Genomic DNA, 144,179 nt, shown 5'->3' on the forward strand with positions numbered 1-144,179 from the left:
TCCCTTCGACCTTCACATTGCCCATGAAACACTGAAATCGCATCGGGATTGAATACAAAAGGGACAATACCGACTTAAGTACAAGAAGAGTGAATCCTCGACGGGTTTGTGCTTTGCGCGAGTCCTGGGAGACCAGTATTAGATTCCGATGCACCAGTGCAGCTTTACTCTATCACTTGGACCTTCACATTGCCCATGAAACACTGAAATTGCATCGGGATTGAATACAAAAGGACAATAACGACAAAGGTACAAGAAGAGTGAATCTTCGAAGGGTTTGTGGTTTGAACGTATCCTGGTAGACCAGTATTAGATTCCGGTGCTACAGTGCAGGTTTTCTGTATCCCTTGGACCTTCACATTGACCATGAAACACAGAAATTGCATCGGGATTAAATACAAACTGCACAATGCCAACTTAAGTGCAAGAAGAATGAATTTTCTCAGAGTTTGTGCTTTGAGCGGCTCTTTGGAGACCAGTATTAGATTCCGGTGCACCAGTGCAGGTTTACCGTATCCCTCGGACTTTCACATCGACAATGAAACACATAAATTGCATCAGGATGGAATACATAAGGTACAAAGCTGACTCAAGTACAAGAAGAGTGAAATTTGTAAGAGGTATTGCTTTGAGCGGCTCCAGAGAAACCAGTATCAAATTCCGATGCACCAGTGCAGGTTTACTGTATCCCTTTGACCTTCACATTGACCAAGAAATACAGAAATCGGATCGGTATTGAATACAAAAGGGACAATGCCGACTTAAGAACAAAAAGAGTGAGTCTTCTAAGAGTTTGTGCTTTGAGCAACTCATGGGAGACCAGTATTAGATTCCGATGCACCTGTGCAGGTTAACTGTATCCCTTGGCCATTCACATTGAGCATGAAACACAGAAATTGCATCGGGATTGAATACATAAAGCAAAATGCCGACTTGAGTACAAGAAGAGTGAATCTTGTAAGAGTTTGTGCTTTGAGAGACTCCTGGGAGACCAGTATTAGATTCCGATGCACCATTACAGGTTTACTGTATCCCTTGGACCTTCACATTGACCATGAAACACAGAAATTTCATCGGAATTGAATACAAAATGGACAACGCCGACATAAGTACACGTTGAGAGAATTTTCTAAGAGTTTGTGGTTTGAGCTGCTCCTGGGAGACCAGTATTAGATTCCGATGAACCATTGCCGGTTTATTGTATCCTTTGGACCTTCACATTGACCATGAAACACTGAAATCGCAACGGGATTGAATACAAAAGGCACAATGCCGATTTGAGTACCAGAAGAGTGAATCTTCTAAGAGTTTCTGCTTTGACCGGCTCCTGGGAGGCCAGTATAAGATTCAGATGCACCAGTACAGGTTTACTGTATGCCTTGGACCTTCACATTGACCATGAAACACAGAAATTGCATGGGGTCCACTACAAAAGATACAATTTCGACTTAACTACAAGAAGAGTGAATCTTCTAATGAATTGTGATTTGAGCGGCTCCCGGGAGACCAGTATTAGATTCCGGTGCACCAGCGCAGGTTTACTGTATCCCTTCGACCTTCACATTGACCAAGAAACACAGAAATTGCATCGAGATTGAATACAAACGGGACAATGCCGACCTAAGAACAAGAAGAGTGAGTCTTCTAAGAGTTTTTGCTTTGAGCGGCTCCTGGGACACCAGTATTAGATTCCGATGAACCAGGGCAGGTTTACTGTATCCCTTCGACCTTCACATTGACCATGAAACACAGAGATTGCATCGCGATTGAATACAATCGGGACAATGCCGACTTAAGTACAAGAAGACTGAATTTTCTAAGAGGTTGTGGGTTGAGCAGCTCCAGGGAGACCAGTATTAGATTCCGATGCACCAGTGCTGGTTTACTGTATCCCTTGGACCTTCACATTGCCCATGAAACACAGAAATTGTATCGGGATTGAATACAAAAGGGACAATACCGACTTAAGTACAAGAAGGGTGAATCTTCTAAGAGTTTGTGTTTTGAGCGGCTCCTGGGAGACCAGTATTAGATTCCGATGCACCAGTGCAGGTTTAGTATATCCCTTGGATCTTTACATTGACCAGGAAACACAGAAATTGCATCGAAATTGTATACAAAAGAGACAATTCAGACTAAACTACAAGAAGACTGAATTTTCTAAGAATTTGTGGGTTGAGCAGCTCCTGGGAGACCAGTTTTATATTCCGATGCACCAGTGCAGGTTTACTGTATCCCTTGGACCTTCAATTTGACCATGAAACACAGAAATTGCCTCGGGATTGAATATAAAATACACAATGCCAACATAAGTACAAGAAGACTGAATTTTCTAAGAGTTTGTGCTTTGAGCGGCTCCTCAGAGACCAGTGTTTGATTCCAATGCACCAGTACAGGTTTGGTGTGTCCCTTGGACCTTCACATTGACCATGAAACACAGAAATTGCAGGGGCACCAATACAAAGGATACAATGTCGACCTAAATGCAAGAAGAGTGAATATTCTGAGAGTTAGTGTTTTGAGCGGCTCCTGGGAGACCAGTATTAGATTCCGTTGCACCAGCGCAGGTTTACTGTATCCCTTCGACGTTCACATTGACCATGAAACACAGAAATTGCATCGTGATTGAGTACAAACGGGACAATGCCGTAATAAGTACAAGAAGAGTGAATTTTCTAAGAGGCTGTTTGTTGAGCAGCTCCAGGGACACCATCATTAGATTCCGATGCACCAGTGCTGGTTTACTGTATCCCTTGGACCTTCACATTGCCCATGAGACACAGAAATTGCATCAGGATTGAATACAAAAGGGATAATGCCGGCTTAAGTACAAGAAGAGTGATTCTTCTAAGATTTTGTGTTTTGAGCGGCTCCTGGGAGACCAGTATTAGATTCCGTTGCACCAGTGCAGGTTTACTCTATCGTTTGGACCTTCACATTGACCAGGAAACACAGAAATTGCATCGAAATTGTATACATTAGGGACAATTCCGACTAAAGTACAAGAAGAGTGAATTTTTTAAGAGTTTGTGTTTTGAGCGGCTCCTCTGAGACCAGTGTTCGATTCCGATGCACCAGTGCAGGATTAGTGTATCCCTTGGACCTTCAACTTGACCATAAAACACAGAAATTGTATCGGAATTCTATACAAATTACACAATGCCAACTTAAGTATAAGAAGAGTAAATTTTCTAAGAGTTTGTGCTTTGAGCGGCTCCTCAGAGGCCAGTGTTCGATTCCGATGCACCAGTATAAGTTTACTGTATCCCTTGGACCTTCACATTGACCATGAAACACAGAAATTGCATCGGGATGCAATATATAAGGGACAATGCCGACTGAAGTCAAAGAAGAGTGAATCTTTCACGAGTTTGAGCTTTGAGCGGTTCATGGGTGTCCAGTATTAGATTCCGATGCACCTGTGCATGTTTACTGTATCCCTTGGACCTACACATTGACCATGAAACACAGAAATTGCTCGGGATTGGACACAAGAGAGACAATGCCGACTTAAGTACAAGAAGAGTGAATCTTCGACGGGTTTGTGTTTGAGAGGCTCCTGGGAGACCATTATTAGATTCCGATGCACCAGTGCAGATTTACTGTATCCCGTGGTCCTTCGCATTGACCATGAAACTCAGAAATTGCATCGGGATTGAATACAAAAGGGACTGCCGACTTAAGTACAAGAAGAGTTAATCTTCTAAGAGTTTGTGTTTGAGCGGCTCCTGGGAGACCAGTATTAGATTCCGATGCACCAGTGCAGGTTTACTGTATTCCATGGACCTTCACATTGAGCATGAAACACAGAAAATTCATCGAGATTGAATACAAAATGTACAATGCCGACATAAGTACAAGATGAGAGAATTTTCTAAGAGTATGTGGTTTGAGCTGCTCCTGGGAGACCGGTTTTAGATTCCGATGAACCAGTGCATTTTTATTGTATCCCTTGAACTTTCACATTGAACATGAAACACAGAAATCGCTTCGGGATCGAATACAAAGCGCACAATGCCGACTTGAGTACAACCAGAATGAATCTTCTAAGAGTTTGTGCTTTGAGAGGCTCCTGGCAGACAAGTATTAGATTCCGATGCAACAGTGCAGGTTTACTGTATCACTTGGACCTTCACATTGACCATGAAACTCAGAAATTGCATCGAGATTGAATACAAAAGGGACTGCCGACTTTAGTACAAGAAGAGTTTATCATCTAAGAGTTTGTGCTTTGAGCGGCTCCTGGGAGACCAGTATTAGATTCCGATGCACCAGTGCAGGTTTACAGTATGTCTTGGACCTTCACATTGACCATGAAAAGTAGAAATTGCATCGGAATTGAATACAAAATGCACAATGCCGACTTACGTACAAGAAGAGTGAATCTTTTAAGAGCTTGTGCTTTCAGCGGCCCATGGGAGACCAATATTAGATTCCGATGAACCATTGCAGGTTTTTTGTATCCCTTGGACATTCACATTGACCATGAAACACAGAAATCGCATCGGGATTGAATTAAAAATGCACAATACCGGCATGAGTACAAGAAGAGTGAGTCTCCTAAGAGTTTGTGCTTTGAGCGGGTACTGGCAGACAAGTATTAGATTCCGATGCAACAGTGCAGGTTTACTGTATCCCTTGCCCTTCACATTGACCATGAAACACCAAAAACGCATGGGGACCAATACAAAAGATACAATGTCGACTTAAGTACAAGAAGAGTGAATCTTCTAAGAGTAAGTCTTTTGAGCGGCTCCTTGGGGACCAGTATTAGATTCCGATGCACCAGTGCAGGTTTACTGTATCTCTTCGACGTTCACATTGACCATGAAACACAGAAATTGCATCGAGATTGAAGACAAACGGGACAATGCCGACTTACGTAAAACAAGAGTGAATTTCCTAAGCGGTTGTTTGTTGAGCAGCTCCAGAGAAACCAGTACTAGATTCCGATGCACCGGTGCTGGTTTACTGTATCCCTTGGACCTTCACATTGCCCATGGAACACAGAAATTGCATCGATATTGAATACAAAAGGGACAATGCCGATTTAAGTACAAGAAGAGTGAATCTTCGACGGGTTTGTGCTTTGAGCGGCTCCTGGGGGACCAGTACTAGATTCCAATGCACCAGTGCAGGTTTACTGTATCACTTGGACCTTCACATTGACCATGGAACTCAGAAATTGCATCGGGATTGAATACAAAAGGGACTGCCGACTTTAGTACAAGAAGTGTTAATCATCTAAGAGTTTGCGCTTTGAGCGGCTCCTGGGAGACCAGTATCAGATTGCGATGCACCATTGCAGGGTTTCTGTATCCCTTGGACCTTCACATTGACCATGAAATACAGAAATTGCATCGCGATTGAATACAAAATGGACAATGGCGACATAAATATAAGATGAGGAAATTTTCTAAGAGATTGTGCTTTGAGCGGCTCATGGGAAACCAGTCTTAGATTCCGATGCACCTGTGCAGGTTTACTGTGCCCCTTGGCCATTCACATTGAGCATGAAACACAGAAATTGCATCGGGATTGAATACATAAGGCAAAATTGCCGACTTAAGTACAAGAAGAGTGAATCTTCTAAGAGTTTCTGCTCTGAGCGGCTCCTGGGAGACTAGTATTAGATTCCGTTGCACCAGTGCAGGATTATTGAATCCCTTGGACCATCACATTGACCATGAAACACAGAAATCGCATCGGAATCGAATACAAAGGGCACAATGCCGACTTGAGTACAAGAAGAGTTTATCTTCTAAGCGTTTGTGCTTTGAGCGTCTCCTGGGAGACCAGTATTAGATTCCGATGCTCCAGTGCAGGTTATCTGTATCCCTTGGACCTTCACATTGACCAGGAAACACAGAAATTGCATGGGGACCAATACAAAAGATACAATGTCGACTTAAGTGCAAGAAGAGTGAATCTTCTAAGTGTTAGTGCTTTGAGCGGCTCCTGGGAGACCAGTATTAGATTCCGCTGCACCAGTGCTGGTTTACTGTATCCCTTGGACCTTCACATGTACCATGAAACACAGAAATTGCATCGGGATTTAATACAAAAGGGAGAATGCCGACTTAAGTACAAGAAGAATTTAACTTTTAAGGATTTGTGCTTTGATCGGCTCCTGGGAGACAAGTATTGGATTCTGATCCACCAGTGCAGGTTTACTGTAGCCATTGGATCTTCACATTGATCATGAAACACAGAAATTGCATCGGGATTCAATACAAAAGGCACAATACCGACGTAAGTACAAGAAGAGTGAATCTTCTAAGAGTTTGTGCTCTTAGCGGCTCCTGGGAGACCAGTAATAGATTCCGATGCGCCAGTTCAGGTTTACTGAATCCCTTGGACCTTCACATGTACCATGAAACGCAGATATTTCATCGGGATTGAATGCAAAATTGACAATGCCGACATAAGTACAAGATGAGAGAATTTTCTAAGAGTTTGTGTTTTGAGCGGCTCCTGGGAGACCAGTATTAGATTCCGATGCACCTGTGCTGGTTTACTGTATCCCTTGGACCTTCACATTGACAATGAAACACAGAAATTGCATCGGGATTGAATACAAGAGGGACAATGACAACTTAAGTACCACATGGGCAAATCTTCTAAGATTTTGTGTTTTCAGAGCCTCGTGAGAGAACAGTGTTAGATTCCGATGCACCAGTGCTGGTTTACTGTATCCCTTGGACCTTCACATAACCAGGAAACACAGAAATTGGATCGAAATTGTATACAATTTTGACAATTCCGACTAAAATACCAGAACAGTGAATTTTCTAAGAGTTTGTGGGCTGAGCAGTTCCTCGGAGACGAGTATTATATTCCGATGCACCAGTGCAGGTTTACTGTAACCCTTAGACCTTCAATTTTACGATGAAACACAGAAATTGCTTCGGGATTGAATGCAAAATACACAATGCCAGCTTAAGTACAAGAAGAGGGATCTTTCTAAGAGTTTGTGCCTTGAGCGGCTCCTCTGAGGCCAGTGTTCGATTCCGATGCACTAGTGCAGGTTTACTGTATCCCTTGGACCTTCACATTGACCATGAAACACAGAAATTGCATCGGAATGGAATACATAAGGAAGAATGCCGACTTAAGTACAAGAGGTTTGAATCTTCTAAGATTTTGAGCTTTGAGCGGCTCCTGGGTGTCATGTATTAGTTTGCGATGTACCTGTGCTGGTTTACTGTATCCCTTGGACCTTCACATTGACCATGAAACACAGAAATTGCATCGGGATTGAATACAAAAGGCACAATAACGGCATAAGTACAAGAAGAGTGAATCTTCTAAGGGATTGTGCTTTGAGCGGCTCCTGGGAGACCAGTATTGGATTCCGATGTACCAGTGCAGGTTTACTGTATTCCTTGGACCTTCACATTGACCATGAAACACAGAAATTGCATCAGGATTTAATACAAAATGCACAATGCCAACTTAAGTGCAAGAAGAGTGAATTTTCTAAGACTTTGTGTTTTGAGCGGCTCCTCGGAGACCAGTGTTCGATTCCGATGCACCAGTGCAGGTTTACTGTATCCCTTGGAACTTCAATTTGACCATGAAACACAGAAATTGCATCGGGATGGTATACATAAGGGACAATGCCGACTGAAGTACAAGAAGAGTGAATCTTTCAAGAGTTTGAGATTTGAGCGGCTCCTGGGTGTCCAGTATTAGATTCCGATGAACCTGTGCAGGTTTACTGTATCCCTTGGACCTACACATTGACCATGAAACACAGAAATTGCATCGGGATTGAATACAAAAGGGACTGCCGACTTAAATACAAGAAGAGTTAATCTTCTAAGGGTTTGTGCTTTGAGCGGCTCCTGGGAGACCAGTATTAGATTCCAATGCCCCAGTGCAGGTTTACTGTATTCGTTGGACCTTCACATTGACCATGAAAGACAGATATTACATCGTGATTGAATACAAAATGGAGAATGCCGACATAATTACAAGATGAGGGAATTTTCTAAGGGTTTGTGGTTTCAGCTGCATCTGGGAGACCAGTATTAGATTCCGATGAACCAGTGCAGGTTTATTGTATCCCTTGGACATTCACATTGACCATGAAACACAGAAATCGCATCGGGATTGAATACTGAAGCAACAATGCCGGCTTGAGTACAAGAAGAGTGAATCTCCTAAGGGTTTGTGCTTTGAGCGGCTCCTGGGAGACCAGTATTAGATTCCGATGCACCAGTGCTGGTTTACTGTATCCCTTGCACCTTCACATTGCCCATGAAACACAGACATTGCATCGGGATTGAATACAAAAGGGACTATGCCGACTTAAGTACAAGAAGAGTGATTCTTCTAAGAGTTTGTGTTTTGAGCAGCTCCTGGGAGACCAGTTTTAGATTGCGATTCAAAAGTGCAGGTTTACTGTATCCCTTGGACCTTCACATTGACCATGAAACACAGAAATTACATCGGTATTGAATACAAGAGCGACAATGACGACTTATGTACCAGATGGGCAAATCTTCTAAGAGTTTGTGCTTTCAGCGGCTCATGGGAGAACAGTGTTAGATACTAATGCACCAGTCGGGTTTACTGTATCCCTTGGACCTTCACATAACCAGGAAACACAGAAATTGCATCGAAACTGTATACAGTACTGACAATTCCGACTAAAGTACAAGAAGAATGAATTTTCTAATAGTTTGTGGGCTGAGCAGCTCCTGGGAGACCAGTAGTACATTCCGATACACCAGTGCAGGTTTACTGTATCCCTTGGACCTTCAATTTGACCATGAAACGCAGAAATAGCATCGGGATTGAATACAAAATACACAATGAGGGCTTAAGTACAAGAAGAGTGAATTTTATAAGAGTTTGTGCTTTGAGCGGCTCCTCGGAGACCAGTGTTTGAGTCCGATGCACCAGTGCAGGTTTAATGTATCGCTTGGACCTTCACATTGACCATGAAACACAAAAATTGCATCGGGATGGAATACATAAGAGACAATGCCAACTGTAGTACAAGAAGAGTGAATCTTCCAGAGTCTGAAATTTGAGCGTTTCCTGGGTGTTCAGTATTAGATTCCGATGCAACTTTGCAGGTTTACTGTATCCCTTGGACCTTCACATTGACCATGAAACACAGAAATTGCTGGGGATTGAATACAAGAGGGACAATGCCAACTTAAGTACAAGAAGAGTGAATCTTCGAAGGGTTTGTGCTTTCAGCGGCTCCTGGGAGGCCAGTATTAGATTCCGAAGCACCAGTGCAGGTTAACTGAATCCCTTGGACCTTCACATTGACCATGAGACTCAGAAATTGCAACGGGATTGAATACAAAAGGGACTGCCGACTTAAGTACAAAAAGAGTTAATCTTCTAAGAGTTTCTGCTTTGAGCGGCTCCTGGGAGACCAGTATTAGATTCCATTGCACCAGTGCAGGTTTACTGTATCCCTTCGACCTTCACATTGACCATGAAACACAGAAATTGCATCGGGATTGAATACAAAAGGGACAATGCAGACTTAAGTACAAGATGAGTTAATCTTCTAAGAGTTTGTGCTTTTAGCGTCTCCAGGGAGACTAGTATTAGATTCTGATGCACCAGTGCAGGTTTACTGTATCCTTTGTACCTTCACATTGACCATGAAACACAGAAAATTCATCGGGATTGAACAAAAGTGGACAATGCCGCCATAAGTACAAGATGAGTGAATTTTCTAGGAGTTTGTGGTTTGAGCTGCTCCTGGGAGACCAGTATTAGATTCCGATGAACCAGTGCAGGTTTATTGTATCCCTTGGACTTTCCCATTGACCATGAATCACCGAAATCGCATCGCGATTGAATACTAAAGGCACAATGCCGACATAAGTACAAGATGAGGGAATTTTCTAAGAGTTTGTAATTTGAGCTGCTCCTGGGAGACCAGTATTACATTCCGATGAGCCAGTGCAGATTTATTGTATCCCTTGGGCCTTCGCATTGACCATGAAACGCAGAAATCGCACCGGGATTGAATAAAAAAGGCGCAATGCCGGCTTGAGTACAAGAAGAGTGAATCTTCTAAGAGTTTTTGCTTTGAGCGCCTCCAGGGAGACCAGTATTAGATTCCGATGCACCAGTACAGGTTTACTGTATCCCTTGGACCTTCACATTGACCATGAAACACAGAAATTGCATGGGGACCAATACAAAAGATACAATGACGACTTAAGCGCAAGAAGAGTGAATCTTCTAAGTGTTAGTGTTTTGAGCGGCTCCTGGGAGACCAGTATTAGATTCCGCTGCACCAGCGCAGGTTTACTGTATCCTTTCGTTGTTCACATTGAAGATGAAACACAGAAATTGCATCGACATTTGATACAAACGGGACAATGCCGACTTAAGTACAAAAAGAGTGAATTTTCTAAGAGGTTGTTTGTTGAGTAGCTCCAGGGAGACCAGTATTAGATTCCGATGCACCAGTGCTGGTTTACTGTATCCCTTGGACCTTCATATTGCCCATGAGATACAGAAATTGCATCGGGATTGAATACAAAAGGGACAATGCCGGCTTAAGTACAAGAATAGTGATTCTTCTAAGAGTTTGTGTTTTGAGCGGCTCCTGGGAGACCAGTATTAGATTCCGATGCACCAGTGCTGGTTTACTGTGTCCCTTGGTCCTTCACATTGACCATGAAACACAGAAATTGCATCGGGATTGAATACAAGAGGGACAATGACGACTTATGTACCAGATGGGCAAATCTTCTAAGAGTTTGTGCTTTCAGCGGCTCGTGGGAGAACAGTGTTAGATTCCGATGCACCAGTGCTTGTTTACTGTATCCCTTGGACCTTCACATAACCAGGAAACACAGACATTGCATCGAAATTGTATACAATATTGACAATTCCAACTAAAATACCAGAACAGTGAATTTTCTAAGAGTTTGTGGGCTGAGCAGCTCGTGGGAGACGAGTATTAGGTTCCCATGCACCAGTGCTGGTTTACTGTATCCCTTGGACCTTGACATTGACCATGAAACACAGGAATTGCATCGGGATTGAATGTAAAATACACAATGCCAGCATAAATACAAGAAGAGTGAACTTTCTAAGAGTTTGTGCTTTGTGCGGCTCCTCTGAGGCCAGTGTTCGATTCCAATGCACCAGTGCAGGTTTACTGTATCCCTTGAACCTTCACATTGACCATGAAACACAGAAATTGCATCGGGATGGAATACATAAGGAAGAATGCCGACTGAAGTACAAGAAGACTTAATCTTCCAAGAGTTTGAGCTTTGAGCGGCTCCTGGGTGTACAGTATTAGATTCCGATGCACCTGTGCAGGTTTACTGTATCCCTTGGACCTTCACATTGACCATGAAACACAGAAATTGCTCGGAATTGAATACAAAAGGGACTGCCGACTTAAGTACAAGAGGAGTTAATCATCTATGAGTTTGTGCTTTGAGCGCCTCCTCGGAGACCAGTATTAGATTCCGATGCACCAGTGCAGGTTTACTGTATCCCTTCGTCCTTCACATTGACCATGAAACACAGAAATTGCATCGGGATTGAATACAAAACGGACAAGGCCGACTTAAGTACAAGAGGTTTGAATCTTCTAAGATTTTGAGCTTTCAGGTGCTCCTGGGTGTCATGTATTAGTTTCCGATGCACCTGTGCTGGTTTACTGTATCCCTTGGACCTTCACATTGACCATGAAACACAGAAATTGCATCGGGATTGAATACAAAAGACACAATAACGACATAAGTACAAGAAGAACGAATCTTCTAATGGATGGTGCTTTGAGCGGCTCCTGGGAGACCAGTATTAGATTCCGAAGCACCAGTGCGGGTTTACTGTATCACTTGGCCCTTCACAGTGACCATGAAACACAGAAATTGCATCGCGATTAATGCATAAGGCACAATGTCGACTTAAGAACAAGAAGAGTGAGTCTTCTAAGAGTTTGTGCTTTGAGCGACTCATGGGAGACCAGTATTAGATTCCGTTGCACCAGTGCAGGTTTACTCTATCGCTTGGACCTTCATATTCACCAGGAAACACAGAAATTTCATCGATATTGTATACAAAAGGGACAATTCCGACTAAAGTACAAGAAGAGTGAATTTTTTAAGAGTTTGTGCTATGAGCGGCTCCTCGGAGACCAGTGTTCGATTCCGATGCACCAGTGCAGGTTTACTGTATCCCTTGGAACTTCAATTTGACCATGAAACACAGAAATTGCATCGGGATGGAATACATAAGGGACAATGCCGACTGAAGTACAAGAAGAGTGAATCTTTCAAGAGTTTGAGATTTGAGCGGCTCCTGGGTGTCCAGTATTAGATTACGATGAACCTGTGCAGGTTTACTGTATCCCTTGGACCTACACATTGACCATGAAACACAGAAATTGCTCGGGATTGGATACAACAGGGACAATGCCGACTTAAGTACAAGAAGAGTGAATCTTCGCCTCGTTTGTCCTTTAAGCGGCTCCTGGAAAACCAGTATTACATTCCGATGCACCAGTGCAGGTTTACTGTATCCCTTTGACCTTCACATTGACAATGAAACTCAGAAATTGCATCGGGATTGAATACAAAAGGGACTGCCGACTTAAATACAAGAAGAGTTTATCTTCTAAGAGTTTGTGCTTCTAGCGGCTCCTGGGAGACCAGTATTCGAAGCCGATGCACCAGTGCAGGTTTACTGTATCCCTTAGACCTTCACATTGACCATGAAACACAGAAATTGCATTGGAACTGAATACAAAAGGGACAATGCCGGCTTAAGTACAAGAAGAGTTAATCTTCTAAGGGTTTTTGCTTTGAGCGGCTCCTGGGAGACCAGTATTAGATTCTGATGCGCAAGTGCAGGTTTACTGTAGCCATTGGACTTTCACATTGATCATGAAACATAGAAATTGCATCAAGATTGAATACAAAAGGTACAATGCCGACGTAAGTACAAGAAGAGTGAATCTTCTAAGAGTTTGCGATTTTAGCGTCTCCTGGGAGACCAATATTAGATTCCAATGCACCAGTGCAGGTTTAGTGTATTCGTTGGACCTTCACATTGACCATGAAAGAGAGAAAATTCATCGGGATTGAATATAAATTGGACAATGCCGACATAAGTACAGGATGAGAGAATTTTCTAAGAGTTTGTGGTTTGAGCTGCTCCTGGGAGACCAGTATTAGATTCCGATGAACCAGTGCATTTTTATTGTATCCCTTGGACATTCACATTGACCATGAAACACAGAAATCGCATCGGGATTGAATACTGAAGGAACAATGCCGGCTTGAGTACAAAAAGAGTGAATCTTCTAAGGGTTTGTGCTTTGAGCGGCTCCTGGGAGACCAGTATTAGATTCCGATGAAGCAGTGCATGTTAATTGCATCCCTTGGACCTTCACATTGACCATGAAAAACAAAAATCGCATCAGGATTGAATAAAAAAGGCACAATGCCGGCATGAGTACAAGAAGAGTGAATCTTCTAAGAGTTTGTGCTTTGAGCGGCTCCTGGGAGACCAGTATTAGATTCCGATGCACCAGTACAGGTTTACAGTATCCCTTGGCCCGTCACATTGACCATGAAACACAGATATTGCATCGGGATTGATTACAAAAGGGACTGCCAACTTAAGTACAAGAAGAGTTAATCATCTAAGTCTTTGTGATTTGAGCGGCTCCGGGGTGTCCGGTATTAGATTACGATGCACCAGTGGAGGTTTACTGTATCCCTTGGACCTTCACATTGACCATGAAAGCCAGAAATTGCATCGAGATTGAATACAAACGGGACAATGCCGACTTAAGTACAAGAAGAGTGAATTTTCTAAGAGGTTCTTTGTTGAGCAGCCCCAGCGAGACCAGTATTAGATTCCGATGCACCAGTGCTGGTTTACTGTATCCCTTGGACCTTCACATTGCCCATGAAACACAGACATTGCATCGGGATTGAATACAAAAGGGACAATGCCGACTTAAGTACAAGAAGAGTGATTCTTCTAAGAGTTTGTGTTTTGAGCAGCTCCTGGGAGACCAGTTTTAGATTCCGATGGAAAAGTGCAGGTTTACTGTATCCCTTGGACCTTCACATTGACCATGAAACACAGAAATTACATCGGGATTGAATGCAAGAGGGACAATGCCAACTTAAGTACAAGAAGAGTGAATCTTCGAAGGGTTTGTGCTTTCGGCGGCTCCTGGGAGGCCAGTATTAGATTCCGATGCACCAGTGCAGGTTAACTGTATCCCTTGGACTTTCACATTGACCATGAAACACAGAAATCGCATCGGGATTAAATACTGAAGGAACAATGCCGGCTTGAGTAAAAGAAGAGTGAATCCTCTAAGGGTTTGAGCGTTGAGCGGCTCCTGGGAGACCAGTATTAGATTCCAATGCACCAGTGCTGGTTTACTGTATCCCTTGGACCTTCACATTGACCATGAAACACAGAAATTTCATCGGGATTGCAAACAAAATGGACAATGCCGACGTAAGTACAAGATGAGGGAATTTTCTAAGAGTTTGTGGTTTGAGCTGCTCCTGGGAGATCAGTATTAGATTCCGATGAAGCAGTGCAAGCTTATTGCATCCCTTGGACCTTCACATTGACCATGAAACACAGAAATCGCATCGGGATAGAATAAAAAAGGCACAATGCCGGCATGAGTACAAGAAGAGTGGATCTTCTAAGAGTTTGTGCTTTGAGCGACTCCTGGGAGACCAGTATTAGATTCCGATGCACCAGTACAGGTCTACAGTATCCCTTGGCCCTTCACATTCACCATGAAACACAGATATTGCACCGGGATTGAATACAAAATGGAGAATGCCGACATAAGTACAAGTTGAGTTAATCATTTAAGTGTTTGTGATTTGAGCGGCTCCTGGGAGACCAGTATTAGATTCCGATGCACCAGTGCAGGTTTACTATATCCCTTGGACCTTCACATTGACCATGAAACACAGATATTACATCGTGATTGAATACAAAATGGAGAATGCCGACATAAGTACAAGATGAGGGAATTTTCTAAGGGTTTGTGGTTTGAGCTGCATCTGGGAGACCAGTATTAGAATCCGATAAACCACTGCAGATTTATTGTATCCCTTGGACCTTCACATTGACCGTGAAACACAGAAATCGCATCAGGATTGAATAAAAACGCACATTGCTGCTTGAGTACAGAGAACAGTGAATCTTCTAAGAGTTTGTGTTTTGAGCGGCTCCTGGGAGACCAGTATCAGATTCCGATGCACCAGCGCAGGTTAACTGTATCCCTTCGACGTTCACATTGACCATGAAAGCCAGAAATTGCATCGAGATTGAATACAAACGGGACAATGCCGACTTAAGTACATGAAGAGTGAATTTTCCAAGAGGTTGTTTGTTGAGCAGCTCCAGCGAGACCAGTTTTAGATTCCGATGCACCAGTGCTGGTTTTCTGTATCCCTTGGACCTTCACATTGCCCATGAAACACAGACATTGCATCGGCATTGAATACAAAAGGAACAATGCCAACTTAAGTACAAGAAGGGTGATTCTTCTAAGAGTTTGTGTTTTGAGCAGCTCCTGGGAGACCAGTTTTACATTCCGATGCAAAAGTGCAGGTTTACTGTATCCCTTGGACCTTCACATTGACCCTGAAACACAGAAATTACATCGGGATTGAATGCAAGAGGGACAATGCAGACTTAAGTACCAGAAGAGCGAATCTTCTAAGAGTTTGTACTTTCAGCGGCTCCTGGGAGAACAGTGTTAGATACTGATGCAGCAGTCGGGTTTACTGTATCCCTTGGACCTTCACATAACCAGGAAACACAGAAATTGCATCGAAACTGTATACAGTACTGACAATTCCGACTAAAGTAAAAGAAGAATGAATTTTCTAATAGTTTGTGGGCTGAGCAGCTCCTGGGAGACCAGTAGTACATTCCGATACACCAGTGCAGGTTTACTGTATCCCTTGGACATTCAATTTGACCATGAAACGCAGAAATAGCATCGGGATTGAATACAAAATACACAATGAGGGCTTAAGTACAAGAGGAGTGAATTTTATAAGAGTTTGTGCTTTGAGCGGCTCCTCGGAGACCAGTGTTTGATTCCGATGCAGCAGTGCAGGTTTAATGTATCGCTTGGACCTTCACATTGACCATGAAACACAAAAATTGAATCGGGATGGAATACATAAGAGACAATGTCAACTGAAGTACAAGAAGAGTGAATCTTCCGGAGTCTGAACTTTGAGCGTTTCCTGGGTGTCCAGTATCAAATTGCGATGCACCAGTGCAGGTTTTCTGTATCCCTTGGACCTTCACATTGACCATGAAATACAGAAATTGCATCGCGATTGAATACAAAAGGGACAAAAACGACAAAGGTTCAAGAAGAGTGAATCTTTCAAAGGGTTTGTGCTTTGAGCGGCTCCTGGAGACCAGCATTATATTCCGATGCTCCAGTGCAGGTTTTCTGTATCCCTTGGACCTTCACATTGACCATGAACCACAGAAATTTCATCGGTATTGAATACAAAATGGACAATGGCGACATAAATATAAGATGAGGAAATTTTCTAAGAGTTTGTGCTTTGAGCGGCTCATGGGAGACCAGTATTAGATTCCGATGCACCTGTTCAGGTTTACTGTGCCCCTTGGCCATTCACATTGAGCATGAAACACAGAAATTGCATCGGGATTGAATACATAAGGCAAAATTGCCGACTTAAGTACAAGAAGAGTGAATCTTCTAAGAGTTTCTGCTCTGAGCGGCTCCTGGGAGACCAGTATTAGATTCCGTTGCACCAGTGCAGGATTATTGAATCCCTTGGACCATCACATTGACCATGAAACACAGAAATCGCATCGGAATCGAATACAAAGGGCACAATGCCGACTTGAGTACAAGAAGAGTTTATCTTCTAAGCGTTTGTGCTTTGAGCGTCTCCTGGGAGACCAGTATTAGATTCCGATGCTCCAGTGCAGGTTATCTGTATCCCTTGGACCTTCACATTGACCAGGAAACACAGAAATTGCATGGGGACCAATACAAAAGATACAATGTCGACCTAAGTGCAAGAAGAGTGAATCTTCTAAGTGTTAGTGCTTTGAGCGGCTCCTGGGAGACCAGTATTAGATTCCGCTGCACCAGTGCTGGTTTACTGTATCCCTTGGACCTTCACATGTACCATGAAACACAGAAATTGCATCGGGATTTAATACAAAAGGGAGAATGCCGACTTAAGTACAAGAAGAATTTAACTTTTAAGGATTTGTGCTTTGATCGGCTCCTGGGAGACAAGTATTAGATTCTGTTGCACCAGTGCAGGTTTACTGTAGCCATTGGATCTTCACATTGATCATGAAACACAGAAATTGCATCGGGATTGAATACAAAAGGCACAATACCGACGTAAGTACAAGAAGAGTGAATCTTCTAAGAGTTTGTGCTCTTAGCGGCTCCTGGGAGACCAGTAATAGATTCCGATGCGCCAGTTCAGGTTTACTGAATCCCTTGGACCTTCACATGTACCATGAAACGCAGATATTTCATCGGGATTGAATGCTAAATTGACAATGCCGACATAAGTACAAGATGAGAGAATTTTCTAAGAGTTTGTGTTTTGAGCGGCTCCTGGGAGACCAGTATTAGATTCCGATGCACCTGTGCTGGTTTACTGTATCCCTTGGACCTTCACATTGACCATGAAACACAGAAATTGCATCGGGATTGAATACAAGAGGGACAATGACAACTTAAGTACCAGATGGGCAAATCTTCTAAGATTTTGTGTTTTCAGAGGCTCGTGGGAGAACAGTGTTAGATTCCGATGCACCAGTGCTGGTTTACTGTATCCCTTGGACCTTCACATAACCAGGAAACACAGAAATTGGATCGAAATTGTATACAATTTTGACAATTCCGACTAAAATACCAGAACAGTGAATTTTCTAAGAGTTTGTGGGCTGAGCAGTTCCTCGGAGACGAGTATTATATTCCGATGCACCAGTGCAGGTTTACTGTAACCCTTAGACCTTCAATTTTACGATGAAACACAGAAATTGCTTCGGGATTGAATGCAAAATACACAATGCCAGCTTAAGTACAAGCAGAGGGATCTTTCTAAGAGTTTGTGCCTTGAGCGGCTCCTCTGAGGCCAGTGTTCGATTCCGATGCACTAGTGCAGGTTTACTGTATCCCTTGGACCTTCACATTGACCATGAAACACAGAAATTGCATCGGAATGGAATACATAAGGAAGAATGCCGACTTAAGTACAAGAGGTTTGAATCTTCTAAGATTTTGAGCTTTGAGCGGCTCCTGGGTGTCATGTATTAGTTGGCGATGTACCTGTGCTGGTTTACTGCATCCCTTGGACCTTCACATTGACCATGAAACACAGAAATTGCATCGGGATTGAATACAAAAGGCACAATAACGGCATAAGTACAAGAAGAGTGAATCTTCTAAGGGATTGTGCTTTGAGCGGCTCCTGGGAGACCAGTATTGGATTCCGATGTACCAGTGCAGGTTTACTGTATTCCTTGGACCTTCACATTGACCATGAAACACAGAAATTGCATCAGGATTTAATACAAAATGCACAATGCCAACTTAAGTGCAAGAAGAGTGAATTTTCTAAGACTTTGTGCTTTGAGCGGCTCCTCGGAGACCAGTGTTCGATTCCGATGCACCAGTGCAGGTTTACTGTATCCCTTGGAACTTCAATTTGACCATGAAACACAGAAATTGCATCGGGATGGTATACATAAGGGACAATGCCGACTGAAGTACAAGAAGAGTGAATCTTTCATGAGTTTGAGATTTGAGCGGCTCCTGGGTGTCCAGTATTAGATTCCGATGAACCTGTGCTGGTTTACTGTATCCCTTGGACCTACACATTGACCATCAAACACAGAAATTGCATCGGGATTGAATACAAAAGGGACTGCCGACTTAAATACAAGAAGAGTTAATCTTCTAAGGTTTTGTGCTTTGACCGGCTCCTGGGAGACCAGTATTAGATTCTGATGCACAAGTGCAGGTTTACTGTAGCCATTGGACTTTCACATTGATCATGAAACACAGAAATTGCATCACGATTGAATACAAAAGGTACAATGCCGACGTAAGTACAAGAAGAGTGAATCTTCTAAGAGTTTTTGCTTTTAGCGTCTCCTGGGAGACCAGTATTAGATTCCAATGCCCCAGTGCAGGTTTACTGTATTCGTTGGACCTTCACATTGACCATGAAAGACAGATATTACATCGTGATTGAATACAAAATGGAGAATGCGGACATAATTACAAGATGAGGGAATTTTCTAAGGGTTTGTGGTTTCAGCTGCATCTGGGAGACCAGTATTAGATTCCGATGAACCAGTGCAGGTTTATTGTATCCCTTGGACATTCACATTGACCATGAAACACAGAAATCGCATCGGGATTGAATACTGAAGCAACAATGCCGGCTTGAGTACAAGAAGATTGAATCTCCTAAGGGTTTGTGCTTTGAACGGCTCCTGGGAGACCAGTATTAGATTCCGATGCACCAGTGCTGGTTTACTGTATCCCTTGCACCTTCACATTGCCCATGAAACACAGACATTGCATCGGGATTGAATACAAAAGGAACAATGCCAACTTAAGTACAAGAAGAGTGATTCTTCTAAGAGTTTGTGTTTTGAGCAGCTCCTGGGAGACCAGTTTTAGATTGCGATTCAAAAGTGCAGGTTTACTGTATCCCTTGGACCTTCACATTGACCATGAAACACAGAAATTACATCGGTATTGAATACAAGAGGGACAATGACGACTTATGTACCAGATGGGCAAACCTTCTAAGAGTTTGTGCTTTCAGCGGCTCGTGGGAGAACAGTGTTAGATACTAATGCACCAGTCGGGTTTACTGTATCCCTTGGACCTTCACATAACCAGGAAACACAGAAATTGCATCGAAACTGTATTCAGTACTGACAATTCCGACTAAAGTACAAGAAGAATGAATTTTCTAAGAGTTTGTGGGCTGAGCATCTCCTGGGAGACCAGTAGTACATTCCGATACACCAGTGCAGGTTTACTGTATCCCTTGGACCTTCAATTTGACCATGAAACGCAGAAATAGCATCGGGATTGAATACAAAATACACAATGAGGGCTTAAGTACAAGAAGAGTGAATTTTATAAGAGTTTGTGCTTTGAGCGGCTCCTCGGAGACCAGTGTTTGAGTCCGATGCAGCAGTGCAGGTTTAATGTATCGCTTGGACCTTCACATTGACCATGAAACACAAAAATTGAATCGGGATGGAATACATAAGTGACAATGCCAACTGTAGTACAAGAAGAGTGAATCTTCCAGAGTCTGAAATTTGAGCGTTTCCTGGGTGTTCAGTATTAGATTCCGATGCAACTTTGCAGGTTTACTGTATCCCTCGGACCTTCACATTGACCATGAAACACAGAAATTGCTGGGGATTGAATACAAGAGGGACAATGCCAACTTAAGTACAAGAAGAGTGAATCTTCGAAGGGTTTGTGCTTTCAGCGGCTCCTGGGAGGCCAGTATTAGATTCCGAAGCACCAGTGCAGGTTAACTGAATCCCTTGGACCTTCACATTGACCATGAGACTCAGAAATTGCAACGGGATTGAATACAAAAGGGACTGCCGACTTAAGTACAAAAAGAGTTAATCTTCTAAGAGTTTCTGCTTTGAGCGGCTCCTGGGAGACCAGTATTAGATTCCATTGCACCAGTGCAGGTTTACTGTATCCCTTCGACCTTCACATTGACCATGAAACACCGAAATTGCATCGGGATTGAATACAAAAGGGACAATGCAGACTTAAGTACAAGATGAGTTAATCTTCTAAGAGTTTGTGCTTTAAGCGTCTCCAGGGAGACTAGTATTAGATTCTGATGCACAAGTGCAGGTTTACTGTATCCCTTGTACCTTCACATTGACCATGAAACACAGAAAATTCATCGGGATTGAACAAAAGTGGACAATGCCGCCCTAAGTACAAGATGAGTGAATTTTCTAGGAGTTTGTGGTTTGAGCTGCTCCTGGGAGACCAATATTAGATTCCGATGAACCAGTGCAGGTTTATTGTATCCCTTGGACTTTCCCATTGACCATGAAACACCGAAATCGCATCGCGATTGAATACTAAAGGCACAATGCCGACATAAGTACAAGAAGAGAGAATCTTCTAAGAGTTTTTGCTTTGAGCGCCTCCTGGGAGACCAGTATTAGATTCCGATGCACCAGTACAGGTTTACTGTATCCCTTGGACCTTCACATTGACCATGAAACACAGAAATTGCATGGGGACCAATACAAAAGATACAATGTCAACTTAAGCGCAAGAAGAGTGAATCTTCTAAGTGTTAGTGTTTTGACCGGCTCCTGGGCGACCAGTATTAGATTCCGCTGCACCAGCGCAGGTTTACTGTATCCCTTCGTTGTTCACATTGAAGATGAAACACAGAAATTGCATCGACATTTGATACAAACGGGACAATGCCGACTTAAGTACAAAAAGAGTGAATTTTCTAAGAGGTTGTTTGTTGAGTAGCTCCAGGGAGACCAGTATTAGATTCCGATGCACCAGTGCTGGTTTACTGTATCCCTTGGACCTTCATATTGCCCATGAGATACAGAAATTGCATCGGGATTGAATACAAAAGGGACAATGCCGGCTTAAGTACAAGAATAGTGATTCTTCTAAGAGTTTGTGTTTTGAGCGGCTCCTGGGAGACCAGTATTAGATTCCGATGCACCAGTGCTGGTTTACTGTGTCCCTTGGTCCTTCACATTGACCATGAAACACAGAAATTGCATCGGGATTGAATACAAGAGGGACAATGACGACTTATGTACCAGATGGGCAAATCTTCTAAGAGTTTGTGCTTTCAGCGGCTCGTGGGAGAACAGTGTTAGATTCCGATGCACCAGTGCTTGTTTACTGTATCCCTTGGACCTTCACATAACCAAGAAACACAGACATTGCATCGAAATTGTATACATTATTGACAATTCCATCTAAAATACCAGAACAGTGAATTTTCCAAGAGTTTGTGGGCTGAGCAGCTCGTGGGAGACGAGTATTAGGTTCCCATGCACCAGTGCTGGTTTACTGTATCCCTTGGACCTTGACATTGACCATGAAACACAGGAATTGCATCGGGATTGAATGTAAAATACACAATGCCAGCTTAAATACAAGAAGAGTGAACTTTCTAAGAGTTTGTGCTTTGTGCGGCTCCTCTGAGGCCAGTGTTCGATTCCAATGCACCAGTGCAGGTTTACTGTATCCCTTGAACCTTCACATTGACCATGAAATACAGAAATTGCATCGGGATGGAATACATAAGGAAGAATGCCGACTGAAGTACAAGAAGACTTAATCTTCCAAGAGTTTGAGCTTTGAGCGGCTCCTGGGTGTACAGTATTAGATTCCGATGCACCTGCGCAGGTTTACTGTATCCCTTGGACCTTCACATTGACCATGAAACACAGAAATTGCTCGGAATTGAATACAAAAGGGACTGCCGACTTAAGTACAAGAGGAGTTAATCATCTATGAGTTTGTGCTTTGAGCGCCTCCTCGGAGACCAGTATTAGATTCCGATGCACCAGTGCAGGTTTACTGTATCCCTTCGACCTTCACATTGACCATGAAACACAGAAATTGCATCGGGATTGAATACAAAACGGACAAGGCCGACTTAAGTACAAGAGGTTTGAATCTTCTAAGATTTTGAGCTTTCAGGTGCTCCTGGGTGTCATGTATTAGTTTCCGATGCACCTGTGCTGGTTTACTGTATCCCTTGGACCTTCACATTGACCATGAAACACAGAAATTGCATCGGGATTGAATACAAAAGACACAATAACGACATAAGTACAAGAAGATGAATCTTCTAATGGATGGTGCTTTGAGCGGCTCCTGGGAGACCAGTATTAAATTCCGATGCACCAGTGCGGGTTTACTGTATCACTTGGCCCTTCACAGTGACAATGAAACACAGAAATTGCATCGTGATTAATGCATAAGGCACAATGTCGACTTAAGAACAAGAAGAGTGAGTCTTCTAAGAGTTTGTGCTTTGAGCGACTCATGGGAGACCAGTATTCGATTCCAATGCACCAGTGCAGGTTTACTGTATCCCTTGGAACTTCGATTTGACCATGAAACACAGAAATTGCATCGGGATGGAATACATAAGGGACAATGCCGACTGAAGTACAAGAAGAGTGAATCTTTCAAGAGTTTGAGATTTGAGCGGCTCCTGGGTGTCCAGTATTAGATTACGATGAACCTGTGCAGGTTTACTGTATCCCTTGGACCTACACATTGACCATGAAACACAGAAATTTCTCGGGATTGGATACAACAGGGACAATGCCGACTTAAGTACAAGAAGAGTGAATCTTCGCCTGGTTTGTCCTTTAAGCGGCTCCTGGAAAACCAGTATTAGATTCCGATGCACCAGTACAGGTTTACAGTATCCCTTGGCCCTTCACATTGACCATGAAACACAGATATTGCACCGGGATTGAATACAAAATGGAGAATGCCGACATAAGTACAAGTTGAGTTAATCATTTAAGTGTTTGTGATTTGAGCGGCTCCTGGGAGACCAGTATTAGATTCCGATGCACCAGTGCAGGTTTACTATATCCCTTGGACCTTCACATTGACCATGAAACACAGATATTACATCGTGATTGAATACAAAATGGAGAATGCCGACATAAGTATAAGATGAGGGAATTTTCTAAGGGTTTGTGGTTTGAGCTGCATCTGGGAGACCAGTATTAGAATCCGATAAACCACTGCAGGTTTATTGTATCCCTTGGACCTTCACATTGACCATGAAACACAGAAATCGCATCAGGATTGAATAAAAACGCACATTGCTGCTTGAGTACAGAGAACAGTGAATCTTCTAAGAGTTTGTGTTTTGAGCGGCTCCTGGGAGACCAGTATCAGATTCCGATTCACCAGCGCAGGTTAACTGTATCCCTTCGACGTTCACATTGACCATGAAAGCCAGAAATTTCATCGAGATTGAATACAAACGGGACAATGCCGACTTAAGTACATAAAGAATGAATTTTCCAAGAGGTTGTTTGTTGAGCAGCTCCAGCGAGACCAGTTTTAGATTCCGATGCACCAGTGCTGGTTTACTGTATCCCTTGGACCTTCACATTGCCCATGAAACACAGACATTGCATCGGGATTGAATACAAAAGGGACAATGCCGACTTAAGTACAAGAAGAGTGATTCTTCTAAGAGTTTGTGTTTTGAGCAGCTCCTGGGAGACCAGTTTTAGATTCCGATGGAAAAGTGCAGGTTTACTGTATCCCTTGGACCTTCACATTGACCATGAAACACAGAAATTACATCGGGATTGAATGCAAGAGGGACAATGCCAACTTAAGTACAAGAAGAGTGAATCTTCGAAGGGTTTGTGCTTTCGGCGGCTCCTGGGAGGCCAGTATAAGATTCCGATGCACCAGTGCAGGTTAACTGTATCCCTTGGACTTTCACATTGACCATGAAACACAGAAATCGCATCGGGATTAAATACTGAAGGAACAATGCCGGCTTGAGTAAAAGAAGAGTGAATCCTCTAAGGGTTTGAGCGTTGAGCGGCTCCTGGGAGACCAGTATTAGATTCCAATGCACCAGTGCTGGTTTACTGTATCCCTTGGACCTTCACATTGACCATGAAACACAGAAATTTCATCGGGATTGCATACAAAATGGACAATGCCGACGTAAGTACAAGATGAGGGAATTTTCTAAGAGTTTGTGGTTTGAGCTGCTCCTGGGAGATCAGTATTAGATTCCGATGAAGCAGTGCAGGCTTATTGCATCCCTTGGACCTTCAAATTGACCATGAAACACAGAAATCGCATCGGGATTGAATAAAAAAGGCACAATGCCGGCATGAGTACAAGAAGAGTGAATCTTCTAAGAGTTTGTGCTTTGAGCGACTCCTGGGAGACCAGTATTAGATTCCGATGCACCAGTACAGGTTTACAGTATCCCTTGGCCCTTCACATTGACCATGAAACACAGATATTGCACCGGGATTGAATACAAAATGGAGAATGCCGACATAAGTACAAGTTGAGTTAATCATTTAAGTGTTTGTGATTTGAGCGGCTCCTGGGAGACCAGTATTAGATTCCGATGCAACAGTGCAGGTTTACTATATCCCTTGGACCTTCACATTGACCATGAAACACAGATATTACATCGTGATTGAATACAAAATGGAGAATGCCGACATAAGTACAAGATGAGGGAATTTTCTAAGGGTTTGTGGTTTGAGCTGCATCTGGGAGACCAGTATTAGAATCCGATAAACCACTGCAGGTTTATTGTATCCCTTGGACCTTCACATTGACCATGAAACACAGAAATCGCATCAGGATTGAATAAAAACGCACATTGCTGCTTGAGTACAGAGAACAGTGAATCTTCTAAGAGTTTGTGTTTTGAGCGGCTCCTGGGAGACCAGTATCAGATTCCGATGCACCAGCGCAGGTTAACTGTATCCCTTCGACGTTCACATTGACCATGAAAGCCAGAAATTGCATCGAGATTGAATACAAACGGGACAATGCCGACTTAAGTACATGAAGAGTGAATTTTCCAAGAGGTTGTTTGTTGAGCAGCTCCAGCGAGACCAGTTTTAGATTCCGATGCACCAGTGCTGGTTTACTGTATCCCTTGGACCTTCACATTGCCCATGAAACACAGACATTGCATCGGCATTGAATACAAAAGGAACAATGCCATCTTAAGTACAAGAAGAGTGATTCTTCTAAGAGTTTGTGTTTTGAGCAGCTCCTGGGAGACCAGTTTTACATTCCGATGCAAAAGTGCAGGTTTACTGTATCCCTTGGACCTTCACATTGACCCTGAAACACAGAAATTACATCGGGATTGAATACAAGAGGGACAATGCAGACTTAAGTACCAGAAGAGCGAATCTTCTAAGAGTTTGTATTTTCAGCGGCTCCTGGGAGAACAGTGTTAGATACTGATGCAGCAGTCGGGTTTACTGTATCCCTTGGACCTTCACATAACCAGGAAACACAGAAATTGCATCGAAACTGTATACAGTACTGACAATTCCGACTAAAGTGAAAGAAGAATGAATTTTCTAAGAGTTTGTGGGCTGAGCAGCTCCTGGGAGACCAGTAGTACATTCCGATACACCAGTGCAGGTTTACTGTATCACTTGGACATTCAATTTGACCATGAAACGCAGAAATAGCATCGGGATTGAATACAAAATACACAATGAGGGCTTAAGTACAAGAGGAGTGAATTTTATAATAGTTTGTGCTTTGAGCGGCTCCTCGGAGACCAGTGTTTGATTCCGATGCAGCAGTGCAGGTTTAATGTATCGCTTGGACCTTCACATTGACCATGAAACACAAAAATTGAATCGGGATGGAATACATAAGAGACAATGCCAACTGAAGTACAAGAAGAGTGAATCTTCCGGAGTCTGTATTTTGAGCGTTTCCTGGGTGTCCAGTATTAGATTCCGATACACCAGTGCTGATTAACTGTATCGCTTGGACCTTCACATCGACCATGTAAGAAAGAAATTACATCGGAATTGAATACAAAAGCGACAATGTCGACTTAAATAAAAGAAATGTGAATCTTCTAAGAGTTTGTGCTTTGAGCGGCTCCTGGGAGACCAGTATTAGGTTCCGATGCACCAGCGCAAGTTTACTGTATCCCTTGGTCCTTCACGTTGAGAGTGAAACACAGATTTTGCGGCGGGATTCAATACAAAATGGACAATGCCGACATAAGTACAAGAAGAGTGAAACCCCTCAGAGTTTGAGCTTTGAGCGGCACCTGGGATACCAGTATTAGATTCCGATGCACCTGGGCAGATTTACTGTATCCCTTGGACCTTCACAATGTCCATGAAACACAATAATTGCATTGGGATGAATACAAAAGGGACATTGACAACGTAAGAACAAGAAGAGTGAATCTTCTAAGAGTTTGTGCTTTGAGGGTCTCCGGGAGACCAATATTAGTTTCTGATGCACCAGTGCAGGTTTATTGTATCCCTTGGATCTTCACATTGAGCATGAAACACAGAAATTACATCGGGATTGAATACAAGAGGGACAATGCCGACTTAATTACAAGAAGAATGAATCTTCTAAGAAATTGTGCTTTGAGCGGCTCCTGGGTGACCTGTATTAGATTCCGATGCCCCTGTGCTGGTTTATTGTATCCCTTGGACCTTCACGTGCACCATCAAACACAGAAATTGCATCGGGATTGAAAGCAAAATGCACAATGCCGACTTAAGTACAAGAAGAGTGAATCTCGTAAGAGTTTGTGTTTGGGAGGGTCCTGGGAGACCAGTATTAGATTCCGGTGCACCAGTGCAGGTTTACTGTATCCCTTGGACCTTCACATTGACCATGAAACACAGGAATTGCATCTGAATTGAATACAAAAGGTTCTACCTACTTAAGTACAAGATAAGTTAATCACCTAAGAGTTTGTGCTTTGAGCGGCTCCTGGGAGACCAGTGTTAGATTCCGATGCTCCAGTGCAGGTGTACTGTATCCCTTAGACCTTCACATTGACCATGAAACGCAGAAATTGCATCGGGATTGAATACAAAATGCACAATGCTGACTTACGTACAAGAAGAGTAAATCTTCTAAGAGTTTGTGCTTTGAGCGGCTCATGGGTGACCAGTATTAGATTCCGATGCACCAGTGCAGGTTTACTGTATCCCTTGCAACTTCACAGTGATCATGAAACACAAAAATTGCATCGGGATTGAATAAAAAAGGCACAATGCCTAAGTAAGTACAAGAAGATTGAATCTTCTATGAGTTTGTGCTTTGAGCGGCTCCAGGGTGACCAGTATTAGATTCCGATGCACCAGTGCAGGTTTACTGTATCCCTTGGACCTTCACATTGACCATGAAACACAGAAACTTCATTGGGATTGAATACAAAATGGACAATGCCGACATAGGTACAGGATGAGAGAATTTTCTAAGAGTTTGTGGTTTGAGCTGCTCCTGGGAGACCAGTATTACATTCCGATGGACCAGTGCAGGTTTATTGTATCCCTTGGACCTTCACATTGACCATGAAACACAGAAATCGCACCGAGATTGAATACAATAGGCACAATGCCGACTTGAGTAGAAGAAGAGTGAATCTTCAGACAGTTTAAGCTTTGAGCGGCTCCAGGGAGACCAGTATTACATTCCGATGCAACAGTACAGGTTTACTGTATCCCATGGATCTTCACATTGACCATGGAACACAGAAATTGCATTCGAACCAATACAAAAGATACAATGTCGACTTCAGTACAAGAACAGTGAATCATCTAATAGTTTGTGATTTGAGCGGCTACTGGGAGACCAGTATTAAATTCCGATGCACCAGTGCAGGTTTACTGTATCCCTTGGACCTCCACATTGACCATGAAACACAGAAATCGAATCGGGATTGAATACAAAGGGAACAATGCCGACTTAAGTACAAGAAGAGTGAATCTTCTAAGAGTTTGTGCTTTGAGCGGCTCCTGGAAGACCAGAATAAGTTTCCGATGCACCAGCGCAGGTTCACTATGTCCCTTCGACCTTCACATTGACCATGAAACACAGAAATTGCATCGAGATTGAATACAAACCGGACAATGCCGTCTTAAGTACAAGAAGAGCGAATTTTCTAAGAGGTTGTGGGTTGAGCAGCTCCAGGGAGACCAGTATTAGATTCCGATGCACCAGTGCAGGTTTACTGTATCCCTTGGAACTTCACATTGATCATGAAACACAGAAATTGCATTAGGATTGAATACAAAAGGCAAAATGCCGGCGTAAGTACAAGAAGAGTGAATCTTCTAAGAGTTTGTGCTTTGAGCGGCTCCTGGGAGATCAGTATTAGATTCCGATGCACCAGTGCAGGTTTACTGTATCCATTGGACCTTCACATTGACCATGAATCACAGAAATTTCATCGGGATTGAATACAAAATGGACAATGCAGACTTAAGTACAAGAAGAGTGAATCTTCTAAGAGTTTGTACTTTGAACGGCTCCAGGGAGACCTTTATTAGATTCCGATTCGCCTGCGCAGGTTTACTGTATCTATTTGACCTTCACATTGGGCATGAAACACAGAAATTGCATCGGCACTGAATACAAAAGGAACAATGCCGACTTAAGTAAATGAAGCGTGGTTTTTCTAAGATTTTGTGGTTTGAGCGGCTCCTGGGAGACCAGTATTAGATTCTGTTGCACCAGTGCAGGTTTTCTGTACCCCTTGGACCTTCACATGGACCATCAACCACAGAAATTGCATCGGGATTGAAAACAAAAGGCACAATGCCGACTTAAGTACAAGAAGAGTGAGTCTTGTAAGAGTTTGTGCTTTGAGCAGCTCCTGGGAGACCAGTATTAGATTCCGATGCACCGGTGCAGGTTTACTGAATCCGTTGGACATTCACATTGACCATGAAACACAGAAATTGCATTGGGATTGAATACAAATGGGACTACCGACTTAAGTTCAAGAAGAGTTAATCATCTAAGAGTTTGTCCTTTGAGCGGCTCCTGGGAGACCAGTTTTAGATTCCGATGCACCAGCGCAGGTTCCCTGTATCCCTTCGACCTTCACATTGACCAAGAAACACAGAAATTGCGTCGACATTTCATACAAACGGGACAATGCCGACTTAAGTACAACAAGAGAGAATTTTCTAAGAAGTTGTGGGTTGAGCAGCTCCAGGAAGACCAGTATTAGATTCCGATGCACCAGTGCTGGTTTACTGAATCCTTGGCCCCTCTATATTGACAATGAAACACAGAAAGGGCATCGGTATAGAATACAAAAGGGACAATGCCGACTTAAGTACAAGAAGAGTGAATCTTCTAAGAGTTTGTGCTTTGAGCGGCTCCTCCGAGACCAGTATTAGATTCCGATGCACCAGTGCAGGTTTACCGTATCCCTTGTACCTTCACATTGACCATGAAACACAGAAATTGCATCGGGATGGAATACATAAGGGACAATGCCGACTCAAGTAGAACAAGAGTGAATTTTGTAAGAGTTTGTGCTTTGAGCGGCTCCTGGGAGACCAGTATTAAATTCAGATGCACCAGTGAAGGTTTACTGTATCCCTTTGACCTTCACATTGACCAAGTAACACAGAACTCGCATCGGGATTGAATACAAAACGGACAATGCCGACTTAAGAACAAGAAGAGTTAGTCTTCTAAGAGTTTGTGCTTTGAGCCGCTCCTGGGAGACCAGTATTAGATTCCGATGCTCCAGTGTAGGTGTACTGTATCGCTTGGAACTTCACATGGACCATGAAACACAGAAATTGCATCGGGATTGAATACAAATGGGACAATAACGACATAAGTACAAGAAGAGTGTATCTTCTAAAGGTTTTTGCTTTGAGCAGCTCCTGCGAGACCAGTATTAGATTCCGATGTACCAGTGAAGGTATACTGCATCCCTTGGACCTTCATATTGACCATGAAACACAGAAATTGCGTCGGGATTGAATACAAAATGCACAATGCCAACTTAAGTGCAAGATAATTGAATTTTCTAAGAGTTTGTGCTTTGAGCGGCTCCTCGGAGACCAGTATTAAATTCCGATTCACCAGTGAAGGTTTACTGCATCCCTTTGACCTTCACATTGACCAAGAAACACTGAAATCGCATCGCGATTGAATACAAAGGGACAATGCCGACATAAGTACAAGAAGGTTGAGTCTTATAAGAGATTGTGCTTTGAACGGCTCCTGGGAGACCAGTATTAGAAACCGATTTACCAGTGCAGGATTACTGTATCCCTTGGACTTTCACAGTGACCGTGAAACACAGAAATTAAATTGGGATTGAATACAAAAGGAACAATGCCGACTTAAGTACAATAAGAGTGAATTTTCTAAGTGTTTATGGTTTGAGCGGCTCTTGGGAGACCAGTACTACGTTCCGATGCACCAGTGCAGGTTTACTGTATCCCTTGGACCTTCACATTGACCGCAAAGCACAGAAATTGCATCAGGATTGAATACAATAGGGACTGCCGAGATAAGTACAAGAAGAGTTAATCATCTAAGAGTTTGTGCTTTGAGGGCCTCCTCGGAGACCAGTATTAGATTCCGATGCACCAGTGCAGGTTTACTGTATCCCTTGGACCTTCACATTGACCATGAAACACAGTAATTGCATCGGGATTGAATACAAAAGGGACAATGCCGACTTAAGTACAAGAAGAGTGAATCCTCTAAGGTTTTGTGCTTTGAGCGGCTCCTGGGAGACCAGTATTAGATTCCGATGCACCAGTGCAGGTTTACTTTATCCCTTGGCCCTTCACATTGACCATGAAATACAGAAATTGCATTAGGGATTAATACATAAGGCACAATGCCGACTTAAGTACAAGAAGAGTGAATCTTTTAGAGTTTCTGCTCTGAGCGGCTCCTGGGAGACCAGTATTAGATTCCGTTGCACCAGTGCAGGTTTACTCTATCGCTTGGTCCTTCACATTGACCATGAAACACAGAAATTGCATCGGGACTGAATACAAGAGGGACAATGCCGACTGAAGTACAATGAGAGTGAATTTTCTAAGTGTTTGTGGTTTGAGCGGCTCCTCGGAGACCAGTGGTAGATTCCGATGCACCAGTGCAGGTTTACTGTATCCCTTGGACCTTCACATTGACCATGAAACACAGAAATTGCATTGGGAGTGAATACAAAAGGGACAATGCCGAGTAAAGTACAAGAAGGGTGAATCTTATATGAGATTGTGCTTTGAACGGCTCCTGGCAGACCAGTATTAGAAACCGATGCACCAGTGCAGGTTTACTATATCCCTTGGACTTTCACAGTGACTGTGAGACACAGAAATTGCATTGGGATTGAATACAATAGGAACAATGCCGACTTAAGTACAATAAGAGTTAATTTTCTAAGCGTTTGTGGTTTGAGCGGCTCGTGGGAGGCCAGTGGTAGATTCCGATGCACCAGTGAGGTTTACTGTATCCCTTGGACCTTCACATTGACCATCAAACACAGAAATTGCATCGAGATAGAATACAAAAGGGACTGCCGACTTAAGTACAAGAAGAGTTAATCATCTAAGAGTTTGTGCTTTGAGCGCCTTCTCGAAGACCAGTATTAGATTCCCATGCACTGGTGCAGGTTTCTGTATCCCTTCGACCTTCACATTGAGCATGAAACACCGAAATTGCATCGGGATTGAATACAAAAGGGACAATGCCGACTTAAGTACAAGAAGGGTGAATCTTCTAAGAGTTTGAGATTTGAGCGGCTCCTGGGTGTCGAGTATTAGATTCCGATGCACCTGTGCAGCTTTACTGTATCCCTTGGATTTTCACATTGACCATGAAACACAGAAATTGCATCGGGATTGAACACAAAACGGACATTACGGAATAAGTACAAGAAGTGTGAATCTTCTAAGGGTTTGGGCTTTGAGCGGCTCCTGGGAGACCAGTATTAGATTCCGATGTACCAGTGCAAGTTTACTGTATCCCCTTGGACCTTCACATTGACCATGAAGCACAGAAACTGATTCGGGATGGAATACATAAGGGACAATGCCGACTCAAGTACAAGAAGAGTGAATTTTGTTAGAGTTTGTGCTTTGAGCGGCTCCTGGGAGACCAGTATTAAATTCCGATGCGCCAGTGAAGGTTTACTGTATCCCTTTGACCTTCACATTGACCAAGAAACACAGAAATCGCAACGGGATTGGATACAAAAGAGACAATGCCGACTTAAGAACAAGAAGAGTGAGTCCTCTAAGAGTTTGTGCTTTGAGTGGATCATGGGAGACCAGTATAAGATTCTGATGCACCAGTGCAGGTTTATTGTACCCGTTGGATCTTCACATTGACCATGAAACACAGAAATTGCATCGGGATTGAATACAAGAGGGACAATGCCGAATTAATTACAAGAAGAATGAATCTTCTCAGATACTGTGCTTTGAGCGGCTCCTGGGAGACCTGAATTAGATTCCGATGCCCCTGTGCTGGTTTATTGTATCCCTTGGACCTTCACATGGACCATCAAACACAGAAATTGCATCGGGATTGAATACAAATGGGACTACCGACATAAGTACAAGAAGAGTCAATCATCTAAGAGTTTGTGCTTTGAGCGGCTCCTGGGAGACAAGTATTAGATTCTGATGCACCAGTGCAGGTTTACTTTATCCCTAGGACCTTCACATTGACCATGAAACACAGAAATTTCATCGGGATTGAATACTAAATGGACAATGCCGACATATTTACAGGATGAAAGAATTTTCTAAGAGTTTGTGGTTTGAGATGCTCCTGGGAGACCAGTATTAGATTCCGAAGAACTGGTGCAGGTTTATTGTATCCCTTGGACCTTCACATTGACCATGAAACACAGAAATCGCATCGGGATTGAATACAAAATGCACAATTCCGACTTGAGTACAAGAAGATTGAATCTTCTAAGAGTTTGTGCTTTGAGCGGCTCCTGGGAGACCAGTATTAGATTCCGATACACCGGTACAGGTTTACTGTATCCCTTGGACCTTCACATTGACCATGATACACAGAAATTGCATTCGGACCAATACAAAAGATACAATGTCGACTTAAGTACAAGAAGAGTGAATCTTCTAATAGTTTGTGATTTGAGGGGCTCCTGGGAGACCAGTATTAAATTCTGATGCACCAGTGCAGGTTTACTGTATCCCTTGGACCTTCACATTGACCATGAAACACAGAAATCGAATCGGGATTGAATACAAAGGGAACAATGCCGACTTACGTACAACAAGAGTGAATCTTCTAAGATTTTGTCCTTTGAGCGGCTCCTGGGAGACCAGTTTTAGATTCCGATGCACCAGCGCAGGTTCCCTGTATCCCTTCGACCTTCACATTGACCAAGAAACACAGAAATTGCATCGACATTTCATACAAACGGGACAATGCCGACTTAAGTACAACAAGAGAGAATTTTCTAAGAAGTTGTGGGTTGAGCAGCTCCAGGAAGACCAGTATTAGATTCCGATGCACCAGTGCTGGTTTACTGAATCCTTTGCACCTCTATATTGACCATGAAACACAGAAAGGGCATCGGTATAGAATACAAAAGGAACAATGCCGACTTAAGTACAAGAAGAGTGAAACTTCTAAGAGTTTGTGCTTTGAGCGGCTCCTCCGAGACCAGTATTAGATTCCGATGCACCAGTGCAGGTTTACCGTATCCCTTGTACCTTCACATTGACCATGAAACACAGAAATTGCATCGGGATGGAATACATAAGGGACAATGCCGACTCAAGTAGAACAAGAGTGAATTTTGTAAGAGTTTGTGCTTTGAGCGGCTCCTGGGAGACCAGTATGAAATTTAGATGCACCAGTGAAGGTTTACTGTATCCCTTTGACATTCACATTGACCAAGTAACACAGAAATCGCATCGGGATTGAATACAAAACGGACAATGCCGACTTAAGAACAAGAAGAGTTAGTCTTCTAAGAGTTTGTGCTTTGAGCCGCTCCTGGGAGACCAGTATTAGATTCCGATGCTCCAGTGTAGGTGTACTGAATCGCTTGGACCTTCACATGGACCATGAAACACAGAAATTGCATCGGGATTGAATACAAAAGGGACAATAACGACATAAGTACAAGAAGAGTGAATCTTCTAAAGGTTTTTGCTTTGAGCAGCTCCTGCGGGACCAGTATTAGATTCCGATGTACCATTGAAGGAATACTGTATCACTTGGACCTTCATATTGACCATGAAACACAGAAATTGCATCGGGATTGAACACAAAATGCACAATGCCAACTTAAGTGCAAGATAATTGAATTTTCTAAGAGTTTGTGCTTTGAGCGGCTCCTCGGAGACCAGTATTAAATTCCGATGCTCCAGTGAAGGTTTACTGCATCACTTTGACCTTCACATTGACCAAGAAACACTGAAATCCCATCGCGATTGAATAAAAAGGGACAATGCCGACATAAGTACAAGAAGGTTGAGTCTTATAAGAGATTGTGCTTTGAACGGCTCCTGGGAGACCAGTATTAGAAACTGATGCACCAGTGCAGGATTACTGTATCCCTTGGACTTTCACAGTGACCGTGAAACACAGAAATTGAATTGGGATTGAATACAAAAGGAACAATGCCGACTTAAGTACAATAAGAGTGAATTTTCTAAGTGTTTATGGTTTGAGCGGCTCTTGGGAGACCAGTGGTTGATTCCGATGCACCAGTGCAGGTTTACTGTATCCCTTGGACCTTCACATTGACCACAAAGCACAGAAATTGCATCAGGATTGAATACAATAGGGACTGCCGAGATAAGTACAAGAAGAGTTAATCATCTAAGAGTTTGTGCTTTGAGCGCCTCCTCGGAGACCAGTATTAGATTCCGATGCACCAGTGCAGGTTTACTGTATCCCTTGGACCTTCACATTGACCATGAAACACAGTAATTGCATCGGGATTGAATACAAAAGGGACAATGCCGACTTAAGTACAAGAAGAGTGAATCCTCTAAGGTTTTGTGCTTTGAGCGGCTCCTGGGAGACCAGTATTAGATTCCGATGCACCAGTGCAGGTTTACTTTATCCCTTGGCCCTTCACATTGACCATGAAATACAGAAATTGCATAAGGGATTAATACATAAGGCACAATGCCGACTTAAGTACAAGAAGAGTGAATCTTTTAGAGTTTCTGCTCTGAGCGGCTCCTGGGAGACCAGTATTAGATTCCGTTGCACCAGTGCAGGTTTACTCTATCGCTTGGTCCTTCACATTGACCATGAAACACAGAAATTGCATCGGGACAGAATACAAGAGGGACAATGCCGACTGAAGTACAATGAGAGTGAATTTTCTAAGTGTTTGTGGTTTGAGCGGCTCCTCGGAGACCAGTGGTAGATTCCGATGCACCAGTGCAGGTTTACTGTATCCCTTGGACCTTCACATTGACCATGAAACACAGAAATTGCATCGGGAGTGAATACAAAAGGGACAATGCCGAGTAAAGTACAAGAAGGGTGAATCTTATATGAGATTGTGCTTTGAACGGTTCCTGGCAGACCAGTTTTAGAAACCGATGCAACAGTGCAGGTTTACTGTATCCCTTGGAATTTCACAGTGACCGTGAGACACAGAAATTGCATTGGGATTGAATACAAAAGGAACAATGCCGACTTAAGTACAATAAGAGTTAATTTTCTAAGCGTTTGTGGTTTGAGCGGCTCGTGGGAGACCAGTGGTAGATTCCGATGCACCAGTGCAGGTTTACTGTATCCCTTGGACCTTCACATTGACCATCAAACACAGAAATTCCATCGAGATTGAATACAAAAGGACTGCCGACTTAAGTACGAGAAGAGTTAATCATCTAAGAGTTTGTGCTTTGAGCGCCTCCTCGGAGACCAGTATTAGATTCCGATGCACCGGTGCAGGTTTACTGTATCCCTTCGACCTTCACATTGAGCATGAAACACAGAAATTGCATCGGGATTGAATACAAAAGGGACAATGCCGACTTAAGTACAAGAAGGGTGAATCCTCTAAGAGTTTGAGATTTGAGCGGCTCCTGGGTGTCCAGTATTAGATTCCGATGCACCTGTGCAGGTTTACTGTATCCCTTGGACTTTCACATTGACCATGAAACACAGAAATTGCATCGGGATTGAACACAAAACGGACATTAACGACATAAGTACAAGAAGTGTGGATCTTCTAAGGGTTTGGGCTTTGAGCGGCTCCTGGGAGACCAGTATTAGATTCCGATGTACCAGTGCAAGTTTACTGTATCCCCTTGGACCTTCACATTGACCATGAAGCACAGAAACTGATTCGGGATGGAATACATAAGGGACAATGCCGACTCAAGTAGAAGAAGAGTGAATTTTGTTAGAGTTTGTGCTTTGAGCGGCTCCTGGGAGACCAGTATTAAATTCCGATGCGCCTGTGAAGGTTTACTGTATCCCTTTGACCTTCACATTGACCAAGAAACACAGAAATCGCAACGGGAATGGATACAAAAGAGACAATGCCGACTTAAGAACAAGAACAGTGAGTCTTCTAAGAGTTTGTGCTTTAAGTGGATCATGGGAGACCAGTATAAGATTCTGATGCACCAGTGCAGGTTTATTGTACCCGTTGGATCTTCACATTGACCATGAAACACAGAAATTGCATCGGGATTGAATACAAGAGGGACAATGCCGACTTAATTACAAGAAGAATGAATCTTCTAAGATATTGTGCTTTGAGCGGCACCTGGGAGACCTGTATTAGATTCCGATGCCCCTGTGCTGGTTTATTGTATCCCTTGGACCTTCACATGGACCATCAAACACAGAAAGTGCATTGGGATTGAAAACAAAAGGCACAATGCCGACATAAGTACAAGAAGAGTGAGTGTTGTAAAAGTTTGTGCTTTGGGCGGCTCCTGGGAGACCAGTATTAGATTCCGGTGCACCAGTGCAGGTTTACTGTATCCCTTGGACCTTCACATTGACCATGAAACACAGGAATTGCATCTGGATTGAATACAAAAGGTTGTACCGACTTAAGTTCAAGAAGAGTTAATCATCTAAGAATGTGTACTTTGAGCGGCTCCTGGGAGACCAGTGTTAGATTCCGATGCTCCAGTGCAGGTCTACTGTATCCCTTGGACCTTCACATTGACCATGAAACGCAGAAATTGCATCGGGATTGAATTCAAAAGGGACAATGCCGACATAAGTACAAGAAGAGTGAATCATCTAAGAATTGGTGCTCTGATTGGCTCTTGGGTGACCAGTATTAGATTCCGATGCACCAGTGCTGATGAACTGTATCGCTTGGACCTTCACATTTACCATGAAACAAAGAAATTACATCGGGATTGAATATAAAAGCGACAATGTCGACTTAAGTACAAGAAAAGTGAATCTTCTAAGAGTTTGTGCTTTGAGCGGCTCCTGGGAGACCAGTATTAGGTTCCGATGCACCAGTGCAGGTTTACTGTATCCCTTGGTCCTTCACATTGAGAATGAAACACAGATATTGCGTCGCGATTGAATACAAAATGGACAATGCCGACATAAGTACAAGAAGAGTGAATCTCTTCAGAGTTTGTGCTTTGAGCGGCTCCTGGGAGACCAGTATTAGATTCTGATGCACCAGTGCATTTTTACTGTATCCCTTGGATCTTCACATTGACCATGAAACACAGAAATTGCATCGGGATTGAATACAAGAGGGACAATGCCGACTCAATTACAAGAAGAATGAATCTTCTAATTAATTGTGCTTTGAGCGGCTCCTGGGAGACCTGTATTAGATTCCGATGCCCCTGTGCTGGTTTATTGTATCCCTTGGACCTTCACATGGACCATCAAACACAGAAATTGCATCGGGATTGAAAACAAAAGGCACAATGCCGACTTAAGTACAAGAAGAGTGAATCTTGTAAGAGTTTGTGCTTTGGGCGGGTCCTGGGAGACCAGTATTAGATTCCGGTGCACCAGTGCAGATTTACTGTATCCCTTGTACCTTCACATTGACCATGAAAAATAGGAATTGCATCTGGATTGAATACAAAAGGTTCTACAGTCTTAAGTACAAGAAGAGTTAATCATCTAAGAGTTTGTGCTTTGAGCGGCTCCTGGGAGACCAGTGTTAGATTCCGATGCACCAGTGCAGGTTTACTGTATCCCTTGGACCTTCGCATTGACCATGAAACACAGGAATTTCATCGGGATTGAATACAAAATGGACAATGCCGGCATGGGTACAAGATGAGAGAATTTTCTAAGAGTTTGTGGTTTGAGCTGCTCCTGGGAGACCAGTATTAGATTCCGATGGACCAGTCCAGGTTTATTGTATCCCTTGGACCTTCACATTGACCATGAAACACAGAAATTGCATTCGAAACAATACAAAAGATACAATGTCGACTTAAGTACAAGAACAGTGAATCTTCTAATAGTTTGTGATTTGAGCGGCTCCTGGTAGACCAGTATTAAATTCCGATGCATCAGTGCTAGTTTACTGTATCCCTTGGACCTCCACATTGACCTTGAAACACAGAAATCGAATCGGGATTGAATACAAACGGAACAATGCCGACTTAACTACAAGAAGAGTGAATCTCCTAAGAGTTTGTGCTTTGAGCGGCTCCTGGGAGACCAGTATTCGATTCCGATGCACCAGCGCAGGTTCACTATATCTCTTCGACCTTCACATTGACCATGAAACACAGAAATTGCATCGAGATTGAATACAAACAGGACAATGCCGACTTAAGTACAAGAAGATTGAATTTTCTAAGAGGTTGTGGGTTGAGCAGCTCCAGGGAGACCAGTATTAGATTCCGATGCGCCAGTGCAGGTTTACTGTATCCCTTGGAACTTCACTTTGATCATGAAACACAGAAATTGCATTAGGATTGAATACAAAAGGCAAAATGCCGGCTTAAGTACAAGAGGAGTGAATCTTCTAAGAGTTTGTGCTTTGACCGGCTCCTGGGAAACCAGTATTAGATTCCGATGCACCAGTGCAGGTTTACTGTATCCCTTGGACCCTCACATTGACCATGAGTCACAGAAATTTCATCGGGATTGAATACAAAATGGACAATGCCGACTTTAGTACAAGATGAGAGAATTTTCTAAGAGTTTGTGGTTTGAGCTGCTCCTGGGAGACCAGTATTAGATTCCAGTGAACCAGTGCAGGTTTATTGTATCCCTTGGACCTTCACATTGACCATGTAACACAGAAATCACATCGGGATTGAATGCAAAAGGCACAATGCCGACTTGAGTACAAGAAGAATGAATCTTCTAAGAGTTTGTGCTTCGAGCGGCTCCTGGGATACCAGTATTAGATTCCCATGCACCAGTGCAGGTTGTCTGTATCATTTGAACCTTCACATTCACCATGAAACACAGAAATTGCATCGGGATTGAATACAGATAGGACAACGATGACTTAAGTTCAAGAAGAATGAATCCTCTAGGAGTTTGTGCTTTCAGCGGCTCCTGGGAGACCAGTATTAGATTCCGATGCACCAGAGCAGGTTTACTGTATCCCTTGGATCTTCTCATTGACCATGAAACACAGAAATTGCATCGGGATTGAATACAAAAGGCACAATGACGACTTAAGTACAAGAAGAGTGATCGTCTAAGAGTTTGTGCTTTGAGCGGCTCCTGGGAAGCCAGTATTACATTACGATGCACCAGTGCAGGTTTACTGTATCATTTGGACCGTCACATTGACCATGAAACACAGAAATTGCATCGGGATTAAATACAAAAGGGACAATGCTGACTTAAGTACAAGATGAATGATTCTTCTAGGAGTTTGTGCTTTCAGCGGCTCCTGGGAGACCACTATTAGATTCCGATGCACCAGTGCAGGTTTACTGTTTCCCTTGGACCTTCACATTGACCATGAAACACAGAAATTTGCATCGGGAATGAATACAAAAGCCACAATGCCGACTTAAGTACAAGAAGAGTGAATATTCCAAGAGTTTGTACTTTAAACGGCTCCAGGGAGACCTGTATTAGATTCCGATTCACCGGCGCAGGTTTACTGTATCCCTTTGACCTTCACATTGAGCATGAAACACAGAAATTGCATCGGGATTGAACACAAAAGATACAATGCAGACTTAAGTACAAGAAGAGTGAATGTTCTAAGAGATTGTGCTTTGAAAGGCGCCTGGGGGCCAGTATTAGATTCCGATGCACCAGTGCCGGTTTACTGTATCCGTTGGACCTTCACATTGAACATGAAACACAGAAATTGCAGCGGGATTGAATACAAAAGGCACAATCCAAATTACGTACAAGAAGAGTGAATCTTCTAAGAGTTTGTGGTTTGAGCGGCTCCTGGGATACCAGTATTAGATTCCGATGCACCAGTGCACGTTAAATGTATCCCTTTGACCTTCACATTGACCATGAAACACCGAAATTGCATCGGGATTGACTACAAAAGGAACAATGCCGACTTAAGTACAAGAAGAGTGGATTTTCTAAGATTGTGTGGTTTGAGCGGCTCCTGGGAGACCAGTATTAGATTCCGATGCACCAGTGCAGGTTTTCTGTATCCCTTGGACCTTCACATGGACCATCAAACACAGAAATTCCATCGGGATTGAAAACAAAATGCACAATGCCGACTTAATTACAAGAAGAGTGAGTCTTGTAAGAGTTTGTGCTTTGAGCGCGTCATGGGAGACCAGTATTAGATGCCGAAGAACCGGTGCAGGTTTATTGTATCCCTTGGACGTTCACATTGACCATGATACACAGAAATTGCATTCGGACCAATACAAAAGATACAATGTCGACTTAAGTACAAGAAGAGTGAATATTCTAATAGTTTGTGATTTGAGGGGCTCCTGGGAGACCAGTATTAAATTCTGATGCACCAGTGCACGTTTACTGTATCCCTTGGACCTTCACATTAACCATGAAACACAGAAATCGAATCGGGATTGAATACAAAGGGAATAATGCCGACTTAAGTACAACAAAAGTGAATCTTCTAAGAGTTTGTGCTTTGAGCGGCTCCTGGGAGAACAGTATTACATTCCGATCCACCAGCGCAGGTTCCCTGTATCCCTTCGACCTTCACATTGAGCATGAAACACAGAAATTGCATCGACATTTATTACAAACGGGACAATGCCGACTTAAGGACAAGAAGAGTGAATTTTCTAAGAAGTTGTGGGTTGAGCAGCTCCAGGGAGACCAGTATTGGATTCCGATGCACCAGTGTTGATTTACTGAATCCCTTGGCCCTCTACATTGACCATGAAACACAGAAAGTGCATCGGGATAGAATACAAAAGGGACAATGCCGACTTAACTACAAGAAGAGTTAATCTTCTAAGAGTTAGTGCTTTGAGCTTCTTGTGGGAGGCCAGTATTAGATTCCAATTCACCAGTGTGGATATACTGTATCCCTTGGATCTTCACATTGACCATGAAACAGAGAACTTGCATTGGGATTATTTACAAAAGGGACAAACCGACTTAAGTACAAGGAGAGTGAATTTTCTAAGAGTTTGTGCTTTGAGCGGCTCCTGGGAGACCAGTATTAGATTCCGATGCACCAGTGCAGGTTTACTGTATCCCTCGGACCTCCACATTGACCATGAAACACAGATATCGCATCGGGATTGAATACAAAAGGCACAATGCCGACTTAAGTACGAGAAGAGCGAATCTTCTAAGATTTTGTGCTTTGAGCGGCTCCTGGGGGAACAGTATTAGATTCCGATGCACCAGTGCAGGTTTACTGTATCCCTTGGACGTTCTCATTGACCATGAAACACAGAAATTGCATCGGGATTGAATACAAAAGGCACAATGATGACTTAAGTACAAGAAGAGTGATCGACTAGGAGTTTGAGCTTTGAGCGGGCCATGGGGGCCAGTTTGACATTCCGATGCACCAGTGCAGGTTGACTGTATCATTTGAACCTTCACATTGACCATGAAACACAGAAATTGCATTGGGATTGAATACAAAATGGACAATGCAAACTTAAGTACGAGAAGAATGAATCTTCTAGGAATTTGTGCTTTCAGCGGCTCCTGGGTGACCAGTATTAAATTTCGATGCACCATTGCAAGTTTACTGTGTCCCTTGGATCTTCACATTGACCATGAAACACAGAAATTGCATCGGGATTGAATACAAAAGGCACAATGCCAACTTAAGTACAAGAAGAGTGAATCTTCTAAGAGTTTGTGCTTTGAGCGGCTCCTGGGAGACCAGTATTAGATTGTGATACACCAGTGCCGGTTGACTGTATCATTTGGACCTTCACATTGACTATGAAATACAGAAATCGCATCGGGATTGAATCCAAAAGGGACAATGCCGACTTAAGTACAAGAAGAGTGAATCTTCTAAGAATTTGTTCTTTCAGCGGCTCCAGGTAGACCAGTATTAGAGTCCGATGCACCAGTGCATGTTTACTGTATCCCTTGGACCTTCACTTTGACCATGAAACACAGAGATTGCATCGGGATTGAATACAAAACTCACAATGCCAACTTAAGCATAAGAAGTGTGAATCTTCGAAGAGTTTGTGCTTTGAGCATCTCCTCGGAGACCTGTATTAGATTCCGATGCACCAGTGCACGTTTACTGTATCTCTTTGACCTTCACATTGACCATGAAACACAGAAATTGCATCAGGATTGAATACAAAAGGGACAATGCCGGCGTAAGTACAAGAGGAGTGAATCTTCTAAGAGTTTGTGCTTTGACCGGCTCCTGGGAGACCAGTATTAGATTCTGATGCACCAGTGCAGGTTTACTGTATCCCTTGGAACTTCACATTGATCATGAAACACAGAAATTGCATTGGGATTGAATACAAAAGGCAAAATGCCGGCGTAAGTACAAGAGGAGTGAATCTTCTAAGAGTTTGTGCTTTGACCGGCTCCTGGGAGACCAGTATTAGATTCCGATGCACCAGTGCAGGTTTACTGTGTCCCTTGGACCCTCACATTGACCATGAGTCACAGAAATTTCATCGAGATTGATTACAAAATGGACAATGCCGACTTAAGTACAAGATGAGAGAATTTTCTAAGAGTTTGTGGTTTGAGCGGCTCCTGGGAGACCAGTATTAGATTCCGATGTACCAGTGCAGGTTTATTGTATTCCTTGGACCTTCACATTGACCATGTAACACAGAAATCAAATCTGGATTGAATACAAAAGGCACAATGCCGACTTGAGTACAAGAAGAATGAATCTTCTAAGAGTTTGTGCTTCGAGCGGCTCCTGGGAGACCCGTATTAGATTCCCATGCACCAGTGCAGGTTGTCTGTATCATTTGAACCTTCACATTCACCATGAAACACAGAAATTGCACCGGGATTGAATACAGATAGGACAATGATGACTTAAGTTCAAGAAGAATGAATCCTCTAGGAGTTTGTGCTTTCAGCGGCTCCTGGGAGACCAGTATTAGATTCCGATGCACCAGAGCAGGTTTACTGTATCCCTTGGACCTTCTCATTGACCATGAAACACAGAAATTGCATCGGGATTGAATACAAAAGGCACAATGACGACTTAAGTACAAGAAGAGTGGATTTTCTAAGATTTTGTGGTTTGAGCGGCTCCTGGGAGACCAGTACTAGATGCCGAAGAACCGGTGCAGGTTTATTGTATCCCTTGGACCTTCACATTGACCATGAAACACAGAAATCGCATCGGGATTGAATACAAAAGGCACAATGCTTACTTGAGTACAAGAAGAGTGAATCTTCTAAGAGTTTGTGCTTTGAGCGGCTCCTGGGAGACCAGTATTAGATTCCGATGCACCAGTGCTGGTTTACTATATTACTTGGACCTTCACATTGACCATGAAACACAGAAATTGCATCGGAATTGAATACAAAAGTGACAATGCTGACTTAAGTACAAGACGAATGATTCTTCTAGGAGTTTGTGCTTTCAGCGGCTCCTGGGAGACCAGTATTTGATTCCGATGCACCAGTGCAGGTTTACTGTGTCCCTTGGACCTTCAAATTGACCATGAAACACAGAAATTGCATCGGGATTGAATACTAATGGCACAATGCCAAATTAAGTACAAGAAGACTGAATCTTCTAAGAGTTTGTGGTTTCAGCGTCCTCTGGGAGATCAGTATTAGATTGCGATGCACCAGTGCACGTTAAATGTATCCCTTTGACCTTCACATTGACCATGAAACACAGAAATCGCATCGGGATTGAATACTTAATGCACAATACTGACTTACGTACAAGAAGAGTGAATCTTCTAAGAGTTTGTGCTTTGAGCGGCTCCTGGGAGACCAGTATTAGATTCCGATGCACCAGTGCTGGTTTACTATATTACTTGGACCTTCACATTGACCATGAAACACAGACATTGCATCGGGATTGAATACAAATGAGACAATGCCGCATTAAGTACAAGAAGAGTGAATCTTCTGATAGTTTGTGCTTTCAGCGGCTCCTGGAAGACCAGTATTAGATTCCGATGCACCAGTGCAGGTTTTCTGTATCCCTTGGACTTTCACATTGACCATGAAACACAGAAATTGCACCGGGATTGAATACAAAAGGGACAATGCTGACTTAAGTACAAGAAGTGTGAATCTTCTAAGAGTTTGTGGTTTTAGCGGCTCCTGGGAGCTAACTCGTTACAATACAACCAGGAAGTGGAGAGCAACCTGCACTGGACACCTCAAAAGTCAGAACATTGGGAATTATTGTAGATGTAGCTAAATGGAATATCTGAAGGGAAGTAACAAAATAATGTGTACTAGGATATGACAAGCCTGCCCAAGTCCTCTACAAAGGATACCAAGGGTCTAAATAATGTTTTGATAACATTTTGTATTTAAAAATATTTTTGTGTATAAATTTTTCATATTGATGTAAATTTGACAATTTAAGAAATGGTCATGCTTAGGAACAATGTAAGAAGTAGGTGTTATGTAAAAGCCAGTGTGCTTTTGTTTGAAACGAAAATGGCTGTGGGGAGTGGTAAAGGTGCGAAAGGCGAATTGGCATGCTACCTTGAGCAAGTGCGGGAAGTAAGTAACACAGTCTGTAGGCAGCAGTGATTGAGGTAACTCCTTTGTGGATCAGAAGCTTTGCCTGCAAATTTTCATAAAAATGCCTCGGTTGAAGGCTGCAAACAGCTTACAGCATAGCTGCGAGTTGTTGAGCTACTGTATGTAAAACTGAATGAAGCCAAGTAGAGAAATTGAGCCCATACAGCAAGAAACTTGCAGGCTGTATTGTGGGTAGTTTAGCTGTCATAACTGTTCGCCACACCCAAGCCTACAGCCACCAGATAAGATTTTTTCTATTTTTACCTTTGTACAGCATGAACCATTAATTTAAACTGTGTTTTAATAATCATTCTTGAACTTTACGGAAACTGGCTCACCCTGTTATTTCATCCTAATCATACATCTGTATAGGGTTCCTTCCTGGTGTTTGATTAATCCGAGTATCCTGTTTTACAGACTTATGAAGTGCCAAGTTAATATAAAGAGGCACCATTTAAATAGCTTTAGTGTAAATAATAAAAATGTTTTCTTAACTATTGCAAAGTGTTGTAGTTTGCTTACATAAAATTCAATCAGAGTGAAGCCAAGTTACTAAACCCTGTTAGACGGCTATACAGAATTAGTTCAAAGAATAATAGCCTTTGAAAGTTAATTCCACCAAGAAAGAGGTTTTCCTTAAGTGAAATGTTCAGTTAAAAAGTGTGTGCTTTAGTGTCTAAGTATTTAAGTTCCTTGATTATGGAAAGTGCTTTTCTAAAGGTTGACCCCCCCACCCCGGCTAATTTTTTTTACCTTCCTTGAAGTTATCTACTGGGCTTTTTCTTTTTTAAAAACATAATGTATAAAGATGTAGCCCAAAATTGTTTAAGTGGGGTAATTTATTTGAAGAGCCAAACTAAACAGTAGCAAGAAAGTAGGCAAAATTCACATTTCTGCTTCTCCAATACTTCACTATTTCATTGCCAGGATAGGTTGGTGACCATTAAGTACATGTTTTAAACCACTAAATGAACTTGGAAATGAGTTGTCCTAGCTTCAGTATATTATTATTCATACTGTGTTTCTATCTAGCCACTGGGTAAGATCTTAGGAAATGAAGTGAATAGTCCAATTTACTTATCCATTAGACGCAACACATGGTAAATCCTGTAAGAAGGATAACTCTACTGATTATCTTTTCCTATAAACAGGACCATCCTTCCATAGTGTATTTTATTTGGAAACTAAACTAAATTTTAGTAAGAGGGTTATACGTGGCAACATAGAGACAGGGTTTCCGTTATTTACGTAAAAGCATACTAATATCATAATGGTAGTGTTATAAGGTCCTATTAATGTGTGGTCATGACATTTGTTAAATGTCTCACCACATTCCTATTGAAACTATTCACTCTTCTTGTAAATAACACCTATGACAATTTTATACAAATGTCCACTAAGACTTTGCTCATCAACTTTCATTTAGGTAACAGCGATCTTTTAGATGTATTTAAATCAGTACTGTTAAGAAATACTGACTAGCTTTATTTTCAAGAATCTCAAGTATAAGTTATACATACTGTTATCCTCCAATAAGAATCATTAGCCGATTCTTCATCTTTGACAGGTTCAGCATGCCTGCAATGCAAAACATTATCTTTTGTATTAACAGATGAAATCCAACTTTTTAAATTTAATAAATGCTTATACAAACATAAGGTTTCTTCAAAAAATGTATTTCTGACAACTTCCTGTCACAGATAATTTTCACTGAATGTTGCAACCCAGTTATATTGCTGATGAGAACCAAATGTTGATCTTTTCCCTCTCTTCCTTCACCATCTCCTGTTTTGTTCACCTTGACATATTTCTACCAAAAAGACTACCCCAATGGATCCACTGCTTATATTTAACACACAGTAAATTCAGTCAAATATATCCTTAACACAGGATGTGCATTGACGAGCTTGAATTAATCAGAAAAATATAAACAGATACTAACCATTCCACAGCTCTTACAAAATACTTGCATTAAGTAATCATCAAAGCTACTTTTTGTACAGCAAGAGGACTAACACTCAAAATGGTGCTACATGCTACAGGCAGTGCAATACAATTTATTTTACTCATTGCTACAGCAATAAATGTACTTATAAAAATATTCAGACTTAGACTATAATCAAATACAGAGAGAGAAAATATTCTAACTAAAGAGATATAGCAGCCATAGGCAGAAACAAATAAAAAAACTGATACTAATCTTAGCTTTGAGGACCAAAAGTTTCTTCATCTGGAAAATGTAAAAAGAGAAATGAGACTGTTCAAGAATTAAGGATGAAAATTCAGGATCTTGAGTCAAGGAAGATGGATGGTTAAATAAATGAAAAAACTAGACTGGACATGATGAAATTCAGTTGCAAAAGAGCAGCAGATGATGTAATTTTAAATGCTGAGAAATAAGATCTCTTCAAGAGGAGCCACCAAAAGGTCAAATAAGTGAAGAACAAGATGAAAATACTGGTAAATGGGCTAAAATGGCGGCAAATAGATAAAGGAAACAGAAAGGAAGTGCTGAAGAACAGGCAACCAAACAACAACAACAACAATAATAATAATAATAACAGCACATTGTAGCAATATATAATAGCATTCCCACAACATCTGGAGGAAGATTTTCCACTAACAGAGCAGTAAATTCATGAAGCCATCAAATCATTCCAAGACTTCAAAGCAACAAATGAGGACTCCACTACAGCAAAATTATTGAAATAGTCAGAACACACAAATGATCTACAACTGCTGTTTGAGAACATTTGGAAAGCTGAAGAGATTATGGAAAGCATTAATCCACAGCTATGAAAAAAAGGGGACACACAATATGTCAACAATTGCAGAGATGCCTCACTTCTGCCAGTGGTATACAAAATATTATCAAAAATTCTCTGGACAGAGTTGTAGAAACTTTAGACAAATAACTGGGAGAATCTCAAGGAGCTCAAGAAAGGGAATACCCTGCACAGAACAGATGTTTATTAGAAAATCGATAATTCTCCACATACTGTTAATCACCAAACCTATAATAGTATCATGTATTGGTTGCAAGAAAACATTTGATTTGGTAGGCAGAAAAATTATAGGTAAAATCATCAAAGAATTTTGTGTTAAAGCAAACATAATCCTCTAAACACTAGCAAATAGGATGGCTGAAGCTAAATTTATGGGAGAAGTATCTCAACCATTTGAAATAAAAACTGATGTTAGACAAGGGGACAGTTTATCACCTTTACTGTAACACTACATTCTAGAAAAAATAGAAAGTATCTGGAATGTGGAGGAAAAAAAATCACAAAATTGAACCAATAATTTTAGGATGAAAAACAAATGGAATTAAGGTAAACTGCCTGGCTTCTGCAGATGATTCTGATATACTTTCAAAAAATCTGACAGACAGTTATTGAAAGAAATCTTTTGGAAGAAATAGCAAAGAGAGCTGGTGCCAAAATTTCAGCCGAAAAAACAACATTGATGACAATTTCAAACAATGCATCAACATTCTTAGAAAAACAAAAATGTAAAATAGCATTAGTAAGTAAATTTAAATATATTGGACAAACTGTACAACAAAATGGACTAGAAGAATTAACAGTAGATGCAAGAGTCAGCAAACTGGAGAGAGCAAATCGTTTGACAAAGGATATTTACAACAAGAAATGTACAACTAAAAAAACAAAACTGAAACACTATCCCACAGTGGTATGACCAGGATGTTTATATGGATGAGGATGCCTAATGATGAACTATAAGCTGGACAGAACAGAGGATCCTCAAAGGAGCATTATTAGAAAATAATGGTTGCAATACAAGCTACAGATGGCTGGAAAATGAGAAGTAATGAGGAGATCTAAAAAAATTTTGAGAAAATATCAGAAGTAATGGCTAAAAGAAGATTAATCTTTTTTTAGAGACCTCTACTGAATGAGTAGTTCTGGAAGAAGGAATCAATGATAGCATGGATTACAGAAATAAGAAAGAAACAACATCAAACAATCAGAAATAAAGAAAGAAACCTTTTTACAGATAAAATACTGAATTTAAAAGGATCATCACCTCTCCAAGATCAAAATTAATTTCATCCCTCTCAATAAGACTGTGAAAACCGGAAATAAATTTCATAAATATGATATTGCGAAGCTCAAAATCAATCAAAACATATTGGAACAATGCCACCAGTAACTGACAGTTGAATCCCATAAATGGGCAGACATTGACTCCATGATCCAACAAGCAGCTAATACTAAAATCCTGACAGCTAAAAAGAGGAATCATACATGGTGGAATGAGGTTTGTGGTGAGTTGGCGGCCCAAACAGCAAGTGCATGGAAAAAGTGGAATTCTACCAGGAGACCTGATGATTTTGATGTATTCCATGAAGTTCGAAAATATGCAGCCAGAACTCTACGAAGGGCTAAGCAGTTGTATGAGAAACAGCAGTTAGAACAGATCAATCAGCGTTTCCAGATAAACAATGTCAGAGACTTCTATCAGACGTTCAAATCGAATTTTAAAGGATACCAAGCCCCTAGTTTTTGTTTTAGAGACGAAAATGGAAAGCTCAGTGTTGTGTACATAGTTCCGCGTATTCAGCACGTACACAAATTTCCCACTAGAGTGCGGTCCGCTAAGCACAACAGCGCAGGCGCAGCACTCGTCCATCTCCACACTACGAGATGGCGCTGCCATAGAGACGGACCAAATTCTGCTTCCGCCGATCCATGTATTAATATGTAACGCAGCCAATGAGATTGCTGCTAACATAGAACACTTCCTCCTCGCGCATCATACTCGCGCAGTGATACATGAACGTGCGAGGTATTATAACGAGTGTAAAGACCTTCGATCAGTCAGTCTGCATTTGCTTGCACCAGTCTGCATTAGTCTGTACCAATCTGCATAGTCTGTACCAGTCTGTACGAGTTCTACAATTGTCTGTACCAGTCCATAGTCAAGATCCAGTCTGCGCCTAATTAGATTACCATATTCCTGTACATAGCCATGAAGATAAATGTATAGACACTTTTGTCAAGTATCCGAGATATATGTGAGAATAAGATTAATGTATCAATACCAAAGGAACTTCAGATTGTCAATTCTAAATAGCATCCAGAACCAAGTTAAGTAATTTTTATATTTGTTATTATTTTAATAAATGTATGTGAAAATTAATCAAGTTCTGTTTAAAGTTGGTCACCGTCAATCTGCTACTCTAAGCGTGCAAGTGGCATTTCTATCGTCTGACCTAATGGCAGAAGATAAACACGCCATGATAAGACCACGAGACATATTGCTGACACTCGCTTACTTCGTTAGAGCAACAAGTCAAATAATCTGATGGTGTGTGTACTGAAGGTCTTACAGTATGCACACCACACTCGGCCTGACCAACAAAAAAACTGCAAGATAATGTCTCGTTACTTTGAAAACCTACTTAATTGTGATGAACCGAAAGAAAGATTCCCTGTATGTGCCCCAATCCACAAACTACCCCTCATCTCCATCTAGTAAAGAGGAGACCAAAGAGATCATCAACAACTTTAAGAATAATAAGGCAGCTGGAGAGGATTCAATAGTGGTGGAACTACTGAAGCTGGCAAATAATGAAACTCTAGATATACTAGTCCAACTTTTTGAGGAGATCTGGAGAGCTAGGATGATACCAACTGAATGGCAGCCAGCTTTAATCCATCGTCTACACAAAAAAGGTCATAAATAGAATGTCAATAACTATAGGAGTACCTCATTAGTATCTGTTCCATATAAGATTCTCTCCAAAGTGATACAGAATAGAATAGAAGATCATTGTAACCAACTGATTGGGGACTATCAAGCTGGTTTCCCAAAGGGCGATTCTTGCGCAGAACAGATCTTTAACCTGAAGAACATCATCAGGTACAAAAAAAATTGGAAGAAATAACTATGTGGTAATGTTTGTTGATTTTCAGAAAGTATATGACTACATCGACTGACATGCATTAATGAATATTTTGGAAAAGTTTGGGGTGGGTAATACATCAAGAAAGCTGATCAAACAAACTCTTGCTAACACAGTGTCAAAAATTAAATTTATGGGTGAGGTATCTGAACCCTTTACAATCAGAACGGACATAAGATGAGGAGATGGACTATCCCTCTCCTTTTCAATTGTGTCTTGGAAAAGGTCATTCGAGAGTGGAGAAAGTTATTAGCCCAAGAAGAAACAAATGAAGAGTGGTTCAGACTTGGTCCTAAGAACAAAGGGGTGTGCATTGACTGCTTAGATTTTGAGGCTGACCTGGCCATTTTTGCTAACAACATAGAGTCAGCAGTCAACAAGATAAATAGGCTGTCAGAAATTGCTGAAAAAAGTTAGACTCCAGATCTCTATTCAAAAGACAAAATATATGATGAACATCTGTGACGGACCTGAATGGATGATAACCAACCTGGGAAAAAATCAGATGAGTTAAGAATTTCAGGTATCTCGGTGAAGTCATCCACCAGGAGAATGGATTAAAAGAAGAAGCAATTGTCGGGATGAGGAAGTTAGACCAAGCATACCAACTGACAAAGAATACTTATAACAAAAAGTCTATGAGTATATGGGCCAAGTTCCAACATTATAATACAGTTGTACAACCTGAGGGCTTATAAGTATCCAAAACTTTGACCACGAATAGACAAGGTAAAGCTGAGCGGCTGGAAAAGCGTGAGTGTAGGATATTAAGGAAAATCCTAAGGTAATAGATGGGTCGATGGACAATGGCGAATGAGAGCAAATGAGGACACGTGCAGTGAGACAGAACCTACCACAGCATCCATTACAAAGAAATGATTGTTATTTTATGGTCATCTCATGAAAATGGACGGTGATTGACTAACAAAAAGAATACGGAGTTTCATCATATCTAAGAAAACGAGGCCGAGATGGTTCAAAGAATCTGAAAAAGATCTTAAGCAGATTGGTATCTCAGAGAGAAATTCCTGAAAGGAACAAATTTAGAAGATTGGTGACCAACTACCAAGGTTTTAACATGGCATCAACATCCAAAAGACAGTGAGGACCATTATCTGAAGAGCATAAAAAGGCACGTCTTGGAGGGGCTCAGAAGATACTGGCAGGAAGTCAAAGCTGGAGCAAGAACAAGACCTGGACACTAGAGTGAAGTCGGTTGTTACCACACAGTCCATAGAGACTCACCTCAATAAAAAAAATAAGTAAATAAAACTAAAAGGCTTTCAATGCAAAAGAAATAGGGGATTGAGAACAACACGAAGAGAATAAAGGGGGAAAAACATGAGGAGGAGATGGACGAGTACTGGAAAAACAGGAGACAACAAGGGAAGAAGAAGAAGTGAAGTTATTACATGATGAGAGATGGTGATTGGATTTGATTTGATTCAGTTTTTGTTACATACACCGAAAAAATGAGATGATTCTCGAGGGTGTGGAACATGTCAGAATGTATAACACAAAACATTTTAATATAATGAATACTACTCTGATCATTTGTCACGAGATTGTCAAAATAGGTGAATACAATACAGTAAACTGGAAAAGCTAATATTTACAGAATTAATACGCTGTCAGAATGAAACATTGTTATGCTCTATTAATAAATTTATCATACACAAAATACACAAAATATTGACTGTTGCAACCAAGTGCTGTCAAAACTTAAATCTAACATATTTTTACTTAAGCTGGCCTAACAGTCTCTGTTAGGATATTCATCTATAGAGTAGAAGGCATTGCCTATCAAAAAGTCATTCAAACTCTGTTTAAACTGTGCTTTATCTGAAACCAAGTTTTTAATGGTTGCTGGTAATTTATTGAAAATGTGTGTTCCTGAATATTGGACCCCCTTTTGGACCAACATAAGTGATTTTTGTGGTGTCACCGCCAGACACCACACTTGCTAGGTGGTAGCTTAAATCGGCCGCGGTCCATTTAGTACATGTCGGACCCGCGTGTCGCCACTGTGTGATCGCAGACCTAGCGCCACCACAAGGCAGGTCGCGATATACGATAGAGCACTCGCCCCAGTTGTACGGACGACATTGCTAGCGACAATACGGATGAAGCCTTCCTCTCATTTGCCGAGAGACAGTTAGAATAGCCTTCTGCTAAGTCCATGGCTACGACCTAGCAAGGCGCCAATTGTAACAGTGCATGTATCTTACGAGTCTCATTTGTATAGTCAAGAGAGATGTATCACAAGGAGTGAATAAAGTTAAGTATATTCCAGCTACGTACTTTTCTTGCTACCATTCAATAGTTATCCTGTTCCAGACTTGACGCCAGTCGGCGTGTGTGTACGCGTGCCTTTCTTTCGGCTACTTCAGTGTGGCGTAACAGTCTTGTTACGTCACAACAATTTTAGGTCTTTATGTAGATTGTTCTTATTCCTAGTATTGATAATATGTATTGAGCTATTTGTTGGAAATATAGATATGTAACTTGCAACAAATTTTATTAAGGAGTAAGTATACTGAGAAGCAATGGTCGGAATTCAAAGTTCCTCGAATAGGTTCTACATGATAATCTTCAAAGACTGGTCCCAGATACTCCATTGCACCATTCACCGAACCTGATAACCACGAGCCATCAGTAACAAAAATTAAGTCTTGCTTAAGAGATTTACAACACTACATGCACTTTTTACCAAAGCCTCATTTACTTTTAGAGCTATCTGTCCACTTCCTGTTTGGCCCCACTTCTCTCTGTCTTCACTATATCCCATACAGTTATTATTTTGTTGCCCGATACAATTATCTTTTTCTCTTAATAAAGCTACTTCGATTTCTGGATTACTTGATTCAATATTTTGCAGTATTCTATGTAATGGATTACAATGCTAATATCAGAAATGTTCCTAGATAGTAGATACAGTCTCCTTTTTCCCCACATGATATCTTTATTCCCTGTGTAATCCATGGTTTATCTTTTGACTTCTGTGTGATTTGAGTTATCTTTAGGGGAAAACAATTTTCAAAAGAGGAGGTAACTTTATTAATAAATGCTTTGTATTTTCCATTTGAGTCAGGTAAACATCTCTCCAGTTCATGTCTTTGACCAATTTCCTGAATTCCTCAATTTCTGGCTTATTTATTATCCTCCTGTACTCAGATTTAATATTTTTTTTATCCTGACAAGTTTCAACATTTAACACAAGATGCTGCACGTCGTGATCAGATAGTCCATTTACTATTGGTTTTGTGATATGACTTTTTTCCCCTAGATTTGTTCATAAAGATATTATCAATAGCAGTCTCAGAGCATTTACATATCCTAGCTGCAAAGTTCACAATAGGAACTAAATTGAATGATAGTGTTAAAAACACCAGCAACCACTATTTCCTCTTCTTCTTTTTTTTTTTTTTTTTTTTTTTTTTTTTTTTTTTTTTTTTTTACACAAGCCATTCCTTTCGCTTTGTGAAATGAAGCACTGCCTAGTTCCAAAACACAGGACTACTATAACAAGGTGAAATGTTCTCAGAGTGCTACATGTATGATAGTAAATGAATGTAATCAGCACTATAGTTGTTTTCTGAGTAGTTATGCTCTGTGTGTTTCATTCAATCAGATGAAATGGAATAAAATCATCAATTTATTTATTTGGGCTCTTTATCACAAAGATACATTCAATGTTGGTTGAGGTTTATCTTTTGAATTCACTCCAGTGTATATTGTCAAAGTTTTATCAGTTGTCAAAGTACTTTTAACACAGTTTCCGAATTTACTGCCATCCAGGAAAGTCTCGCACTCAAATTATTCTCAGAGACTGAGAGCTGGCTGAAACCCAGAGTAGAAAGCTCTAACATATTTAGTGATTAATGGAATATATATCGGAAAGGCAGGTTAGACACTGTAGGAGAGGGAGTGTCCATTGTCTCTATTGAGGTCAAAGCTGATTGTGACAGTGAAGTTATCTGGTTGCGTATAACAAGTCTATGTGAAATCACGTTAATTAATGGATAATCAGCCACCCAGTTCTGCTATGACAGTTTTGGAGCCATTCACAGAAAGTCTACAGACAGTAGCACGTAAATACCTAGATCATGCAATACTAGTTGGAGGTTAATTTAGCCTACTGAGTATAGATGGTAGCCTATGGCTTCATTGCAGGGGGTGCAGTCAATCTCGTGAAGCACTTTTGAATGTGGTTTTCGAAAATTGTCTTGAGCACCTAGTTTGGCACGCCACATGCAATGGAAATATCTTAGACCTTGTAGTTACAAACGGGCCACATATCATCAATGACTTCAGCATAGAGATGGGGATTAATAATCATGATAACATCATAACAACTAAGATTACAAAAATTAATAAATCAGTCAAGAAAGCTAGGAAAATGTTCATGCCAGAAAGAGCAGATAAGCAGATGTTAGCATCTCACTTAGACAGAACTGACATCACTTAGTTCCGTTAAGATGGACGTAGAGAGATTATGGTCAAAGCTTAAACAGATCGTGAATTGCACTCTCAAAAAGTCTGTACCTAGTAAATGAATTAAGGATGCAAAAGAGCCACTGTGGTTTAACAATGAAATTCGGAAAATACTGAGGAAGGAAAAGCTACTGCACTCTTGGTTCAAAAGAGAATGCCAAATGGCAACAAGGAAAGGTTACTACCACTGTCATACCTCAGCAAAAGATCTGGCTGAGAAGCAGGGGAAATTATTGTCCTATGTAAAATCACTAAGTGAGTCAAAGGTTTCCATCAAGTCACTTGACCAGTCTGGTGTGGCAGTAGGAGATAAATGTTTTAAATTTTACATTTAAGAAATCATTCATGCAAGAGAACCATATAAACATACCGTCATTTGACAGTAGCACAAAGACACCTAACAACAATCACCACAAGAGGCCAGCACTAGCACAAGTTGTTCACATGATATTTGTTGGACTGTTACCTGTAAACATGTGCCATGTCAGTGCTCTTGGAAGAGAGCTGTGGCAGTGACACGGCTCTGTTGTTGTTCCTGTGTAGTGATCTGCAAAGACGGTATGGCGTGGTGGGGGGGGGGGGGGGGGGCGGGTCGAGATTCAAGCAGTGATTAAGTACTTCATAAAGAAAGGTATGAAAGCGAAGGACATTCATGCCGATTTCCAGAATACACCAGGGGCTCTGCTCCTTTGTCTTCAACTGTTGCCAAGTGGATAAATGAATTTAAATTTGGTCAGGAGAGCTTAGATGATGATCATCCATGAATAGGTCAGCCAAGATGTGTCACTACTCTAGAAATCATTGCAAAAGTGCGCATAATGATCAAGGAGGATCACCAATTTAGAGTGCATGAAATTGCTCACGCTTGCCAGATGTCATCTGAAAGGTATTCACAAGATGGGTGCCACGACTCTTGATGCTGGGTCAAAAACGCATGAGAATGGACATATCACAACAATGTTTGGCCTGTTTTAGGAGAAACAAACAAGCTCTTTTGTGCTGGTTTGTGACCCCGAGGAAACTTTGGTTTACTACTATACCCCAGAGACAAAGCAACAATCAAAGCATTGGAAACATGCTGAATCTCCGCCGCCAAACTCCTTCAGCGGGGAAGGACATGGCGTCAGTGTTCTGGGATGCGCCACCAAATTCCTTCAGTGGGGAAGATCATGGCATCAGTGTTCTGGGATGAGAAGGGGATTCTGTTTGTACTTTATCTCCCCACTGGGCAAACAATTACTGGAGAATACTATGCTACCCTTCTGGACAAATTGCAACAAAAGGTATACAAAAAAGGCCAGGATTAATAAGGAAGAAAGTCATCTAGCATCAAGCCAATGCACGCTCGCACGCATGTGCCATCGCCATGGTAAAATTACACAAACTAAGGTATGAATTGTTGGCACACGTGCCTCTTCCCTAAACCGAAAATTTTTCTTTGTGGCTGAAGATTCACTTAAATGAAGAATTGATAGCCTGAGTTGACAACTATTTTGTAGGCCTGGAGGAAAATCATTGTCGAGATGGGATCAAGGTATTGGAACACTGTTGGACCAAGTGAATTAATCTACAAGCAGGGTACATTGATAAACAAAAAAGTTTCAGTGACATAAGTACTTTTTTTCTATTCTGTTTCAAGAACTTTTCAAACCACCCTCGTAAGCATCCCTGACACCTGAAATAATTAAAAACAAATAAGTCGCCAGTTGCAGATGGAATCTCAATTTGGTTTTACAAAGAGTGTTATATGGCACTGGACCCTTACGTAGCTTGTATTTATTGTGAATCTCTCACCCAGCAGAAAGACCTAAGCAACTGGGGAAAAAATACAGAGGCATCTGCTGTATATACGAAGGGCCAAAGAACAGACCCACGAAATTACAGACCAATACCCGTAACATCAGTTTGCTGCAGAATTCTTGAACATATTCTGGGTTTGAATCTAATCAGTTTCATAGAGACCAATAACTTTATGTCCACAAATCAGTACAAAGCATCGCTCATGGGCAACTCAGTATGCCCTTTTGTCATACAACGTCTGTTCAAAAAATTCCAGAACCTTGTCCACAAAATTTTCTATGCTTATCTTTTAGTTACTATGGATTGTCTCCTTCAAAATACTCTCCTCCAAAATTGATACACTGCTCCCAATATCATTTCCACTTCCAGGAGCAGTCTTGACACACATCTTGCTGGGTTGCATAAAGTGCCGTCTGCGAATTTTCTTCTATCTCATCTACCATTGCAAAACTTCATCCTTTTCACCTTTGGAAATAAAAAGAAGTCTGCAGGGGTCATACTATTCTCGCAAGGAACATCTCAGTCTCATTTGTGAGATCCAAAAAGTTTTGTTGGTCTTGACTCATGAGCCATGGAATGAACTTCACGGCAACACAATGCATTCCAAGATGCTGTGTCATTTCATAACATGATCCAATTGAAATGTTACATTCTTCTACAATCTCTCAGACAGTGAATCTTCGACTGGCACACACAATTTCGTTGACGTTCCTGACACAAGCATCATCAGGGGACATCTAAGAGCGTCCTGAACAAGGATCATGTTTGACTTTTGTAAAGCCATTTTTAAAACGTGTGAATAATATTTAACACCGAGTATAGCTTAAGTACTCATCGCTATAGGCTCCCTGCATCATTTGGTGTGTCTCTGTAAAGGTTTTCTTGAGTTTCACACAAAATTTAATGCAGATGCATTGCTCCTCTAACTTTGCCATCATAAAATTCACAAACCCAGATTCCATATTTCTTGATTTCCGAGAAGCTTTTGACATAGTGCCTCACTGCAGACTTTTAACAAAGGTACAAGCAAATGGAATAGGTTCCCAGACATGTGAGTGGCTCAAAGACTTCTGAAGTAATAGAACCCACTACATTATCCCGACGGTGAGTGTCCATCAGTGACTAGGGTATCATTAGGATCGTTCCAGGGATGTGTGATAGGAGCGCTATTACTCATATTTTCTATGTGCATAACTGATCTGATGGACAAAGTGGCCAGTAATCTGTGGTTGTTTGCTGATGATGTTGTGGTGTATGGAAGGTGTCATCGTTGAGTGATTTAGGAGGATAAGAGATGACCTGGACAAAGTTCCCCATTGGTGTGATAAATGACAGCTAACCCTAAATGTAGAAAAATATAAGTTACTGCAGATGAGTTGGAAAAACAAATCCATAATGCCAGAATCCAGCATTAGTAGTGTCATGAACGAAGAAGTCACATTGTTTCAATATCTGGACATAACATTGCAATGTGATATGAAATGGAACAAATGTGTGAGGGTCATGGTAGGGAAGGCGAATAATCATCTTTCGTTTGTTGGGTGGATTTTACTACAGTGTGGCTCAGCTGTGATGGACATCACATATAGGATGCTAGTGTGATCTCTTCTTGAGTACAGTTTGAGTGTCTGGGATCCGCAAGGGGTCAAATTAAAGCAGACATTGAGGTAATTCAGAGGCAGGATACTAGATTTGTTAACAGTAGGTTGAAACAACAACATAAAAGTATTATGGAGATGTTTCTGGAACTCAAATGGGAATCCCTGGAGGGATTTTGAGGAACACTGTGCTGACTGCAGAACAATTCTGCTTGCACCAACATACATTATGTGTAAGGACCACGAAGATAAGAGACGACAAATTAGGACTCATAGAGAGGCATATAGACATTCACTTTTTCCTCACTCGATTGGCAGATGGAACGGGAAAGGAACTGACTACAGTTGAAATAAAATTACTTGATAGTTGGCACTTCAAATGCCAATAAGAGTAGTCAGCATCACACTTGAACTGTCTGCTGTTGCCAAACTCCACCAAAATTGGCCAGTCACTTCCAATTCCCGGTTCAGCATTCTTTCTTGATGTATTTGTATCCCGAATTATGAGCCCTACATTTTTATTATGTATTTCATGACACGCAATAGCTACACTAAAAACAACACACATTAACAATGCTAATGAAAGACACACATTTCATTCATAGCACTAACCAAACACTACCATATAACTCAGCACAAGGTGTAATTCAGTATCATACATATAGTTATCATATTCACAGAGATCATCTTACATTAGATAAGCTTTTCACTACAGTGCGTGAAACTGAAATTATTAAGGTTGCAATTCATAGTTGCAACTGGGTCACTACATTCACATTTATAATTACTTCATGCAGTGCTGTGGCATAGCACAATGGTTGGCAGATAATTCTAATGTGTAGCATGTAATAGATTTGAATCTCATCAATGTAGCAAAATTTTTATTTCTAAATCTAACCAAAAGAGTGTGATTATTATTTTCATTCAATTAATTGGTTTAAATATATATTTTTTATTTTTAATAATTTGCTGCATCATTTTTCATCATTGTTTTGACTGTTCTATTTGGTCTTATTTTTCTTCCTGTCATTATTTCTTCATTTGGAATCTGCCTCAGTCATCTATAATCCACGACCAAGTGCCCACATGGACTGTTCACTGGTTTCTAACATGGCAGCATGTGCAGCTATTGTAAGGATACTTACAGGTAACAAATGACACGGAGAAATTTCAATTGGCTTTCAGCCCTGAAATTGAGTTTTTGTTGTCTTGAGTTTACCCTTAAGGGTTAGCTTTAATCGCCATGAACAAAGCGATCATGATATTAGTACTGCTGCAGACTGTTGACCACAATTTTCTCGGCTGGGTTAGGACACAAGTTTACAGTCAGGGATACAAAACGGGTCGTCTGCCCCAGTTCAGTCACTGATCACATTAAATCAATAGTCGACAGAGTATCCAACATTTCTGACATACCTTGCACCAGCCACTAGAAAAATTGCTCTGTGTTAAACATTTAACATAATTTGTAAGTGAGCTGCTTGTTTGTTGTCACCTGTACCAAACGGTAGCTAGTAGCCAATGTGGCAACATTGTTGCAGCAAGTGATTGATGTCAACTATCAAGTAATTTTATTGTAGTGAGACAGGGTACCTTCTGCCATGCACCATATGGTGGCTAGTGGAGTATGTATGTAGATGTGGAATCACATCCCATCTGGAAAGTCAGCCCTTGATCTGCAGTTCTGGGTAACTTTCTCAAAATCTACCCTTTTTCCTAGACCTATCCTTCACCCCTCTTCCTTCCACTTCAACCCTTCTGCCTGAAGAATGAGCTACTGGCTCTGAAAGCTCGCCTAATTATAATCTTCTTTTATGTGTGTGTTCTGCCGCCACTTAGCGAGTAGATTGTTTATCTATCCAATTCAATTATCATGTAATCAAAAGCTGCATTTAACACACCAAGTCTCTTTTACCAATCACTTTTAATATGTCCTACAGAATGTACTGTCTATCCTGTCCTTTTTTGAGATTACTGTTCTGTTGTACTTTTCTACAGGCATCATCTTACTTATTAGGAGTCAGTTCCTTCATGTTGTTGTTGTTGTGGTCTTCAGTCCTGAGACTGGTTTGATGCAGCTCTCCATGCTACTCTATCCTGTGCAAGCTTCTCCATCTCCCAGTACCTACTGTAACCTACATCCTTCTGAATCTGCTTAGTGTATTCATCTCTTGGTCTGCCTCTACGATTTTTACCCTCCACGCTGCCCTCCAATCCTAAATTTGTGATCCCTTGATGCCTCAAAACATGTCCTACCAACCGATCCCTTCTTCTAGTCAAGTTGAAGAGCTGCATGTCCTCGGGAAAAATTATGGCTGTAGTTTCCCCTTGCTTTCAGCCATTCGCAGTACCAGCACAGCAAGGCATTTTGGTTAATGTTACATGGCCAAATCAGTCAAACATCCAGACTGTTGCCCCTGCAACTACTGAAAAGGCTGCTGCCCCTCTTCAGGAACCACATGTTTGTCTGGCCTCTCAACAGATACCCCTCCGTTGTGGTTGCACCTACGGTACGGCCATCTGTATCGCTGAGGCACGCAAGCCTCCCCACCAACGGTAAGGTCCATGGTTCATGGGGGGAGTTCCTTCATAGTCAACAGTTAAGGAATGGGTGGCTGAATTCATATGTGGCATATGTCTCTGTAAGGTGACTCATGAACTACTTCCTAGAATTACAATCAAATATGAAAAAGCTGAGAAAGAACACAGTGTGATATTGCAAGATCAGTAATTAAAAAGATGTGCAAAACATTTGATGCTGTGGCCGTACCAGAAAGTGAGTGGCATGTCTGTTGAAGCCTGACTACAACCTAATGTGAAAAACAATTTGGGACAATCTGACACACAACTGATTCTATGCACCAATCTGTTCCCGTGGATGAAATGAAACAGCAGTTGCACAAAAATAGCCAAGGTGACTTCATCGGAGAGAAAGAGTGGTCATTGTTTTCTAGGATGCAAAAGGGATTGTATTTTAGATTAGCTTGCAAGACTGAAACAATACCTCACAAATACTATGCAAATATTCTGACTCAACTGGATGAAAAAATATGGAGCCAAGACCCAGGGGGAAAAAAAAAAGTTTATCATCAGTGAAATGCATATGGTCACAAAGGCACTTTCACAATAGGAAAACTGGGAGTTTCAAGTGTGAAGTCTTCAAATATCCATTCCATTCTCCAATTTTTTCACATTCTGACTTTAGCTTCCTCTTCTTTTCTTTTTGTATGAATGATTCACTTAAGACTACATGCGTCACAGCTCAAAACCGTTTTGTGAGTCAACAACTGGATATGTTTTCACTGCTCTGTCTCTTGTAACTCCGTTGGACATGGAGGTAGCAAATGAGGATGTAGGATGTCCATGACATACTGCTGTGCTGTCAGAGTGACCTGAAGTCATATCCGATGCTGCCCCACACGCCCTCTCCCTATGTCGTTGTCATACTCACTGACAACTGTCATCGCGGGTCTTGCAGAATGTGACTCACTGCTGATCACATGACAGGTGCAGGTGTGAAAGGGTTACAATGTGCTCGGCGTACTTACAGCAATTCTCCCATGGGCTTGTCAGACACGGTCAACCGGAAGCTTGCTGACAAGCACGCCATCCTTACGTACCCAAGCAGTCCAACATGGGGACACTACCACATCTGAATGTCTCACAAATCTGCATACTGCATAATTCAATCAGCCTGGCAAATGGAGACACACAATTAGGCCCCTTCAAGTTTTGTTACATGCTGATAATGCTGACTCACAGAAGTACAGGGCATCTGTGTCCTTAACAGGGATCACTCAACATCTTACGCTCTTCACATCTCTTATAGCTCCTACCATTCACGGTAACAATCCGAGACACAAACAAAGCTAATGCAATCTGGTGGCCTTTGTATCTATTTCAGAGAGTTGCGACTCTCATAATTTACCACTGGTATGCACACTCGTGAAACTACGTTGCTTCAGGGAGCTTCCCTTTTTTTTCTTCAAGCAGTTTAGTTCTTTGAATCCATTTTTCTTGTAGCTCAGAATAATTATTTATTGTGTAGCAAACTTACAGACTAGCATTCTGGCCTGAGCTGTCGGAGTTGGCGGTCATGTGTGTGTGAGGTGTGCTTGCTTGTGGGAATGAATGGTGTGTATTTCTATTTCTTTTTCTGATGAAGGTTGTGGCCAAAAGCTTATGTGTAGGTGTCTTAACTGTGCCTGTCTGCATTTTAACGTGCCATCTTTATGGTAATTACCACTCCATCTTTTCCTACACTGCTGATATTCCAACCTGGAGTTTCCATTGTTTGAACTTACGGTCTACTGTTTTATGTTGCAGTGCACTTCTACAAGTGTAATACACAAATGTTGCGTTAGGAAAGAGTCACCATAACATCCATGTCTACCGTTTGCTATTTTTTACAAAATAGCATGTCTCACTCGAAATTTAACTTAGCCAATGAAATAAGTTTGAAGATTTATTGTGTGTAAGAGACACGAGGGCCCACTGTGTGGGAAATGTGGGAAGTTCTGTGCAGAGACGGAGTTATCCACAGACGCGGTAAGTCTGGGGAGCTATACGGGTGTTTAAACATCGCCACCTGCTGGGATGAGGGGCCACTTACTCTGAGGTGGCGCTGTGCCAGCAACGAGCTCGACCCATTGATTAGCACCACAGATGACTGGAAATGGAAATGAGCGTTTGGCGTCATTGGCCGGGAGGCCCCTCGCGGGGCAGGTCCGGCCGCCATATCGCAGGTCTTATTACATTTGGCGCCACATTGGGCGACCTGCACGCCGGATGGGGATGAAATGATGATGAACACAACACAACACCCAGTCCCTGAGCGGAGAAAATCTCCGACCCAGCCGGGAATCGAACCCGGGCCCAGAGGACGGCAATCCGTCACGCTGACCACTCAGCTACTGGGGCGGACCACCACAGATGACAATGAGCAACCAGCTGCTTCTCTGTGCAGAGATATAAAATTTATCGATTTTGGACATCGGGTGACAATCTGTCACATGGAGAACAATGTTTACTCTGGCAATTTTAACACTAATCTAGTGTTCTGCAACATATTAATGTGAAATGTTGTCTATGATGTTGAGGAGTGTAAGTTAAACTGATATCTGAGAATTTGTTGTTTTTGTGGCACTATCTGGAAAATGACCTCTCTTGCAGCTCCAAGCATAAATGTATAGTGAAGAAGAATAATTAGCACAGCACACTGGAACCGAGTAGGGATCCGGTTCACTGCTCGGCCACTAAATTAGCATATTGTGAGTACACCAGAAGAAACGCTGTACACACTTGCATATACTACATACACAAGTACAAGCATCGATCAAGCTACTGTGAAACTGCACTCTGTGTGACTCATCACTACATCAGAATACTGTAAATGTGGTGATTCCAATTTCGTAAGGTCTCTTCCTGTTTGTTTTCATCAGTTGGATCTTATTTTTCAAGTATGTGGGAATCCAATGAGCTGCCTGTTTGGATACATTCTTTCTGTATGTCCCACAAGTTGGATTCTTTGGAGACACATTGTAACAAGAGTTTTTAGGAATTTGCCTGGAGATTTCACACTGGGTCCTGTGTGATGTATTCCATCTTTTATTCTTGGACCTAAGATTTTTACTACAATTTTACATTCTTCTAATTCAGTTTGTTGTTTTCATGTCTTGTGTTGGACAAAGAGTCTCTCTCATGCATAAAGAAATTCTAATTTGATCACTGTTGTACAATGTTAGATTTTAGAGTTCCAGGAAAAATACTTTTAGTTAACTGAGAGACAGTTTGTATTTTCTGAAGTCTGGATTCTATGGCCTTCTTTTCATTATGATGTTCAGTGGTCTTTTTCACCTAATTATTTAATTTAAACTCTTTAACACCGAATACTATGTTGTTGCCTATATAAGTTCACCCAGTGCCATTTTGGTATCGTCCAAGAATTTTTTCTCCAGGTGAAATTAGTAGTCCAATTTTCCTAGATTGCTCCCTTAATATTTCAAATTGCTTTAGCACATCAGTGATGTTTCTGTCAATTAGTATTATGTCATCGGTATAGGTTACACAATATAATTCTATCTTTAAGTTTACGTTCTAGTCAGTGTAATAGTGCACCTGCTCTTCTCCATTATCTTACAATTTTCTTAGGGGCATAGTTGAATAGCAATGTGATATGCCATCCCATTTTCATATACTTATGTCTGTCTTAAATTACACTGCTTGAAGAAAAGTGAGACACTCAGAAGGTGGGGAGAAAACAAATTTAAACATAGCTAATTTAGAGGGTATGTGATGTTATTTCAGTGATAACAAAACAGAGTCAAATTTACACAGAACTTATCAGTTTGAGCCCACTTATCAATACAGCAATGCCCCCTGTCTGGCCTGGACAGTTCGGGAGGATGTCGTAAAGCTGCTGCATACCCTCCTGAGAAAGGTGATCCACAACTGTTGTAACTGGACATTGCAATCATGGATACAGGCAGTGGGATGGAGTTGACGTCCATGTTGGTCCCATAATGTTCTATCGGGGACAGATATGGGGATTTTGCTGGCCACAGGAGTATATCAACATCACGCAGACAATTTAAAGAGACACATACTACATGTGGACAAGCACTGGCCTGTTGAAAAATAGCACCACAATACTATTACACACTGCTGTACCATCAGAGTTCCCTCGGCCATTACAAGCCGTGACCTGAAGTCATACCCAATGGCTCCCCACACCATGGGACTGCTTTGTGACCCCCCCCCCCCCTCAAAATGTGGAAGAATGGGACCTCTCCCCATCTCCCCGGGTCACTGTCAAACTTCTCCATGATAGTCATTTGGAGCAGTGCAGGACTGGGACTCATTAGCGAACATAATGTGACACCATTCATTAGCAGTCCGTACTTCTCGATCATGGCACCACTTCACATGCAGTCATTTGCTTGGGTGTTAATGGCAGCCTATGCGCAGGACTGCAATTCCATAGTCTGGCTGCTCCTAGCTGTATGACACAGCATGTTGCAGGGAGTCTATTACAGTGAACTCCTGTTTATCCGAAATGATCAGGACGGTGGCTGGTTCCGATAACAAAAATTTCAGATAAATCAAAGTCCCCCTGTTTTCACATGTGAACACTCCAAATTGCATCAATATTGCGAAATACGATCGTAAAACGTGCGTAGGGTATGTAAAACATTACTGATACGGTTGCAAATAACCCTGCACTTTTTTACTGAAAAAATTGTGTTGACATGTTAAAAAGGCACCAAACTATGATTGAAAACTCAAAGTTTTTAAATGCTGTATAACAAAGCTCGTTTATTTTGCATTCTTACAGAAAAAATCTCCCTTATTTGGCAGCAGGAAATAACAGGAGTTTTAATTTTATTACCTACTCTTTTGAGTAAACAATAAACTACTGAACAAAATTAGGAAACAAATCTAGAGATTACTCAAAGGAACAAAAAGTCCGTCTAGAGGAACTTTCAAGAAAATAAAAAAAAAAAAAAACTTTTTAAGTTATGGACATAGAAGTTCTAGGATGCTTCATTAGAGTTTATTTTTTGCTAACAAAGTCACAAATGTCTTTTTTTTTGTTTTTTTGCTTGAGAAACTATTGCTGCAACAATACATCTCCAACGTTGAAATCAAACCATTTCAGGTTAAATCGTCTCTGCCTGTTGGCTGATGTACTCCAGGGCAGTTTGGATCACTTCGTAACAGAATGTGTGAGGAATATTTTTCTCTGATTCATCATCAGAAACATAGTCTTCTGACACTTTATGATCGGTCACAATTTGGACGATTTCATTCTCAGTCACATGAAAAAATGCCATTTTCTATCCACTCTTCAATGTCTTCGAAGTGTGTGTCTTTACAACCAGCTTCTCCAGTAAATTCACCAAAATTATGTCAGCTTGAGTTTCGGTGTTGCCTCCTCCTTCCCACCACTTAGGTTGCCTTACAATCTAAGAGTTTTTTTCCAAGACCTAACAAGAGGAACTGGAGGAATTAGATTCCAAGCTTCAGCAATCAATGAATGACACTTAAAACATCGATTTTTTTAAGAACTTCCACAAAATCATCTGCAGCATCAATCACACCTATTAAGTATTCCAGCATCTTGCATCTGTAATGTTTTTCCATCGCCTCAAGAATACCTTGGTCCATTGGTTGACATAGAGGCGTGACATTTTGTGGGAGAAATACAACTTTGATATCCCCATCTTGCAGATCACCTGGGTGAGAAGGAGCATTGTCCACAAGAAGTAGCGCTTTTCAAGGAAGTCCATTTCCTTCCATGTAATTTACTACAGCTGGAACAAACTCTGCCTGGAACCACGCTCTGAAGATGGCACTGTTCATACATGCCGTAAGACTGATTCGTGTACCTCAGTGGCAAACTGCTTGGTTGGTGTCTAAATGCTCTCGGTGTTCTGGATTTGCCAATTAAAGCAAGACACAGTTTGTGATTGCCAGTGGCATTACTGCAAGCAAGGACAGTAAATCTTTCTTTGATTTTTTTGTATCCGGAAGCCATTTCTTCTTCTTTAGAGGCAAGGGTTTTCATTGGCAGCATTTTGTAATTCAACCCAGTTTCATCACATTTGTAAAGTTGATTGCCAGTATACCTCCTTTGTCAATGATTGTGTGCAGTTTCTTCTTAAAATCAGTGTAGCAGCTTCATCCCCAGATAATGATTTGGCACTGATGGCAATTTCATGAATGCCATGCTGCTTCTTGAAACGATCCTGCCGGCCATTACTTCCGAGGAATTCTTGCTTCTTTCCTTCAATCAGCTCATCAGCTCATTTTGACAAAGTAGAGGACCTGAAACTGACACACCTTTGGCTCTTATTTATTTGTGCCACAAAAATAATGCCTCTTCTAACTGAGGATGTGCACCTTTTCTCATTGTTTTTTTAAGATTTCACTGCGCTGCCCAATGCTTGGATGGAACAAAATTTTTCAATTCCTGATCGATTTGCCTTCCAATCAGTAATTGTACTCCTACTCTGCAGCAACTTTTGTGGGTGGCTCACCAGCATCAATTCTCTGCAAAGTGTGAAGCTCTTTTTCCAACAAGATCACATTCATTTTATGTTTCGTGCCCGTAGTCACGTTCAGTGTTCTTTTTACAGACACTCGACTTAGTCCTTTATGGTTTTTGGCCCCTTTTATCTCTGGACACTTTAAGGCACATAGTGGGAGCACAAAACCTCAAATCAGAAACACACAGATGCACAACTTGACAACACTCGAGATGCACTAGACAAACTTTTGACTTTTGAAACCAGGCTGTGGCAGCCATCAAATGAAAGCATTCGATACATCTATGCCATTTCCTCTGTTCTATGCAAGCCCACGTGGCAACACAACAGGGTGTTGTACATTCACTGTTAAACACTCAGCTTTGATGTACCGACAACAAGTGGAGAGTGTTAGGCGGCGCACTCTAATTGTCGGTTTTGACAGGGCTACGTTGCGCTGCATAGAACAATACTGTATGTACTGTACTTCCAAGGAGTTCCAATAGATGGCAGTGGCATGAAACCATGCAATACGAATAAGAAACACACTAGAGCTTCAACCAACACACGCACGAATTGACGATACTTGGACTTTTGATACGCACCAGTGCACTGATTAGCAGTAGATTGCCAAAAAACACCAGCAAATGCTTGGCTTCAGGTGCACGCAAACTGAAACTTGTCAAGTGTCAATCTAGCTAGCCAAAAGTGTAGCTGCATGAGAGTTTACTGTACTTGTTCTCAGATGGCAGTCACAGACGTGAACAGGTTACAATGTACTCAGTACACTACACAGTGATGCTCCCTTGTAGTGGTCTGATGTAGTCAACTGGAACATTGATGATGAGTATGCCCTTACTTTCCAACATCAGGCCACTGTCAGATCCAAATACTCCAAAAATACAGATGTTGCAAGGTTTAACCAGGCGACCAAATGGACATCCACAATGAGGTTTCTTTCAAAATCTCATCAGATAATGCTGTCTCACACCAATATGCAGCACCTTCATATCCTCCAGAGTGATGATTCAACATCTGATGCTATTCGCATCCCTTATATACCACATGATGCTTGCTCAACAGAAATAAAAACAAAGAACACTAATGAATAATGAAGGAAAAGACAGACTGTTACTTACCATAAAGAAGATACCTTAGGTTGCAGATGGGCAGAATTAAAAGACACTTACATAAACCTTTCAGCCACAGCCTTCACCAGTAAGTAGTAATCTGTCTTTTCCAACATTGTTGATATTCCTACTGGAGTTTCCATTGTTTCAAGGACACTGATGCTTTTCTGTGAGTGTTTCCTTTATGATGTTTTCTGCATTTTAGCTTTTTTTTAAAAAAAAGAAAAAAAAGAAAGAAAGAAAGAAAGAAAAAGATTTGTTGCTGGAAAACTTCTGAAGTCCAATAAAGGAGTTACAACAGCCATATATGGTTATCTGGTGGACCTTGCAGAACCAAATTCTAGGGCTGAAATATACTGTTGACCAATGGGCATTAATCAGAATGAATACTAAATAAAAATTAAATCCAAGTTTACACAAAAAACACAGGTTCTATCACTGTTGTTTTTCGTTCTATTTTGCTCTTATGTTTGCTATGACTTGTTAAGCAGAAATTTTCTTTCTATCTATAGAGTTACATTTGCTGTAATGTATCTTACCTGCATGTTGTTTCTTCTTTCTTCTCACTGCTGCCCCAATCATGGCAAGCAAGTCATCCTCACTGCATTTGCTTGGTATTGCATCTCTGAAACAACAGTTAAAACACCCGTTAAACAGTACCAGGCAATTACCACACAGTGAAATGTTGGTACACTAAAAAGGAAGAAAAACTTTGCAGAAATCTTCAACAGTAATCTTGTAGTCTGCAGTAGGCAACAGCAGGATAACAAACCCACTGGACAAGAATGGGAAAGTCATGATAGAAGTTACTTTTATTTTTATAAATAAACAGGTATCTTACTCAAATGCTCAAGAGTATACATAGGATCTTGGGCTGAAGAGGTGGAGCAGAAACTGACATTAGTTTTGTTGAAGAGGGAGTACTGGAACACAGCACAATTTCTTGCAAAATGAAGCCAAATTTATTGATAAACTCTTAATTAATTGCCAAGCTCACTAATGTGACCATTTTACAACAGGTACTTACTGCTTGGAGTATATGTGACTTTTCAGGCTTGCCTGATAGATCTGTTGCAAAAACACTTTGGGTTCCCCACCAGATAACATTATGCAAGTCCCTCCCTCAATATTTCAGTGACACAACGTTTTGGCATCTTCAGGTGGTGGTGATTTCCACCATCACTGCTGCAAGATGCAACTGGCAATTTCCACATGACAGCTTTGAAATTTATCATGTGGATGACTATGACCATCATATTTAGAATTCAGAGGATTTCATAGAATACCTGAAGATGCTTAAACTAGAACTTTCAGATCTTTTAGTTAGCTCAAATGTTATATCATTACTTACAAAAGTGTCCTGCAGCCCTCATTAGAGGTTATTAGCAGCAAGTTTGAGAAAGAAATTGTGGTGCTGTTTAAACATGTGCATACCTCATCCTATTTCTTATGTAACACCAACTACTTTAATCAAGTGGACAGTGTTCCCATGGGAGATCCTCTATTTCCCTTAGTAAATATTCAACATTCCTCCTTCTAGCAGAATGCTGAAGAGTCATTTGTGGTGTGGCCCACATAATGCAGACACTACCTATGTCCCTGCAGCATTTACACTCGCTCCATCTGAATATTCAGTTCACTGTGGAAGTACAAAAAGATAGCAGCTTACCATTCCTGGATGTCACGGTTAGAAGAAAAGCTGACAGAACACTGGGGCATAGTCTCTACTGCAAACTGATACACGCAGAGTTATATTTGCGGTCCAAAAGTTGCCATCACCCTGCACAATGTGGTAGTGTCTTACACTCCCTGGCACATAGAGCACACGTGATCTCAGATACCGACAGTCTGCCTGGTGAACTGTAACACCTAAGAACAGTGTTCCAGCAGAATGTTTATTTTTGTAAACAGATTTGCAATGTGTTCTGAGCAAAGCAAGTTCAGTGTAGGGATGTAAATGAAGATACTTAGACAAGCATTGCAAATGGCTTTCTTGCCATATTTCAGTGGCATGTTTTCAAAAATGGAAAGAATCGCTAAGAGAAACAGAATCAAGTGTGTTTTTCATCTACCAGCAAAACTAAGGAATTGTTTGTGTTCAGTTAAAGACAATCTTGACCTTAGAAAACATAGATCATATATAAGATCTGATGCCATTATGGGAAATCTTATATAGGGCAGACACCTCACATTGTGCAAGAACACTGTGTTCAACAGCGCTGACAAAAATGCCACCCAGTAAATTAGTGGTAGCAGAGCACTGCCTGAATACAGGGCACCACACGTTTCCCAAGAGTACTGAAATTTTATCCTCAGCACCATCACTCTAGGATTGTGTTTTTAAGAATGAGGCATGTAGCCATACGGTGGGCAATCTTACCAACAGGAATATGGAATTTTGACTAAGCACTGCCCAGAATCCAGCACTGACTGCCATGAAATTAAAGCAGTAGAAACCAGATCCTCTGATGTATGACCTGATGCAGCACCTTGCAGAGAGTTAATTCAGCTTTTAACCACACGAGTGTCCAGAAGTGCAGTCATTACCAAAACACATAAGCAGACGGCTACTATGAATGGCATTTCCATACAACTGGGAGTGCCTGTCCACACATTCGTACTCCTGCTTCTAGCCCGATAAATTTCAATTCTGCTGTGCGAATATCACCAGTTACATCTTGCAGCAGTGATGACAGGACCCACCACTACCTGAAGATGATGAACAGTTGTGTTGGTGAAATATTGTGAGGCTTGCACAAAGTTATTCAGTGGCAAATCTGAGAAGATTTGTATACATTATTTTTCTGTGATGCAGGCATTGTGCAGCAAAATGTGATATCTTTCTGCATTTGCCTTTTTGTACATTTCAAAATACCCCAAAAATCGGTGAGAAACACTGAACATATGACGTAACCAGATGACATACCACACAGCATGTGCAGCAGTCGGGGTTGAGTGTAAAGGAATGATTGAGCAGTGCAATACTTTCATTTGAGCAAACAGAGCAAATTTCGAAAACATTTTGTAAATATGATCTGTTGTAAATGTAGATGTTACAAAATTATTGTCCCTGCTGTAATCAAGCAAAAGCAGTTCTGATTTTGTGTTTTTTGCTTCTGTCACTTTTCTTTTTGTTTACAGACATTAGTTAGTAAAGAAAACAAAGGTCATTTAATGGCGATGATGCTATTCTGAAGTTTACACTCATCTACTTGTTATGCAATATGGTAGTTTTCATTGTACTGTACTTTGCAAGAAATCAAGGAAACTGCAAGACCGGTAAATAAAATAACAAACTTCAATATAAATACATAATTGTTTAACACAATGAAAAAAATACTGCCTGCCAGATGCAAGACTCAAATCCTGAACGCCATCACTAAAGTCGCACACGTGTGTCCGTAGCCACAATGATATGAATACTTGACTTGGGTTGGGATGATCAAGTGTGACAGACCAAGAGGCTCAACCACTGCAAGCATGGCAAGGTACATCGTCTGGTGACATTTGTCATTCGCTTTTGACACATTTCCCAACATTTGTATCGTATCCAACATTTGTGATCCCATGTGTCTTGTATTAAATTACTTGTCTCAGGGTCATCTACAGTGCTTTGGAGGTTTTTAAATGTTAATACGCATCACCCTGTGTGTGTGTGTGTGTGTGTGTGTGTGTGTGTGTGTGTGTGTGTGTGTGTGTGTTTATATATATGAAACAAATACTAACAAAGAGATAGAGGGCCTGGCCAGTACTTACCTCAGCTCAGTACAGCCGATAGATACACAAAACAGAACAGAAAATTGACGTATCCTAGCTTTTGGAACTTCGTTCCTTCATCAGGGAGGAGAGAGGAGAAAAAAGGGGAAGATGGGAAAGTGGATTCAGTTATTCACAACCCAGCTTATGAAGCAACAGGGGAAAGGTAAACAGGGAGGGTAGCAAAGATGGAGGCATGGATGTCAGAGGGAAGCCAAAGATATTCTACTGTAATTACTGTGCCAGCTTCAAACCAAGGAAGATGAATACAGAAGTAAAGAGGTACATAGTATAAAGATAAACGCAACTATGTAGGATGAAAAGATGCGTGAATGGCTAAAGAGGAAAGGGAAAGAGGAGAAGACAAAGAGTAAATGGGAGTGAGGTTGGTTAACATAGGTTCAGTCCAGGGGGATGGCGGGATGAAAGGATGTGTTGGAGTGCAAGTTCCCATCTCCGCAGTTCCGAGGTACTGGTGTTGGGTGGGAGAAGCCAAATGGCACATATGGTGTAGCAGTTCCTAGGTCCCTAGAATTATGCTGGAGGGCATGCTCCGCTACTGGGTATTGGACATCTCCTAGGTGGACAGTTTGTCTGTGCCCATTCATGCACTCAGCCAGTTTAGTTGTCATCATACCTATGTAAAAGGCTGTGCAGTGCAGGCATGTCAGCTGATAAATGACGTGTTGTCTCACATGTGGCCCTGCCTTGAGTTGTGTATGTTATACCAGTAGCGGGGCTGGAGTAGTTGGTTGTGGGGGGATGCATGGGGCAGGTTTTGCATCGGGGTCGGTTACAGGGGTAGGAACCGCTGCGTAGAGAAGGTGGTCTGGGAATATTGTAGGGTTTGACAAGGATGTTACGGAGGTTAGGGGGTCGGCAAAAGGCAACTCTGGGTGGTGTGGGGAGAATATTGTCAAGGGATGATCTCACTTCAGGGCTTGACTTGAGAAATTCATATCTGTGGCGGAGTAATTAGTTGATGTATTCGAGGCCAGGATAATATTGTGTGACAAGGGGGATGCTTCTGTGTGGTCTGGGGGTAGTAACATTGTTATTGGGTGGGGAGGAATGTATTGCTTGGGAGATCTGTTTGTGGACAATGTCTGCAGGATAGTTGTGGGAGAGGAAAGCACTGATATATAATACAATACAGGGAAACATTCCAAATGGGAAAAATATATCTAAAAACAAAGATGATGTAACTTACCAAACGAAAGTGTTGGTATGTTGATAGACACACAAACAAACACACACACAAAATTCAAGCTTTCGCAACCCACAGTTGCTTCATCAGGAAAGAGGGAAGGAGAGGGAAATACGAAAGGATGTGGGTTTTAAGGGAGAGGGTAAGGAGTCATTCCAACCCTGGGAGTGGAAAGACTTACCTTAGGGGGGAAAAGGACAGGTATACACTCGCACACACACACACACACATATATCCATCTGCACATATACAGACACAAGCAGAGTATATGTGCGAATGGATATGTGTGTGTGTGTGTGTGTGTGTGTGTGTGTGTGTGTGTGTGTGTGTGTGTGTATGTGTGTGTGGCATACTGATCTGAACTATGCAGCCTTCAAATGGAAGTTTTTTGATCACTCCTTATTTTGCACCCTGCCACCTTGGCAATATGTACCGCAAATCATCAGACAGACGACCTTCCTGCATGCTTCGAGCATCCCCTGGTGCTGTTCCGAACCAATGCTAATCTTTGTAACTGTGACGAGCAGTGTGCAGATTGCATCTTTGTATCCCACAAAGAGGTGACAGTTCCCAGTGGCATGAATGGTTACTGTTTATTGACTGTCACTGAGTTGGTGAGTCATTTGCTACATTGTGGCCCACCTGTTCGCTGCTAAAGCCATGCTAGTCAGTGGTAACCCCTGTCAATGATATCCTGTTGCCCATAGCAGTTCACTCTGCTGATTGTGGTAGTATTTTCCTTGAATAAATCTGCTCACGGTACACCTTTGACACTGTGGTACCAGAAAGCCCAATGACTAACACCCTTATAGAATAAGTGTCTCGAGCCATGGTTACCCACGGTATGGCAGTGATAAAATCACCCTGTGATCAACTGTCACACTGCAGCTGTAAGCTGCACCTCCTTTTTCAGAATACTCAGGTTTATTAATTTGAAGTAAATCAGATCTTTTGAGGGAAGATTTAACAAAAAGAGCACATCCAGGAAAGGATGAAACCATGTCTAATTAACTGGAACACAAAATTAATAATTAGTGGTGACAAGATCCTCTGCAATAAAAAATAATGTCCACTTACTTCATGTATTAGTCTTCAAGTGACAGAATATATGTAACTGTGTCCGTCTTATTTACACTGATTAAACAATGGAAATTCCAGGTAGGAATATCAACAGTGCAGGGAAAGATAGATCACTATTTACCGTAAAGAAAACAAAGTTGCACACAGGCACAACACACAAGCAAGCACTCTGCGCGCGCACGCACGCACGCACACACACACAGAGAAAAAAAAAACTGCCAAGTCCAGCAGCTAGGGGCAAGCTGCTGGAGTTGGCAGTCATATGTGTGTGACGTGTGCTTGCCTGTGTGTATGAATTTGTGTGTTTCTCTGTATGTCTTTTGCTGATGAAGGCTGTGGCCGAAAGCTTTGTGTAAGTGCCTTTTTAATTGTGCCTGTCTACAATGTAACATGTCTCCTTTACAGTAAGCAGCAATCTATGTTTTCCTATATTTTTCATTTAGACAGGTGTAATTAACAAATGAGTCTTTTTATTCCAGAGAAGTGACAGTTTCTTCATGACAGTTCAGCACAAATCTGATTTTTTATATACAGCAAGGCTACCTATAAATTATTCTGTGTGCCAGTGTTCATGCTGACTATAGGGATTCAGACTGATCGCGTGTAATTTGACATCTGGTCCTGTAAACTTACTTCTGCTCAACGTGAAAAATTCTCCAATCCACATTTTGTAATTAACCTTAACATATCAAATAATGCACCCTTCAATATAACTGCTTATTGTCGACTTCCCATCACTCTATTCCCAATGTCAACCCATCTGACCTCTACTTCTAATCCAAAACCCTTGGTTGACTCAATGTTTGCTATTGCAAGCTATTGCTATTGCAACACAAAAGTGCCAGAGGCACCAGTAATGATATATAATTAAAAATACTAGAAAGTAAGGCTCACCGGTTCGTACATGATAAGACAAACACTACAAGTGTCTAAGACACTGCGTTCTCACACAACAAGTACGAAGTCTGAATACATTCCATTTACAATACACTAAACTGTTTCATTCACGGTGCAATATACATACTCTCTCCCCAATAAACAGAATAGTTATAACTCAATTGTTCACAAGTGTATATTATGACTCTTGCCACAGCTATGCAGTCAGTATGCCACAGGCGTGCCATAGAAAAGGATCAGGTTCAATTCCTTGTAGAGCCGGGAAATTCTGCTCGGTGGACGGACTGGAATAGGGTACACTCTGCTTGTAGTTCCAGCTGAGGAGCTACTCAAGTGAGAAGTAGTGTCTTCAACTTCTGGAAGTTGATAACAGCCTGGAGAGTTGTATACTGACCCCCTAACTCTCCATAGATATATAGTAGAGGACATCTCTCGAAGAGCATTGCGTGGTCTTCTGGGCCCAATGCAGAGTTCCTTTATCAATGTATATTGTATATCACCACTTGTACACACTCATCAGCACAGTACCATATTGTCTCTTCACGTGGCAAATTTTTATTCCCTTGTTTCCAGATCAAGATTTTTCCGCTTCCTCTTCTTCTTCTCTTTTTTTTTTTTTTTTTTTTTTTAACTATCATTACTTGTACCACACATATTGCACACGGTTTATGCTCACTCCTTCAATGATACTTCCCATCCTCCTCTAGTGTGTGAGTTGTCCCTGCTTTCCTGAGTGTTTGTTGGTATAAACACCCTTGTTTCAAAAGAGAGTGACAGCTTAGATACAGTCTTGTCAACATTTTGTATTTTTATTTAGCAATTATTGTTTGAGCCTTATAGGCAAATGTCACAAGATATTGTCAACCACTGCATTCACTAGATTGGAATGGGGTTCATGGTAACTTATCAATTCATTTTTAAGTTGCTGTTACCTTTTTCATCCTATCTTGGACTAGCTTTTCCATACTCCCACTCTATTTTACGTAGTCAAACAGTTATCTGCCCTTGCAAACTTGCTCCTTTACTACCAAGTTAACTAATACTGGGCAGCCTAACAGAAGTTCCAATATCAAGTCTCTCACCACAATTCACCTACACACACTTTTCACTCACTGATTTTCTTTTTTCAATGTCATAAGTATTTTGCTTTCACAGACTGCTGTGCTTTGAACATAAAATTGTAGGAACATCTGCCTCACATGTCATTTTTTTTTTTATTAAAGAATATGTTCCTTGCTTATTCCTATTTGCTTCTGATACATTTCCATTCTCACTTTTATTTTGTTTTGATCCATTTCTTTTTTCTTTGATAGACAAGTCAAACAACAATGGCAATATGTTGCAGCCCCCTGTGTTTTGCCCTACTTACTATGAACTTACTTTTCTTAGCTTCCAATTTTATTAGTCATTTGGTTTTTAAGATACTTAAATTAATCGTTTGACCCTGTATTTTTATATCTTATTTCACCTTCGGTTGATAAAGGATTTCTGGTATGCTCACAAAGAGAGAGCTGATTCTTCCCACCCCTCACCCCCCTTACCTTGTCCTGAAGCAAACTTATCGCCAAGTATCTTGCAGTTTTTTTCCTATTATTAATCTCTTAGTCTAGTCATCAATTTAAAAGTGTCAGTTGTTGGTCCCTTTGTCTAATAATTTGTACATTTATACACATGAAGTTCCAATTTTTATTTGGAACATATGGACTCTGATAATCATGAATCACAGTTCAAATGGCTCTGGGCACTATGGGACGTAACATCTGAGACAAGGCAGGATTCAAACCTGCGACCGTAGCAGTCGCGCAGTTCTGGACTGAAGCGCCTAGAACCGCTCGGCAACGGTGGCTGGCGAATCATAGTTACCATCACATGGACAGAAATACTGTGTTAACTTTATTACAACATAGGGACATAGCTAAAAATGTCTTTACATAATTTCCAGTTCTGGTTACTTTCCTTTAATTTAATCTCACAAATAGGTTAGTGTAACATGATGTTGACAGAGGCAAATTATATATACTCACAAATTATTTAGCTAGAGGTATCTGGTTTGTATGTCTGGGAGGGAGGAGGGTGCAAGCTGAAAACTTCAATAAAAGATTACTCATTTCATACCTCCTGGATTTAACTGCAGTTTGCTCCAGAATTAATTCCCATATGTTGTAGCACTTTCACGCTACCAATGTTGCCATCATTAAAAGCAATAACAGCATGACTGACCCCCACTTTAGTGTCTTCATTACAAGAAAAACATTTTTTGGTCTACATCTACATCTACATCCATACTCCTCAAGCCACCTGATGGTGTAGGGTAGCTTGAGTACCTCTATTGGTTCTCCCTTCTATTCCAGTCTCATATTGTTCGTGGAAAGAAGGATTGTCGGTATGCCTATGTGCGGGCTCTAATCTCTCTCATTATACCCTCATGGTCTCTTTGTGTGATATACGTAGGAGGGAGCAATATACTGCTTGACTCCTCGGTGAAGGTATGTTCTCGAAACTTCAACAAAAGCCCGTACCGAGCTACTGATCGTCCCTCCTGCAGAGTCTTCCACTGGAGTTTATCTAACATCTCTGTAACTCTTTTGCGATTACTAAATGATCCTATAACGAAGCATGCTGCTCTCTGTTCGATCTTCTCTATCTCTTCTATCAACCCTATCTGGTATGGATCCCACACTGCTGAGCAGTATTCAAACAGCGGGCGAACAAGTGTACTGTAACCTGATTCCTTTGTTTTCGGATTGCATTTCCTTAGGATTCTTCCAATGAATCTCAGTCTGGCATCTGATTTACCGACGATCAACTTTATATGATCATTCCATTTTAAATCACTCCTAATGCATACTCCCAGATAATTTATGGAATTAACTGCTTCCAATTGCTGACCTGCTATATTGTAGCTAAATGATATGGGATCTTTCTTTCTATGTATTCGCAGCACATTACACTTGTCTACATTGAGATTCAATTGCCATTCCCTGCACCATGCATCAATTCGCTGCAGATCATCCTGCATTTCGGTACAATTTTCCATTGTTGCAACCTCTCGATATACCACAGCATCATCCGCAAAAAGCCTCAGTGAACTTCCGATGTCATTCACAAGGTCATTTATGTATATTGTGAATAGCAACGCTCCTACGACACTCCCCTGCAGCACACCTGAAATCACTCTTACTTCGGAAGACTTCTCTCCATTGAGAATGACATGCTACGTTCTGTTATCTAGCAACTCTTCAATCCAATCACATAATTGGTCTGATAGTCCATATGCTCTTACTTTGTTCATTAAACGATTGCGGGGAACTGTATCGAACGCCTTGTGGAAGTCAAGAAACACAGCATCTACCTGGGAACCCGTGTCTATGGCCCTCTGAGTCTCGTGGACGAATAGCGCGAGCTGGGTTTCACACGATCGTCTTTTTCAAAACCCATGCTGATTCCTACAGAGTAGATTTCTAGTTTACATAAAAGTCATAATATTCAAACATAATACATGTTCTAAAATTCTACAACTGATCGACGTTAGAGATATAGGTCTGTAGTTCTGCACATCTGTTCAACGTCCCTTCTTGAAAACGGGGATGACCTGTGCCCTTTTCCAATTCTTTGGAACGCTACGCTCTTGTAGAGACCTACGGTACACTGCTGCAAGAAGGGGGACAAGTTCCTTCGCATACTCTGTGTAAAACTGAACTGGTATCCCATCAGGTCCAGCGGCCTTTCCTCTTTTGAGTGATTTTAATTGTTTCTCTATCCCTCTGTCATCTATTTCAATATCTACCATTTTGTCATCTGTGCGACAATCTAGAGAAGGAACTACAGTGCAGTCTTCCTCTGTGAAACAGCTTTGGAAAAAGACATTTAGTATTTCGGCCTTTAGTCCATCATCCTCTGTTTCAGTACCTTTTTGGTCACAGAGTGTCTGGACATTTTGTTTTGATCCACCTACCGCTTTGACATAAGAGCAAAATTTCTTAGGATTTTCTGCCAAGTCAGTACATAGAACTTTACTTTCGAATTCATTTAACGCCTCTCGCTTGGCCCTCCTCACATTACATTTCGCTTCGTGTAATTTTTGTTTGTCTGCAAGGTGTTGGCTATGTTTATGTTTGCTGTGAAGTTCCCTTTGCCTCCACAGCAGTTTTCTAACTCGGTTGTTGTACCACGCTGGCTCTTTTCCATCTCTTATGATCTTGCTTGGCACATACTCATCTAATGCATATTGTACGATGGTTTTGAACTTTGTCCACTGATCCTTAACACTATCTGTACTTAAAACAAACCTTTCGCGTTGAGCCATCAGGTACTCTGAAATCAGATTCTTGTCACTTTTGCTAACCAGAAAAATTTTCGTACCTTTTTTAATATTTCTATTTACGGCTGAAATCATCGATGCACTAACCGCTTTATGATCGCTGATTCCCTGTTCTGCGTTAACTGTTTCAAATAGTTCGGGTCTGTTTGTCACTAGAAGTTCTAATATGTTATCGCCACGAGTCGGTTCTCTGTTTAACTGCTCAAGGTAGTTTTCAGATAAAGCTCTTAAAAAATTTCACTGGATTCTTTGTCCCTGCCACCCGTTATTAAAGTTTGAGTCTCCCAGTCTATATCCGGCAAATTAAAATCTCCACCCAGAACTATAACATGTTGGGCAAATCTACTCGAAATATTTTCCAAATTATCCTTCAGGTGCTCAGCCACAACAGCTGCTGAGCCAGGGGGCCTATAGAGACATCCAATTACCATGTCTGAGCCTGCTTTAACCGTGACCTTCACCCTAAATTATTTCACATTTCGGATCTCTGTCAATTTCCTTTGATACTATTGCACTTCTTATCACTTTAAACATGCCTCCCCCTTCACTGTCTAGCCTGTCTCTGCGGTATACATTCCAATCTGAGTTTAGAATTTATTACTGTTTACATCGGGTTTCAGCCAACTTTCTGTCCCTAGTACTATGTGGGCATTGTGACCGTTTATTAATGAGAGCAGTTCTGGGACCTTTCTATAGATGCTCCTGCAGTTTACTATTAGCACTTTAATATTGTTATTCTCTGTTGCATTTTGTCTACTCCTACCTTGCCGCATCTCAGGAGGTGTCTTGTCGGGCCTAGGGAGGGAATTCTCTAACCTAAAAAAGCCACATGTGCATTCCACACATACTCCGCTACACTTGTAGCCACTTCCTGCATGTAGTACACGCATGACCTATTCAGGGGGACCCTACATTTCTCCACCCGATAGCGGAGGTCGAGAAATTTGCACCCCAGATCTCCGCAGAATCGTATGAGTCCCTGGTTTAAGCCTTCCACTTGGCTGCAAACCAGAGGACCACTATCGGTTCTCGGAATGATACTACAAATAGCTAGCTCAGATTCCACCACGCGAGGCTTTCCGCCTTCACCAACTCCGCTAACCGCCTGTACGAACTGAGGATGACCTCTGAACCCAGATGGCAGGAGTCATTGGTGCCGACATGAGCAACAATTTGCAGTCGGGTGCACCCAGTGCTCTCTATCACTGCCGGCACGGCCTCCTCCACATCTCAGATGAGATTCCCGGCAAGCAGACAGAGTGAACACTGACCTTCTTCCCCGACCTTTCTGCTATTTCCCTAAGGGGCTCCATCACCCGCCTAACGTTGGAGCTCCCAATAACTAATAAACCCCTCCCCCCATGTGCCTGCTCGGACCTTGCTGAAGGAGTGGCCACATGTCCACTCACAGGCAGAACGGGCGATGCCACACAGCAAGCCTCCACACTGACCCTCCGCCTCGTGCGCCGCGAATGCCGCTGAACCCGCCACTCCCCTTGGGAAGAGGGTGGCCCAACCGCGCCCAGTACCCACAAAGATGTGTCGACAGCAGGGTCAGTGGGTGAAGCATGTAACACCTGGGGTGTACCAGACTCCCCACTGCCGCTACACTCCGAGGCAGCAGCCTGAAGACGGCTAACCACGGCCATCAACACGTTCAGCTGTTCGCGAACAGTGGCCAGCTCCTCCTGTGTCCGTACACAGCAGTCACACATCCTATCCATCCTAAGAAATCAATTTACTGTAGAGAGTTAATCAACTTATAACTAGACTGCTAATTCGCTAAAGGCGGCTGATAGTTGACTAAACTGTGGTTACTAGACACTTCCTGTAGAAAACAATGAAAATAGCCCTACCTGTCTCTGGACTGTATTGAAAACAAACACTAGCACTACTGGCACTGTGGCTTACTAAATGGACTCTCTCCGACTGTATTCAAAACAAACACGAAATCTATGGAACACTATTACTAGCACTCGACAATTAAAGCTTCGTAAAAGCAAAAACACATGGAAGAAGAAGTGACAAGTAAGAAAAATAGAGTTAATACTTAAATTAGCGTAGCTCGCTGCACAGCAGACATGACGCAGATGGCAGTTACGACAACACTGACACTATAAGATTATTGAACGACTCATTGGGATTTTGAGTCTGACAATGCAGACACTTCTTCAATAATTCAGGATTGCCAGGTCTCTGTAAACAGGTTCTATGATATTCACAACTGCTGCTGGGATAGAATGTTTATGGCTGTATGACCTGTTTGAGTACTGGGCATTGCGGTAATTGCACCATGAACCAGATCCAGGAGGGCAAAGATGGTGTACTGGTTTATCATCAGCTGACAGTCTCTGGAAGAAGGTAGCCCATACTGCCTGTTCCATTTTCAACAAATCCTCAGTATTATTTCTAATGGCAATCTCATAATACTGTTGTACTTCATCAATCATTTTGTCTGTCAGCCTGCTTCTTATGGTCTTACCACCTGAAAGCTTCTTGTCTCTCAAACTTTGTTTCAACTTCCTCAATCTGGTACCCATCCTCTTCTGGACATGACTAACACATTCCAGTTCTGTGATAAGCTTCTCACCATAAGGCTGAGTGGCTACTACACTGTTATATGCATTTGAGTCTGCATAACCTAAGAACTTAGTGTAACACACTCCCCTTTAGTTTACAGATCGATTACAAATTTCAACAGCTGCACAGGCCTCCGTACGACTAGTTGTCCTTCATAATTTCTGTCACAGATATGCCCTTCTTCATTCCCTGATTTATACTTATAACAATGTTTGGTTAAAATCTGGAAATCTATTAGCTTTCCAGTATCCACACTGGTCACTGTAGCAACAGAATTCTTAGAAATGCAGCTGCGCTTCTACCAAGTGCCCCAAAAGCTACGGATATGTCAATCATACCATCGTTTATTTCAGCAGCTTCATTTGCAGCACCCTTAATTGACTCACATGCAGCAGATTTCACAGCAGCTCCAATAAATCCTGCATACTTGTCCATTTTACAAAGTGGGTGTGGCATATACATCATGACACACATTGTTTCTGCTGCAGTGTGTCCTTTGCCAATAGCTCTCAATCCATAAAACCACCTAACATTTATTTCAAAATAATTATCTTTACACTTATCAGAATTCCAAAATGAATGAGTATATTTACAACTGGCAGAATTAATGATAAGTTTCCTGGCTAGTCCATTTCATACCTCAATGTCTTCATGTAAACTAACTGGCCCTCCACATACATACAGCACACACATTCATATAACACCCCTGTTAGGATGTGTAAATGTATCAGAATATAACCTAACCTACCGTTTACATGAGTTTTCTTTTGAGATAACTATGTTATCACTATGTTTCATTTTAATCTTCGAAGCACTAATGGGTGTTTCGCTAGATACTCATGAGTTTGCCAGTATTTCATTGTTTGTAACTTCACACACCACATGCTGAACACAAAGTTTCTCTTTATTCAAATATTTATTACCATGAAACCCACATTTCTTAAAAACACTTCATTTTGGAGTCATACTTTTTGAGAGATTTACCAGTCTATTCGACACTTTTCCTCGGAAATACGTTAGCACTTCGACATACAAAGCATGTTTATACTATGAAAAGATACGATACTATTTTTGACAGTGCTACCAATACAAACACATAATTTAACATTTATAACACAGTAATCCACAGCTTTCTACAGGGTGGTCCATTGATAGCGACCAGGCCAAATATGTCATGAAATAAGCATCAAATGAAAAGACTACAAAGAACGAAATTCGTCTAGCTTGAAAGGAGAAACCAGATGGCGCTATGGTTGGCCTGCTAGATGGTACTGCCATAGGTCAAACTCATATCAACTGCATTTTTTAAAAATAGGAACCCCCATGTTTTATTACATATTCATGTAGTACGTAAAGAAATGTGAATGTTTTAGCTGGACCACTTTTTTCGCTTTGTGATAGATGGGGCTGTAATAGTCAAAAATGGTTCAAATGGCTCGGAGCACTATGGGACTTAACTTCTGAGGTCATCAGTCCCCTAGAACTTAGAACTACTTAAACCTAACTAACCTAAGGACATCACACACATCCATGCCCGAGGCAGGATTCGAACCTGCGACCGTAGCGGTCGCGCGTTTCCAGACTGTAGCGCCTAGCACCGCTCGGCAACTCCGGCCTGCAGCTGCAATAGTCACAAACGAATAAGTATGTGGTATCACATAACATTCCACCAGTGTGGACGGTATTTGCTTCGTGATACATTACCTGTGTTAAAATGGACCGTTTACCAATTGCGGAAAAGGTCGATATCGTGTTGATGTATGGCTATTGTGATCTAAATGCCCAAGGGGCGTGTGCTATGTATGCTGCTCGGTATCCTGGACGACATCATCGAAGTGTCCGGACCATTCGCCGGATATTTACATTATTTAAGGAAACAGGAAGTGTCCAGCCACATGTGGAACACCAACCACGACCTCCAACAAATGATGATGCCCTAGTAGGTGTTTTAGCTGCTGGGGCAGCTAATCCACACATCAGTAGCAGACAAATTGCATGAGAATTGGGAATCTCAAAAACGTCGGCGTTGAGAATGCTACATCAACATCGATTGCACCCGTACCATATTTCTATGCACCATGAATTGCATGGCGATGACTTTGAACGTCATGTACAGTTCTGCCACTGGGCACAAGAGAAATTATGGGACGATGAAAGATTTTTTGCATGCGTTCTATTTAGCGATGAAGCATCATCCACCAACAGCAGTAACCTAAACCGCCATAATATGCACTATTGGACAACGGAAAATCTACGATGGCAGCGACAAGTGGAACAGCAGCGACCTTGGCAGGTGATTGTATGGTGTGGCATTAAGGGAGGAAGGATAATTGGCCCCCATTTTATCGATGGCAATCTAAATGGTGCAATGTACGCTGATTTTCTGCGTAATGTTCTACCAATGTTACTACAAGATGTTTCACTGCATGACAGAATGGCGATGTACTTCCAACATGATGGGTGTCCGGCACATAGTTTGCGTGCGGTTGAAGCAGTATTGAATAGCATATTTCATGACAGGTGGATTGGTTGTCAAAGCACCATACCATGGCCCGCACATTCACCGGATCTGATGTCCCCGGATTTCTTTCTGTGGGGAAAGTTGAAGGATATTTGCTATCGTGATCCACCGACAATGCCTGACAACATGCGTCAGTGCATTGTCAATGCATGTGCGAACATTACGGAAGGCGAACTACTCACTGTTGAGAGGAATGTCATTACACGTATTGCCAAAGGCATTGAGGTTGACAGATATCATTTTGAGCATTTATTGCATTAATGTGGTATTCACAGGTAATCACGCCATAACAGCATGCGTTCTCAGAAATGGTAAGTTCACAAAGGTACATGTATCACATTGGAACAACCGAAATAAAATGTTGAAATGTACCTACATTCTGTATTTTAATTTAAAAAACCTACCTGTTACCAATTGTTCGTCTAAAATTATGAGACATATGTTTGTGACTATTACAGCGACATCTATCACAAAGCGAAGAAAGTGGTCCAACTAAAACATTCATATTTCTTTACATATTACATGAATATGTAATAAAAAATGGGGTTCCTATTTAAAAAAAAACACAGTTGATATCAGTTTGAGCTATGGCAGTGCCTTATAGCAGGCCAACCATTGCGCCAGCTGGTTTCCCCCTTCGAGCTAGACAAATTTCGTTCCTTGTAGTTTTTTCGTTTGACACTTATTTTGTGAGATATTCAGCCCGGTCACGATCAATGGACTACCCTGTATATAAAAAATTACCGATTTTATTAGGTCTTGAAGTAATGCATGTAAAAATTTTAACATTTTCAACTGGTGTAGATTATATTTTAGAAAATAAAATAAAATACTTCCCACGCAAGTTTATAAGTAATATACATATCATTTTATTTGGAAAATTGCAAATTTTATAATCAGATAAAAACCGGAAAAAGTGAAAAAGAATGTTTTCCCCTTCTAACTCCCCTTAAAGTTATGGAAATGTGCAAGCTTTTGGAGTCAGTGGCTTCTTCTTCTGGCAGAAACAATGAAGGGGAAGGAAAAAGGAAGAAAGAAAAGGATTGTCAAGGTTTAGGAAATGGGGAGAGTTGCAGAAAAGCTGCAGAGAAACCCAGGCCAGGACAGACTTACTGAATGGGATGAGAAATATGTAACTAAACCAGTCCATCTCTCATACCACCAGCAAATGTGAAGTATTCTTGTGATTGGTAGTAAGTCATAAACATTAAATTATTTTCAATGTATGTTCATATGTAATACTGCACGTACCTTTGAGGTATCATTGGGCCCATTGGGAAGAGGATCAAAATTAGGCCACTGCTTTCTAATTATTTGGAGCATTTCACTAAATGAGACCATGTTCCCATCATTCCATTTGTTGCCGCTGAAAGGCATGTACTCGATAAATCTTACATCAACATTTTTCTCTTTTGTTAACTCCACAAAACTGCACACTTCACCTTCATTAAAACCTTGCATTACAACACAATTTATCTGTGGAAGAAAGACACCATTAAAAACTTGGTATCAGATAAAGCATGGTTTAAACAGAGTTTGAAAGACTTTTTGATAGGCAACTCATCCTACTCTATAGATGAATATCTTAACAGTGGCTGTTAGGCCAGCTTAAATAAAAATGTCTGCTAGATTTCAGTTCTGAGAGCACTTTGTCATAACAGTCAAGATTATGTACTTTTTGTTTGATAAATTTATTAATAGTGCATAACAATGTTTCAGTCTGACAGCGTATCAATTCTAAAAATATTAGCTGTTCCAGTTTGTATTGTATTCATCTAGTTTGACAATCTCCTGACAAATGATCAGGGTATTCAAATGTTTTATATTTTTTATGTTATACTTTCTGGCATGTTACTCACCCATGAGAATCGTCTCATGTTTTGGGTCTTGGAACAAAAGCTGAATCTAATCTAATCTAACCTACAAAATAATGGTTCTACAAGTCTGTTGTTATATTTGTATACCTCACTGATTCTGTTAAATTAATTTTTTTCTCTCTTTTTAGAGAATGTGGGAATTTATCTTAGCATGCCAAGCTGTTAACCTTCTTAACAATTTAAGAAAATTAAACTACATACATCTCCAATCCTTTTTCCCACTCCAACGCACACATCTTTTGCTGAAGGTATTATTTTAACTATTACATTAAATTAAGAAGCTTTCTTGAAACTGTGCTGCCATTTGTGAAACAAAGTTAAAAGTGTTCTCAAGATAAAAGGTCTTCACAAAAGGAGCATTTAGTATCTGTGCAGGTGGTAACACTGACAGCCTTCATATAAACAAGCCCATATGGTAGAACATCCTACTTTAAACATACACGCAATGGCAGAAAAAAGGAAAAGAGCACACCTTTCATTCAAGCATTGGATATATAAACTGATGAGACAAAACACTATGACCTCCTGTTTGATAATGTGTTTGTCCACTGTTGGAACACAATACAGCAGTGATTTTGTGTGGGACAAGTTCAATAAATTTCAGGTATGTTCCCAGCATTATGTGAGGTATGTTCCCAGCATTATGCAGCACCACATGTCTAAGCACAGGTCATGTAATTCCCATAAATTGGAGATCAGTGGTTTCTGGGTGCAGAACTGGTATCTGATAGCATCGCAGATGTATTCCATCAGATTCAGAAGGGGTGAATTTGATTCTGGCCTCATGACACTGAAAGTCATATTGTTGAAACATGTCACCTTCATTAGGGACAGGGTGCGGACAGTGCACAATAATGTTCACACAGAACAAAGCTGTTATGGAGCCTTCAGTTACTACCACAGGACCCACAAAAGACCAGGTGAATGTCCTCCATAGCATAATATTGCTCCCACTGGCCTAAGTCTGTAGCAAAGTGCACCTTTCGTGCACCAATTCACTCTGTTGACAGTGTATGTGCACAAAACCGTCAAGCAGGTGTAATGCGAAACATGAATGATTCAACCAGATGACACATTTCTATTGATTCACTGCCCAATCTCAATGCTCCTGAGCCACAGAAATTGTAATTCAACAGTGTTGTCAACATGGGAACATACAGGGGTTGTCTACAGCAGAGCCCTATGTTTAAAAATGTGCAATGAATGGTTTGCTCTGAAATACTCGTGCTTCCACCAGCACTGTGTCATCAGACCTGCCACAGAAATTAGCTTCCTCAGCCGAATGTCATCTTTTTCAAAGGAACCATACCAGCATTTGCCTTAAATCAATTAGGGAAATCAAGGAAAAGGGGGCGGGGGGAGGGGGGGGCTTTGCACCAAAAGCTTACGTGTTTAATAGGTGGTGTTTCCCCCCCCCCCCCCTGCCTGCAACACAACATCTACACTATACAGTGAGTGCCAATCTATCCTTTTCATAATACTGTCGTTACCACCTTGCCAAGAGGCATATCGTGGAGTAATCTGAAGGGCTCTACTAATTTGTACAAGAGGAAGGAGAGCACAATCTCAATGTAAGTTTTTAGAAAACTGGTATGTGCATTACTTCTCCAAACCTTTCAGAAAAGACACGGTATGCACTTCATTCAGCAAGATGCATAATAAACAATATTAGCAATACTGCATCAAACTTGTTCACTTTCATCTTTGGATTAAACATTCGATTTCAGAGAGTACAGAATTTGGCAGAATCAAATTTTGGGGCTATATGGAACTGGGACAATGGCATATTTTTTACCCATTCAACAAACTAAGCACTGCTGATTGCTACTTTTATTGTGTCTGCTGCTGCAATGCATATATGAAACTGTAAGTGCAGCATCTATGATGGAATAAAATGTTATACAAATGAAACAAACAGGCACAGTGAAATAGAGTAGTATGGCTCATCATTTCGGTCTCACAGATTAGCAGATGTTGACTTGAAAGATAATACTTAAGAAGTTGAATCCAAAGGAGAGGATGTACCATATTTACTCAAATCTAAGCCGCACTTTTTTTCCAGTTTTTGTAATCCAAAAAACCGCCTGCGGCTTAGAATCGAGAGCAAAGCAAGTGGAAGTTCTGAAAAATGTCGGTAGGTGCTGAAACAACTAACTTCTGCCGTCGAATATATGTAGTGCTACACAGGCACGCTTCGTAGGCACAAAGATAAATACTGGCGCCAAAACCTCTGCGTCAGTAAATAAATTTAAAAAAAAAGGTGGAAGACAATTTTCATACATTATCCAATGAAGTAAATACAAATTCCGTATTGTTCATCTTAGAATGTAGCAGAACTTCAATGTATTACGAAAATCCGACTGGCAAGGCTGTTTGGGATGTTTGTCAATATGGCCAATTCTACGTTCTGAATGTTTTCCTACCTGTGAGAAGAGATGGTTGCTAATAGGAACCTGATGAAATGTGAATCACATGCAGTATTCTCTTCATCATAAGAGTAATACAAATATAAACATTTTGCCACATATTCTTTCGTGTTTGCTGCTATCTTATTTAAATCCTGTCTGCCTAATAAACTACGAAACTAGAGTGAGACAACAGCAAATGCGGAAGAATATACGTATCATGACATGTTTATATTCGTATTATTCTTATGCCTAGTAGTGATACAGTCAGAAATGAAGCACGGCAACTGACTAGATTTTTATGTCTAAGATGACTCTAATTTCTGTGCAGAATTTGATGTACTAAAGAAGCGGCCGCAAAGATTTTCAAATGGAGAAAAATTTTCGCCTAACTCTCGTTCAGAACATGTTCTATCATACGCAGTCTATTATTTGGTTCTTGTTGATCATTATCAAAGAAAGCAGCAGTGTAAGTAACAAGAAATAGTAGTCTCTTGCCATTGTTCCACTAATGAGACGATTTCTCTCTCTTTTCTTTTTTTTTTTATTGTAAGCGGCGGTAGCGTGCACAAAAGCAAGCCATGCCGCGAGCGACAAAAGGCTGCAAACACGCACTATCAGAATGCGACAAACAATGCATGACACAGTACAGTAATGCATTTTCAGCTTAGATTGACATAAATGCCTATAACAAGGAAAACGGCACTTATCAGATCAAAGCAAAATAAGCAATCGATTCAAACCAGACGAAGCACGTGAAAAAGGAAGGGTACCAGTATAAATACGGACGGAGCGCCTGACGCATAGCAAAGGCTACCTGGTAAAGCTTAAGTGCTACGCTTACGACTCGAACCAAACTACTGTAGCTGTATCGTCATTCATTCGACCTAAATTGTGTCTCATATTACAATGGACTGACTTTGTTTCGATTTGGAGGTGCGGCCTAAAACTTTTCTCTCCCCTTGAACTTCGAGACTCAAATTTCAGGTGCGGCTTGGATTCAGGAATTTCTTTTTTTTCCTTCCTTTATTTCGAGTCTCATTTTTCAGGTTTGAGTGCGGCTTAGATTTGAGTAAATACGGTAGGTGGTATTTCAACTAATTCTGACTATGAAATAAAACAAAGTACAGCAGGGAACTCTGACGAATCAAAGAGCAGCGATGAAGATTCTGATGAATAGTAAAGTATGAGTTAAGAAATAAGATGCTACTGAGATCGTAAATTTTTGTTGTGTTGATGAATCTGTTAACAAACATATTCAAAAATGCACTGAAACATTGGCACATGTAGTGTTGGGAGGTGATAAACTGTCATTACTGTTAGAGGAGCTACGTATTTCTTGCTGTTCTAATCCTACATTACACTGTATCTGAAGGTATAGAATGAATCTTCACTGGCTAGAGAAATGGGTAACACAATTTTACAAGTCTCTGCTGTCATGTAATCTCTTCAGGGAAATCATGACTGTACTACGATTCGGTTTGTGGTTGACAAGGTCAGAGTCATTAAGAAATGCAAGGCAGCTACCATGTCAGTCCTAGAAGAGAGAGACGTAGGAAACTGTCAAAGCATGTACATTTCCGGTCCTTATGTTTGTGGTGATGTACTAACCAAGTAATACTGAAGTGTGATCCAAGTCGCACAAATATGGCTTTAATAATAACCTCCGAACAATATGCCTCTAAGGACTCAACAAGACACAGAACACTGATGTGCACATTACAAACTAGAATCACACAGAGAGTCAGTCAGCACTGTTCCACACTTATATATGTGCAAGTCGCCAGCAGATGGCATGGCAGGGACCGCACGGCACACTTGGCTCCCAGAGATGGCCTCCAGCAGCCAGCCTGCAATGATCAGTCGGTAACCAATTTAAAGACGCATGTACGGCAACACCACTCTTGGTGCACTCACACTGACACGTACTAGTAGCACGATACAGCAGTGATGAGCAGTAGTACCCCTCCTGTCTTGCGCGCCTTTTATCTGGCTCTACAATTTACTTTCCTAGACCCACACAAATGCCTGATCCTCCTAATTCAATTTGCTCTGCAGACTATTTAAAATTCATAATGAAAAACAGGAATGGGGGAAATAAATACAGTAGAAGAAGAATGGGTAGCTTTGAGGGATGAAGTAGTGAAGGCAGCAGAGGATCAAGTAGGTAAAAAGACGAGGGCTAGTAGAAATCCTTGGGTAACAGAAGAAATATTGAATTTAATTGATGAAAGGAGAAAATATAAAAATGCAGTAAGTGAAACAGGCAAAAAGGAATACAAACGTCTCAAAAATGAGATCGACAGGAAGTGCAAAATGGCTAAGCAGGGATGGCTAGAGGACAAATGTAAGGATGTAGAGGCCTATCTCACTAGGGGTAAGATAGATACCGCCTACAGGAAAATTAAAGAGACCTTTGGAGATCAGAGAACGACTTGTATGAATATCAAGAGCTCAGATGGAAACCCAGTTGTAAGCAAAGAAGGGAAAGCAGAAAGGTGGAAGGAGTATATAGAGGGTCTATACAAGGGCGATGTACTTGAGGACAATATTATGGAAATGGAAGAGGATGTAGATGAAGATGAAATGGGAGATATGATACTGCGTGAAGAGTTTGACAGAGCACTGAAAGACCTGAGTGGAAACAAGGCCCCCGGAGTAGACAATATTCCATTGGAACTACTGACGGCCGTGGGAGAGCCAGTCCTGACAAAACTCTACCATCTGGTGAGCAAGATGTATGAAACAGGCGAAATACCCACAGACTTCAAGAAGAATATAATAATTCCAATCCCAAAGAAAGCAGGTGTTGACAGATGTGAAAATTACCGAACTATCAGCTTAATAAGTCACAGCTGCAAAATACTAACACGAATTCTTTACAGACAAATGGAAAAACTAGTAGAAGCCAACCTCGGGGAAGATCAGTTTGGATTCCGTAGAAACACTGGAACACGTGAGGCAATACTGACCTTACGACTTATCTTAGAAGAAAGATTAAGGAAAGGCAAACCTACGTTTCTAGCCTTTGTAGACTTAGAGAAGGCTTTTGACAATGTTGACTGGAATACTCTCTTTCAAATTCTAAAGGTGGCAGGGGTAAAATACAGGGAGCGAAAGGCTATTTACAATTTGTACTGAAACCAGATGGCAGTTATAAGAGTCGAGGGACATGAAAGGGAAGCAGTGGTTGGGAAGGGAGTAAGACAGGGTTGTAGCCTCTCCCCGATGTTGTTCAATCTGTATATTGAGCAAGCAGTAAAGGAAACAAAAGAAAAATTCGGAGTAGGTATTAAAATTCATGGAGAAGAAATAAAAACTTTGAGGTTCGCCGATGACATTGTAATTCTGTCAGAGACAGCAAAGGACTTGGAAGAGCAGTTGAATGGAATGGACAGTGTCTTGAAAGGAGGATATAAGATGAACATCAACAAAAGCAAAACAAGGATAATGGAATGTAGTCTAATTAAGTCGGGTGATGCTGAGGGAATTAGATTAGGAAATGAGGCACTTAAAGTAGTAAAGGAGTTTTGCTATTTGGGTAGCAAAATAACTGATGATGGTCGAAGTAGAGAGGATATAAAATGTAGGCTGGCAATGGCAAGGAAAGCGTTTCTGAAGAAGAGAAATTTGTTAACATCCAGTATTGATTTAAGTGTCAGGAAGTCATTTCTGAAAGTATTCGTATGGAGTGTAGCCATGTATGGAAGTGAAACATGGACGATAAATAGTTTGGACAAGAAGAGAATAGAAGCTTTCGAAATGTGGTGCTACAGAAGAATGCTGAAGATTAGATGGGTAGATCACATAACTGATGAGGAAGTATTGAATAGGATTGGGGTGAAGAGAAGTTTGTGGCACAACTTGACCAGAAGAAGGGATCGGTTGATAGGACATGTTCTGAGGCATCAAGGGATCACCAATTTAGTATTGGAGGGCAGCGTGGAGGGTAAAAATCGTAGAGGGAGACCAAGAGATGATTACACTAAGCAGATTCAGAAGGATGTGGGTTGCAGTAGGTACTGGGAGATGAAAAGGCTTGCACAGGATAGAGTAGCATGGAGGGCTGCATCAAACCAGTCTCAGGACTGAAGACCACAACAACAACAACAATGAAAAAGGAGCCACAATTGCACTTTGTGTGCCAGTTACTTTCCAACACATTGGCACCAGCTGATCTTATTTAAGAATACTCAACTTTCGTAGCCATACTTACAGCACATCCTTTGCTTCCTGGTCTAAATCCAAGTTAACTCCCAGCCCCCCTCCCCCCCCCTCCCCCCCCCCCACACACACGCCCCTCCCCCCCCTCTACCCCCCTCCCAATCAGCTAGTTGTGTGCTGTTATCTCACGTCACACCATAGTCTATGAGTGCCCAGTTGTCTGTCGCCTTACTCCTCCACCTGCACCCCTAGCTAGCCCACAGATGGCTCCCCACTCTCCCACGAGCCACTAAATGCTTCCCTCCAAACCCCTCCCATCTCTCTCCATCCCTCACATTTCCTCAACCCACCCCATCCTACCCCACTCTAAAGCCCCACCTCACTCCAGAACACTCACCGTGGGCCAGTAAAGAGGTGGCAGTTGAGCGACCACACCATAAGGAGACATGCATGCGCATGTGAGTGTGTGTGTGTGAGTGTGCGTGTGTGTGTGTGTGTGTGTGTGTGTGTGTGTGTGTGTGTGTGTGTGTGTGCGCGTGCGCATGTTTTCCCTACAGCTAGAAAAAGAAAGTGCATTCTGGAAGCTCGCCAAGCAACGTACCTTTTAGTTTGGAAGGTAGAAGATGAGGTACTGGTGGAAGTAAAGCTGTGAGGACAGGTCGTGAGTCGTGCATGGATAGCTCAGATGGTAGAGCACTTGCCCATGAAAGGCAAAGGTCCCAAGTTCGACTCTTGGTCCAGCACACAGTTTTAATCTGCCAGGAAATTTTCATATCAGTGCACACTCCACTGCACAGTGAAAATCTCATTCTACATACCTTTTGTTCATGTGCCTATCGATGAGACAGTGCTTCTGCCTTTTGGTGAGCCATCTCCTTTATTCCTAAATAATTCGTAATTTTCAACAGAAACTTTCCGTACGTTATTATTGCATCCTACATTTCAATATGCAATTTCCACAATATGTGGTCATCTGTGAATATAATGGGGGTAACAACTGTAGGAGACCAAAAACTGACTGCAGAAAGCAAGTTCAAGTTATTGTACGCTGCAGTAGTTATGCAGAGGCGAAGAGGGTCACACAGGATAAGCTAGCATGGGCAACTCCATGAAACCAATCTTCAGATGGAAGATCACAACAATAAAAACATTTGATTCAGCACACACCAGACTCCAAACAGCGTACACAACCTGTATGCTCAGAAACACAGAAAATCATATTGGTTCCATCAGCAGGAAACTTCAGCCCGTAATTGTTATGGAACACTGCGGCGATTTTGTTCATTAACAAACCCAAAACTGGGGAGTAATAAGAGAGTATTGTTGTAACTTCTTATCAACCTGGTTACCAAAATACATATTAAGAAGACTGGTAAAGTGTTATTTTAAAGGGGTCACTCCAAAGCGCCACGAAAGTATTTGAGCAATGTATAAAATTAGAGAATCAGTGCACAATATTGAAAGCCTATCTACATTATCTATATCTGCATGACTAGTCTGTAATTCACAATTAAATGCTGGCAGAGGGTTCAGAGAACCACCCTCAACCTCTTTATCTACCATTACACTCCCCTACAGCATTTGAGGAAAAACAAACACTTCAATATTTCCGTACAAGCTCTCATTTCTCTTATTTTATTACAATGATCATTTCTCCCTATGTAAGAGGGCTCTAACAAAATATTTTCACATTCGGAGGAGAAAGTTGATGATTGAAATTTTAAGAACCTGCTCCAGCAAAATACTTTTGCTTTAATGACTGCCACCCCAATTGTATTGTATTGTATTGTATTGTATTTATTGGTCCAGTAAATCAGATATTGGACAGGTCAAAGTATATCTTACAATTAAAACACTTTAGAAACTAGAAAATTATGTTCACAAAATTTTACAGCACTTCATATACTGGGCAAGTCAATGTGTAAGTTATAATTAAACCACATTAGAAACTTGAAGTTTACAACTGAATACATGTATAAGCCAATATTAACGATTAAAGTATTTGCATGATCGTCTCTTAAGGTCTAAGGATTTTTGAGGAACTCTTCTACACTATGAACTGGCATGTACACTAGAGAATTACATTCACAGAATTTTACTTCAGATACTGGGCAAGTCGCTATACAACTTATACTTGAACCCCATTATAAACTTGAGAATTACATCTGAATGTATTTATAGGCCAATATTAATGGTTACAGTATTTGCATAATCATCACTTAGACTCTCGAGGATTTTGGAGGAACTCTTCCACACTATAAAAGCAATGTGTCAACAGATATTCTTTTAATGCTGCTTTAAAATTTTTTACTTCTGTCATTACTTTAATTTCTCTTGGCAATTTATTGTAGATAATTTTTCCATGGTGTAATGTTCCTTTTTGGCACAAACTGGTTTTTGTATTGAGTACATGGAAGTCAGTTTTCTGTCTTGTATTATGATGATGAACATTTTCATTTTTGGGCAGGATACTAGGATTTGTTATTGTATATTTCTTTATAAACGTTGCACTTTCAAATAGGAAAATACATGGAAGGGGAAGAATCCCCATCCTTTTATCCTTTTAAATAATGGTCTACATGGTTTGTTCCTTTTTATTCCAGCCATGATTCTCACTATTCTTTTTTGCATCCTGAATAGTTTTAGGCAGGATGGCGAGTTACCCCAAAAAGTGATCCCATATTTTAGGACAGAATGTATATTAGAATAGTAAACTGTCATTAGACAGTCCTTATGACAGCAGTTTTCTAGCACTCTCATTAAATAACACATGGTACTTAGCTTCTTTAATATGTTGTCAATGTGAGTTTCCCATCTAAGATTATCCTGTAGCCAGATCCCCAGAAATTTTGTATTAGGCTCACTTGCAATATCTGTGTCTGACATCTGAATTCTTATATCCTCTTCAATGTTTCTCTTGATATTATGAAAATTTAATGCTACTGTTTTGCTTTTATTTATTATTAGTTTGTTTTGGTTGAACCAGTTTACAACATTTGTTAATGCCTCAGACAGTCTTGTCTGTAGTATCTCTGCAGTCTTCCCGCTGACTAATATGCTTGTGTCATCTGCAAACTGGATAGTGCTACGGTACTGGTTAGCTGATGTTAGGTCATTTATATATATCAAAAATAGGATGGGGCCAAGTACCGAGCCCTGCGATACTCCATATTTTACTGCTTTATAATCAGAATAATGTCTTGTTGATTTATTTTCTTTGTGAAAATGTATTTCTACTACTTGCTTGCGGTCAGTTAGATATGATCTAAGCCAGCTGTTAGGCATACCTCTGATACCAATTCTTTCAAGCTTCTGCAGCAATAGAGTGTGGTCTATGATGTCAAAAGCCTTAGACAGATCAAGGCATATGCCAGTTACTTTTTATCCACTATCAATTTTTTCAAGTACTTCACCCAGAAATTTATATATTGCTGTTTCTGTTGATCGGCCTTTCCGGAAGCCATGTTGGGTTGTGGATAACATTTTGCACTTTTCTAGAAAATCTAGCAACCTCTTATGAAAAATTTTTTCTAGTATTTTAGAAAATGTAGATAGCAAGGCAATAGATCTATAATTGGCTATGTCTTCTTTCTTACCCTTTTTGAACAGTGGTTTTAGTTTCACTGTCTTTAAGCAGGAAGGAAAGACTCCATTTGTTAATGAACTGTTGAAAATGTAGGCTAATGGTATTGCAATGAAGTCCCCCACATTTTTAATGATATAATCTGGAATCTCATCCACACCTGTTGAAAATTTTGTTTTTAACTCGCTTATTGATAGTATAATTTCCTTAGGGTTGGTTGGAGTAAGAAATAGGGAGTTGCAGTTTCTATTTTGATTGGATGGTGTTGTAGCTGGATTTTTATTTGAAGATTTTATGTCAGATAGTAATTTTTCACTAATATTTGCAAAGTATGTATTAAAAGCATTGGCTACTTCTTCTGGATTTGTAATTTTTTTGCCATCTTGGATTACCTGGAGATTTACATTTTGGGAGGTCTCGTTTCCTACTTGTTCTCTGACTATCTTCCACATGGCTTTCATTTTGTTCCTGGCCATTTTTATATGGTGATCATTTGTTGTTTTTTTAGATTCTTTTATGACTTTGTGAAGCACCCTCTTATAATTCTTGAAATGCACCAGAAATTCCTCTGTAACATTTTGTGTTTTTGAGATTTCATAAAGTCTCCTCTTTTCAGCACATGATATTTTAATGCCTTTCGTCAGCCATGTAACATTTCTTTTTTTAGTTTTTAATGTTTGGTTTTTAACTGAAATAATAATAATGGGAGAATATTTCCATGAACATATCAAACTTTTTAGATGTGTCCTCATAGTTGTCTATATCATTTCATGTTTCTATTTTTAGTAAGTGCCTGAAGTGTTCTAGGTTGTGCTTGCTAAAATTTCTACCTTTTCTTGTCATTTGTTGTTCAGTATTTCCTGCAGTGTCTACTGGGAATTCAATAAACTGTGCATAATGATCACTGAAACCTGTATTCATATTTCCAGATTTGTGTAAATATTTATCTGTATTTATTAGTATCTGATCTATAGCACTGCTTGACGATTTGGTGACTCTGGTGGGGGATTTGATAGTTGTATGTATGTTGTAGGTTTTTAATAAGGCCTCAAGGTTTAATCTGTCTTTTAAGTTCTTGTTGAAATCTATATTAAAATCACCACATATGATGGTTGTTTTACTAACTATTTTTATACTGTTAAGTGCCTTCTCAAGATTTTCAACGAAAGTAGTTACGTTTCCATCTGGGCTTCTATATATGCAAATAACAATTATATTTAAATTTGTCAGTTCTGTAGCAGAAATTTCGAAGTTTTGCTCTTCCCCTAGCTGGTTAGTGAACTTTAAATTTTCGTGTTTGACGTCCTCTCTAACATATATGCATGTTCCTCCATGCATGGAGGTTTTCCTACAAATAAAAGATGAAAGGGCAAAGTCCTTTATCCTTGTGTGATGTAACGTATTTTCGGATAACCAGTGCTCACTAACACATATAACAGACACTTCTTTTAGGTCATCTGATAACAATATTTCTATCTCACTAACTTTATTTGATAAGGATTGTACATTTTGGTGCAGGAGCATAAATTTCGACGATGACTTATTTACTAGGTTGTTTTGGCCTACCTTATGTTCGACAGCTGCACATGACATATCATTTTTTACACTTTTACAATTGAAGTTTTCTTTCCAGAGTGATGTTTTAGAAGATGAAATCAACATTTCTCTGGAATCACTTGCCATAAAAAACGTTGTGGTTCTTTCCTGTTTCGTGTTGGGCGAATTGACTTGTAGTGTGATGGCGTTTCTGCTGTAATTTTTGGAGTTGTAATTTGAGGAACCACAACCAGGCTAGATGGGGATCCTCTTCTTGCACATGCGATATCTGTGGCATGCACTTTCCTGTTTGTCAATAATACAAAATGAGCTGCCCTTCTTTGAACTTTTAAATGATGTCCTCTGTCAGTCCTATCTGGTAAGGATCCCACACCATGCAGAATACTCCAAAAGAGGACAGACAAGTATAGTTGTAGATAGTCTCTTTAGTAATCCTAATCTTCTAAATGTTTTACTATTAAATCACAGTCTTTTGTTTGCTTTCCCACTGCATTATCTATGTGAGCATTCCAATTTAAGTTATTTGTAAATGTAATTCCTAAGTATTCAGTAGACTTCACAGCCTTTAGATCTGCGTGAATTATCATGTAACCAAAATTTAGTAGATGCCTTTTATTACTCATGCGGATGACATAACAATTTTTATTATTTAAGGTCAGTTACCACTTTTTGCATCATATGGATAGGTAGCCTAAATCATTTTGCAGTTCATTTTGATCATCTGATCACTTTACAAGACAGTAAATGATTTGCAAGACTGTAAATGATAGCATCATCTAAGAGGACTGCTCAGATTCTCTCTTAAATTGTTAATGTAGATCGGCAACAGCAGGTGGTCTATAACACTTCCTTGAGGAATGTCAGATATCACTTCTGTTTTACTTGATGAATTTCCATCAATTACTATGAACTGTGACCTTTCTGACAGGAAACCACACATCCAGTTGCACAACTGAGACAATACACCATAGGCACACAATATGATTAGAAAATGCTTCTGAGGAACTGTTTCAAAAAGTCTTCTGGAAATCTACAAATATGGAATCAATTTGAGATCCCCAGTCGACAGCACTTATTACTTTGTGTGACTAAAGAGCTAGCTGTGTTTTAAAAGGTCGATATTTCTGCATCTATCTTGGCTATTTATCCATGAATCATTATCTTTGAGATAATTCATAATATTCAAACACAATATATGTTCCAAAATCCTAATGCAAATCAACATTAGTGATATGAGTCTGTTATTTATCAGGTTACTCCTCTTTTCTTTCTTGAGCATTGGTGTGATCTGAGCAACTTTTCAGTCTCTAGGTATGGATCTTTATCAAATGAGCGGCTATATATGATTTCTAATGGAGCTATTGTATCAGCATTCTCTGAAAGAAACATAACTGCTTTATTACACTGAGGAGAGCTACTACTAAGTTACTCACAGTTGCAGTTGTTCTTGATTTGAATACTGCAATATTTACTTTGTTGTCTTTGGTGAAGAAATTTCAGAAATCCGTGTTTAGTAACCCTGCTTTAGTAGCACTGTCATCAGTAACATTACCATAGCTATTGCACAGTGAAGGTATTGGTTGTGTCTTGCCATTGGTGTACTACACATTCAACCTGAACCTCTTTGGATTTTCTTCCAGATTTCAAAATGAAGTTTCACTATGGGAACTATTAAACACATCTTGCACTGAAACCCACCCTAAGTTTCGAGCTTCAGTAAAACATCGCTAATCTTGGAGATTTTGCATTCTTTTAATATTGACATGCTTTTTTTCATTGCTTCTGCAGCTGAGTTTAGACATATTTTGTGCACCACCCTTTTAATTTATTTGGTATCCTTTCAATTTATTTGGTATATATCTCTTAATTGATGTCGACACTATTTCTCTGAATTTAAACCATCTCTGGTCTACACTTACATAGTCAGGCTTGAAGGAGTAGAGACTTAGTAGAGACCGTCTCCTTGGAAGGCATCAAGTTAATTTTTATCTGCTTTCTCATTAAATGCCCTATTGTGTAGGGCTGAAAATTAATAGAGATAAGGCAAACAGAATGTGCAAAGTAAGTGGAAATTACTCGTCTCTTCCCCGATTACAGTGCAATAGAAGATACTACAAGATGTTGACAGATTGCCATATCTCGGTAGCTTTATATGTAATAATGAGGTCACAGATGCAGAAATCACCAGCAGAACGGGAAAATCAGTCGATATGGTAATTAGGTCTGTAATATGTCAACAAAGCTTTGACTGTACACCTTTATCGTTTATATGTGTGAGACTTGGAAAATGTCAGTAAAATCAGCACACAGTCTCCATATTTTTCACCAACAATGCTAGAGATGAATTATGAAGATGTTAACCCAACCAAGTTACAAACGATGAAGTGCTGAGAATACGAGGTCTACACAGCCTGCACAAAATTATTGTTGAAAGAAGACTGAAGATTGCAGGTTATGTTCTACGCATGTAAGGTGGAAGAATCCCAAAATCAACACTGTTGTGGAAATCAATGGACAGATACAGATGTACAGGAAGACCTTTTAACACCTGGTACTTTTGCAATGAATCTTCAATGCATGGACACAAACTTGGAGGAAGGTGAGAACTTGGCAACTGATCGAGTGAACTAGTGGAAACCAGTTCCTTGTATGGTACACAGCAAATCTGAGTAAGTTAGTAAGTAAGTAAGTAAGTAAGTAAAGTAAGTACAACTGGGGATTTTGCAAAACTGTTGGATGATCGATATTATTGTTTAGATTTGACACTGTTGGACTTCTACCTTTTCCTTGATGTGTATTCTTCAAATTGTGAGTTTTATGAGAAAGCTGATAGGTACTTACCAATCAACCTTCCCTCACATGAACTGACATTGTCTCTTTATAAATTCTACTGTGCTAACAATTATCTACTGAGAATCCTCGACTTGGTCTCCGCAGCTCAAATGAGCCAGTTTCTTTTAAATTTCTGTCTTTGGCTATAATTCTCTTCCAAGTATGGTGACACAACATCCTGTCGTGAAACTTTTGCCTTTACACTTATTTACTTTTCTGGACACTGCCTTTTTCTGCACTGTGCACTAAATACACTATGCGGGCAACGCCCAATCTCCAACAACCAATCGTGAACTGTAAACAGTTGTCAACTCTACCAGGGCACATAACAAACAATTAACATTTGCGTTTTAGTGTTCTAAGCTGTGAGATCATCAGCGGACAAATAATTTAGTACCTATTCCTGGACAGCCGGAGTGGCCGTGCGGTTCTAGGCGCAACAGTCTGTAACCGAGTGACCACTACGTTCGCAGGTTCGAATCCTGCCTCGGGCATGGATGTGTGTGATGTCCTTAGGTTAGTTAGATTTAATTTGTTCTAAGTTCTAGGCGACTGATGACTTCAGAAGTTAAGTCGCATAGTTCTCAGAGCCATTTGAACCTATTCCTGACGTGCTGTTGTTTGGAACAACAACTGACATGATCCAAAATATTACTTTCTTTTATTATAGCTTCACTTTTATTTTGTCTAATGATTACTAATTTCAGTATCAAATTCCATCATCAAGCCACTATATGATCAGAAAGCATAGTGTATCGTTAAAATATTGTTTAATAAACAGATTATCATTATATCATCATTCCTTAAAGTAATGTCCAAAGTGGAAGGACAGATGATTAATTTTGAGTATATACAAAAGTCAGAATACTGAACCGGATATGAAAGAAGGAAAACCAGAAGGGCAATGAGAGACGGGCGCCTTCTATCACCTTACTTCTATATATGTTCATCAAGGAAGTAATAACAACAACAAAGAAAAGATGACAAGAATCAAAAGGTAATTTCTGGAATACTCCAAGGAAATGTGATAGGACCATTACATTTACAATGTATATAAATGATCCAGTAGAAAGTGTCAGAGGCTCCTGAATATTGTTCACAGGTACTACACTTGTCCATCAGAAAGTAGCAACAACAGAAGACAGTATCAATTTGCACAACGACCTGCAGGGGATTGGTGAATGATGCAGGCTCTGGCAGTTGACCCTACACATAAATAAATGTAACATATCACACACACATACACACACACACACACACACACACACACACACACACACACACACGCACACACACACACACACACACACACACACACACACAGGAAAAGAAATCCAATACTGTACAACTACACTATTAATGACAAATTGCTGGAAACAGAATCTACCATAAAATATCTAGAAGTAACTATCCAGAGCAACCTTAAAGTGGAATGACCACATAAAACTGCAATAGAAAAGCAGATGCCAGACTAAGATTCACAAGAAGAATCTTAAGTGAATGTAAATTACCCCTGTGTCCTTACCCAGTAAGACTGACAGAAGAGAGAAAGAAGATACAACGAAGTGCGGAGTGTTTTGTCACAGGATCATTTAGTCACTGTGAGATCATTACAGAGATGCTCAGCAACTCCAGTGGTAGATGCCATAAGAGAGCAGTTGTGCATCATGGAAAGATTTACTACCCAAATTTTGAGATAGTAATTTCCGAGAAGAGTCTGACAACATAATAGTTTCTCTCATATACAATTCACGAAATGATCACGAGAAGGAAATTTGAGAAGTTAGAGATAATACAGAAGCATACTGACAGTCATTCTTCCCAAGCACTGTTCACAAATGGAACAAGGCAGAGGGGATCAGTTGGTGGCATGAGACGTATCCCCTGCCACACACAGTTAGGTGGTTTTTGGAGCATGATGTCGATATGGAAACTTAATTGCATGCATATACACTGCAGATTGATGACATCACAATATTAAATCAGAGTAGGAACTAAATAAAATATTTCAGGCCTTAAATCAAGAAATGGTAAAACTAAAGCTAAAAATGAATACAAAGAAGACAAAAGTTATGGCTAGAGACAAGAAAGGAGGTGGAGGTAGAACTGACACAAGAACAGGCAATGAGCAACTCAAGAAAGGAACTGAAATTCAATATCTCAGTAGCATTTTGCAAGAAAACAATCAATATTTCAAGGCATTCAAGAAAAGAATAGCACAGGTGAAGAGTTCCTTCCAAAATAAGAAGAAGCTGCAACTGAATAAACATATCAGCTTCCACATTAAGAAAATATTTGTAAAGACCTTTGTGTGGAGTGTTCTGACACACAGATGCAAAATCTGTACATTAGAAAAGCTAAAGGAAGCTCGCCTCAAACCTGCTGAAATGTGGTTCTGGAGGAGATGTACAAGAACTAGCTGCATTGACAGAAAAATTAAAGGAAATAGGAGAGAAGAAAGAACCACTGAAAGTTATAGGCCAGGGCAAAGCAAAATACACTGGACACTTAACTGGAGACGATAATCTTTTAAAAAAATTTCTGAAGGCAAGATCGTAGGTAAGAAAACAAGGGGATGACTGAGAACATCCTACTTAAACAATATGATAAATGAATGGGATTTTCTTCACACATGGAAATGAAGACAACTGCTGGAGAGAGGAAGCTGTGGCTGCAGAGACAAGGTTTAACCTTTTGGAAGAGTAAGGACAAACTAATACAAAATATGAGTCTGCATGGTAGCTACATATGGAATAAATGACAACTTCTTGTGTGCATTCATCAAGTCACCTACCCCAGTAGGTGTCTTATCTACTAAAAGTAAATGTCACTGTTGTGCTTTCAATAGATGTGAACTGCACCCTGAAAATGGTATGTCTAGTTTGCAGTTGTACAGAAGCTTTTTATTTTGAAAAATGGTTCAAATGGCTCTAAGCACTATGGGACTTAACATCTGAGGTCATCAGTCCCCCAGACTTACAACTACTTAAACCTAACTAACCTAAGGACATCCCTGCCTGAGGCAGGATTCGAACCTGCGACCGTAGCAGCAGCACGGTTCCGGACTGAAGTGCCTAGAACCGCTTGAACACAGTGGTCAGCTTTTATTTTGCAAAGAAATTTTTGATAATAAGATGAACTGATGCTGGTACTTGCTACTGAAACCAGTAGTACTTAGACACAACAAAAATGTGACTACAGAATTAAGAATAATTTTTCCAAACAATGGAGTTTTTTCTTCAAAACAACACCACAATAGAGGATACTTATTTTAAACTAAAGACACAAAAGAAAAAAAGAGAAACTGTAAAGATCTTGAGTTTCATAAGACTCTCTTGGGAGGAAAATATAAGATACCAATTACAAATTATTTGTTTCAGTTCCTTTAGAATAATTTCCTGTTTCACAGGTGCCTTGAAGAAAATAAAAGATCTTGAAAGTGTCTTAATGACAACCGATGGCCTCATATTGACAATAATTGGTAAACTTGCAAGGCATACTTTTTTATGTTGTATAAACTATGAAACTGTTAGCATCGTCAGCTAAAATTTACTTCTTCTGTCTCAATATACCTTCCTTCACTTACAGCTGCAGTGTGGAGACAGGGGTGAGGGTGGGAGTGGGGATGGGGGCGAGGGTGAGGGCGTACTGCTTTAAAATGGTGATTCTTGTATTGATATTCTTAACAACAGATTTATATCTTTTGCTTATGAAAGTCTGCATGCGATGACAGCTGCACTAGTAATACCTTCACAGGTTCGTATTCAAGTTGCAAGGCTAGATCTATGCCAGCCATGACACGCTCCCAGCCTTTCCTCCTCGTGATCAGGTTGTAGCGTTGGGGCTGCAGGGTGTTCTAAGTTGCTGTTCAGACCGTCAAGCCCTGCCCTCTGCAAGGCAACCAGCTGTCTTGTCAACATGAGCCCATCGGTTGTCATTAAGACACTTTCGAGATCTTTTATTTTCTTCAAGGTACCTGTGAAACAGCAAATTATTCTAAAGAAACTGAAACAAATAATTTGTAACATTGCTGCTGCATATGAAACAAAGTTGATAAATTGAAAATACAAATTCCTTAAAAGTTAACTGTACATTTGCCCTAATACGTAGAGATAAGAAGGGTTAATAACCTGAATTGGAGAATGCAAGTTAAGATAGCAATGAAAAAATAATTAGAGGCATAAGATCACCTACTGCAACAGGAAAATGGGAATCAATATGAACCATTACCCAGCTACTGTCAACTGATTCCATGTCTCCATGCACACTGTATAAACCACTGTGGGTTTGTCCGACAAAGTACATTGTTGTACCACACATTACGGTTTTTCCCCATTCAATGCTCATGTGGAGTGTTGGAAGAATGATTCTTTAAATGGTTCTGTGCATGCTGTAATTAATCTTGCGTTCATGGTCCCTATAGGAGTGATACATATGTGTTTATTGTATAATCCCTAAATACCTCGCTTAATACAGGTTCCTGAAATTTCATAAGTTGGGTTTTGTCATATATTTGGCGTCTATCTTCACTTGTCTGGCATTTCCAATTTTTAGTAGCTTCTTGATGCTCTCCCAAGCATCAAATAAATCTATGATCAATCATGCTACACTATTTTGTATACATTCAATGTCTGCCATTAGCCTTATTTGTTATGGGTCATACTTAAGCAATATTCTAGAATGGGCCACACAAGTATTTTGTAAGCAATGTCCTCTATAGACTGATTGCATTTTCCAGTATCTTACCAACGAATTAAAGTCTGCATTCTGCTTTGCCTACAAGTGAGTCTATGTCACCATTTCATTTCATCCAGATATTTGTATGAGTTGACCAATTAAAACTGTGATTATTTGATAATGTAGTCATACAATACTGTCTTTTTTTTGTTTTGTGATGTGCTCCAATTTACATTTCTGAAAACTTAAACTCAGTTGCCTATCTTTGGACCAAATTGAAATGTTATAATCTGAATCAAATTTGTGCAGATTTTTTTCAGGCAATAATTCATTATAGACAACTCTATCATCCAGGAAAAGTATGAGGTTCCTTATAATATCGTCTTCCAGAACATTAAGATACAACATTAATGTAATGGTATAAATAACTATAACTGTATAAATAAGTTTATAAGTGTGTAAAATACATTGAACTATTTGTTACAACAAAACATTGTACTGGTATACTCAGCAAGATGTTAAATCAGCAGATAGCTACATTTTATGTTCAACATTTTGTGTACAGCATATATGCTGGAAAGGATTTATACCCAAATTAAATAAATCTGAAGAAATGGTAGTGTGTGTCTGGAAAAAAAATCCATAAAAACTCATGCAGTCCAATTTGCTATTATGTCACTGTTACTGAAATATAATACAAAGTAACTGAATTCGATGAACATTCTCAGAGTGCAATATGCCTCAGAGTGAAATGCACAGCAATGTCAACATTATTTTTCAAGGCTATGTTTGTGAAAATGGATGAAAGCAAACCACACATTTTGTTCTCAATCTGTGGAAGCATTATGCACTGTGAAACACTGTACTGCTGTTCTACATAAAAGCTGTCTCATTGCCAACATCTTTCCCCTGCTGGCTGTTCTACACTTCTCATCACTGATTCAACACATTGTAAGATATTTTATGCTGTATGACACCACAGTCCAGTCTGGTTAGGACAGCGTAAAAATAATATATGAATTTCAGTATTGAAACTGGAACAGCAGAACAGCTCTCATCAAACTGGATATCAAATCGAGGTTGGATTACAGCTGTGGGTACATCATTTCATGCTACTCAACTGTATGTCATATGTCAGAGTTCTTCAACTGTAGTGGCTGGCGACTGGTGGCTGGCGACTGGTGGCATACCCATCTCTTGGCATCCTGTGAACAGACGTTCTCCACAGGTGACAGATTTGAAGAAAATGCTGGATACTGCAACAGTGGAACACTCTCTGTATCGAGGTAGCTCAGTACAGCTCAGGTGATGTGTAGTCTTGCATTATCCTGTTAAAAGATAACATCATGGAGCCCTTGAAAATAGGGCACAGCGATAGGCCTTAACAAAACACAAATGCAATGGCTGCTGTCCAAATTACTGGCTATGTGAACCAGAGGTTGTGACATGTATCCAGTTGCACCACATACCATCACATCACATGCTGGACCCGCATGTGAATGACAGGTACAATCTGGCCAGGTCTGTTGGCATCAGAGCCTCCACACACAAGTACATCAATTGTGATGATGTTGCAGAACCGAGACTCATCTGATACGATGACACAGTGCCATTCCTGTGTCTGGCATTGTTGTCAGTTGCACCGCTGTCAGTTCACCTCTCTCTAGAGCTGCATTAAGGGCTTGACAGTCTGTGCTGCTCCAGATGCCATCACATTGTCTGTGTGGATACTTGTCTCACTGTATACAAGCCCACTTCCTGACTAAATGTACACAACTTCACTGCAGGATCATGTACGCATGAGCGAACACTTGTCTGCCCTCTCAAGTGCTAGTTGGGTGGCACTACTGAGGCCCTGCAAGGCATTTAGCATGGCCCTCCTGAACCTAAAAATTCTATGTTCGCACAAAATGAGATTCTGAGCAATGCAAGCAGCAATATAGTGAAACAATAAACCAGAGTCTCACCAGACCATGAGCCTGCCACTGCCAAATCTGGAATGCTGATAAACATTTCTCCTTCTTCCATTACGCTTAACATGGTCTTCGTGTAAACAACCAACACTGAAATAGAATTTCTGAATGAAAAACCTGCTTTCTTGCATACAGAATATGCATGGGAGTGCTGAAAAGTAATGCCTCTGAATTTTTTATTCTGTTCTCAATATCGGTCGAGGCATGACACGTCACGCATATTACTTGGTCAACTTTCCCACTTCACTGACTCGTGGCACACCCCCTCCCGCAAACAGATGGAGTCGCAATAGGCAGCCCACTCTGACCAGAGATTGTGAATATGTTTACGGTGCACTTCGATGAAGAGGCCCTGATGTCATCCAAATGGAAATCCATCTTCTTCTTTTCTTCTTCTTCTTCTTCTGTTATGTGGATAACACACTTGTCATCTGGCCTCATGTAAGAGACAAACTTCTTGACTTCTTTGCACATCTGAACTCCACACGCCACAAAATCAAATTCACTATGGAGACCAAAGAAGATGGAAGACTACCATTCCTGGACATCATAGTCAGGAGAATAACGGACAGCACCCTGTGCCATAGCGTGTATCTGACTCTAAAAAACACATAAACGCAGTTCTCCCTATGGCACTGTGAATAATTTCAATAACAAAAACTGAGATGAATGTTGCAGCGTACATTTAATTTCCACTTTGGCTTTGCATTCAAGACCAGGTTGGAAGTATCTGTGAATTTCAATACTCTGTAGAAGAGCTCAATCATTTGAAAATAACTTTCAGACCTTGTGGTTATTCTAACAGATATACATAGGGCACTACATTCTAAAATATTTGCATCTTTCAGTGAAAAACAAGCAACTAGAGGAAAAGTTCTCTTGCCACTTGTAAAAACAGTTGCAGATCACGACCTCCGAGTGCTATAAAGAAAAGGTATTGATGCAGTGCTTAAACCAAACTGAAGACGACAACTGCAGCCATACTCAAGCAAATTGCTATGCAGTAGTTTCAGTGAATTTGACAATGATGTGGCTGCTTTCATGGTGGCCCAGTCATATTGTGGGGTAGCGAATGCCAGACACAGGGCTGGAATTGTAGGTGACAGATGGGTTCTTGGCAAAGCCTTGTATCAATACCTCCTTAATTATTGAGCTGGAAAACTGTAAAAAACATTCAAACAGTAAAATAACACAAAAAAAATTCCTATTTCTGCAGGTATTGTGCCTTCTGTTTCTTTTTCATTACAAAAACATATTGATTCAAGTTTATAAAGTCACAACTATGTCACTGTCACTTGTGTAACACACATTCTGGAACATGTTCCAGGAATGTCATGAAACAGACAGCTTTAAATACTTACTCTAGCTCATCTTTCAAGACTTGCATGCCAAAAATAACACCATCTATCCAATCTGTTTTTATTTCACTTTCATGTAAAGATTTCTCCACAAAGGATATCATCTGCCATGTAGGCAGTGCAAGAGAAAATTCCACACTCACATTTGGGTAATCAAGTGGATTCTGTGTCTTGTCAGAACCAAGTACAATCAACCCAATTTCATCTTTACCACTGGTAAATATCTGGAAACATATTAAATGGTAAAAATAAGTTTTGTTTATAACAAGTTGTATACCAATAAAAACATCACACACAGGTACTCTTTATAAAATTATTTAATTCGATAGATAAAAAATCTACTCACCAAGCAATGGCAGAACACACACATAAAAGACTGTTGTGATAGGCAAGCGTTTGGAGCCAGTGACTCCTTCTTCAGGCTGAAGTGTTGCAGGGGAAGCAAGAAGGGTGAAGGAAAAGGACTGGAGAGGTCTAAAAAAAGGGGTAGATTTTGGTAAAGTTACCCAGAAACATGGGTCATGGGTGACTTACCGTACAGGATGAGAAGGAGAGACTAATTGTTGGGGACTGCATCGGGCAAGATTCGGAAACCTGAGAGCTTAAAGGTGGAAGACAGGGTAATATGCAAGACAGAGATTACTACTAAAACTGTACATGAGTTAATAAGAGTGAGAAGCTAAGTGTATTGTATGCAACAGCTGTGGGAGGGGGCAGTGAAAATAGACGGGAAAGACAATGAAAGATGTAGAAACCTAAAACGGAGTGAAGCAAAGAGTAATTACAGTGAAGAAAACCTGAGACAGGAGAAATTAACGTAAATTAAGGTGAGGTGGGTGGTGAGAACCAAGGACACGTTTTAGTGCTAGTTCCCACCGGCGGAGTTCTGAGAAACTGGTGTCTGGCGGAAGAATACAGGTGGCATGTGTGGTGAAACAAGTGCCGAGGTCACGTATGCCATGTTGTAGAGCATGCTCTGCAACAGGATATTGCGAGTTCCCAGTATATACACTATGCCTATGCCCATTTATCCTAACTGATAATTTGGTGGTAGTCATGCAGATGTAGAAAGCTGAAAAGTGGTTACATAATTGCTGGTATATGACATGTGTCGTTTCTATTTCTCGCCTGATCCGCAGTTCTGTGTGACTTTCCCAAAATCTACACCTTTTCCTGGAACTCTCCAGGCCTTTTCCTTTACCCTTCTTCCTTCCCCTACAATGCTTCTGTCTGGAAGAACCACTGTCTTTTATGTGTATGTTCTGCTGCCGCTTGGTGAGTAGATTTTTTATCTATTCAATTAAATAATTTTATCAATAATTTATTGTTTTTGTTGTTATAGTTACTCTTTATAACCTACTTAAAATACATCACGTACCCTCCTCTCCACAATTCTTCGAACACATAGTTTTGCCTTTTGTAAAAAATCACTGCGTTTCTGTATAACATACTTGGAGTCAAAGTGTCCAACATCTATGGCAATTATAAACAGATGAAAGAAAGTCATTGTATTTATTGGCAGTATTATGCAATCAAATATTTTGAAAGAGTTCCAGTGGTATAAATTTACAATATCTTACAAATAAATATATACGTTTATTCTTTAAATCAATTCTTAGCAATAACATAATAGTATAAATTGCAGAATCAATATAGCCAATTTTAATGTAATGACTGCAATACCAATACAAAATAACAGCGGTAAGTTATTACAAATGAGAGGGAGAGAGAGAGAGAGAGAGAGAGAGAGAGAGAGAGAGAGAGAGGGAGGCATTTAGACAATGCTTCATTACAGTGTGAAACTTATTAGAATTAAAATGAAGCCATAGTGAATTATTACATTCCAAAAATAATAATTATTGTGTTCTTTCACCACAAAATAATACATTCATTAGGCAATATATACTTTTAATTTCAGAAATTTTTACAACAGCTCTGAACTTCACTGCTTCGATGAATTTATTACATGTGTCAATGAATGAGGGTTGATAACATTGCTTTAGTCATTCAATTGTTCATCATGTGATATTCGCAATGTTCTTAATAATTTCTTATGTAAAGTTCTATCATCAAAAAGATAATCTACGTAAGTTTTAAAAGTCGCGAATCTTTAAACAACAACTTGAAAAAGGGTATATCAGTATTTTGTATACATTCTAGCATTGCTAGATTTACTTTTAAATTTTAAAGTATATGAGCAGATTGAGCGACTTTCCATCCAGAAAATTTGCTGTTGGCAAGACCTCACTACAAAGAAAAATGGTCTCTCCGGAGTCAAATGCTAAAAAATTCATAAAGTAAGTTATACAAACAGGTATTAAGCAATGGGGATAAATATCGATCTGCTTGATGAGAAAAAAAGTAGGTAGATGAAAGAGTAAATTGGGTGCAAGGATTGAACATAAACTCACCCAAATTGCTAAGGTTTTTTTTTAAAAAAAAAAAAAAAACAAAAAAACAAAAAAAAAACAAAAAAAAAACAGAGGGTCACTCTCCTCAAGAATTGAGAACTGCCGCCCCCCCCCCCCCCCCCCGTTTCATTTACAGGCTTGCTTTCACTTTTCAGATGAGACCATGTCCCCCATATGTGAAGGAAATAGCCAATATGTAAAGAGAATTACAGATAAAGAGTTTTCTAGAAAGAGATTTTCACTCTGCAGCATAGTGTGCACTGATATGAAACTTCCTGGCAGATTAAAACTGTGTGCTGGACCAAGACTCAAACTTGGTGATCTTAACCCCAGACCTGTGTTGCCGTTTTGGGAGGTAGATCTCGTATCTGGAAAGAGGAGATGACAGTTAGGGTACTATGGGTGCGCAACTGCCATCAATTTTTGATGGTGCAGAACCCACAATAGTGGAACTGCTGCCTAGTCCAAAGGCACCTGTTACCAGTCTTACCCCACAATAGTGTATCGAATCCAGACGTAATGTCGAAGCTGATGAAAAGTCATATGAGAGATTCCTGTAATCTAGGTGTGACTGCACCAATGCTGCATACAGCCATATCAAAGTAGAGTGGACCACACCGTGGTCGGTGTCGCTGAGGCATAGAAGAGCATTCAGGTGCGACCTACATGTCTGCTTTAGTTGACAAAGACGGGGAAGCCATGTCAACTAGGCATCAAAGACCAGTCCTAAAAAACACAATGACAGAAATGCATAACGTAGGTCATGGCAGCCAAAAAATGGATGCTGTGAGTGAAAGCCCAGGATTGTGCTTGGTGTATTGTTCCCTGCATTCTGCCTCCAGCAATAGCCGTCGTGGATGAACAGAAAAGATGGGGACACCATATGTCATGCAGCTGCCGCCAGATCATTGATAGCCACAAAAAGGAGAGTGACACTCAAAACAGAACCTTGTGCAAGCCCCTTCTCCTGCAGGGGGGGATGCTACAGGAGGCACCAACCTGTACCCAAAAAGTGTGACATGGAAGAAAGTTCTGGATAAAAATCAGGAGTGGGCCATGGAGGCCCCACTCCTTTAAGGTGGCAAGGACGTTATGGCACCATGTGGTATCATAAGATATATACGCAGGTCAATGAAAACTGCAACAAGGAACTGATGCTGAGCAAAAGCTGTTCAGATAGCACACTTCAAGTGGACTAAATTATCTTCAGAAGAGCGCCCTTGGCGAAAAGCACCCTGGATCGAAGCCAACAGATCCGGGGATTCAAGGACACAATACAGCCTTCGACTAACCATATGTTCAAGTAACTTGCAGGACACTGAGTAAACAATCTGGACGACAGCTGTCCATTTGAAGAGGCAATTTATCTGATTTCAAAATTGGAATAACGGCATTTTCTCGCTACTGGGAAGAGAATTCTGCATTGCACCAGGGATGGTTAAAGAAAGGACGGAAAAATTTGCAACACCAAAAAATAATTAATGTAGAGTAATGAAATACCAGGAATATATTTGTTGAGACAACGTATGTAAAGTGATTAACTTTGCAGGATCAGAGATCAATGTGAGTGTGAGATAAGCCACTGCAAATTTAAATGTAAATGCTGGTACACTGTTGTACATGTGTCATGTGTGAGTTTGTGGGATGAAGTTCCATGCCTGTTGCACTTGGTTGACCAATTTAAGGACAGTTAATGATGTTTGTGGATGGGTTGAAGCTGTCATCAGATGATGTCCAATATGTGCTCAATTGGAGGTAGAGCTGGTTATCGAGCAAGCCAAGGCAATATGTTGACACACTATAGCATGTTGGCTTACAACAGCAGTATGTGAGCAAGTGTTATCCTGTAGGAAAACACCTCTTGGAATGCTGTTTGTGAATGGCAGCACAACAGGTCAAATAACCAGACGGACATACAAATTTGCAGTCAGCGTTCGTGGGATTCATACAGACAGTTTTGTCAGTGGAAAAGCGAAAGCCATTGTTGATGCTCCAGGAGTAAAGACAATCAAGACATTGCTGAAGACGCCACTAAGTGAAACAGTTTCATAGAGAACTGCAATAGAAGGCAAAATCGTCAAAAAAAGGGAGCTGGAGATGCCCAGTGGGAGACAGGCCATTATAGGGTTAATGGCGATAGCAAAGAGAATGACACTCAGAATGGAACCCTGAGACACACCATTTTCCTGGATAAAGGTGTCTGACAAGGCAGACCCTTCATGCACCTTGAAAACTCGGTCTTTTAAAAATGTCTGAAGGAAACAGGGTAGGTGGCCACAGAAGCCCCACATGTGAAGAGTATGGAGGGTACTAGCTCTCTAGCAGGTGTCATCGGCCTTCTCCAAATCGAAAAACACGGCGACAATCTGGGATTTCTGCAGAAAACCATTCATGACATGGGTGGGCAAAATAATGAGACGGTCCACTGCAGAATGCCGTGTTGAAAGCCACACTGTGCATTCATCAAAAATTGTGAGACTCGAGCCACCATATCATCCGGGCATGAATCATATGTCCCATCACCTTGCGAACACACTGGTAAGAGAGATGGAGTGGTAGCTAGAAGGAAGAGTGTGTGTGTGGGAGTGTTTTTCTGTCTGTGTGTGTGTGTGTGTGTGTGTGTGTGTGTGTCAGAGAGAGAGAGAGAGAGAGAGAGAGAGAGAGAAAGAGAGAGAAAGAGAGCTAATTTCGGCAAGACCTGAATTTCCATCAAAAACTGAGTTGAAGTCTGCTGTTGTGGTCTTCATCCAACTACTGGTTTGGTGCATCTCACCAGCCTATTCCAGCCTTTCTAAGCCTCTTCAGCTCTGCATAGTATTTCAACCTAAATCCACTTAGAATGGTGAACCACCATTCAGAGAATAACTTTTTAACAACACAGTTTGACTTCTGTAAAGGCTTCTATACTGAGAATCCAACATAATATCTCACAAATTCAATTCCAGTAGAATTAAATAGTGGAAATTATCCCCTCTGTCATCTTGCCAAAGCCTTTGACTGTTTAGATTAAAAAATTCTGTGAGGGGAAGCTAAAATAGTATGGCATTAAAAGTCTTCCCCTTGCATGCATTGAGTTGTACTTTAACTACAGAAAATGGAAGGTCACATTAACAAATGATAAGACAGGAATAAGATTAAACTCAAAAAGGGAGAACATAAAATATGGTGTGGCACACAGTGTTTGCTGCCAAGTCCACAAAAATGATTTACTTGGGGCACTGGAGGTCTTTGGAAAAACTCTACTGTTTTGCAGTGTCACAAACTTATTGATGCAAGATCTAAACTCATCCATACCAGAAACATCCAGGAGAATAACAGAACAGGCGTGTACTGATCCACAGGTACCAGCTTATTGCCTAAAAACTTGTATTGTGCAGTTCTAAAGAAATAAAAGTGACCTACAGATAAGAACACCAAAAGTAGGGATAAATGGGCGATTAGGCTCCTGTGTTCTAAGTGCCTGGGTATGCAGATACCACTCACGTGTGAGACCAGCATGTGAGTCAGTTAACCGAGAAGCTCAGTTCTGCCCAATTTGTGCTTAGAAATCTCTTACTGAATTAAACTGGACAAAGGACTGCTAACACACTTTCACTCAGTTTACTCATATGGCATAATCTTCTGAGGTACTTCAACTAAGCGGAAAAAAATATTTATTCTACATCTTGAAAAAGCTTCTTCAGGGACCCATGGATTCTCACACTTACATGCCTATAGAAGTTATATTCCCTAATGGTATTTGTGATTAATAACAAGATTTAGTTTAAGATGAACTCAGCAATTCAGAACTGCAATACTAGAAGCAAAAATAATTTCCATATTTAAAAACCTAAAATCAGGGTTGCCACAAGTTTCTCCAAGTGAAATTCCCTGATATTTCTCTGATTCCACAGACACATTTTAGAATTTTTCCCCAACAAATTTTGAGGTCTCAAGGGGAGGTAAAGACATAAGTCGACAAAAGAATGTAAGGGCTTTGTATTTCTCCCCCATTTTGTTTTAGGGCACAAAAACAACTAGGGTCATATGTGTCCATGCCAAAACTGTGAAACACAAAGATGAAGAGAGGAGTTAAAAATGATTACATGTCAACGTTTAATGACAGAAGAGAGGACAGCTACAATCAGGGATGTGGAGAAAGGTCTATGAAGTACGCAATAGGGAAATGGAGGCCCAGAACTAAAAGTTAAGTGGCCTTCACCATACTGCTACAACTGATAAAAAGTAAAATACGGTCGGCAGCCCACGCTTTGTTCACTAAAACGGCCAATATCTCAGATGGCAAACCCAAACGGGAACGTAAACGGTAAAAAAAAAGGGCATCCTCTCAGGAAAGAGCAGAAAGTTAAAAGTTGGGTGCAATGTACACAAAGTAGTGGGGGAGCACCACTTAACAAATAGTGATGGCTAAAAAGGCAGTGCCCATTATGCAACCTAGTTAAAATGACCTCCTCACCGCAGGAGGACTGAGAGGAGGTTGTCCAAGCCACTGGAAGGGGCTTAATAACCCAGAGCTTATTCCTATGAATGGAGGACCAGTTGCGATGCCAAAGTGACACCACCTCCTGACAGAAAGCAACAAGAGATCATCAGAGGGAATGCAAGAATTATTGGGCTGAAGTATGAGGAATGCAGCTTTGGCAGCAGTGTCAGCAACCTCTTGGACTGATATGACCTGGAACCGACGTAATCATCACAGTGGCTCCATAAAAAGTGAGCAAGTGGAAGCTTTCCTGGAACCGGTGCACTAAGGGATGGACAGTCTACAGTGCACAGAGGCTTTGAAGGATGCCGAGAGAGTCTGAGCAGTGACACAGTTGAAAAGAGTATGTCACCAGATGTACTCCATGATCTGATACAGGGTGAAGAGCTCTGCTGTAAATACTGAGCAATGTGCAGGAAGTCAGTACCAAAAAATGTTGGTTGACGTTGAAGGCACACCCGACACCATGGTCAGTCCAAGAGCCATCAATGTACACAAAGATACTGTTGCGAAAATCCATGCATAGGTCGTGAAACAGAAGGCAATTGAGCGAGCCTGGTGCAGTGTCTTTAGAAAGTGAATGAAGGTCAAGGTGAAGATGGGCTGCCGCACGAAGCCAAGATGGTGAAGGTTTCACACCCATCAAAAAAGCTGCAGGGAGCATGAAGTGGGAGGACCAAGATAGTTTTGTATAAAGCAGGAGCCTCAAGAATTTTGTAGTTTCAATGAATGGAAGAGCAACAGGCCCAAGATGTAAAAATGGTGGAAGAAAACAGCTGTGCTGCCAGAAATTCATACAAATGTTTTTGTCAGTAGAAAAACGAAAGCCACTGTCGATGCTCCATGAGTAAAGATGATCGAGACATTGCTGAAGACACCACTCAATGAGACAGGTTCATGAAGAGCAGCAGTAGATAGCAAAATTGTCAACAAAAAGAGAGCCAGAGATGCCTGGCAGGAGACGGGCCATTGTAGGGTTAATGGCGACAGCAAAGACAACGACACTCAGGACAGAACCCTGAGGTACACCATTCTCCTGGATAAAGGTGTCCGAGGAGGCAGACCCCATACGTACTTCGAAAACTCATCTCTTAAAAATTCCTCAAGGAGATGGGGCAGTTGGCCCCATGTGTAGAGAGTACAAACGATACTAGTCCTCCAACAAATGTCATAGGCTTTCTCCAAATTGAAAAGCACAGCCAGTCTGGGATTTCCACAGAAAACCATTCATGACATGGGTAAACAAAGTGGGTGATAGCCAGAAGGAAGTTGTTTGTCCTTACCGGGCTTAGGTGTGGGTATGACAGTGGCTTCACGACAGTAGCTGGAAAACATGCCCTCTGCCCAGGTCCGGTTGTACGTATTAAGCAAAAAGTGCTTGCCCACAAGAGAAAGGTGCTGCAACATTTGAAAGTTAACAGTGTCTGGTCCAGGGTGGAGGATTGAGATGAAGTGAGAAAGTGATCTAGCTTCCTCATAGTAAAGGCAGCATAGTAACACTCACAATTCTGATAAGTGAAGGGTATTGAGCGAGTCTTCTGTGCTCATTTGCAATAGAGGTAGGCAGGATGATAGTGGGATGAGCTCAAAATTCTGCAAAATGGCGACCCAAGGTGTTGTAGACAGCAATAGGGTACACGATGATATTGTCTGCTACTGTCAGGCTGAAAATTGGGGAATGGATCTTGCTCCCAGAGAACTGTCGGAGGTTGGTGCACACGACAGAAGAGGGGGGTGAAACTGTTAAAAGAACTAGTGAATGAAGTTCAGCTACCTTTTTGGTTATCCCGAAGAATGCGAATTGCATCGCAGCAGGCTTCAGTCCACCAAAGGACTGGGACACAGCATGGTAAAGAGAAAGTGTGAGGAATGGAATGTTCTGCGACGGTAAGGATAATGTTTGTAAGAAATTCCACCTGGTCATGACAACTGCGGAAATCGTGTTCGTTGAAGGTCGCCAGGGAGGAGTAAAGTCCCCAGTCAGCCTTAGTGAGCTGCCATTTCGATGTGCACAGAGGTGGGGTAGGAGTCAGCAAATGGATAGCACACAGGAAATGGTCGCTCAAGTAGGTGTCAGAAAGAACGGACCGTTCAAGATGATGTGCAGGACGGGCAGTGAAGAAGGAAAGGTCCAAATGGGAATAGGTGTGTGACGAGTCTGAAAGCAACATGGGTGCTTCTGTGTTAAAGAAGAAAAGGTTAAGTAGATTAAGAATGGCAGCGAAGAGGGCACCTCTCAGATAGGTTTTGGAAGAGCCCCAAATGGGATGGTGTGCATTAAAGTTCCCAAGCAGCAGAAATCGGCAAGGAAGCTGTCCAATAAGCTGGAGGAAGTCGAACCTGGTGACATTGAATGACGGAGGGATGTAAATGGTAGAAAGGGAAAAGTTCAGGTGAGGAAGGAAAAGACAAACTGCAACAGCTTGATGACATATAGTCAGGGAGATGGATGGGCTGACTATGAATGCCATCCCATATGAGCAGCATGACTCCCCCATGAGACAGAATGGCAACCTCGAGCGGAAGGTCAAAACAGACCAGGAAGAAATGCAAAAGCTCAAAGCAGTCGTGAGGATGCAATTTTGTCTCCTGAAGGCAGAGTACAAGTAGAAGCTGCGATTCTAAAAGCAGTCATAAATCCTCTTTGTTGGATCAAAGTCTGCAAAAGTTCCATTGGAGGACAGTCACGATGAGGACAATAGGAAGGGGTGTCACCTCGGCAGCTGCCGAGTGCCAGTCTGCGAAAACTCGCTGCTACAGGGCACAGAGGCAAGAGGATCCTGCTCCATGAGGTCCTACAGAAGTGTCGGCTTTCTTCTGCTGTCGACATGAGGAATGCAGGGCATGTTGTCTGTAGTTCAACAATGCCTAGATGTTCCTTACTGTAGTTCAATTGCATCTGCATTATTACACTGTGCCAAGAAGGGCTCTCAGCAAGGGTAGTGTCCAGGCATCGTGGAGTGAAGTGTGGCAATGTTGTTCGGACATGGAGGCGATAGAGAGGGGCAGGAACTGTCAGTGACATACCTTGCTCAGGCCACCCGAGGGCTACTACTGCAGTGGGTGCCTGCTACCAATGGATTATGGCTCTGAGGAACCCTGACAGCAATGCCACTCTGTCGAATAATGCTTTTCGTGCAGCCACTGGACGTCACGTTACAACACAAACTGTGTGCAATAGGCTGCATTATGTGCAGTTTCACTCCACACATCCATGGTGAGGTCCATCTTTGTAACTGCAACACCGTGCAGCACGGTACAGATGAATCCAATAACAAGCTGAATTGGACTGCTCAGGATTGGCATCACGTTCTCTGCACCAATAAGTGTCACATATGCCTTCCGACGATTGTCAGAGATGTGTTTGGAGGCAACCCGGTCACGTTGAACTCTTAGACACACTGTCAAATGAGTGAAGCATGGTGGAGGTTCCCTGCTGTTTTGGGTGGGATTATGGGGGGCTGATGCACACTGTTGGTGGTCATGGTAGGCACCATGACAGCTGTGCTATAAGTGAATACCATCCTTATATTAGAACAAATAAGCCCGTGGTCACAAATATTAAGTCAAAATTGACCAGGTTTCGATGCTACTATGAGCGTCGTCTTCAGAATTAGACTAACTGTTCTAAAACATATTAGGTATATAATACATTAATAAAATTAAAGTTTGTACTGACTGGAAAAGATGCAGTACAAACTTTAATTTTATTAATGTATTATATACCTAATATGTTTTAGAACAGTTAGTCTAATTCTGAAGGCGACGCTCATAGTAGCGTCGAAACCTGGTCAATTTTGACTTAATATTTGTGACCGAGGGCTTATTTGTTCTAATATAATTCTGACACGGGCACTGAACCTTAGCAGCTATGTTCAAAGTTTTATGAATGCCATCCTCCGACCAATAGTGCAGTCATATTGGCAACATATTGGCGAGGCATTCGTCTTCGTGGATGACATTTCGCATCCCCATTAGCACATCTTGTGAATGACTTCCTTCAAGATAATGACATCACTCGACTAGAGTGGCCAGCATGTTCTCCAGACATGAACCCTATTGAACATGCCTGGGATAGATTGAAAAGGGCTGTTTATGGGCAATGTGACTTGCCAACCACTCTGAGGGATCTACACCGAATCGCCATTGAGGAGTGGGACAATCTGGACTGACAGTGCCTTGATGAACTTGTGGATAGTATGGCACGACGAACACAGGCATGCATCAATCCAAGAGGACGTGCTACTGGGTATCAGAGGTACCCATGTGTACAGCAGTCTGGACCAACACCTCTGAGAGTCTCGCTGTATGGTGGTACAATATGCACTGTGTGGTTTTCATGATCAATAGAAAGGGCGGAAACGATGTTGATCTCTATTGCAAATTTCTGCACAGGTTCAGGAACCGAGGTGATGCAAAACGTTTTTTGATGTGTGTATGTATGTATGTATGGGATGGGCATCAGTTGTTTGGTAAGTGGTGCTTAGGTGTGTGTGTGTGTGTGTGTGTGTGTGTGTGTATGTGTGAGAGAGAGAGAGAGAGAGAGAGTGAGAGTGGAGGGGGGGAAACTGTGGTTGGTAAGACCTTTTAACTTTTTGTAAGAGTGTAGTGGATTTGTTTACCGTTCATTGAGGTAATTTATGTTTGATTAATTTGGTATTATTTTTTGGGGGTATTTATTTGCCTATATCGGTGGGTTTTATGGAGTGTGGTCTGGTGTTGTTGATTTGTGGCAGTTGGTAGTATTGTGCACCTTGGTTGAGCTATACAGGTCAAGTGAAATTTGCAGTACCAGGTTTTTGTGTCTGGTTTCATGATATCTCTGGCTATGTTTGAGCCGTATAGACCAAGTGAAAGTTTCAGTGTATGTGTGGGTTTCTAGTATCACTGTCTTCATTGGAGCTGTTTAGTTCAGGCAAAATGTATGATACCAATAGCTGTTTTTCACAGTTTTGGGGTGGGATGATTGTTGAGGATTTGTTGAGGATTTTGTGTGCATAATTTTTGGTTTGATATTTATTTTGGAATGGTGTCATGATCCTTATTGTTGTGTGTGGTGATTGACACGGCCCAAAACCCCTACTTCGAGCGGTTCCCCCATTAGTTTCACTTTATTTCTGGTGTTAAATATTCCACTTGTTAGGGCCTGTTTATGTTTGTTCATGGGTGTAGTGATAGATGTCATGGTCTCCATATTTAAAACGCTTGAAATAGGAGTGTCACCATCTTGAAGATGCCACGGGTTAAAGCAAATAAGAGAACAAGAACTTTTGGTAATCCCCTGCTGCCTATGTCTGTAAAATATGCTAACAACAAATTATGGCTAGTGCTTCTCTGCTCGATCTGATAATTATGAAATTACTTGTAGATTGGTTATGTCAGTGGTAAAACAGCGATTTTGAAAATATCCACTGCTCGTCCTATACTATTTAGCTGCTATTTTTATATAATACTTCAAACAAAACATTCATGTAATGGGACTCAGACTACTGTCAGCTCTCTATATATGGGTAAAGTCAGGATCTATATAATAGTATTAGTATGCAGAATTTATCTTCTGGAGCCCAGGTATTCTTATAAATTATGGACACCTTGTCTCATGGGGTATTTTTTAAACTTCATTTTTAAGGATTTGGGGATTTTTGTTTGCCTGTCCGTCTCTTGTCATACTGTTACACTTTTGTAGCAGAATATAAAGCTGTAATCTGAACTGTACGGAGAGGTGCACAGTCTACATGGAAATATGCCATCGGTACTTGAGGGAACATAGATACATTAATGCTTAAATTCACATCATTGATTTTCCACAATAGTATCTGTTTTATAGTCTGTTATAAACCAGCTTTTGGCATTCTGTGTCATCCTCAGACAATTTCTGATGATGTCCTAAAAGGCCAAAATCTGATTCATAACGAACTGTAAAATAAATGACTTTGATCATGCTGAGCACCACAGCTGAGACCGATATTAATGATTATATGTGTTATTACATATTTATCATGTTGCAGTTGGTTTCACTGATTGAACATCTTCAAATTGCCCATTTGTGTCATGACTTTACACATGTAGGCCACCTGAATATGTTCAGTGAACAAATCTGGTCATAACACAATAAATGTGTAATAATACAGCTTAGATGGTTATTAATATGAAATAAATATTATCATGGCACATCAATCATGTGTATTTCCAGGGTTGCCACATGTTCTGGAAATCAGGGAATTTCAAATGTATCAGGAAAATTTGAAAAGAGCACTGGAAAAATCTTGTTTTTGTCTCAGTAGATGAAATGGTTTGGTTACTGAGATGTCACGTGTCATCACTGGCTGGGCACAGCTGAGTACGTGTGTAGCTTCCCTACTCCCTTATTCTTACTGCTTCTCCCCTTTATACCACTCCCATCGAATTGCAGTCAGTACCGCCACCACTTCTTGCCACTAGCCTAGCAGCTATCGACGAGAGACAGGGAGGCAGGAGGAGTGGTTATTTGAATCTGATTCTCAGAGATTGTTGACGCAGCAGCCAGAGGTGGTGATCACGTATACAAGAGTTTTGTCTAGGTGACTGTCTGAATATCTGTGTGCTCTTGTTTTCTGACAAAGGGTATGGCGGAAGTTTAGTTGTGAGAATGTTATTGTCCTTTTTACATGCTAGGATGTGGCTCAGCAATCATCTTTAGCGTGAGTTGCTACTATCCTCATTAGTGTTGATTCTCACAGTATTTGTGCAACTCACCAGCTACACAACCGACAGGCCGGAAAGGACAGAAGGAAGACTCCCTTGAAGACTTGCTACATCCCTCCAGCCAATCAACACATGAGTCTCCCTCTGCCACCTGGAAAGGCTCAAAAAAGTCCAACAAAGGCAAATGGTCTTCTCTTTCGCTGACCCAAAGATCCTCTTTGACGGTGTCGCCATCTGATACCTTCTCCTGGCTGGCCTCCATGTTGCCAGTGTGCCCCACCAACCTTTCTTGTGCCCTGGATTCCTCATGTCGACAGCAGAAGAAAGCCGACACTTCTGTAGGACCTCATGGAGCAGGATCCTCTTGCCTCTGTGCCCTGTAGCAGCGAGTTTTCGCAGACTGGCACTTGGCAGCTGCCGAGGTGACACCCCTTCCTATTGTCCTCATCGTGATTGTCCTCCAATGGAACTTTTGCAGACTTTGATCCAACAAAGAGGATTTATGACTGCTTTTAGAATTGCAGCTTCTACTTGTACTCTGCCCTCAGGAAACAAAATTGTATCCTCACGACTGCTTTGAGCTTTTGCATTTCTTCCTGGTCTGTTTTGACCTTCCGCTCGAGGTTGGCATTCTGTCTCATGAAGGAGTCTTGCTGCTCATATGGGATGACATTCATAGTAAACCCATCCATCTCCCTGACTACCTGTCATCAAGCTGTTGCAGTCTGTCTTTTCCTTCCTCACTTGAACTTTTCCCTTTCTACCATTTACATCCCTCCGTCATTCAATGTCACCAGGTTCGACTTCCTCCAGCTTATTGGACAGCTTCCTCGCCGATTTCTGCTGCTTGGGGACTTTAATGCACACCATCCGATTTGGGGCTCTTCCAGAACCTATCCGAGAGGTGCCCTCTTCACTGCCATTCTTAATCAACTTAACCTTTTCATCTTTAACACAGAAGCACCCATGTTGCTTTCAGACTCGTCGCACTCCTATTCCCATTTGGACCTTTCCTTCTTCACTGCCCATCCTGCACATCATCTTGAACGGTCCGTTCTTTCTGACACCTACTCGAGCGACCATTTCCTGTGTGCTATCCATTTGCTGACTCCTACCCCACATCCGTGCATATTGAAATGGCAGCTCACTAAGGCTGACTGGAGATTTCACCCCGCCCTGGCGACCTTCAACGAACACGATTTCCGCAGTTGTCATGACCAGGTGGAATTTCTTACAAACATTATCCTTACCATCGCAGAACATTCCATTCCTCACACTTCCTCTTTACCATGCTGTGTCCCAGTCCTTTGGTGGACTGAAGCCTGCTGCGATGCAATTCGCATTCTTCGGGATAACCAAAAAGTTAGCTGAACTTCATTCACTAGTTCTTTTAACAGTTTCACCCCCCTCTTCCATCGTGTGCACCAACCTCCGACGGTTCTCTGGGAGCAAGATTCATTCCCCAATTTTCGGCCTGACAGTAGCAGACAATATCATCGTGTACCCTATTGCTATCTCCAACACCTTGGGTCGCCATTTTGCAGAAATTTTGAGCTCCTCCCACTATCATCCTGCCTACCTCTATTGGAAATGAGCAGAGAAGACTCGGGCAATACCCTTCTCTTCTCAGAATCCTGTGTGTTACTGTGCTGCCTTTACTATGAGGAAGCTAGATCACGTTCTCACTTCATCACAATCCTCTGCCCTGGACCAGACACTGTTAACTTTCAAATGTTGCAGCACCTTTTCTCTTGTGGTCAAGCACATTTTGCTTAATACATACAACCGGACCTGGGCAGAGGGCATGCTATCCAGCCACTGTTGTGAAGGCACTGTCATACCCACACCTAAGCTCGGTAAGGACAAACAACTTCCTTCTGGCTATCACCCACTTTGTTTACCCATGTCATGAATGGTTTTCTGTGGAAATCCCAGACTGGCTGTGTTTTTCAATTTGGGGAAAGCCTACGACATTTGTTGGAGGACTAGTATCGTTTGTACTCTCTACACATGGGGTCAACTGCCCCATCTCCTTGAGGAATTTTTAAAAGACGAGTTTTCGAAGTACGTATGGGGTCTGCCTCCTCGGACACCTTTATCCAGGAAAATGGTGTACCTCAGGGTTCTGTCCTGAGTGTCGTCATCTTTGCTGTCGCCATTAACCCTACAATGGCCCGTCTCCTGCCAGGCATCTCTGGCTCTCTTTTTGTTGACAATTTTGCTATCTACTGCTGCTCTTCATGAACCTGTCTCATTGAGTGGTGTCTTCAGCAATGTCTCGATCGTCTTTACTCATGGAGCATCGACAGTGGCTTTCGTTTTTCTACTGACAAAAACATTTGTATGAATTTCTGGCAGCACAGCTGGTTTCTCCCACCATTTTTACATCTTGGGCCTGTTGCTCTTCCATTCATTGAAACTACAAAATTCCTGAGGCTCCTGCTTTATACAAAACTATCTTGGTCCTCCCATTCATGCTCCCTGCAACTTTTTCGATGGGTGTGAACCCTTCACCATCTTGGCTTTGTGCGGCAGCACATCTTCACCTTGACCTTCATTCACTTTCTAAAGACACTGCACCAGGCTTGCTCTATTGCCTTCAGTTTCACGACCTATGCATGGAATTTCGCAACAGTATCTTTGTCTACACTGATGGCTCTTGGACTGACCATGGTGTCAGGTGTGCCTTCAACGTCAACCAACATTTTTTGGTACTGATTTCCGACACATTGCTCAGTATTTACAGCAGAGCTCTTCACCCTGTATCAGATCATGGAGTACATCTGGTGACATACTCTTTTGAAATGTGTCACTGCTCAGACTCTCTCGGCATCCTTCAAAGCCTCTGTGCACTGTAGACTGTCCATCCCTTAGTGCACCGGTTCCAGGAAAGCTTCCACTTGCTCACTTTTTATGGAGCCACTGTGATGTTTATGTCGGTTCCAGGTCATATCGGTCCAAGAGGTTGCTGACACTGCTGCCAAAGCTGCATTCCTCGTACTTCAGCCCAATAATTCTTGCATTCCCTCTGATGATCTCTTGTTGCTTTCTGTCAGGAGGTGGTGTCACTTTGGCATCGCAACTGGTCCTCCATTCATAGGAATAAGCTCTGGGTTATTAAGCCTCTTCCGGTGGCTTGGACAACCTCCACTCGGTCCTCCTGCGGCGATGAGGTCATTTTAACTAGGTTGCATATTGGGCACTGCCTTTTTAGCCATCACCATTTGTTAAGTGGTGCTCCCCCACTACTTTGTGCACATTGCACCCAACATTTAACTGTCTGCCGTTTCTTGAGGGGATGCCCTTTTTTTTACCGTTTACGTTCCCGTTTGGGTTTGCCATCTGAGTTATTGGCCGTTTTAGTGAACAAAGCGTGGGCTGTCGACCTTGTTTTACTTTTTATCAGTTGTAGCAATATGGTGAAGGCCATTTAATTTTTAGTTCTGGGCCTCCATTTCCCTATTGCATACTTCATAGACCTTTCTCTATGCCCCCTGTTTGTAGCTGTCCTCTCTTCTGTCATTAAATGTTGACATGTAATCATTTTTAACTCCTATCTTCATCTTTGTGTTTCACAGTTTTGGCATGGACACATATGACCCTAGTTGTTTTTGCGCCCTGAAACAAAATGGGGGAGAAATACAAAGCCCTTACATTCTTTTGTCGACTTATGTCTTTACCTCCCCTTGAGACCTCAAAATTTGTCGGGGAAAAATTCTAAAATGTGTCTGTGGAATCAGAGAAATATCAGGGAATTTCACTTGGAGAAACTTGTAGCAACCCTGATTTTAGATTTTTATATATGGAAATTATTTTTGCTTCTAGTATTGCAGTTCTGAATTGCTGAGTTCATCTTAAACTAACTCTTGTTATTAATCACAAATACCATTAGGGAATATAACTTCTACAGGCATGTAAGTGTGAGAATCCATGGGTCCCTGAAGAAGCTTTTTCAAGATGTAGAATAAATATTTTTTTCCGCTTAGTTGAAGTACCTCAGAAGATTATGCCTTATGAGTAAACTGAGTGAAAGTGTGTTAGCAATCCTTTGTCCAGTTTCATACAGTAAGAGATTTCTAAGCACAAAATGGGTGGAACTGAGCTTCTCGGTTAACTGACTCACACGCTGGTCTCACACGTGAGTGGTATCTGCATACCCAGGAACTTAGAACACGGGAGCCTAATTGCCCATTTATCCCGACTTTTGATATTCGTATCTGTAAGTCACTTTTATTTCTTTAGAACTGCACAGTACAAATTTTTAGGCATTAAGCTGGTACCTGTGGATCAGTATACGCCTGTTCTGTTATTCTCCTGGATGTTTTTGGTATGGATGAGTTTAGATCTTGCATCAAGAAGTTTGGGACACTGCAAAACATTAGAGTTTTTCCAAAGCCCTCCAGTGCCCCAAGTAAATCATTTTTGTGGACTTGGCAGCAAACACTGTGTGCCACACCATATTTTATGTTCTCCCTTTTTGAGTTTAATCTTATTCCTGTCTTATCATTTGTTAATGTGACCTTCCATTTTCTGTAGTTAAAGTACAACTCAATCCATGCAAGGGGAAGACTCTTGATGCCATACTATTTTAGCTTCCCCTCACAGAATTTTTTAATCTAAACAGTCAAAGGCTTTGGCAAGATGACAGAGGGGATAATTTGCACTATTTAATTCTACTGGAATTGAATTTGTGAGATATTATGTTGGATTCTCAGTATAGAAGCCTTTACAGAAGTCAAACTGTGTTGTTAAAAAGTTATTCTCTGAATGGTGGTTCACCATTCTAAGTGGATTTAGGTTGAAATACTATGCAGAGATGAAGAGGCTTACAAAGGCTGGAATAGGCTGGTGAGATGCACCAAACCAGTAGTTGGATGAAGACCACAACAGCAGACTTCAACTCAGTTTTTGATGGAAATCCAGCTCTTGCCGAAATTAGCTCTATGTTTCTCTCTCTCTCTCTCTCTGACACACACACACACACACACACACACACACACAAACACAACAACTTCCTTCTAGCTACCACTCCACCTCTCTTACCAGTGTGTTCGCAAGGTGATGGGACATACGATTCACGCCCGGTTGATATGGTGGCTCGAGTCTCACAATTTTTGATGAATGCACAGTGTGGCTTTCAACACGGCATTCTGCAGTGGACCGTCTCATTATTTTGCCCACCCATGTCATAAATGGTTTTCTGCAGAAATCCCAGATTGTCGCTGTGTTTTTCGATTTGGAGAAGGCCTATGACACCTGCTAGAGAGCTAGTACCCTCCATGCTCTTCACATGTGGGGCTTCCGTGGCCACCTACCCTGTTTCCTTCAGACATTTTTAAAAGACCGAGTTTTCAAGGTGCATGAAGGGTCTGCCTTGTCAGACCTTTATCCAGGAAAATGGTGTGTCTCAGGGTTCCATTCTGAGTGTCATTCTCTTTGCTATCGCCATTAACCCTATAATGGCCTGTCTCCCACTGGGCATCTCCGGCTCCCTTTTTTTGACGATTTTGCCTTCTATTGCAATTCTCTATGAACCTGTCACACTTAGTGGCATCTTCAGCAATGTCTTGATTGTCTTTACTCCTGGAGCATCAACAATGGCTTTCGCTTTTCCACTGACAAAACTGTCTGTATGAATCCCATGAACGCTGACTGCAAATTTGTATGTCCGTCTGGTTATTTGACCTGTTGTGCTGCCATTCACAAACAGCATTCCAGGAGGTGTTTTCCTACAGGATAACACTTGCTCACATACTGCTGTTGTAAGCCAACATGCTATAGTGTGTCAACATATTGCCTTGGCTTGCTCGATAACCAGCTCTACCTCCAATCGAGCACATATTGGACATCATCTGATGACAGCTTCAACCCATCCACAAACATCATTAACTGTCCTTATATTGGCCAACCAAGTGCAACAGGCATGGAACTCCATCCCACAAACCGACACATGACAAGTGTACAACGGCGTACCAGCATTTACATTTACATTTGCAGTGGCTGATCTCACACTCACATTGATCTCTGATCCTGCAACGTTAATCACTTTACATACGTTGACTCAACAAATATATTCTGTTGTGTCTAGACAAGACAGCCTAGACACAATGAGAGGAAGCCGAAAGGCACGTGCTACGCTCATGCAGATGTGCGTGAGGTCTGAAACAGGATACATAATGAATGCTATAAAGAAAAGTACGTTGCTTCTGTAATACTAAACTTTAATCCATCCTTTTGGTACATCTAGAGAATGTGGCGATACAAGTGAGACTCTTTAGATACATGCAATGTTACTAATGGCGCCTTGCTAGGTCGTAGCCATTGACTTAGCTGAAGGCTATTCTAACTATCGGCTCGACAAAGGAGCGAGGCTTCGTCAGTATAGTCGCTAGCTACGTCGTCCGTACAACTGGGGCGAGTGCTAGTCCGTATCTCGAGACCTGCCTTGTGGTGGCGCTCGGTCTGCGATCCCTGACAGTGGCGACACGCGGGTCCGACATGTACTAATGGACCGCGGCCGATTTAAAGCTACCACCTAGCAAGTGTGGTGTCTGGCGGTGACACCACATTCCTTCCCCGCAAATCGGCGAACAGTCGTGTTATAAGGCTTCCGCCTGCTGTGGGGAGGACCCCATGTTGACGTATGCGATGAGGTGGGGAAACTAACAACAGGCAAAGCTGTGCCACCCGCACCCGGCCATTCGGTGCGAGGGGATCTAGGAAACGCCTGAAAACCTAGTCCAGGGTGCATGTCAACATGCGGTGTATGTGCCCGTAAAGAGACAGGAGGGGCCGAAGGGTCGGCCTCCATTGCGTCGGGGTACCCGACGCGCGAAGACGCCATGTGGTCTGGAGCGGGCAAGAGTTCCATGGCGGAGGACAGCTGGTCACGGGAAGCGATCGGCGGCGCGTGACCCAGGGAGGCGCTTGGGGGCTGTGCCGGCGCCGGCTGGAGAACAGGTGGCGGCGGCGGAGGCGGCAGCGGCGCGTTGCCATGGGGCAAAATGGAAGGCATCGTCGGTAACACCTGGGGATGAGGCGAGCCAGTAGATGGGTCCCCAGGGCGCTGACCGGATGACACCGTCGCTCAAAGCAGACGGGGAGCGGCAGAACCTGTGCGACGACAGAGGCGCAGCTGATTGAGATGCCGACGCACCTCACCAGAGGCCCCCAAAACCAAATACATCGCGCGGCCGAGGCAGCGAAGAATGCGCCCTGCGAGCCAACGCCGTGAACCTCGATAGTTGCGATAAAATACAACATCGCCTGGAGCAAAAGCAGAAGTCTGCCGCTGCACAGGAACCTGATGTGGCGGTTGCAGCAAAGACATCAAGGTTCAATGACGACGACCGTGGAGCAACTCAGCCGGCGAGCGACCATCTTGGGGCTGAGAGTGATACGAAGACAAAAGGAGCAACAACGCGTCCTCCCGAGAATGCGACTCTTTCAACTTCAACATCTGTGACTTGAAAGTCCGGACCAATCGTTCAGCGTCACCGTTTGACTGAGGCAAAAACGGCGCGGATGTCAGATGTTGAATACCATTGGCCTGACAGAATGACTGAAATTCTGCGGACATGAATTGTGGGCCATTGTCGGAAACAATAGTCTGCGGAAGACCTTCAATGCAAAAGATAGCAGACAACGCTTGGATGGTGGCAGATGACGTCGTGGAAGACATCCGGACAACAAAAGGAAAATTACTGAAGGCATCTACCAGAACAAACCACCGAGCATTCCAGAATGGACCAGCAAAATCGATGTGCAAGCGTTGCCAAGGGGAAGTGGCTTTTGGCCATGCAAAGATTTTCCGCGGCGGTGCTGATTGTTGTTCGGCACACGCCATGCAAGAAGGACACATATTCGTAATCGCAGCATCGATGCCGAACCAAGTACAGTGCTGACGAGCAAGTTGTTTCGTTCGCACTATACCCCAATGTCCTTGGTGAAGAAGCCGTAAAACAGAGGACTGTAATGAACGTGGGACCACGACTCTGGACTGATCATTATCAGAACGCAACAACAAAACACCACTTCGAACAAAAAGTCTCTCCTTGTGAGCAAAAAATCGGCGAACCAACGGATCCTTGATCCGAGACTTTGACAAAGGCCATTGCGTAGCAACAAAACGCAAAACGGTAGCAAGGACCGGGTCAGCAGCTGTGGCTGTAGCTACACGACGAAAATCAATTGGAAACGATTTGACCACGTCATCGGTTTCCGAATCAATGAGCATACAAGCAAGTTCGGAAGAGTCGAATGCTCTATCCTCAGCAACAGGCAAATGGGACAACGCATCGGGGTTTCCGTGCTTAGCAGTGGACCGATACAAGATATCATAGCGGTACTGCGAGAGGAAAATAGACCAGCGAATGAATTTCTGCGCTGTACACGGAGGTACAGGCTGGTTCACTGATAGTACCTGATTTACTATAGACATGTTAAACAACTGAAATAAATCTAAACCAAACAAGTTCACTGCAGTAGAAGAACGAAGAACGTAAAATGACACAAGTTTTGTTTGTCCCTTGAATGTTGCAAGAAGGGTGCACTGTCCTAACACAGGGATATTCTGACCTGAATAACTATTTAACTTAACATTTGCGGCACGCAACGGAGGTTTGCCCAGTTGTTTGTACGTGTCATGATTGAGCAATGAAACTGCAGCTCCGGTATCGAGCTGGAATGGTATGACCTTGCCATTTAAGTCCAAATCTACAAAAAGTTTATTGTCCTGGTGACGACAAGAGCGACCGTCTCGTGCAATTTGAACTGACACTGGTACAGAAGCACTTGCGACTTGACGCGAGTTCCGGCGACATCGACACACAGTATTTGTGGGAAGAACACAGTCACTGTTAGAGACAGTGGCACTGGACGAAGTGGAATTAACTACATGAATGTCCATGGGCGAAGGTGCACGAGCCTAAGTATTCTTGGTTCGATTCCGGCGCGAAGCAAAGGGCCTCGAATGATTAAGAGTGTCTGATCTGAGCTTTTTCTGGCAAACACTTTGAACATGTCCTTTCTTATTACAGTAAAAACAAATAGGTTGGCGTGACAGCCAATTTTCACGCGAATGTTTAGTAGCACACCGCAGGCATGATTTCACTGCAGTTGTATGCTGTCGTGGCACACCTGGTTTAGAGCGAGGCGGCAGCTGCGCGGACGCGTGCGAGGGCAGTTTACTGGGCCGTGCAGCACGCCCGGCGGACTGGGTAAATACTTTTCGAAGTTGGACCTAGCAGATGCGTACTTGCAAATCCCAGTGGACGCCGAATACCAGCGCGTCTTGGTGGTTAACACGCATCTTGGTTTGTACCGATTCAAAAGACTGCCATTTGGGTGTGCATCCGCCCCTGCATTGTTTCAGCAATATTTACAAACTGTTTGTGCGTCGGTGATGATGGTAAAGTGACGACCATACAAGAAATCATGGAACTTAGTGACACCAAACACGAGAGCCAAAGCTTCTTAATGTGGTATCACCGCCGGACACCACACTTGCTTGTCGCTAGCTACGTCGTCCATACAACTGGGGCGAGTGCTAGTCCGTATCTCGAGACCTGCCTTGTGGTGGTGCTCGGTCTGCGATCCCTGACAGTGGCAACACGCGGGCCCGACATGTACTAATGGACCGCGGCCCAGTTAAAGCTACCACCTAGCAAGTGTGGTGTCTGGCGGTGACACCACATATTCCTGGTATTTCATTACTCTACATTAATTATTTTTTGGTGTTGCAAATTTTTCCGCTAGTGTACCTGGCCTTTCTTTAACCATCCCTGGTGCAATGCAGAATTCTCTTCCCAGTAGCGAGAAAATGCCGTTATTCCAATTTTGAAATCAGATAAATTGCATCTTCAAACAGACAGCTGTCGTCCAGATTGTTTAATCAGTGTCCTGCAAGTTACTTGAAAATATGGTTAGTCGAAGGCTGTATTGTGTCCTTGAATCTCCGGATCTTTTGGCTTCGATGCAGGGTGCTTTTCGCCAAGGGCGCTCTACTGAAGATAATTTAGTCCACTTGAAGTGTGCTATCTGAACAGCTTTTGCTCAGCATCAGTTCCTTCTTGCAGTTTTCATTGATCTGCGTATATATCTTATGATACAACATGGTGCCATAACATCCTTGCCACCTTAAAGGAGTGGGGCCTCCATGGCCCACTCCTGATTTTTATCCAGAACTTTCTTCCATGTCACACTTTTTGGGTACAGGTTGGTGCCTCCTGTAGCATCCCCCCCTGCAGGAGAAGGGGCTTGCACAAGGTTCTGTTTTGAGTGTCACTCTCCTTTTTGTGTCTATCAATGATCTGGCGGCACCTGCATGACATATGGTGTCACCATCTTTTCTGTTCGACCGCGACGGCTATTGCTGGAGGCAGAATGCAGGGAGCAATACACCAAGCACAATCCTGGGCTTTCACTCATAGCATCCATTTTTTGGCTGCCATGACCTACGATATGCATTTCTGTCATTGTGTTTTTTAGGACCGGTCTTTGATGCCTAGTTGACATGGCTTCCCCGTCTTTGTCAACTAAAGCAGACATGTAGGTCGCACCTGAATGATTTAAAGAATAAACGTATATATTTAATTGTAAGATATTGTAAATTTATACCACTGGAACTCTTTCAAAATATTTGATTGCATAATACTGCCAATAAATACAATGACTTTCTTTCTTCTGTTTATAATTGTAATAGATGTTGGACACTTTGACTCCAAGTATGTTATACAGAAACGCAGTGATTTTTTACAAAAGGCAAAACTATGTGTTCGAAGAATTGTGGAGAGGAGGGTACGTGATGTATTTTAAGTAGGTTGTAAAGAGTAACTATAACAACAAAAACAATAAATTATTGATAAAATTATTTAATTGAATAGATAAAAAATCTACTCACCAAGCGGCAGCAGAACATACACATAAAAGACAGTGGCTCTTCCAGACAGAAACATTGAAGGGGAAGGAAGAAAGGTAAAGGAAAAGGCCTGGAGAGTTCCAGGGAAAGGTGTGGATTTTGGGAAAGTCACACAGAACTGGGGATCAGGTGAGAAATAGAAACGACACATGTCATATACCAGCTATTATGTAAACACTGTTCAGCTTTCTACATCTGCATGACTACCACCAAATTATCAGTTAGGATAAATGGGCATAGTCATAGTGTATATCCTGGAAACTCACAATATCCTGTTGCAGAGCATGCTCTACAACATGGCATACATGACCTCGGCACTTGTTTCACCACACATGCCACCTGGATTCTTGCGCCAGACACCAGTTTCTCAGAACTCCGCAGGTGGGAACTAGCACTACAACTTGTCCTTGGTTCTCACCACCCACCTCGCCTCAATTTACGTTAATTTCTCCTGTCTCAGCTTTTCTTCACTGTAATTACTCTTTGCTTCACTCCGTTTTAGCTTTCTACATCTTTCATTGTCTTTCCCATCTATTTTCACTGCCCCCTCTCACAGCTGTTGCATACAATACACTTAGGTTCTCACTCTTATTATCTCATGTAGAGTTTTAGTAGTAATCTCTGTCTTGCATATTACCCTGTCTTCCACCTTTAAGCTCTCAGGTTTCCGAATCTTGCCCGATGCAGTCCCCAACAATTAGTCTTTCCTTCTCATCCTGTAAGGTAAGTCACCCATGAGCCATGGTTCTGGGTAACTTTCCCAAAATCTACCCCTTTTCTTAGACCTCTCCAGTCCTTTTCCTTCACCCTTCTTGCTTCCCCTGCAACCATTCAGCCTGAAGAAGGAGTCACTGGATCCAAACACTTGCCTATCACAACAGTCTTTTATGTGTGTGTTCTGACACTGCTTGGTGAGTAGATTTTTTATCTATCCAATTAAATAATTTTATAAAGAGTATCTGTGTGTGATGTTTCAATTGGTATACAACTTGTTATAAACAAAACTCATTTTTACCATTTAATATGTTTCCAGATATTTACCAGTGGTAAAGATGAAATTGGGTTGATTGTACTTGGTTCTGACAAGACACAGAATCCACTTGATTACCCAAATGTGAGTGTGGAATTTCCTCTTGCACTGCCTACATGGCAGATGACATCCTTTGTCGAGAAATCTTTACATGAAAGTGAAATAAAAACAGATTGGATAGATGGTGTTGTTGTTGGCATGCAAGTCTTGAAAGATGAGCTAGAGTAAGTATTTAAAGCTGTCTGTTTCATGACATTCCTGGAACATGTTCCAGAATGTGTGTTACACAAATCACAGTGACATAGTTGTGACTTTATAAACTTGAATCAATATGTTTTTGTAATGAAAAAGAAACAGAAGGCACAATACCTGCAGAAATAGGAAATTTTTTTGTGTGATTTTATTGTATGAATGTTTTTTACAGTTTTTCAGCTCAATAATTAAGGAGGTATTGATACAAGGCTTTGCCAAAAATCCATCTGTCACCTACAAATCCAGCCCAGTCACTGACATTCCCTACCCCACAATATGACTGGGCCACCATGAAAGCAGCCACATCATTGTCAAATTCACTGAAACTACTGCATAGCAATTTGCTTGAGTATGGCTGCTGTTGTGGTCTTCAGTTTGGTTTAAGCACTGTGTCAATACCTTCTCTTCATAGCACTCGGCGGTTGCCATCTGCGACTGTTTTTGCAAATGGCAAGAGAACTTTTCCTCTAGTTGCTTGTTTTTCAGTGAAAGATGCAAATATTTTAGAACGTAGTGCCCTATGTATATCTGTTAGAATAGCCACAAGGTCTGAAAGTTATTTTCAAATGATTGAGCTCTTCTACAGAGTATTGAAATTCACAGATTCTTCCAACCTGGTCCACCAATGTCTTACATACTCCTCTTCCTCCATGGATTGTTTCCAGTATTTGGAGATGAGACATTAGGCAGCAAAACGTGCCTTATAACCAAAATCTAACGAACATATAATTAAATTAACCAAAGATGTAATGTTGCACTCTCAGGTAAGACTGATCTTGAATGCAAAGCCAAAGTGGAAATTAAATTTACGCTGCAACATTCATCTCAGTTTTTGTTATTGAAATTATTCACAGTGCCATAGGGAGAACTGCGTTTATGTTTTTTTTAGAGTCAGATACATGCTATGGCACAGGGTGCTGTCCGTTATTCTCCTGACTATGATGTCCAGGAATGGTAGTCTTCCATCTTCTTTGGTCTCCATAGTGAATTTGATTTTGTGGCGTGTGGAGTTTGTCTCTTCCATGAGGCCAGATGACAAGTGTGTTAACCACATAACAGAAGAAGAAGAAGAAGAAAAGAAGAAGATGGATTTCCATTTGGATGACATCAGGGCCTCTTCCTCGAAGTGCACCGTAAACATATTCACAATCTCTGGTCAGAGTGGGCTGCCTATTGCGACTCCATCTGTTTGCGGGAGGGGGTGTGCCACGAGTCAGTGAAGTGGGAAAGTTGACCAAGTAATATGCGTGACGTGTCATGCCTCGACCGATATTGAGAACAGAATAAAAAATTCAGAGGCATTACTTTTCAGCACTCCCATGCATATTCTGTATGCAAGAAAGCAGGTTTTTCATTCAGAAATTCTATTTCAGTGTTGGTTGTTTACACGAAGACCGTGTTAAGCGTAATGGAAGAAGGAGAGATGTTTATCAGCATTCCAGTTTCACTATATTGCTGCTTGCATTGCTCAGAATCTCATTTTGTGCGAACATAGAATTGGTAGGTTCAGGAGGGCCATGCTAAATGCATTGAGGGCCTCAGTAGTGCCACCCAACTAGCACCTGAGAGGGCAGACAAGTGTTCGCTCATGCGTACGTGATCCTGCAGTGAAGTTGTGTACATTTAGTCAGGAAGTGGGCTTGTATACAGTGAGACAAGTATCCACACAGACAATGTGATGGTATCTGGAGCAGCACAGACTGTCAAGCCCTTAATGCAGCTCTAGAGAGAGTTGAACTGACAGCGGTGCAACTGACAACATGCCAGACACAGGAATGGCACTATGTCATCGTATCAGATGAGTCTCGGTTCTGCAACATCGTCACAATTGATGTACTTGTGTGTGGAGGCTCTGATGCCAACAGACCTGGCCAGATTGTACCTGTCATTCTCATGCGGGTCCAGCATGTGATGTGATGGTATGGGGTGCAACTGGATACATGTCACAACCTCTGGTTCACATAGCCAGTAATTTGGACAGCAGACATTGCATTTGTGTTTTGTTAAGGCCTATCGCTGTGCCCTATTTTCAAGGGCTCCGTGATGCTATCTTTTAACAGGATAATGCAAGACTACACATCACCTGAGCTGTACTGAGCTACCTCGATACAGAGAGTGTTCCACTGTTGCCATACCCAGCATTTTCTTCAAATCTGTCACCTGTGGAGAACGTCTGTTCACAGGATGCCAAGAGATGGGTATGCCACCAGTCGCCAGCCACCAGTCGCCAGCCACTACAGTTGAAGAACTCTGACATATGACATACAATTGTGTAGCATGAAATGATGTACCCATGGCTGTAATCCAACCTCGATTTGATAGCCAGTGTGATGAGAGCTGTTCTGCTGTTCCAGTTTCAATACTGAAATTCATATATTATTTTTATGCTGTCCTAACCAGACTGGACTGTGGTGTCATACAGCATAAAATATCTTACAACGTGTTGAATCAGTGATGAGAAGTGTAGAACCGCCAGCAGGGGAAAGATGTTGGCAATGAGACAGCTTTTATGTAGAACAGCAGTACAGTGTTTCACAGTGCATAATGCTTCCGCAGATTGAGAACAAAATGTGTGGTTTGCTTTCATCCATTTTCACAAACATAGCCTTGAAAAATAATGTTGACATTGCTGTGCATTTCACTCTGAGGCATATTGTACTCTGAGAATGTTCATCAAATTCAGTTACTTTGTAATATATTTCAGTAACAGTGACATAATAGCAAATTGGACTGTATGTGTTTTTATGGATTTTTTTTTCCAGACACACACTACCATTTCTTCAGATTTATTTAATTTGGGTATAAATCCTTTCCAGCATATATGCTGTACACAAAATGTTGAACATAAAATGTAGCTATCTGCTGATTTAACATCTTGCTGAGTATACCAGTACAATGTTTTGTTGTAACAAATTGTTCAATGTATTTTACACACTTATAAACTTATTTATACAGTTATAGTAATTTATATCATTACATTAATGTTGTACCTTAATGTTCTGGAAGACGATATTATAAGGAACCTCATACTTTTCCTGGATGATAGAGTTGTCTATAATGAATTATTGCCTGAAAAAAATATGCACAAATTTGAGTCAGATCATAACATTTCAATTTGGTCCAAAGATAGGCAACTGAGTTTAAGTTTTCAGAAATGTAAATTGGAGCACATCACAAAACAAAAAAAAGACAGTATTGTATGACTACATTATCAAATAATCACAGTCTTAATTTGTCAACTCATACAAATATCTGGATGAAATGAAATGGTGACATAGACTCACTTGTAGGCAAAGCAGAATGCAGACTTCAATTCGTTGGTAAGATACTGGAAAATGCAATCAGTCTATAGAGGACATTGCTTACAAAATACTTGTGTGGCCCATTCTAGAATATTGCTTAAGTATGACCCATAACAAATAAGGCTAATGGCAGACATTGAATGCATACAAAATAGTGTAGCATGATTGATCATAGATTTATTTGATGCATGGGAGAGCATCAAGAAGCTACTAAAAATTGGAAATGCCAGACAAGTGAAGATAGATGCCAAATATATGACAAAACCTAACTTATGAAATTTCAGGAACCTGTATTAAGTGAGGTATTTAGGGATTATACAATAACCGCATATGTATCACTCCTATAGGGACCATGAAGGCAAGATTAATTACAGCATGCACAGAACCATTTAAAGAATCATTCTTCCCACACTCCACATGAGCATTGAATGGGGAAAACCCGTAATGTGTGGTACAAGAATGTACTTTGTCGTACAACCCACAGTGGTTTATACAGTGTGCATGGAGACATGGAATCAGTTGACAGTAGCTGGGTAATGGTTCATATTGATTCCCATTTCCCTGTTGCAGTAGGTGATCTTATGCCTCTAATTATTTTTTCATTGCTATCTTAACTTGCATTCTTCAATTCAGATTATTAACCCTTCATATCTCTTGGTATTAGGGCAAATGTACAGTTAACTTTTAAGGAATTTGTATTTTCAATTTTTCAACTGGAGTTTTGTTTCATATGCAGCAGCAATGTTACAAATTATTTGTTTCAGTTTCATTAGAATAATTTGCTGTTTCACAAGTGCCTTGAAGAAAATAAAATATCTCGAAAGTGTCTTAATGACAACCGATGGCCTCATGTTGTCAAGACAGCTGGTTGCCTTGCAGAGGGCAGGGCTTGACGTTCTGAACATCAGCTTAGACACCCTGCAGTCCCGACGCTACAACCAGATCACGAGGAGGAAAGGCTGGGAGCGTGTCATGGCTGGCATAGTTCTAGCCTTGCAACTTGAATACGACCCTGTGAAGGTATTACTAGTGCAGCTGTCATTGCATGCAGACTTTCATAAGCAAAAGATATAAATCTGTTGTTAAGAATATCAATACAATAATCACCATTTTAAAGCAGTACGCCCTCACCCTCACCCCCATCCCCGCTCCCACCCTCACCCCTGTCTCCACACTGCAGCTGTAAGTGAAGGAAGGTATATTAAGACAGAGGAAGTAAATTTTAGCTGACGATGCTAACTGTTTCGTAGTTTATACAACATAAAAAAGTATGCCTTGCAAGTTTACCAATTAAATATCTTATATTTTCCTCCCAAGAGAGTCTAATGAGACTCAAGATCTTTACAGTTTCTCTTTTTTTCTTTTGTGTCTTTAGTTTAAAATAAGTTTCCTCTATTGTGGTGTTGTTTTGAAAAAAAAACTCCATTGTTTGGAAAAATTATTCTTAATTCTGTAGTCACATTTTTGTTGTGTCTAAGTACTACTGGTTTCAGTAGCAAGTACCAGCATCAGTTCATCTTATTATCAAAAATTTCTTTGCAAAATAAAAGCTGACCACTGTGTTCAAGCGGTTCTAGGCACTTCAGTCCGGAACCGTGCTGCTGCTACGGTCGCAGGTTCGAATCCTGCCTCAGGCAGGGATGTCCTTAGGTTAGTTAGGTTTAAGTAGTTGTAAGTCTGGGGGACTGATGACCTCAGATGTTAAGTCCCATAGTGCTTAGAGCCATTTGAACCATTTTTCAAAATAAAAAGCTTCTGTACAACTGCAAACTAGACATACCATTTTCAGGGTGCAGTTCACATCTATTGAAAGCACAACAGTGACATTTACTTTTAGTAGATAAGACACCTACTGGGGTAGGTGACTTGATGAATGCACACAAGAAGTTGTCATTTATTCCATATGTAGCTACCATGCAGACTCATATTTTGTATTAGTTTGTCCTTACTCTTCCAAAAGGTTAAACCTTGTCTCTGCAGCCACAGCTTCCTCTCTCCAGCAGTTGTCTTCATTTCCATGTGTGAAGAAAATCCCATTCATTTATCATATTGTTTAAGTAGGATGTTCTCAGTCATCCCCTTGTTTTCTTACCTACGATCTTGCCTTCAGAAATTTTTTTAAAAGATTATCGTCTCCAGTTAAGTGTCCAGTGTATTTTGCTTTGCCCTGGCCTATAACTTTCAGTGGTTCTTTCTTCTCTCCTATTTCCTTTAATTTTTCTGTCAATGCAGCTAGTTCTTGTACTTCTCCTCCAGAACCACATTTCAGCAGGTTTGAGGCGAGCTTCCTTTAGCTTTTCTAATGTACAGATTTTGCATCTGTGTGTCAGAACACTCCACACAAAGGTCTTTACAAATATTTTCTTAATGTGGAAGCTGATATGTTTATTCAGTTGCAGCTTCTTCTTATTTTGGAAGGAACTCTTCACCTGTGCTATTCTTTTCTTGAATGCCTTGAAATATTGATTGTTTTCTTGCAAAATGCTACTGAGATATTGAATTTCAGTTCCTTTCTTGAGTTGCTCATTGCCTGTTCTTGTGTCAGTTCTACCTCCACCTCCTTTCTTGTCCGTAGCCATAACTTTTGTCTTCTTTGTATTCATTTTTAGCTTTACTTTTACCACTTCTTGATTTAAGGCCTGAAATATTTTATTTAGTTCCTACTCTGATTTACTATTGCGATGACATCAATCTGCAGTGTATATGCATGCAATTAAGTCTCCATATCGACATCATGCTCCAAAAACCACCTAACTGTGTATGGCAGGGGGTACGTCTCATGCCACCAACTGATCTCCTCTGCCTTGTTCCACTTGTGAACAGTGCTTGGGAAGAATGACTGTCAGTATGCTTCTGTATTATCTCTAACTTCTCAAATTTTCTTCTCGTGATCATTTTGTGAATTGTATATGAGAGAAACTATTATGTTGTCAGACTCTTCTCGGAAATTACTATCTCAAAATTTGGGTAGTAAATCTTTCCGTGATGCACAACTGCTCTCTTATGGCATCTACCACTGGAGTTGCTGAGCATCTCTGTAATGATCTCACAGTGACTAAATGATCCTGTGACAAAACACTCCGCACTTCGTTGGATCTTCTTTCTCTCTTCTGTCAGTCCTACTGGTTAAGGACACAGGGGTAATTTACATTCACTTAAGATTCTTCCTGTGAATCTTAGGCTGGCATCTGCTTTTCTATTGCTGTTTTATGTGGTCATTCCACTTTAATGTTGCTCTGGATAGTTACTTCTAGATATTTTATGGTAGATTCTGTTTCCAGCAATTTGTCATTAATAGTGTAGTTGTACAGTATTGGATTTCTTTTCCTGTGTGTGTGTGTGTGTGTGTGTGTTTGTGTGCGTGTGTGTGTGTGTGTGTGTGTGTGTATGTGTGTGTGATATGTTACATTTATTTATGTGTAGGGTCAACTGCCAGAGCCTGCATCATTCACCAATCCCCTGCAGGTCGTTGTGCAAAGTGATACTGCCTTCTGTTGTTGCTACTTTCTGATGGACAAGTGTAGTACCTGTGAACAATATTAAGGAGCCTCTGACACTTTCTACTGGATCATTTATATACATTGTAAATGTAATGGTCCTATCACATTTCCTTGGCATATTCCAGAAATTACCTGTTGTTGTTATTACTTCCTTGATGAACATATTAAGGAAGTAAGGTGATAGAAGGCACCCGTCTCTCACTGCCCTTCTGGTTTTCCCTCTTTCATATCCGGTACAGTACTCTGACTTTTGTATATACTCAAAATTAATCATCTGTCCTTCCACTTTGGACATTACTTTAAGGAATGATGATATAATGGTAATCTGTTTATTAAACAATATTTTAACGATACACTATGCTTTCTGATCATATAGTGGCTTGATGATGGAATTTGATACTGAAATTGGTAATCATTAAACAAAATACAAGTGAAGCTATAATAAAAGAAAGTAATATTTTGGATCACGTCAGTTGTTGTTCCAAACAATAGCACGTCAGGAATAGGTTCAAATGGCTCTGAGCACTATGCGACTTAACTTCTGAGGTCATCAGTCGCCTAGAACTTATAACTAATTAAACCTAACTAACCTAAGGACATCACACACATCCATGCCCGAGGCAGGATTCGAACCTGCGAACGTAGCGGTCACTCGGTTCCAGACTGTAGCGCCTAGAACCGCACGGCCACTCCGGCTGTCCAGGAATAGGTACTAAATTATTTGTCCGCTGATGACCTCACAGCTTAGAACACTAAAACACAAATGTTAATTGTTTGTTATGTGCCCTGGTAGAGTTTACAACTGTTTACAGTTCACGATTGGTTGTTGGAGATTCGGCGTTACTCACATAGTGTATTTAGTGCACAGTGCAGAAAAAGGCAGTGTCCAGAAAAGTAAACAAGTGTAAAGGCAAAAGTTTCATGACAGGATGTTGTGTCACCATACTTGGAAGACAATTATAGCCAAAGACAGAAATTTAAAAGAAACTGGCTGATTTGAGCTGCGGAGACCATGTCGAGGATTCTCAGTAGATAATTGTTAGCACAGTAGAATTTGTAAAGAGACAATGTCAGTTCATCTGAGGGAAGGTTGGTTGGTAAGTACCTATCAGCTTTCTCATAAAACTCACAATTTGAAGA

This window comes from Schistocerca serialis, chromosome 3, assembly GCF_023864345.2.
Source record: "Schistocerca serialis cubense isolate TAMUIC-IGC-003099 chromosome 3, iqSchSeri2.2, whole genome shotgun sequence".
Taxonomy (NCBI): Eukaryota; Metazoa; Arthropoda; class Insecta; order Orthoptera; family Acrididae; genus Schistocerca; species Schistocerca serialis.